This window comes from Budorcas taxicolor, chromosome 13 (genome assembly GCF_023091745.1).
Source record: "Budorcas taxicolor isolate Tak-1 chromosome 13, Takin1.1, whole genome shotgun sequence".
Lineage (NCBI taxonomy): Eukaryota > Metazoa > Chordata > Mammalia > Artiodactyla > Bovidae > Budorcas > Budorcas taxicolor.
In genome coordinates, this window is record NC_068922.1 from 38,247,573 (window position 1) to 38,350,158 (window position 102,586).

The 102,586-nt window shown below is 46.1% G+C and overlaps 1 protein-coding gene across 8 annotated transcripts; it reads left to right on the forward strand.

Annotated features, from left to right (window-relative positions):
- The first annotated feature begins 44,330 nt into the window (after positions 1-44,330).
- On the forward strand, positions 44,331-101,929 carry ZNF133 (zinc finger protein 133). 8 transcript variants are annotated; one of them, XM_052650523.1, is made up of 5 exons: positions 44,331-44,422; positions 45,558-45,733; positions 95,977-96,103; positions 96,506-96,601; positions 100,064-101,929. In XM_052650523.1, exons 3-5 carry the CDS (start codon positions 95,983-95,985, stop codon positions 101,749-101,751), a joined length of 1,905 nt encoding a protein of 634 aa, XP_052506483.1. In that variant the 5' UTR covers positions 44,331-44,422; positions 45,558-45,733; positions 95,977-95,982; the 3' UTR covers positions 101,752-101,929. The 8 variants fall into 8 exon arrangements, with proteins under 8 accessions (XP_052506483.1, XP_052506479.1, XP_052506485.1 ...); XM_052650519.1 differs by lacking the exons at positions 44,331-44,422; positions 95,977-96,103; positions 96,506-96,601; positions 100,064-101,929 and adding exons at positions 44,470-44,649; positions 52,636-52,762; positions 53,165-53,260; positions 56,649-58,514 and having other exon boundaries at positions 45,649-45,733; XM_052650525.1 differs by lacking the exon at positions 44,331-44,422 and adding an exon at positions 44,599-44,649.
- Positions 101,930-102,586: the final 657 nt, after the last annotated feature.

Here is a 102,586-nt window from a genome sequence, read left to right on the forward strand (position 1 = left end):
ATGAAGAGAAAGGAAAAGCTAATAATCTCTCCCTACTCATTCAGTTGTGTATCCTTCCATACCCCTTCCATCCCCGCACAAACATATGCGAATATTTATACACTTAGATGGGCTTTTATCCTTTTATTAAAATGGGATTATTCTCAGTGCATTAAATACTGTGCAACTTGATTTTCTCTCTTAACAAGACATTGTAAAACTCCTTCTAGGTCAAAAGACACAGGTTTATTTTTAAACAGAGGTGTGTATCAGTTTCTTCAACCATGCCCCTAATGTTGGACATTCTGGCAGTTTCCAGTTTTTTTGTCACTACAAACAAGGCAGCAAGAACCATCCATGTGCACATCACCCACAGTATTGGTGCCGAGTCCATGACTCACTTCTGGAATTAGAATTTCAGTCAGATCAGCTTGTACGACAAATAACTTCACAATCCACCGTGTTCAAGGCTGTCACGCTGTGGGAGAGAGGCCTGTCTCCAGAGGCCATCTGCTCATAACCTCGTGTCCAGTTGCACACAAGCCCAGCATTTTCAGAGGCGGCTGGAACAGCCCTCCCATGTTTCTCTTTGAACACAAGAGACTGTTAGAATCTGTCTTGCTGTCTGCGGCAGGGCCTCGTGTTGATATGGCGGGGAGTCCAGCCTCTCTGTGTGTCAGCCAGACTTGGAACGTCCCTCTTCAGCTAGTTCACGCACCTGTTCATTACATAATTTTATCAAGGTTTTGCTTGACATTTTAGGCAGAGCCCAGGCTTCCGGAGGTGGGGCCGCAGATGGCACCTGAACGGGTGGTTGGATGCTCTAGTGGAGACGTCTGGCACAGTTGATCTGGCTGAGGTCATAGGTGTGACCTTCATGTGGGACAGTCCCTCTCCAAGGATGGCAGTTAACATCCATGTGGTGGTGTCTCGCCTGGCAGTGGGCTGAGAACTTCTACACAGAGCATCTTGTTTGACTCCTCTGTGACTCTGAGGTCCTGTAATCCTATTACATCACTTGCCTATGGCATGGCGACAGTTCTACCTAAATCCAGTGCCAGCGCATGGGCAGGTCATTTCCCAAGTCTCTGTGCAAGGCACCAGATTCCCAAGAAGACTCCTATCTGCAAGGAGTTTACAATCTGAGCCCACCTCACAGGGTGCTGAGTAAGGTCAGGGACACAGTCCTGGCTGATGGCCAAAGAGAGGCCCTCTCCCTCCCTCTTTGTGGGGTCCCCTGGGTGAGTATGTTGTGGGTCCCACATCTGTGCCCAGGCTTCATGGCAAGTATCCCAGTCCATCCCAAAGGGGTTTGTGGGAAAGGCCTTGACTCTGGTCTGGAAGCAGCTCCCAGCCGTCTGCCTGCTGAGGAGGGATGTCAGTGTTGCCCCCAGAGGCACTCATTCAAAGTTCATGTCACTGTCTATGACTCCATCTCCTCCCCGTAGAACTCTGAGGAGAGGGGACGGGGGCTGAGGGACCCTCCAGCACCTGGATGAGACCTCGGAGAGCAACGGCCTGAAGAGCCGCCTCACCACCTGCCAGCTTCCACCCACTACCCCCAAGTCTGTTTCCTTTGAAATGCATGTATTTTACTGGGTCAGCTTGACAATTTTTTTACCCAAATATATGGGGTGCCTAGTTGAAGACACTGGCCCCTTCCAGCACTGCAGAAAGTCCCTGTGTCCTCCATTGTCCTCTTCAAGGTCACCAGTTTTCTGACCTTTATCCCTGAAGGTGAGTTTTGCAACTTCTCTGCTTTCTTAGAAGTAGAGCCATCCTGCATCTTATGCTTTTCCTTGTTGATCTGCACAGTTCCCACAGGGCTCCTTGAGGGTAGGAATGTTACAGAACTCAGGTCCAGCTGCTCACTGCTCCAAAGCCAATACCTGAGAGGCAGGTGTTGGTGGAAAGGAAAGTTTGCTTTATTCCGGAGACCAGTAACCAGGGGAGAAGGCAGACTACTGTCCAAGGGCCAGCTCCCCCCCACCATCAGTGGGCAAGAGCTCTTATGGGAGGGGCTACATACAGAAGCAGCACAGTCAGCTCTGACAGTCATCTTGAAATTGGTCATCGGCGGTCTGACCAGCCTCATCTTGATGGTTATAGGTATGGTTAATCTTCAGTTCCAAGGTCAGTTTGTTCCCATTTCTTTGAGGCCAGTTCCTGGAATTGTGGCAGCTTATGTCATGGCTACAGTCTGCTCATCAAGTAGTTAACTTCTTGCATCTGGTGGGGGTTTCAGTATCTACAAGACAGCTCACAGGATATGGCTCAATATTATCTGCAGCTCTTGAGGAGGAACTCCTCAAGACAGTTCACGACAGTTTGCTTCATGACAAAACTATTATTATTTGGTCTTGGACTGCTTTCCTTTGTTTATACATTTTCTCATCTCTCTGATGAAATTTATTCTTTGGCTAAAGATTTTGTACAGACGAGGGAGGTGGAAGACTTCAGAAGTCAGGGGTAGTCTGTCCTGAGAAGGCCCCATAGGGTCCTTCCTATCTCAGAACTGGGTCTTCATCACCTCAGTCCCTGTCCCCTCCCTCCAGGCCAACACAGAGCAGGGTGCCCAGTGTGTTCCTTCCGTGAAGGCCAGCCTGCCTCTGCACAGCACAGGGTGATGGGGAAGAGCACAGGCCGCCTGCATTCAAACCCTGATGCACCCACTTAACCACTGTGTGACCTTGGGCAAGTTACCTAACCTCTCTGTACCAAACCAGGGAGAATAATAGTAAATACTTGCCTAATATTAATAGGATCATTGTGATAATTAAGAGCATTGATAAAGTTCTTCCCAATGTCTGGGTGTCCCTTGTGGCTCAGCTGGTAAAGAATCCACCTGCAATGCAAGAGGCCTGGGTTCAATCCCTGGATTGGGAAGATCCCCTGGAGAAGGGAAATGGCCTGGAGAATTCCATGGACTGTATAGTCCATGGGGTCGCAAAGAGTTGGACACAACTGAGCGACTCACTTTTCACTTTCCAAATGTCTGGTCTAATGTGGCTGTTTAAGTGTTTGTTAAATGAAGACATGAAAAAAAAAATTTTTTTTTCCCATCTAAATAGCTGAGGGCAAGGCCCAGCCCTGTTTTTTGACCACCATCTCCTGAGTCAGGAGTCAGCAAATTACAGCCTCCCCACCGCCAGGTCTTGTAGGTAAAGTTTGGCGCACAGCCACCCCACTGGTTTGTGTGTTGTCTAGGGCTCCTTCCACACTGCAGGGGCAGAGTCAAGTGGTGACAATACAGACCATTTACTCTCTGGCCTTTCCTGGAGTGACCTTACTGACCCTACCCTGAGTCTTCTAAATTCACCATCCACAAGGGTCTGCGATAGCTGCCAAGGTCACGCTCTGACCTGGCAAAAAGTGGCTTCTGTGGATGTCACCCATTTAACTACCTCAACTATCCTCTCTGCAAAAACCCCTTGCCTCCCAGGGGTTTCCTGGGCCTTCTTCATGGTCCTGGAGAGCTCTGGGAGAGGTCAGGCCAGGCAGGTTGAAACAAGACTGTCTCACTGAGCACTGGAACAGTCTGGGCCTACAGGGTTTGTTCTTTCCTCCATCTGATCATTCATCACAAGTTTTCTGAGAGGCAACCATGGGCAGGGCCAACATGCAGCAGTAAAATGAAAATGCAAACAAAAGCATTAACACAAAGGAAAAATTAATTAACTGAACTTTATTAAGAGGCTATTTCATGTAACTTGATGATGTTTCCAACTTTGCTGGTGAGGCACAGGGATTCTGAGTTATTTCAGAAGACAAAAGAGGAATTCCTTGGTGGTCCAGTGGTTGGGACTCAGTGCTTTCACTACCACGGGCATGGGTTCTACCCCTGGTCGGGAAACTAAGATCCTGCAAGCTGTGCATGTGTGCTAAGTCACTTCAGTTGTGTCTGACTCTTCGTGACCCTATGGAATATAGCCCCGCCAGGCTCCTCTGTCCACAGGATTCTCCAGGCAAGAGTACTGGAGTGGGTTGCCATGCCCTCCTCCAGGGGATCTTCCCAACCCAGGGATTGAACCCAAGTCTTCTGCATTGGCAGGAGTGGGTTCTTTACCACTAGCACCATCTGGGAAGCTGTGCTTGCAGACAAAAAAAAGGAAAATGCAGAAACAGAGATAGCCCGCTTGAGAAAATTAACAAGGAGATCCTGGTAAAACCCTGGTTCTGTTACTTACTGGTCCTTCACTGGCATGTGACCCTGGAGAGTTATCTCGCTGAGCACACAGGGGCAACTGGACACAGAGGGCAGGAAGGGGTGCCAAGCAGCCACCTGAGCACAGCCCTGTGTGCCATCTGTTCACGTCCGCCAGCAGAAGATTTGACAAACTCCACCGTCCAGAGGCAGAGACAGCCATCTGAAAATGCAGGGAGTCAAAACGATGCAGCCTGCAAATGCTTTACTCAAAGCACAAGCCATGCCAAATAAGAATATTAATTCAAAAGAACAAAAAGAAAAGCTTAACCTTTATGTACTTATTTAAACCTTCCTAGCAATATAAGTCTGCCGTCTACTGGAGAGACAATTGGAGGGTTTTTTTTAATGTTCATTTTATTTTTATTTATTTTATTTTAATGTTTATTTGTCAGGCCTTTATTTTCTATTTTATTTATTTATTTTTTAATTTGAATGTTTATTTATGCATCAGGTCTTAGTTGTGGCATAACAAGATCTTTATTGCATCATGTGGGATCTTTCGCTGCAAGACAGGGACTCTCTTGTGGCTCACAGGCTCCAGAGCACACAGCTCAGTAGTTGTGGTCCACGGGCTTAGTTGCTCCTTGGCATGTAGGATCTTAATTCCCTGGCCAGAGATTGAACCTGTGTCCCCTGCATTGCAAGGCACATTCTTAATCCAAGGCACATTCCCTGGACCACCAGGGAAGTCCCCGACAATTGAAGTTTAATCAGCCTGTGTGGCTGGATGTCCTCACCTGGGAAAGAACAACCTAGGGTGGCTGGGTCTTGGCAACTGAAGGCCAAGTTGTCAAAATGGAGCAGGTTTCTTTAGAAGTAGCAGGATTCAAGGCGAGGGACAAAGATCTTAATAGTCAAAGATTGGTGGCCATTAAAAAAAAATGCCACAAAAGGTAAAACTACCTATTGTATGGGCTGGTGGTTAGGACTGGAGTTAAACATCCTTCAGATATTAGGCACGTGAATGTGTGGTCACTAGTATGATTATTACCACTGTTACGTAGTGAATGATTTGCATGTCCCATCTAGTCAGTTCTTTTAGCTCTGATAGAACTTCAGTATCATGTAGCTTTTAAACCTGGGGTGTTTGGTCAACTCTAAGCCTGGCCTGATCCTAGGAATTCCTGTTGTTGCTACAGGACTTGATATCAGTCAACAGGACCAAAAAAAAAAAAATCATTTTCAAGAACCTAGAAAGTAGGTGGTATCTTTGCATCAGCCTAGTTTTATTCCCTCTCTGAGCCCAAGGCTAACTGATGGCGGGGTTCTTGAACTTCAGTCTTCTGTTTTTTAATTCACTTTGCTTTTTCTTAAACACCACCTGGCTTTTCTGCTGGATCCCATGGAAAGAGTGCCCATCGGTACCCTGTCTCATGCTTGGGACAAGTTGACATGTGTAAGACAGAGCTGCCAGCCAAGGGGCCTCGGGACTGGGGTTAAACCAAACTCTTGCTTCTTTACTGCTGCCTGCAAAATAAAACCTCTGGGCTGAAGGGTGGCAGGTCCCAGTGGAGGGTGGTGATTCTTGGATCATCTATGTTTTCCTTGGCTGGAGGCCAGAGCCAACATACCCAGGCAACATTTGCAGAGAAAAGCCCTTATGTTTGCTTACTTTGCTTTCTTGCTTTTTCTCATCAAGATTTAAACAGTGCTGAGCCTGACAATGAGCAGATTTAGGGGAAAACAGCAATAACAACAATAACAACCTGGAAAATGAACTGGGGAGCTCTTGACTGGGGACTGACAGGCTCAGAGGCCCTCCGGAGGTGGTGACTTTTTGACTTTCAGTTGAACCCCTGCTGTGTCCCACTGTCTTTTCCCTTACCTGTCCCATCCTGGGCTCTGGAATTAAGGTCCAGAATTGAGGGCTGTTCTAAGCATGAGGTGAACAGAGATGTGATGTATCCATTTTCTCTGGTGTCCTAGGGAAGAGAAACCTGAATTTAGCCAAGAGGATAATTTTTCTGAGGCTAAGAAAGAAAAATGCCCGTGTGGAACATGTATTCTCGGAGATGTTATATTATGACCTACTATGTGTCCTGTGGGCTTCCCCTGTGGCTCAGATGGTAAAGAATCCGCCTGCAATGTGAGAGACCTGGGTTAAATCCCTGGGTCAGGAAGACCCCTGGAGGAGAGCACAGCAACTCACTCCAGTATTCTTGCCTGGAGAATCCCATGGGGTCGCAGAGAGTCGGACACAACTTAGTGACTGAGCATGCAGCACACGTGTCCTGCTCTGTTCTAGAAATTACCTAAAATGAATCAAACCATGGAACTTAAGCTAGTTGCAGAGCCTCTGAACGGAGGTGATATGAAGGAATAGGGTATTATTTTAGTCCTATCACACCACTGTCAATAATTATATTTACTTTTATTCATGATTAATTAGCATTATCACTTGTGCTTCTTTTCTTGCAGTGAGATGGGGAAAATACAAGGTGAACCTGAAGCATAAAATTTTTTTTAAACTGGGGTATATGCGATTTACAATATTTTGTAAGTTTCAGGTATACAACATAGTGATTCACAATTTTTAAAGGTTATACTCCATTTACAGTTATTATAAATATTGGCTGTAATCTCTGTGATGTACAATGTATCCTTGTACCTATTTATTTAATATATAGTAGTTTGTATCTTTTAATCCCTTATCCCTATTTTGCCACTTCCTCCTTCCTTTCCCCCTCCAGTAACCACTAATTTAGTCTCTATGTCTGTGAGTCTGTTTCTTTTTTTGTTATATTCACTAGCTTCTTTTATTTTTCAGATTCCACATTTTTAAAGTATTTATTTGGCTTCACACAGTTGTGGTGTGTAAGACCTTTTAATTGAGGCCTTCGAACTCTTAGTTGTGGGCATGTTTAGTTCCTCAACCAGGGATCAAACCCTGGCCCCCTGCATTGGAAACACAAGGTCTTAGCCACTAGATACCAGTGAAGTCCCCTAGAGTCAACATTTGAGTGATATCATGTAGTATTTCTTTCTCTTACTTCACTAGGCATAATACCTGAAAGCTCAACCATATTGCTACAAATAGCAAAATGTCGCTCTTCTTTAATAAGTAATATTCCATTGTATATACGCACCACATCTGCTTTATCCACTTCTCTGTTCATGGTCACTTATGTGGCATCTATATCTTAGCTGTTGTAAATAGTGCTGCTGTGAAGAGCCAGAAGCATCTTGTCGGACCAGTAAGGGAGGACGTACTTGAAAAGAATGGGGACGTGGCAGATGGTTCAGGAACATGACAGAGCTTCTAATGGCCAAAGCTGGAGCAATGGAAGCAATAAAATAAATAACAACATTGAATTATAACCCATAGAATAAATATCCATAAGCACATATGGATATAAGTAAATAAAGTTTTCAAAATTAACAAGTAAATAAAGGAGAAAGGCCAGCTCTTCCTTATAAAAGATTTCTAATTAATAAATGTAGAAAGAAAGAGGGGAACAGAAAATCTCCTGCAGAAAATCAGTCTAATAGTTCTCGGATCCACAAATGAATGTTCAAGTTGTCAGCAAAAGTTTGTGGAAAAACAAGATATTTTCAGTCTCAAGTATCCCCATCCACAAGATATTTATTAATTACAAAGAGGAAAACAGTAATCTTCTGGTCAGGAGACAGCACCATAACCAAGTGATCAAAGGCAATACCACTGTATAAAGATGTCAACATGCTGCCCCCCTGATAGGATACATGAAGTGAGACAAACCCAAATGGAGGATGTCCTGCTGAATAAGTGGCCGGTGCTTTTCAATAATGCCCACGTCATGAAAGACAAGGGAAGATAGGGAAAGCCACAGATCTAAGGAGATTAAGGATATGTGACAGCCAAATGCAGATGTGGGAAAACTGATCAAGTCCAAATAAAGTCTGCAGATGGGTTAATAGTACTGTACCCATGACTACTCCTTAACTTTTATATGATTATGCTAGATAGTAACATTAGGGGAATCTGGGTAAAGGGTAAGTAACCAACTTTTCTCTAAGTTGAAAAATATTTTTAAAGGACAGAATACATTTGAAAGTAGGTCTATTTTATGTTTAATAGGAAGAGAGTTACCTTTAGGTTCAGAACAGCCTGGTTTTACAAAGCACCTGCTTATCATGGACTTAGGGTCATCAAGAGTCGCAAACATGTGTATCTAAGGAGAAGGAGCCAAAAACCAGCTTGTCAGGGTAGCTGAGACCTTCCTTCTTTCTTGGCCACTTCAGTTCAGTTCAGTTCAGTCATTCAGTCGTGTCCGACTCTTTGCGATCCCATGAACCGCAGCATGCCAGGACTCCCTGTCCGTCACCAACTCCCAGAGTCCACCCAAACCCATGTCCATGGAGTCGGTGATGCCATCCAACCATCTCATCCTCTGTCATCCCCCTCTCCTCCTGCCCTCAATCTTTCCCAGCATCAGGGTTTTTTCCAATGAGTCAGCTCTTTGCATCAGGTGGCCAAAGTATTGGAGTTTCAGCTTCAACATCAGTCCTTCCAATGAACACCCCGGACTGATCTCCTTTGGTATGGACTGGCTGGATCTCCTTGCAGTCCAACGGACTCTCAAGAGTCTTCTCCAACACCACAGTTCAAAAGCATCAATTCTTCAGCACTCAGCTTTCTTTATAGGCTAACTCTCACATCCGTATATGACTACTGGAAAAACCATAGCCTTGACTAGATGGACCTTTGTTGGCAAAGTAATGTCTCTGCTTTTTAATATGCTGTCTAGGTTGGTCATAACTTTCCTTCCAAGGAGTAAGAGTCTTTTAATTTCATGGCTGCTGACTCAGTATTTCCAGGTCATTTTCATTTTCCAGATTTGTAATGAATCTGTGGCACATAAGTATGACAAATAATCACAGTTCTTTGCATGGGGTCATACGGCTTGTACCAAACGTTATTCTTTAAAAAAAAAAAAAAGGCAATACAGAAACCACTTGGTGTGCATTTTGTTTATCTGAAATCAGACATCACATTGACCCTATAACTTCTGGCCTCACAGTGGTACATCAAAGTCCTCAGACCACATCCAGATAGACCACATCCCTCAACACAGGTGGTTACAGGGACCCAACTGATAGAAAAATAGAGAACAGGGAGTTTTCCCTAGTAACTAAACAATTAGGACTTTCTGAGAGAAAAAGTTCAAATTTCAAGTAACCAGAAAGTTTCACAGGTCATGTGGTTATGAATATCACTGTAATCAACAAAAGAAAATTTGTATGGCACTTTTTGTACTGTATCAACTGAAAAGAGTGGACTACTCCCCTTATCTTTTGTAAGCTTTTCAAAGAAACATTTATTTTTTTAAGAAAATTGTATTTTTAACAAAGGTGCTATGTATTCTTTCTTGGTCTATGAAAAATAACATTGGTCAAGTAGGGTAAAATTGGCCCCAGGCAGAAACATCATGAAGAGCTGTACATGTTGTGCACTGCAAAAATGGCACCCCAATGAAGGGCTAGTGGGCCTGAAACCCGTCCTTCTTTTGGCTCTCCAGGCTGCATGACTGAGAGTCATATCCACCCAGAGGAGTGGTTGCCTTATTCTGATTACACAAAGGTGCTGAGTAGGCTGATGTTGACTTTAGCAGTAGGTGTGGTGTGACCATTGTGGGAAGTAGATTGGGAATTATAAGTTTGGTGTGGCAGAAGGGATTTTGATGATCTATGACTGTTGAAAACACTTTACTATTTTATGGCAAATGTTTCTTTCTAAATCCAGAGTTTTTATTGAAAGAGTAAGGCTCTCTGTTGGGCTTCTTTAGTGACTCAGTGGTAAAGAACCCGCCTGCCAACGCAGGAGACGCAGGTTCATTCCCTGGGTCAGGAAGATTTCCCCTGGAGAAGAAAATGGCAACCCACTCCAGTATGCTTGCCTGGGAAATCCCATGAATGGAAGTGCCTGGTGGGCTACAGTCCATAGGATCACAAGAGAGTTGGTGACATGACTTAGTAACTAAACAACAAGGCTCTCTGCCATCCCAGAAACCCGCCGTATTCCTCACATGTCATTCAGAAATTTCCTATATACACATATGTATACACATAAATTTGTATAATTGGCAGCTTATTATTATATCCTTTGCTTTCTAACAGTGTTAAATAATATTCTTTTATTAATCTGATAAAATATATATAATATAAAATTTGCCATTTTAATCCTTTTTAAGTGTATAATTCGATGACCTTAAGTATATTCATGTTATTGTACAGCCATAACTACTTTTAATGTTCAGAATTCTTTCATCATCCCAAACTGAAATCTATTCCCAGTAAACAATAACTCCCTATACCCACCCTGCTCCTAGCCCATGGTGATTGCCATTCTTTCTGTCTCTATGAATCTGACTATTTCAGATATCGCATGTAAGTGAAATCATACAATATTTGTCCTTTTGTATCTTTCTTATTTCACATCAAATAATGTCCTCAAGTTCCATTCAAATAATGTCATTTATGTGGTAGTGTATATTAGAATGTCATTTCTTTTTCAGGCTGAATAATATTTCAGTGTGTGTGTGTGTGTGTGTGTGTGAGTGAGTGTATCTCATATCTTGTTTATCCATTCATCTGTCAATGGATACTTGGGTTGCTTCAGTCTTTTTGGCTATTGTGGATAATACTGCCACAAACATGGGTGTACAAATCTCTCTCCAAGAAACCCTGCTTTTTTATAGACCCTGCATATAAACCCAAAAGTGGAATTGTTGGATCACATAGTAATTTTATTTTTTAGTTTTCAAGGAATCACCAAGCTGTTTTCCAGAACAGTTGCACCATTTTACATTCCCACCAACAGTGAATAGGTGTTCCAATCTCTCCACATCCTTGCCAACACTTGTTCTTTTCTGGGTTTTTGATAATAGCCATCCTTATTGCTGTAAGGTTGTATATCACTCTAGTTTTGATTTGCATTTCCTTAATGATGAGTGACATTTGAGCATTGTTTTATGTGTTTATTGGTCATCTGTATATAGTTGAATGTTTTCCCTGCACCATTTGTTGAAAAGACTGTCCTTTCCCCATCAATAGTGTTAGTACCCTCGTCAAAAATCATTTGAACCGGTATATGAGGTTTATTTCCAAGCTCTCTATTCTGTTGCAGTGGTCTGTATGTCTGTCTTTATGCCAGTACCATACTGAAAGTATGAATCCCCCAACTCTGTTTTTTTTTTTTTAAGATTGTTTTAGCTATTTGCAGTCTATATGAATTTAAGAATGAATTTAAGAATGAATTTTTCTATTTCTGCAAAAATTCTTTTAGGTTTTGATAGGGATTATATTTGACTCTATAGATCAGTTTGGGTAATAGTAATATCTTGATGATATGAAGTCTTCCAATTCATGAACACAAAATGCCTTTCATTTACTTGTGTCTTTAGTTTCTTTTAGCAATGTTTTATACTTTTCAGTATGTAAGTCTTTCACCTCCTTGGTTAAATTAATTCCTAAGTATTTCATTCTTTTTGTGCTACTGTAAATGAGATTATTTTGTTAATTTCCTTTTCACACTGTTCATTGTTAGTGTATAGAAACACAACTGATATTTGTGTGTTGATTGCATATCCTGCAGTCCATGGGGTCACAAGGAGTTGGACACAACCAAGTGACTTAACTGGCAGCATGCCAGGCCTCCCTGTCCATCACCAACTCCCAGAGTCCACCCAAACCCATGTCCATCGAGTCAGTGATGGATATCCTAGACCTGAGACCAAAGACATCTGTTTTCATATTTGACTGAGCATAGTTTTAAAGAAGTGCGTACATAATAAACTCTGTGCTGCTTCTTGGCCCTTGAAGTCTAAAATACTATCTGGCCCTTTACAAAACAGCTTGTCAGTCCCCATTCGAGAGCACACCTGGCCAGGCTCTTACTGAAAGGCCATTTGAATTGTTTCCAGTTTAGTGCTATTAAAAGCAATTTTCAGTTATGGAATTCTGCCCTCAGAATCTGTAGAGGAAGAAGTGCCGGATGCAGAGGTACACGCGTCCAGTTTTTGACACTGAACACCAAAGTGCCCTGGAGAACACGGAGTCCTTGGCGTCTCACCAGCACCGTTTCTGGTGGTATCCAAAGCTTGCGTCCAATGTGGATTATCCGTCATTTAAATTTTTATTGTCTGGTTGGAATTTCCATTGCTTTTATTGTGAATTAGGTTGAGCACCTTTTTATATATAGACTACCTGCTCTTGTCTTTTGTTCACTTTTCTTTTGGATGTTGGATTATGGATATTAACCAGCTCTTTCTGAGTTTTAAATGACAGCTGTTCTTTCAGTAGTAAGGCAGTTAGGCCTTTGTTGTTTTAGTAGCAAATGTTTTTTCCAAGTCTGTCATTTCAAAATACTTTTAGAAATAACTATTTTTCCCTAAATAAACTTTTTTCCTTAGAAAATTAATCTACTGTAAAAAAAATAGTTGATACACAGTATTATATGTTACAGGTACACAATATAGTGAATCATAATTTTTAAAGGTTATACTCCATTTATAGGTATTATAAAATATTGGCTATAGTCTGCATACTGTACTGTAAAATATATTCTTATAGCTTATTTTATACATAATAGTTTGTACCTCTTAATCATCTATGAAAGCTTTATGGGTATGAAAATGCAGCAGTCTTTTCCTTTACGGCTTCTGGGTTTTATGTCTTGTTTAGAAAAATCTTCCGTATTTGGAGATGATTTAAAAAAAAAAACAAAAAAACCCTCAAGCTTCTTTCCGTGCTTTTATGCTTTTAAAGTACTTTTCTCCATCTGGAATTTTCTTCAGTGTAAGGAGCAAGCCATGGCTCCAGCTGGCACTCAGCTGTCCTAGAGTCATTTATTGAATAATCTATCTTTTTTTCATTGCTTTGAAATGTCATCTTTCCATATGTGTTGGGGTCTATTTCTGGGCTCTCTTATTTGTCCCATTGATCTCACTGTACATTCATATGCTGTTTCAAGCACCTTTAAGTAAGTGTAGTTTTATACGTGCTCAGTCACTCAGTCATGTCCAACTCCTTGCGACCCTGTGGACTGTGGCCCGCCAGGCTCCTCTGTCCGTGGGATTCTCCACGCGAGAACACTGGAGTGGGTTGCCGTTCCCTCCTTCGGGGGACCTTCCCAAGCCAGGGATCAAACCCAAGTCTCCTGCATTGCAGGTGGCTTATTTACCAACTGAGCCACCAGGGAAGCCCAAGAATACTGGAATGAGTAGCCTATCCCTTCTCCAGGGGATCTTCCCGACCCAGGAATCAAACTAGTGTCTCCTGCATTGCAGGCAGATTCTTTACCAGCTGAGCTACCAGGGAAGCCCTAGTTATTATTACTTAGAAGGGCAGTCTTACCTATTAGCCTTCTTTTATAGAGTTTTCTTGGCTAGTTTTGCATGATATGAACTTTATTTTTTTAATGTCTAAATTTTTTCATATTTTCTTTGTGTGAATCTTCTACTTATGTATTTTTGGCTGTGCTGGGTCTTCTTTGATTTGTGCAAGCTTTCTTCAATTGTGGTGAGTGGGGGCTGCTCTAGGTGCAGTGTGCTGGCTTCTCATTGAGGTGGCTTCTTTTGTTGCAGAGCACAGGTTTTATGCACACAGGCTTCAGCAGTTGCAGGCATATGGGCTATGTTGCTCCACAGCACGTGGGATCTTCCTGGGCCAGGGACTGAACTCATGTGCCCTGCACAGGCAGGTGGATTTTTAACAACTCTACCACCAGGGAAGTCCTCATATGAACTTCAGAATCAGCTTGTCTAATTAAGAAATAGATATTTTTTTATTGAGATTGCATTAAATTTTTAGATAAGTATGGCAACCCACTCCAGGATTCTTGCCTGGAGAATCCCATGGACAGAGGATGGGCTACAGTCCATAGGGTCAAGAGTTGGACATGACTAAAGTGACTGAGCATAGGGAGGAAAAAGTATAATGTCAGTTCTTGTTATTAAAAAATAGGGTGTATTTTGCTATTTGCTCAATATTTTTTAAGTTTTACTGGAGCTATAAAGTTTTGGTTCATTTAAATTCATCTTAATTGAGTTTATTCCTAGATATTCTGTCTTTTGTGGGCATTGCAAGTGAATTTTCTTTCTGTTATATTTTCTAACAGGTTCCTTGCACATCAGAAAGCCATTGCTTATTGAATGTTAAATTTGTAATTAGTCACATTACTGAATTTTCTTTTTATTTCTATTCATTTTTCAGTTGAATCTCCCAGATACACAATCGTATCACCCACAAGTAGCGATTCTTTCACCTAAAATTTAACTTATACATTTACTTTTACTGTAAGATTTCATTACAGGGCAATGCAAGGATTTTCCAATTTGTTGTCTTTGAAGGCTGAGTCTACAGCTGGGACAGGCAGGGTCCAGGTACTCTGCTTTCCACCCTGGGAGCCCGTGGAGGAGTCCCCTGAGCATAAAACTTAACAGAGAGGAGCTCTAAGCAGAGGGTCATACCTGGAGGTGAGAAAACCACGGGGCATCTCCCAAAATGACCTTCCTCTCTGTACCCTTGAGCAACATTTTCCATATCTCTGTTGAAATGAAGATGGTTAAGATCACTCAAGTCATACCAAGCCTCAACTGAGTGATTCAAATACTGAAATTCTTTCAGTATTGAAGACATGTTCCCGGCTCTTAAAACTACTAATCCCAGGCAGGAGTAAATTGGCACAATTACCTTGGAAACCTGTTTGGCATCATTTCTTAAGTCTTAAATCACCTCTAGCCTCAGATCCAACAATTTCACTCCTAAGTTTTTATGCTCAAGAGAAATGAAATGCTCACACCTAGAGCCAATTAATCTATGACAAAGGAGGAAAGGATGTACAATAGAGAAAATACCGTCTGTTCAGCAAAGCTGGGAAAGCGGGACAGCCTCATGTAAGTCAGTGATGTTAGAACCCACTCACACCATATACAAAAATAAATTCAAAGTGACTTAAGGACTTAAACATAAGACAGGACACCATAAAACTCCTAGAAGAGATCATAGGCAAAATGCTCTCTGACATAAATCGCACCAGTGTCTCCTTAGGTCAATCTCCCAAGGCAACAGAAATAAAAACAAAAATAAACAAACGGGACCTAATCAAATTTACAAGCTTCTGCACAGCAAAGGAAGTAATAAACAAAAGGAAAAGACCACCTACAGAATGGGAGAAAATATTTGCAAACAATGTGACCAACAAGGACTTAATCTCCAAAATATACAAACAGCTCATACAACCCAGCAAAAAAAAAAAAAAAAAAAAAAAGCAAACAACCCAATCAAAAAATGGGCAGAAGACCTAAATAGGCAATTCTCCAAAGAAGAAATACAGAAAGTCAACAAGCAAGTGAAAAGATGGTCAGCATCACTAATTATTGGAGAAATGCAAATCAAAACCACAATGAGGTATCACCTCACACTGGTTAGAACAGCCATCATTAAAAATTCTATAAACAGTACTGGAGAGGGTATGGAGAAAAGGGAACCCTCCTACACTGATGGTGGGAATGTAAATTCATATAGCCACTATGGAGAACAGTAAAGAGGTTGCTCAGAAACCTAAAAATAGAACTACCTTATGACCCAGCAATCCCATTCCTGAGCATATATCCAGAGAAAACTGTAATTCAAAAAAAGAAAAAATACACGCACCCCAATGTTCATAGCAGCACTATTCACAATAGACAAGACATGGAGACCATGAATGCCCATTGACAGATGAATGGACAAAAATGTGGCACATACATACAGTGGGATACCACTCAGCCATAAAAAGTGAGATGCCAGCTAAGATGACATGGATGGACTTAGCGACTGTCATACCGAGTAAAGTAAGTCAGAGAGAGACAAATACAATCACTTATATGTAGAGTCTAAAATACGACACAAATGAACATGTCCAAGAAATAGAAACAGACTCACTGACGGAGAACAGACTTGTGGTTGCCAGGGGGAAGGATGGTGGGGGACAGATGGGTTGGGAGTTTGGGATTAGCAGATACAAACTATTGCTTATAGAATGGATAAACAAGAAGGTCCTACTGTATAGCACATAGAAATGCAGTCAATATCCTGTAACAAACCATAATGGAAAAGAATGCACATATGCACGTAACTGAATCACTTTGCTGTACAGCAGAAATTAACCCAATTATAAATCTACTATACTTAAATAAAAAGTAAGAAGAGCGAGAAGTGGGCATACAGAGTCTCCAGTGTCACAGGCAGGAACATTTTCAGTATTTCTGCTGGTTCCATCTTCCAATCAAAACCAACTCAAGTGTCCATCAGCAGGACAGATAAACTGTGATCTGTTCACTCAGCATAATCTATCTTAGCAGTGAAAATGCCTGGCAGAGACATTCACCATGATAATGACCATATTCCTGCTACACTCACAGCGTGATTGGTTCCACAGATGTGATGTGAGCCCAGAAGCGGGTTTCTGCTATGAACTACTTTTGTGTATCTTCAAAATTCTCCATAATTAAGGTTTTATTTTTTCAAGCTGCCCTGAAAGAAAAAGGTAAAGAAACATGTAAAGCCATTTAGGAAATTTTCCATCAAAATTGCTAAAATTAAGTCTGACAGTTAAGAAAAAATGAAAGGAAAACAGTAAAGCATTTTACAAAAACGTTAACCCAAAATATTATTTAAGAAGTTTTTGCTGTATGGAGGAGTGGGGTGGCATCGTCTGTGACCTGAATTGGGCAGCTTGGAAGAACTGGCCATGCTGATTCACTCACTGTGGGTGGACTACAGGGACCCAACCTCTAGGGCAGAGGGACAGTGCGCCCTGCGTCTGCCACTCACCTGTGCCCACACTGCTCACCTCTCCTGGTTCTAGACCAGCACCCACTTCAGTGTGTCATGAGGAATGAGAATCACAGACACAGATGCTCTCACTTCTTTGGCGTGTAGGGGGGCAGATTTGCTTTTGGAATGATGCTCCGAGTAGGCAGAACAAGCAGATGGCAGTTCATTTAGAGAAGCACACAGAGCCCTGAGGTCGGAGTGGTGGAAGATTACTTTTGCATGATGACTGGCAGCACAGCCCCTGGAGCCAAAGCCTGGAGACCTGTGTATGCCTTGAATCCCTGATTTCAGTATGACCTCGAAGACCTGGGGGACAGAGTATGTGGGAAGGTTTAGCAGACTACTTGGCCTGAAGGATACTTAATGCTGGTACTCAATGAACCTACTTTCTGTTATTACAATCATAATAGATCTGCCCCTTTGTTCTGATAGGGGCTTCCCTTGTGGTCACCTGGTAAAGAATCTGCCTCCAATGCAGGAGACCTGGGTTTGATCCCTGGGTTGGGAAGATCCCTGGAGAAGGGAAAGGCTACCCACTACAGTATTCTGGCCTGGAGAATTCCATGGACGTACAGTCCATGGGGTCGCAAAGAGTCAGACATGACTGAGTGACTTTCACTTTCACCTTTGTTCTGATGTGCCATATGCCCCTTGAGGGTTTCTGGGGCCAGCCCATATTTGCAGAATGACCAGACTCCACTATGGGTAGCTTGAGCATCTTTTTCTAAAGCTTTCATTGATTCAGGCTGCACCTGATCAACTTAGGTAGGCACTCAGAGTTTTTAAATAGCCAAACAGACCTTTAATAACACTTCTATAGATCACATCCAGGGTCACGTGCCACTGTGACACAAACCTCCATTTGCTGTCCTGTGAAATGGGTGCACATCCTCCAGGTGCTAGGAAGGAGAAGCCTGTGGTTAACAGGAATAGATCCTTGCATAAGGGTAAGACTTAGAGGTCCCAGGAAGATGGCCCTGGGTGATTCCTCTCCTCTCTGGGTTTGCCCCAGACTCTCCTGCTCCTGACTTCCTCACCACAAGATGCCGGGCGATTCACCAGGTTCAGTCTGGGAGCAGGCATGAAGCGTCCTGCCCGTCTTCTCAGACACACAAGATCGCAGATTTTCTTCTCTAGGTCTTGGTGTCTGCCACAGATCCCGGATACAGGCTGTAGACCGTGGGAGAGTGGATTCCCGCCATCCCCGCCTTCTCCCCACGGGGCACAGGGCAGGCATTCGTCACCGAGAACACCCTCTGCGCATTTGTTTAGTAGGTGTAGCAGTAGACACGTTGCGCCCCAGCAACTTCTTTAGTATTGTCGCTATCATCTCAAGAAAGTCTCATCAAGCTGTTCCATTTACTCCAAAGCAGCAAAACGAAAGCTGCTGTGACCAGGGCTTGGCCTGCACTTGATTTCAAAAGGCCTCGGGCGGCCCCTCCCGAGATCGTCTGGGCTCAGGATGTCCCTCCCTGGTCATGCCCAGATTCTTGATGGATTTATTAAGTTTCATGGGAGAAAGCTTTTCTCTGTTATTTGTTTAGCAAATCCTCCTGTTGGGAGATGATTGTAAGAAGCACATGGGGAAGAAATCCAGTCACATGTGGTCTCCAGAGCTGACCCCTAGTATTCCAGAGGCCCCAGGGGCCAGGTGGGGAAAATGCAGTACTGGACTGGGGTGAGATGTTTGCCTAAAGGTCTGCACTCGTTGGGAGCAACGCTGACCACCCCTCAGGGAGTCTCAGACACCTGTGCCGCCAGGTCAGGCAGCAGGGAGGGAGTAGTGGTGGGGACCAGGGTGGCCAGGAGAGCCTTGCCCCTTCCAGAGGGAGCCCCCACCTCACCCCAGGTCTGTTTGCCTTGTGGAAATGAATACCAGCTTCATGTTGGACACTTTTTTTTTAATTGAAAAGACATTCAACATCACTCATCATTAGGGAAATGAAAGTCAAACGACAGTGAGATACCACCTCATCCCCATTAGGATGGGTTATTATTTAAAAGATAATAAAACAAACAAACAAAAAGTCTTGGTGAAAATGTAGACAGGCTGGAACTCTTGTACACTGTTGATGGGAATGCCTCAAGGTATAGCTGCTAGAGAAAATAGGATGGCTATTCATCAAAAAATTAAGGATAGAATTACCCTATGATACAGCAGTTCCATTTCTGGATGTATGATTTGAAACAGGGTCTCAAAGAGGTGTTTGTACACTCATGTTCATAGCAGAATTATTCACAATAGCTAAAATGTGGAAGTACCCCCACTGTCCACTGATGGATGAATGAACGAATTAAGTGTGGTATATTCACATGATGGAAATCTGTTCAACCTTAAAAAGGTAGAATATTCTGACACGTACTACAACATGGACCTAACATAGAACATCATTGACATTATGATACAGGAAATAAGCCAGTCGCAACCAGACAAATAGCATTGTTATTGTTTAGTCGCCAAGTCATATCTGACTCTTTTGTGACCCTGTGGACTGTCGCCTGCCAGTCTCCTCTGTCCATGGGATTTCTCAGGCAAGAGTACTGGAGTGGGTTGCCATTTCCTCCTCTAGGGGATCTTCGCAACCCAGGGATCCAACTCGCATCTCCTGCATTGGCAGGTAGATCCTTCACCACTGAGTCACCAAGGAAGCCCACAAATCATTCCATTAAACAAGGTACTTAACATGATGAAATTCATAGAAATTCAGTAGAAAGTAGAACTGTGGTTGCCCGGGGTTGCGGGAGTGGGGAATGGGGAGTTAGTGTTTAATGGGGACAGGGTTTTGTAAGAGGAGAAGAGTTAGGGAGACAGATAGTGGAGATGGCTGCACAACAACATGAGTGTACTTAATGCCATTGAACTGTACACTTAAAAGTAGTTAAGAAGGTAAATTTTACGTGTATTTTCCCACAATAAAAAGCAAGTTGGAAATAAACTTTAAGTATAGCACGCACCAAGGAAGGCTTGTCTTTGGACCACTGGAGCCCAAGGCTGCTGGCTTGTCCCCTCTGCTGTGGGCGACGAGCTCCCACGGCAGCCCGGGCACCAAGTCCACTCTCCTCCTGGCCCAGCTGTGTGCCGTCTCCGGAACTGGGCGCACCTGGGTTTGAATCCTGGCTCTGCTTCTCACAGTCGTGACGTGCTGGGAGACTTCTAAGCAGGGGTCAAGGATTACAGAAGCAGCTTTGCCTCTGTGTTTGTCTCCTACCTGAAGGTGCCTGGAGGTTCTGTCCCCACATGGCTCAGCCCAGGAATCCTGGGTGATGGCAGAGGTGAGTTCGGCTCTTGCCCACGTGAACTGATACTTGCACACTGACCTCAAATGGTGTTTTAGAATCCCAGGCTCTCTTGGAATCTGTGCTTCACAGTTTAAGGGGAGGGCAGGTGTGCACGTGGGCCGAGCTCAACCTGTGAAGAAAGCGGGGAGGGTGCATTAGCAAAACAATTTTTACATAACTTCCCCTCACAGTTTTCCTGTAGAATTTGGAAGTTTTATTATTGCCTGTTTTCTTTAAGGAATTCCAGTGGACTTGTCTTTCCTGACAGCATAAAATTTAGTAAATTAGAACGTTTTTTTATAAAAGTAAATGTATGAGTTATATTCTTAAATTATGCCGTCTTTTCTTAGACATTTAATGAGGATTTGAAAACTAGTAAGTTGTGCAGGGCCTTGTCCTCAAGGAGCTTACATTCCAGAGAAGAGACAGAAAATTGAAGTACTTTTGTAGCTTCCGTGCAAGGGGGAACTAGGGGTCGATGAGTGACTGGGTGGAGGGGAGAGGTCAGGGGACATGTCCTGGTGGGTGGGAAGCCCGAGCTGACAGTCCCGGGGACCAGGACTGGGCCAGAGTCAGGGGGAGGGAAATGGAGAAACACAGGAACAGAGTTCTCAGGCCTATGATGGAAAACCTCAGATTGCTGCTAAGTCACTTCAGTCATGTCCGACTCTGTGTGACCCCATAGACGGCAGCCCACCAGGCTCTGCCGTCCCAGGGATTCTCCATGCAAGAACACTGGAGTGGGTTGCCATTTCCTTCTCCAATGCAGGAAAGTGAAAAGTGAAAGTGAAGTCACTCAGTCATGTCGGACTCTTAGCAACCCCATGGGCAGCAGCCTACAAGGCTCCTCCATCCATGGGATTTTCCAGGCAAGAGTACTGGAGTGGGGTGCCATTGCCTTCTTCGAAACGTCAGATTAGGGCCCAGTATTAAGTACTATGGGTCTGGTATTAAGTGCACATATAGTGAAGCCCACAGAGCCTCAAATGCCTGGGTCACAGACTCTCCTACCCACCCTGCTCCCCAGGAGGAAGTCCCCCACCCAAACAACCCTCCTTGTCAAGAGGGACCAGCACGGACCCTGCTTATTTCTGAGAAACGGGTGTCAGCCTGTGGCATTGTTCAGACAAGCCAGCCACATCCTCCCGCATGAGCTCGAGGTCACCCCGCCCCTCAATACCACCAAGCCCACCTCCATGAGCAATAGGTTATTTGGGCCTCCCTGGTGACTCAGTGGTGAAGAATCCGCCTTCCAGTGCAGGAGACATGGGTTCAATCCCTGATCCGGGAAGATCTCACATGCTGTGGAGCAGCTCAGCCCATGCACCACAACCACTGAGCCTGTGCTCTAGAGCCTGGGAGCCACAACTTCTGAGACCACGTGCCACCACTACCGAAGTCTGTATGCCCAGGAACCTGTGCTCCATAACAAGAGAAGCCTCTGCAATGAGAAGCTCGTGCACCACAACTGGAGAGTAGCCCCTTCTCTCGGCAACAAAGACTCAGTGCAGCCATAAATAAATAAAACATTGAAACAGGCTGTTTGCTCTGCCTCCAGTGCAGTCCCCCTGGGGTCCTCCCCCAGCTGTGAGCACAGGTGACGGCCTCACCCGTTCATCGAGTGTCAGTGTCCTCGGCCATCCCCATAGCCTAAGACGGGAATCCCTTCCTCACCAGCAGGATGAAGAGACAGTTAAGCAGTGCTCAGAACGATATGTATGGAGGGCTGTAGATGACAGTTGTTGGGGGATTCCATGAAGCAGGAGCAGTGGATAGCTGCTCAGGAAGTGGGCAGAGGCCAGTTTATGACCGTTCTGGTGCCTTTAACCAGGCCGTGCAGACCTTAGTGGCAGGTGCCACTGGAGCTTGCCCAGCAGAGAGGAGGACTGACCCTGTCTGAGTGGTGACCGGATGAATCTGGGCAGCGTGTGGGCTGGGTTCAGAGGGGCTGAGGCTTGAGGTCAAGCAAGTCTGATTAGGGAGCCACTCTGGACATCCAGGTAAGAGAATGAGGACCTCCACCAGGACTGGGGTGTGGCGGGGAGAGGGGGCCTTGGGAAGGGTTTATGATGTAGGAAATGTAGTCAGTTTGCCTCACCTGATCCAAAGGCAGCAGGTGTGTGTCAAATCCACTAGTGAGTGGGTGTTAAAGGGGCCTTGGCTGGAGCCCAGCAGGACCACAGAGGCTGTGCAGGTTAGCTCTTCCCCAGGGTGGCTGGCTTGAGGATGTGTGGTAGCCAGGGGCCCACCTTGCACTTCACTGGCCCAGTGTAGCAGGGAAATATGTAGGAGGTCACCAGGAGAGCTGAGATGAAGATACGGCCCCCTGGTGATGGTTTTGAACATAATCCCAAAAGACAACGTGATCTCGTGCTCAAACGCTGACTCAGCCTGGGCGTGCAGAATTCTGAAAAGGTGAACACCATGTCTCTCTCCATTTTCCCATGTGAGATAGGAGTTGGAAGAAAAAAACTCTCATTTCTTCCTTTTGGGTATGATTAACCTTCAGCATGTTGACTCAAGTATGAATTAACGAACGGATCCAAATTTAGGTGTTTTCCGCCCCCCAAATTTAGGGAATATTTCCGTGGTCCTTTGGACTATGACTTCAAGAGAAAACACAGAAAGATGAGAAACTCAGTGAATGAAATACTAAAGAGCTGGATTGTTGTGGTTCTCAACCCTGGCTGCATGGTAGAAATATCTGGGGAGATTTTTTTAAATAGTTAAACCCAGGTCCTTACCCAGACGTTGTGGAACAGTTAGAGGGACAGAGCCCTGGCATCTGTATTTATGTTACAACCCCCAGAAAGATTTGTAGAAGGGGTGCCTGCCAGGTTGTTAGCCCAGGAACTGGCAAAAGAGAAATACCGTCGTGAGTCCAGCAGGCAACATGTTATATTAAAGGACTTCCACAATCACTAGTTTTCATGACCTCGTTTCACTCACATATCATACTAAACCAGTGCTCAAAACCCTTACTCATTAAATGGTTCTCAGACCAAGCATTTAAGATTTAAGCATGTGAGGGACTTCCCTGGTGGTCCAATGGTTGAGACTTTGCCTTCCAATGCAGGGGGTGCAGGTTCAATCAGGTTGGGGGGCTGACATCCACATGCCTCGTGGCCAAAATATCACAACATAAAACAGGAATGATATTGTAATGTATTCAATAGAGACTTTTTAAATGGTCCACATCAGAAAAATCTTTTAAAAATTATACAATTCTGTTTTTAAAAAAGATTTAAGTGTGTGAAACCTTCAAGTTGGCAAAAGAAAACATTCAAGAAGTTTCCACCTTATTGTTCAAGCTTAAGCACATTATGAAGCACTTTGGAGGGCTGGTGGTTATCCAGTGTGTTAGCTGAGTTTGGTGAACCACTGGAGAATTAAACAAACTAAAAGCAGTACCCCAAACTGGTGAGGGTTAGGTGGGTGTCTTATATTCTGATGACCATTTTTCTTTCACCTTCTCCCCTCCCCAGAGTAAACCATAAATTAAGGTTTACAAGGACTCAGAGGATTTTTTTTTTCCCTAATAAGTCCCCCAAAAGGTGTGGTGGACTCTGGAGAAACCTGCTTTTCGTGTGCTCCTGAGTTCAGCTACTGATTCTCCCTGTGGCTCTGAGCAGTTTCTTCTCAGTTTCCCATCAGTGTAATTGTTGAGAGGCACCACACCTCACACACGACACTCACAGCAACATGAAACTCTGCCAAAGACTTTCAGAAACATAGAAGTCTCCTTCCCCTCCTCACACATGCTTAAATTCCAGAACAACACATTCATTTACATGGTGGTACAGTGAGCAGAGAAAATTACAGACTCCCAAGTAAATCTGACTAAAGGCATATGTATGTGTATATGACAATTTTTCAATTTTTGTCTTTTGGTTTAGAATACTTAATTCATTCACACTTAAGGCAATTACTGATCTGGATGCTGGGTTTACAACTGCCAGTTTGCTTTTTGTTTTCTATGTGCATATCATCTCCTTTTTGTTCCTCTCTTCCTTCATTACCACTTACTCTGTGTTGAACAAATATTTAGGATGTTATTAACTACTTTTGTTGCTTTTATAATTTTTTGAACGTTTTCCCCCACTGGTTACTGTAGGTATTTTAATTTACATTTTTAACTTATCAGTAATAACTCATTTCAAGTTAATACTGACTTAATTCTGATAAAATAGGTCAGTTTTACCCCAATATGGATCCATTTCCTCCCATTCCTTATGATATTGTCCTAAGTATTACACTCTATGTCTTATGTTACCTCACATACCACACAATCTTTATTATTTATTAATTATTCTTTGTTTGCAGTTCTTCACAGGTGTTTTATTCCACCTTGTTGCTGAAGCTTTCAAGTGGACTCCTGAACTCTTCTAGAGATGTTTTCATTCCTAGATAGCTGTCTAATTGCTGATCTCTGTCAGGGAATGGAGGTTGGGGTCCCTTCAGTTCAGTTCAGTTGCTAAGTCGTGTCCAACTCTTTGCGACCCCATGAACTGTAGCTTGCCAGGCTCTTCTGTCCATGGGATTCTCCAGGCAAGAACACTGGAGTGGGTTGCCATTCCCTTCTTCGGGGGATCTTCCCAACCCAGGGATCAAGCTTGGGTCTCCCGCATTGCATGCAGAGTCTCTACACTCTGAGCCACCAGGGAAGCCCTCATACTTTTAAAGAACAGATCTAAATACTGATTTTTTTCACTTAGTAAATTGCAAAAGCAGGGATTTAATTTCAGATAAAAATGTTCATTCAACGTATATTGACATACTTATTGTATATTATTACAGACAAGTAGAATAGAGAAAAAGAGATGATGCAAGCCACAAAAAGCCTAAATCCTCACGCAAGTTTGGTCCTTGACCTTCTGTGAATTAGGAAAAATGACTTCACTGTGCTGTGTTAGTACTTTCAGTGCCTATTTTAAAGTGTCTATAAAAGGCTTAATTAAAAACATTAAAGTAATTATGTTACTTACCCCTTAGTTCCTCTTTCTGTATAATCACCATTTAGGCAGAATATCTACCTCAGGGCATGATAAAAGATAAACAAAACTGCAGGATATAAAATACTCAAATAATTGGGCTTCAAACTTCAGATTTAAGATTTCATTCTCATCTTGACGTTTTCTTGGGGAAGCAACAGGATGCAGTTACAAGAGTGGCTTTTACACAGAGACTGGTGTTTGAATCCAGGCTCAGTCCCTGCGACTAGGCTGGCACCCTCAGCTTTTCCCTGTCCACTGATGTGAAGTTTTCTGTGGCCGGTCTGGGCTTCCTCTGCTGCTGTGCGTGAAAGCCTGCTCCCTGTGAACGTCTGGAACGAGTGCTGCCCGCTTTTCACTGAAGCCCAGGGTTCCCTGTGTATGTTAGTCACTCAGTCATGCCCAACTCTTCGTTTCCCCGTGGACTGTAGCCCACCAGGTTCCCCTGTCCATGGGATTTTCCAGGCAAGAGTACTGGAGTGGGTTGCCATTCCCTTCTCCAGGGGATCTTCCCAAGCCAGGGATTGAACCCAGGTCTCCCACATTGCAAGCAGATTCTTTACTGTCTGAGCCACCAGGGAAGTCCTTTCCTCTAGAGAATACAGTCTACAATGCTCTTAAGTGAAGTGACTTCTGCCCCCAAACAGGAGGAGTCTCAGCTTTCCCTGGACAGTACCTTGATTTTTGTGAGAGAAGTTCGAAGTCAGCCCTCTGTGTCCCTGGGTTCCGTATCTGAGGATGCAACCAACAGTGGGTCAAAAATATCCATCCCCCTCCAAGTTCCAGAAAGTTCCAAAAAGCAAAACTTGAATTTTCTGGGCACTGGCAAGTATTTACATAGATTTTATATTGTATTCACACAGCATTTACATTGTACTGGGGGCTTCCCTGACAGCTGATGCTGGTTGTGGGCTGAGAAATGATGCCTGTTCCTTTAAGCCACCAAGGTTTGGTGTGATTGGTTCCACAGGAATAGGTGACAGTATAACCAGTTTGTTGGGACAAGTTGAGCATCTTAAAGCCACGATCAGACCTGCCCACTGATGCTTAGACACAGTCTGCAGGTAAGTAACCATCACTCGTGTGCTTCCAAAGGCGCTCGGGGGTCTGCACCAGAAGAGAATATTTCAGATTGAGGAGGTAAAGCAGTGATTCTCAGCAGGGTACCATTCCCCAAAGGTGTTTTGGAAGTTCGTAGAAGTGTGGTTGGGGTGTAGGCAGGCGGTCTACATGTACAACAGAGTGCACCGCAGCCCCACAAAAAGAAGCAGTTCACCTCCTACAGGACTTCCAAATGTGCCTTGCCCCAGGCTTCTGCTGGATCTGGCAAAGGAAGCCCTGAGAGCACTGTGGAGGGTGGAGGCGAGGTGAGGGTACTCGCTTTTGGTATATTCCTGCCCAGCAAAGGATCAGTTGTGGTCAAGTTCTCCTGCCCGAGGCTCCAAGACTCACTGTGCTCAACTGCTGCTTCTGCTCTGAAACTCCTTCGCTCACCCCTCCAGAGCCTCAGCCGTCCCCGATGGCTGCCAGAGCCTGCCTTTACCTTCCTGGACTTCCCTTACATCCTCCTCCAAGCACGCCGTCTGTTTCTTGCTGAGGCACCTGCTGATACCTTGTGCGCCCTCCGTTTCCCCTCTTCAGAAGTGTTATCCCTGCTTATGGTAAGATGGTTTCCCTGTTTCTCTGATGATCTTCAAGTGAGTCTGGTCTGTCTTCTCTGAACACTAGTTTTTATTCTATGCCCCACCCTTAACTCTTCTATTTTTCTGTGCTTCTCATCTGGAATGTAATTCTGAGCTTCTCACTTACTTTAAGAAAATGCATTTTTTAATTTTGGCTGCACTGGGTCTTCGTTGCCACACGTGGGCTTTCTGTAGTTACGGCGAGTGGGAGCTACTCTCCAGTTGTGGTGCTTGGGCTTCTCACTGCGGTGGCTTCTCTTGTTGCAGCACAAATTCTAGGTGCACAGGCTTCAGTAGCTGCGGCACATGGGCTTAGTTGTCCTGTGGCATATGGGATCTTCCTGGATCAGGGATGGAACCTGTGTCCCCTGCATTGGCAGGTGGATTCTTAAACACTGCATTACCAGGGAAGTCCTCACTTTTAAATCTAAACTTATTAATTATAACCAACTTCTACAGAGAGGTGTGAATATTTGCTCTTTTATTACATTTTCTAGTGTAGTCATGCTGGAGCACCTGCTGCTGCTGCTGCTGCTAAGCTGCGTCAATCGTGTCCGACTCTGTGCGACCCCATAGACGGCAGCCCACCAGGCTCCCCCGTCCCTGGGATTCTCCAGGCAAGAACACTGGAGTGGGTTGCCATTTCCTTCTCCAATGCAGGAAAGTGAAAAGTGAAAGTGAAGTTGCTCAGTCGTGCCCGACTCTTAGCGACCCCATGGACTGCAGCCCACCAGGCTTCTCCGTCCATAGGATTTTCCAGGCAAGAGTACTGGAGTGGGTCGCCAGTGCCTTCTCCACTGGGGCACCTACGTTCTGGAATATGAATTACATATTATTTCTTCATAAATGAATTTTCTTCTAGTTATTTATATTATGATTTGGAATATACATTATATATACACATCAAATAAAACATACCTATTTATCATACATATGGTATATAATATATGTAATATTTAATTATATATGCTTATTAACCATGAATTTCATTTCCAGACAGTGAAAGGAATATTCTTAATATTAATTGTTTTGAATTCAAATCAAGCTGACCGTAATTCTGCTTTCTTACTGCTACGGCCATCTGATTTTAAACTCTGGAAGGGCAGAGACCATGTTGGTTGTGTTATCTTTCTATCTCGAGCACATGATAACTTCCTTGGCATTCAATGAGTATGTGTGAGTTGAAAGAATAAATGAGTATCTCTCCTTGAAAAAAAATTAAGTGTCACAGAGAGTCATTAGTACCTCTGACCATAGAGTCCCACAGTGTTAAGAAGGTTTTAACAAAGTCTCCTCCATGACATTGACCTTGACTCCCCCACAGACCCTTGGAGCAACTGGTAAGATTTTATGGGCTTCCAGAGAATAGCAGTCTGTCAGCCACAAAAAGGACTTTCATGGGCAGGAAGCTTTCATCTGAGCCCCTCCCCATCACCAGGTCCAGAAGCCTAGTGGAAATTCCCACCTCACCAATGCAGACCCAGAAGGTTAGAGTCTCCTGGGGCAGGAATGGCAGCCTGGGTGGCCTCTTTGGCCCGTGATTGCTTATTCTAGCTGCACTTCCCAAGATGTTGGAAATATGCCCAGACAAGGTGATGAAGACTCCCTGAAGTAGATGCTGAGTCCAGAATAATGACAATGGGACACGCCAGTGCCTCTTGAAGAGTGAAGAAAGAAAGTGAAAGTGTTAGTCTCTCAGTCGTGTCCGACTCTCTGTGACCCCATGGACTGTAACCTGCCAGGCTTCTCTGTCCATGGGATTCTCCAGGCAAGAATATTGGAGTGGGTTGCCATTCCCTTCTCCAGGGGATCTTCCTGATCCAGGGAAGAGTGCTCTTGGAGTACTGGGTATTAAAGACAGTGGCAAGGAACATGTAGCCTTTGACACACCCTCCTACATGTTGACTGGCATTCCTAATTTCCTTATCCTTCTGTGTCTTTACTGTACATCCCGCCGCGACCTGTTGAGAAAGTTGCAGGCTATAATGAAACCAGACAAGTATGCTAGAGCTGGTCTCACTAAAAATGATTTGACTCTTGGCTGCTGTCATCACTGTGGTTCTGTAAAACCACCTCTTCCAAGGAGTTAAGAATCTTTTGCAGACGTGACTTCATGTATCTGTACGACAAACTTATTCATAGGTGGGTATCATCATCCCAGTTATGCCTTAGGCAGTTAGGACTGTCTCAACACCACCCGGAAAATTGGCCGTAAAGTTGAGACTGGAGACTCTGTCCTGCAATTTTCACTTTCGTTCTGGACCTGTCAGAGCTTGTTGCCACTGGCTGCAAGGCATGAAAGACACTTAGGAAAATACATAAGCATCTTGCTATCCAGAGTGCAAACAGCAATACCAAACATTTGGTGTTTGAAACACTCTCCAAAACAGGAAACCAATAAGATTCCAACACATAAGCAATAGAAACTGTAGAACATCTCTGGCTAACAAAACATGCCAAAAGTACTTGGGTCTTCCAAATATCACACCGTGAAATAAAAGGAAAAAAGAAAAGAAATACAAATAAAGGATAAAGAGATAGAATCAAGAAATATTCGCTTTTAATTTCAATTTTTTTCTTTTTCTTTTTTAGCCACCCCATGTGGTTTGGGGAATCTAGTTCCCCAACGAGGGATCGAACTCACACCACCTGCATTGGACGTGCAAAGTCCCAACCACTGGACCACCAGGGAAGTCACAAGAAACATTTCTCTAACAAAATAGTGCAAATAAGGGAGAAAAAAGATTCCTCCTAGAAAGCCTGTTGCAATACTCACACATGAGAGGGAATCAAAGAGAAGGGAAGAACTACATTGACATCATTTGCTGTTTTAAGACATCTAATTCTCCCCCAAATTCACTGCTGTCTTCTCCCAGCTGGTGTATTGCTCAGTGACAACCAAGAGTCTAAAGGGTCTTGGGGTCCCAGTTGATGCCCATGTCCCCCACACACAGGCTGTATTCATGACCCACATGGTTGACATAAATGTCTACCCTTGAGCTGAAAGTGTCCCAGCTTATGGTTAACAGGAAGTTGATTTCCTAACTTAGAAAAATTACTTAACTAGAGACTTCCCTGGTGATCCAGAGGTTAAGAATCTGTCCTGCGAGGCAATGGGTTTGATCTCTGGTCGGCGAACCAAGATCCCACATGCCACAGGGCGACTGAGCTCAAGAGCCACAGCCACTGAGTGTTCTTGCCTAGAAAATCCCATGGACAGGGGAGCCTGGTGGGCTACAGTCCATGGGGTCGCAAAAGAGTCGGACACGACCTTGCGACTAAACAACAAAATAATTGTTTCGGGTACTGTTTAAGCCCTCTGTATGAATAAGCTAACTTAATAGATGAATAATGAAAATAATTACCAAAAATGTTACTTAACTAAAACTATAATAGAACAGGGTGTTTAAAATGCTGAAATCACCTCTCTAACGCACTGAGTTTAGAGCTTCGCTTCTCCCTGGTGCAGGGACACCAAGCATTCCCAGCACACTGGCCAGACTTAGAGCCACTATGAAGTGGGATGAGGTGCTGGGCTTGGCTCAGAGACCTGGCACTGTGACCTTGCACAGACCAGGATCTGACACCCGGGACCTCCCCTGCGAAGGAACAGGCCCAAACTCGAAGACTTCAGAAGCCTGTCTCTTGAGCTCCTACCTGCTTACACGCGAATCTGCCTGACTAGACTGTGTGCTTTTCTGACCGCAGCTGGAGTCAGCTCGTGTTGCCCTTTGATGTGGACCCCAGCATCGCCAGAGGACTATCTGATGGAACAAGGTGTTAAAGACCTTTCTACACCCACTGCATGGACATATTTCTTGACTTTATCGTCTCCCTGGTGAGACTGTGAGTTTCCTGGGTGCAGGAGAAGGACCCTCTGTTTGAATCACAGCAGCCCAGTAAGGACCCAGTGTGTAGTTTTAGCCGTGTGTGTTACAGCATATGATCAAACCAATAGAGACATAAACTTGTATTTCAAACTAACATAAATAGATACATTTGTGAGAGATATATATTTGTTTTTTAAGTGAATCTACTTCAATATTTATAATCTAACATGATCTTTTTATTTCTTAAGAAAAAGAATTCTGAAAAAGTCTGTTTTTAGGTGAAAAGAAAATCAGTGAATTTAGCAGGCAGGATAATGAGACCCATTCATATTTTCTCAGTGGAATCTTGAACTCTAAGGAATTCGAAGTACATAAGCAAGACTGATTTTGCTTTTGTGATTTGGAATTCCAGCAGTGAATGAGAAGATAAACAAGATCACTGCGTAATGTCTGACCCCCTGTCTACTCCCTGTCTGACTACCTTGCTGGAGCCCATAAATCAATCCTAAAACTCTGAATTTGCAATTCACTGATACTATGATTTTTTTTCTTCTTCTTGTATTTGTCTCTCTAAAAATGATCACTCTATATTCAACAGCAAAAATAATTTTATTTCATTTTGTAAAGCCCCAGTCCTATTGAACCCCAGAATTCAAGTGGACAGGAGAACATTCTGGAAAGATCTAATTTTATACAACCTGAGTTTTCTCAATGTCTGAACAACAGTGGCCCCACGAAGGCCACAGCAGCCATCTCGCTTCCACCCTGGAAGCTCTTCACAAATTGCTGAGGGACTTCCCTGGTGGTCTGGAGGTTAGGATCGCACAGTCTCACTGCTGAGGGCCTGGGTTCAATCCCCAGTTGGCAACTAAGATCCCACAAGCCTTGCAGTGCCATCAAAAAATAATAATAATAATTTGTTCAGTTCCACGGAGTCATCCTGTTGATTTTGTCTTTCCATTTCAAGGGTTCAGCCAACCCTGGAGTACTTTCTGGAGCACCAACTGTAAAAGCTACAGGCAGTAAAATGAGACCCAGCACCTGCCCTTTGGGGAGCTCATTCCTGATGAGAAACATGTTGCAACAGACTGTAATATAAAATATTAAGGCAGAGGTTTCTAAAACGCACTACAGAAGTCAAATCAGGACAGCGTAAGGAAATTTGGAGAAGAGGCAACACTTGAGCTGGGCTTTGAAGGATAAATAAGAGTTTGTTGGAGGAAGGAGGCATGATATTCAGCTCACAGGGTACTGGAAGATGGGGACTTAGAAGCTCAATCTTTTGAGAAAATTCCAAGCTGTTTGAAGTGGCCAGGAATGCCTGCAGTGCGGAGGGGAAACAGAGAGTAGGACACTAAAGGTTTAGGGTTGAATCCAGGTAAGACTGGAACAGAGTTGAGATTTTATCCTGTAGCCAGCAAGGCGCCCCTGGAGGTTTGTGAGCAGTTTGGGTAAATGGGTAGAGCTCCATTTAGATAACAAAAGAGAAGATTAAAAGGCGGCAAGGAGCTTTCCAATGCCAGGACACTCCTGAGCAGCTGGTGTGTTTCTCCCAGAAAGAGAACAAAGGGCCCAAGGCTACACCTAAGGCTGCGGCCAAACAACACAGAGAACCAGTAGATTTAAGAATCACTGATGTGATGGGGGTGCAGAAAGGGAGATGTTGGGAAAGACTCTAGGAAGGTGGGTGATCATTGGAATTGAGAGCAGGGGATGGAGGTCTGGGGTGCCTGACACCCCCTGGCATTGGAGGCTCAGTCAGAGCTCAAAAGACTCCCCTGGGATGGATCTTGCATTCTTCTACATACACAGATAAAGCTTGGTTTTGATTCAAGAGCTCATGGACCACTGTGATTCCAAAACAGGGGAGCAACACATGTTCAGATGATGCGAGAAAAGCGTGAACGTTAAACTGCCTCCCCCACCCCACTCCATGCAAGACCAGACTGAGATGTCTTCTGTTTTTTGTTTTTTTTTAATTTGTTTTGTTTCGTTTGAGGGGATGCATGCAGGTTTGCTTGCTAGCTTGCTGTGGTCATCTAGAGATTAGCTGAGTGTCTTCTCCCGAGAATGTAATGAATTAATTGCTAGACTTCTGAATCATTGGCCTGAGATTTTATGTTTGCCTCCACGTGAGAAAAGCTGGTGACAAGGGAACAAGTAGAAAGAAAGCAGTTACAAAATAGGTTATTAATAAGCTGCTGCTACTGTGTTGGTTGGACCTGTCAGGAGAGCATTTTGAGGCTGCTGTGCGGGGTGTGAGCCTAACAAAACTAAGGAGTGCAATTCACATCTGAGACCTTGTAGAAATGAATGTCTATCAGGAAAAATTTCAAGAAAAACATAATGCCTTAAGGAAGAGGACACCTTTTTCTAATTTGCACAAGAATGCTATCAAGACTAGCAGAAGCTGTCTTTTCCTGTTGAAAGTGGTTCATTGGTGAGACGTGTAAGAACAGTACATATTAATATGTTCCTTTCACCCAGCTATCAGAAGGCTTAAAGGAAACACAATCCATTCATTCTCTAGTTGCTGGAATCCTACTATAGATATCAACCTGGAATTCAGTCTTTAGCCAGAAGAGACACAATTTAAGGCATAATCAGGCCTAAAATCTTGTTACAGTCAAATGCGATGTTCTTTTACCAGAAGAGAACCCACAGCCTCTCAACTTCTGCCCACATCTTCTGGAAGTGGAGAAGGAAGCCAGCAGCTCCCTGACTTGAGTTCTTTGCTAGGATTCTTATATCGGTTACTTACCTGTGAGGTGTTTTCTTACATGAGCACATGTCTTGGTCCCTTCATATTGCCAAGACAAAAATACCACATGGCTTAAACAAAGTATTTATTTCCGACAGTCCCATAGGCTGGAAAGTGCAGGATCAAGGCCCTGGCAGATATGGTGTCTTGTGATAACCTGCTTCAGGTTCGGCTGTCTCATGGACAGCAAACTTTTCTCTGGTGGAAGGGCTGAGGGAACTTTTCGGGGTCTTTGTTTTAAGGGCACTAATCCCATTCATAAGGTTCTGTCCTCATGACCGAATCAGCTTCCAAAGGCCCCACCTCCAAATATTGTCACACTGGAGCTGAGGTTTCAACATATGAATACTGGAGGGACACACACTTTCAGTCTATAGCAACATAACATCAAGAACACCACAAATAATATTTCAGGGTTGCTAAAATTAATTCCAAAGAAATTACACCTTCATTTATTTGTTTACTTTTTAAATTATTTATTGCCTGGCATCTTCCTGGAAATTGTAAGCTCTTGAGAAGACAGACGCTCTGTCTTGTTTATTGTCAAAGCCTTAGTGCCTAGAAAAATGCCAGGCACATGCTGTGCTGTGCTTAGTTGCTCAGTCGTGTCTGACTCTTTGTGACCTCATGGACTGTAGCCCTCCAGGCTCCTCTGTCCATGGGGATTCTCCAGGCAAGAATCCTGGAGTGCGTTGCCACTTCCTTCTCTAGGGGATCTTACCCAGCCAGGGATCAAACCCCGGTCTCCTGCACTGCAGGCGGATTCTTTACCTCTGAGCCACCAGGGAAGCCCGATTCTAAGAATATGCATCATGATTTCCATTATCTTCAATGGTATCCATGCTTAAAATACATTTAAATATTTCAGTCTCACAAATATTGGAAAAGATGCAAGATGGGTGGTTTCCTCTGAGGCCGTGGTCATCCCTGTTATTCCTGGGAAGGGCTGGCTCTAGACAGCTGAGCCCTGACTTCTGAGTGGCTGGCCTGTGCCCAGTCTCCACCTGGACAGCCAGCGGCCTATGGGGAGGGGAGGGCGCCCTGTGTAGAGGGCGCCCCCTGCTGTTCAGTGGCTCTGAGGCCATGTGGAGGGCAGAGGGGAGGCTTCCAGGAGAGGAGGGTCTCAGGTCAAAGGTCAGAGCCCTCTGGACTTCACTGGAAAGGACCTTCAAGATGATCAGTTCAAACCCACGTATTTCAGATAGGGAAACTGAGGCCCAAAGAGGTCAAATGTCTTGTCCGTGCTCACAGTTAAAGCTGGCTTTCCTGACCCCTGCCTCGCATCAAGGAGACACCAAACTCACAACTCGAGTGTCTTCCGCCATTTTAAAAAAAGAACAATTCATCACAAATTTATTTTCAGCTTTCTATAATGTGAATTATTCATATTTTCAAGACATGATTTAAAACAATCGAGTGATTTTAAAAGTCATTTATTATATTTGGACCCCAGAAGCTCCCCAGGAAGGGATTTCCTTAAGAACCAACAGAAGAGGGGCTTGCCTCTTACTAGCCCAGCCGTTTCGTTCATTACTTTTCTCCAGAGGCCTCATGTTTTGAAGGTTTTTAAAATCTACCAAACAAAGCGCATATTTAGAGGAAACATGTTCACTTTTAGAAGCACAGACTATAGTTCTAACTGATATCACTGAATGAAATTGGATGTGTGGAACACTCTACCCCATGACAGTGACAGTGTGGGCTTTCTGGAAATATTAGCTATTAGGATTGTATCTTAACAGCCAAAGCCAAGGGGGAAAGGGATTTTTTGTGAGTCTGTGGTGCCCTGTGGAAGGTTAGTATCTCTTCAATCTGGTGTTTTGAAATACTAAAAAGAATGTTAAGAGTTCAAAGGAATCTGGTATCTTTGACTGTGGTATGGACACATATATCTGAGGATGTCTGAAGGCCTAGAAGCCCCAGCCTGGGGCTGACTCTGTGAGTCACTGGCTCTCCCGCCCTGGGGACCACTTTGTTCTCACATGGGACTGGGATGGGCCGTGATCTAGTCTGTCGATGCATCTACCTTGGTATGAGGGCTTGCCCGTACAACCCTCCAAACCTGACCACTCAAATAAAGCAAATGTTTCCTGTAAAGTATTTTTTTGGCGGGGGCGGGGTACGGGGAGGTGCGGGCCTGCACCACCTTTTTGGCTTGCCCGGATCTTAATTGCCCGACCAGGGATGGAACATATGACCCTGCAGTGAAAGCACAGAGTCCTAACCACTGGACAGCCAGGGAAGGCCCTAAACTAATCCTTTCACAGATATAAATGTATCTGGAGACTAGTAAAGTTGTGTTAACATATGCCACTGTTTGCTAAAGCCACAGGCTTCTCAAAAACAGAGAAAAGGCTAATTCCATTTATATGAAGTTCTAGGATGAGAATCACTAATATAGCCATTGCCCTTAAGGCTACGACGATGAGGATGTAGCTGGAAGGGGCCTGAGGGAACTTCCTGGAGTGATGGGAACGTTCTGGAACTGGAGAAGGATTGGGGTTTATGGGTGTCTGTATCTGTCACACTTCATTAGATGGTACTCATTAGTTTCACACACTTCACTGTAAGCACATTTTACTTTCAAAATGAGCTGTAAACAAGTACTGAACTTTAGCTAATGACTTGCATGCTGAAGTGCTTAGGGGTGAACTGATGTCTGTGACCTTGCAGTGCATCCCAAATTAGATGACTGACGGACGGGCAGAAAGAGGGGTGTGTGACAAATATATGTATATATATACACATATATATGATAAAATATTAACTGTGATGGGCGTCTGGACATTCCAATCTCCCAATTATTTGTGTCAGAAAATTTTCATAATAAAATGGGAGAAAAAGAATTAAGATTCAATCATTTACTACCTTAAACTTAATGTTACTATAGCTTAGTCAGCTTTCAAGATTCTACTTTAAAAAAGGACGTTTATACAGTTATAGCTGAAAAAGTCTTCAGAGTGGAAAGCTGGTACCTCGGTGGTGTTTGTCTCTAGTAACATGGTTGCTGGTTATTACTTGCAGACATATCCTTCTTTCCCATAGTCTGTGCTGCTGGAGGGCACATTCACCTAACAAGCCCTGTGAGTGGTGTGTGGTGGCCACTTAATGCATGTGGTAAGAGCAGAACTGGGGGCTCAGACGTGGATTCTGCAGCTTACTGGCTGCTGCCAGCTCTGAGCTTCTGTGTCCTCTTCCACAAAAGGGGGTGATCTCCATTTGGCTGTTCTGAGGGTTCAAGAAGGTGATGTAGGTAAAACAAGAGTATCTGGCTCCTGAGTAGTAGTAGTAGTGTTAGTCGCTCGGACATGTCCAACTCTTTGCAACCCAATGGACTGTAGCGCACCAGGCTCGTATGTCCATGGCATTCTCCAGGCAAGAATACCACAGTGGGTTGCCATTCCCTTCTCCAGGGGATATTCCCGACCTAGGGATCGAACCTGGGTCTCCTGCATTGCAGGCAGATTCTTTACCATCTGAGCCACCAGGGAAGCTCCTGGCTCCTGAGAAGAGCTTTAAAAATAGAAAAATGGGTAAAAGGTCCTAAAGGGTCTACCCAGAGATGGTCTTCGGTACAAGCAGAAACTGAGCAGCACTGAACATGATGCCTCATGAAGGACACAATCCCACTCCAGTCAGTGCTCGGACCAGGACCTCAACCTGGGCCCAACTGTACGGGAGCCCTAGGCAGACCCTAGTAAGAACCACGGTTTCCCAAAAAGAAGCCCCGACTCTTCAGAAACGCTGTTGTCATAAAAGACAAAAGCACAACTGTGGAATATTCCAGATTAGAGGAAATTAGGGGCACCACAATTAAAACTCAAATCCTAGACTGGATCCTGCGCTGGGGAGGGGTACATATTATAAAACACACTCAGGCCAGTTGTCAAACCAGAATGTGGTCGGTAGGCTAGTGTAAAATATTGCTCTAGTGTTAAATTTGGAAGGACTGATGCTAAAGCTGAAGCTTCAATCCTTTGGCCACCTGATGTGAAGAACTGATTCACTGGAAAAGACCCTGATGCTGGGAAAGATTGAAGGTGGAAGGAGAAGGGGACGACAGAGGATGAGCTGGTTGGATGGCATCACCAACTCAATGGGCATTAGTTTGAGCAAGTTCCAAGAGTTGTTGATGGACAGGGAAGCCTGGCATGCTGCAGTCCGTGCGGTTGCAAAGAGTCGGAAACGACTGAGTCACTGAACTGAACCGAGTGTTAAATTTACTGAACCCAGTAAGTACTGTGGTCACTTAAGAGAATGTCTTTGTTCTTAGGAAACACATGCCAACATAGCTAAGGGTCTACAGTGTGTGCAATTACACGTGGTTCAAAGGAGAGGAAGAAGAGCTTGCTCACTTGGACAGATAAGAGAGACCCTGGAGCAAAACACTAATTATCAGTGAGTCTGATAAATACAGTATTGGTGTTGTCCACTTAAAAAATATGTACAACCTAAACCCACTTTAGTATTCTTGCCTGGGAAATTCCATGGACACACGAGCCTGGTGTGCTACAGTCCATGGCTTTGAAAGAGTTGGACACGACTTAGCAACTAAACAATAGCAACTGTGGTTCTAGCCAATATGAGAGAACAGAAAGTTGTAAGGAACTGGAGACTGGGGCTGAAACAAAACTCCTACTGTTTACAGATGTGATAAATTGTGAGAATTGTATTTCAGTCAGTGGACATACTGAGGATTTAAACCCGAGAGACAGCCTCTCAGATGGCTCTGACGGACTGTTCAGAAGAAGTAAGGGAGGAGCCAAGAGATACAGGGGTTTTTGAGAGGAAAAAAAAAAACAACAACAAAACACAGGTAGTCAAAACATCAAAATATTACTGTTATTTAAAGGAAAACCAGTGGACTTCCTAGGTGGCTCAGCAATAAATAAACTGCCTGTAAAGCAGGAACTGCAGGAGACTCAAGTTCAATTCCTGGGTCCGGAGGATCCCTGGGAGGAGGGCATGGCAGCCCACTCCGGTATTCTTGCTTGGAAAATCCCAGGCACAGAGGAGCCTGGAGTGCTACAGTCAATAGGGTAACAAAGAGTCAGACACGATTGAAACGGCTGAGCATGCACCTAAAGAAAAACTAGAGTCTCAGGTTAATGAACTTAGCACTTTTCCAGGTATGGGAAAATCCAAGAGTCTAGGTTCTTTGAAATCAATCCTTTGATATACACCCAATGTAGTTGGTAAAGAATCTGCCTGCAATGCAGGAGAACCCAGTTCAATTCCTGGGTCAGAAGATCTGCTGGAGAAGGGATAGGCTACCCATTCCAGTATTCTTGGGCTTCCCTTGTAGCTCAGCTGGTAAAGAATCTGCCTGCAATGTTGCAGACCTAGGTTTGATCGCGGGGTTGGGAAGATCCTCTGAAGGAGGGAAAGGCTACCCACTCTAGTATTCGGGCTTGGAGAAGTCCATGGATTGTATGGGATGGCAAAGACTCAGACACAGCAGCGCAACTTTCAGTTTCAAGTATCTAGGACCAGCACTCTCTTTTTTGTCTATCTTGAATCCCCTCAGGGTGCATAGTTGGGGGTGACTGTAGTAGCCACAGCATCCTTTGTTTACTGATTTCGTAGGTGACAGTCTTTGTTCATTGCTGGTGAGGACTAAGCATGGTTACACAAAGGATGTTGTGGGCCATTAAGCCATCACATTACAGGCCCCCTGCCCCACGGTGAGCCCTTAGGGACTTCAGGATGGAAACAGAACACTCGATCTCAAGCCATCAGGCCCATCCCCATGTATTTCAGGGGACTAGGATGGGAAAGAACAGGATGCTAGCCCTAGATAGATAAGGTGCTTGTCAAAAAATGCTTTCAAGACGCCTTCACAGCTGAATTCTGCCAAAAATTTAGAGAATAGCTGACACCTATCCTACTCAAACTCTTCCAGAAAATTGCAGAGGAAGGTAAACTTCTAAACTCATTCTATGAGGCAACCATCACCCTAATACCAAAACCTGAAAAGATGCCACAAAAAAAGAAAACTACAGGCCAGTATCACTGATGAACATAGATGCAAAAATCCTTAACAAAATTCTAGCAATCAGAATCCAACAACACATTAAAAAGATCATACACCATGACTAAGTGGGCTTTATCCCAGGGATGCAAGTATTCTTCAATATCCACAAATCAATCAATGTAATACACCACATTAACAGATTGAAAAATAAAAGCCATATGATTATCTCAATAGATGCAGAGAAAGCCTTTGACAAAATTCAACATCCATTTATGATAAAAACTCTCCAGAAAGCAGGAATAGAAGGAACATACCTCAACATAATAAATGCAATATATGACAAACCCACAGCAAACATTATCCTCAATAGTGAAAAATTGAAAGCATTTCCCCTAAAGTCAGGAACAAGACAAGGGTGCCCACTTTCACCACTACTATTCAACATAGTTTTGGAAGTTTTGGCCACAGCAATCAGAGCAGAAAAAGAAATAAAAGGAATCCAGATTGGATAAGAAGAAGTAAAACTCTCACTGTTTGCAGATGACTTGATCTTCTACATAGAAAACCCTAAAGACTCCACCAGAAAATTACTAGAGCTCATCAATGAATATAGTAAAGCTGCAGGATATAAAATCAACACACAGAAATCCCTTGCATTCCTATACACTAATAATGAGAAAATAGAAAGAGAAATTAAGGAAACAATTCCACTCACCATTGCAACGAAAAGAATAAAATACTTAGGAATATATCTACCTAAAGAAACTAAAGACCTATATATAGAAAACTATAATACACTGGTGAAAGAAATCAAAGAGGACACTAATAGATGGAGAAATATACCGTGTTCATGGATCGGAAGAATCAATATAGTGAAAATGAGTATACTACCCAAAGCAATCTATAGATTCAATGCAAACCCTATCAAGCTACCAACGGTATTTTTCACAGAGCTAGAACAAATAATTTCACAATTTGTATGGAAATACAAAAAACCTCGAACAGCCAGAGCAATCTTGAGAAAGAAGAATGGAACTGGAGGAATCAACCTGCCTGACTTCAGGCTCTACTACAAAGCCACAGTCATCAAGACAGTATGGTAATGGCACAAAGACAGAAATATAGATCAATGGAACAAAACAGAAAGCCCAGAGATAAATCCTCACACCTATGGACACTTTATCTTTGACAAAGGAGGCAAGAATATACAATGGATTAAAGACAATCTCTTTAACAAGTGGTGCTGGGAAAACTGGTCAACCACTTGTAAAAGAATGAAACTAGAACACTTTCTAACACCATACACAAAAATAAACTCAAAATAGATTAAAGATCTAAATGTAAGGCCAGAAACTATAAAACTCCTAGGGGAGAACATAGGCAAAACACTCTCTGACATAAATCACAGCAGGATCCTCTATGACCCACCTCCCAGAGTAATGGAAATAAAGGCAAAAATAAACAAATGGGACCTAATTAAAATTAAAAGCTTCTGCACAACAAAGGAAACTATAAGCAAGGTGAAAAAACAGCCTTCGGAATGGGAGAAAATAATAGCAAATGAAGCAACTGACAAACAACTAATCTCAAAAATATACAAGCAACTGCTGCAGCTCAATTCCAGAAAAATAAACGACCCAATCAAAAAATGGGACAAAGAACTAAATAGACATTTCTGCAAAGAATACAGATGGCTAACAAACACATGAAAAGATGCTCAACATCACTCATTATCAGAGAAATGGAAATAAAAACCACAGTGAGGTACCATTTCACGCCAGTTAGAATGGCTGCGATCCAAAAGTCTACAAGCAATAAATGCTGGAGAGGGTGTGGAGAAAAGGGAACCCTCTTACACTGTTGGTGGGAATGCAAACTAGTACAGCCACTATGGTGAACAGTGTGGAGATTCCTTAAAAAACTGGAAATAGAACTGCCTTATGACCCAGCAATCTCACTGCTGTGCATACACTCCGCGGAAACCAGAATTGAAAGAGACACGTGTACCCCAATGTTCATCACAGCACTGTTTACAATAGCCAGGACATGGAAGCAACCTAGATGCCCATCAGCAGACAAATGGATAAGAAAGCTGTGGTACATATACACAATGGAGTATTTACTCAGCCATTAAAAAGAATACATTTGAATCATTTCTAATGAGGTGGATGAAACTGGAGCCTATTATACAGAGTGAAGTAAGCCAGAAAGAAAAACACCAATACAGTATGCTAACGCATATATATGGAATTTAGAAGGATGGTAACGTTAACCCCGGAGAAGGCAATGGCACCCCACTCCAGTACCCTTGCCTGGAAAATCCCATGGGCAGAGGAGCCTGGTAGGCTGCAGACCATGGGATTGTGAAGAGTTGGACATGACTGAGCGACTTCACTTTCACTTTTCACTTTCATGCATTGGAGAAGGAAACGGCAACCCACTCCAGTGTTCTTGCCTGGAGAATCCCAGGGGTGGGGGAGCCTGGTGGGCTACCGTCTATGGGGTCACACAGAGTCGTACACGACTGAAGCGACTTAGCAGCAGCAACGATAACCCTGTATGTGACACAGCAAAAGAGACACAGATGTATAGAACCGTCTTTTGGACTCTGTGGGAGAGGGAGAGGGTAGGATGATGAGTTGGGAGAATGGCATTGAAACATGTATAATATCATATAAGAAACAAATCACCAGTCCAGGTTCGAGCAGGATACAGGATGCTTGGGGCTGGTGCACTGGGATGACCCAGAGGGATTGTATGGGGAGGGAGGTGGGAGGTGGGTTCAGATGGGGAATAGCTGTACACCTGTGGTAGATTCATGTTGATGTATGGCAAAACCAATACAATATTGTAAAGTAATTAGCCTCCAATTAAAATGAATAAATTTAAATTTAAAAAAAAAGAATGCTTTCAGTGTACCCAGACTTTGGCATCTTTTCCTTCATAGAAAAGCACTAAATTCATTAACTTGATGTCTGGTTTTCCTTAATAGTAATTTTTTGATGTTCTGATATCTGTTTTGTAAAACTCCAATATATCCTGGGTCTCCTGCCCTTCAAAGCAGTCCTTCAGAGCTAACTGAGAGGCTGCTTCCTAGGCTTGAAGTCCTCTGAAAATCTGCCTAATAAAATAGAATTCTCAGTTTTTAGGTTATGTGTGTATATATATATATATATATATATATATATATATATATATACATATGTAGGTATTTTTTAGTGGACTCTAATTTCTTGGTGAACTACTAGTCCTAGTGTAGAGCAGAAAGGGATGTGGAGAGAGTGTACAAGTCAGACCAGAGACTTTCCTTAGGGCAGGGGCTGAAATGAATTCACTGTGAATGAGGCAGCCTCCAGGCAAGAGAAGGGAAGGGATTCACTGTCAGGGAGCTGACAAAGAATTTTAGGAAATGCTTGTCTCTCCTTGGCTTTCCAGGCCATGTGAACATTTTCTTGCTCTTCTAGATGACAAAACTTCAGAAAGCAAATCTAGCGGAAGTAAGGAAAACTGAGAGTGTCTTGGTGGAAACACCCTCCACAGTGAACGGGGGTGTGCACCTCAGCTCCCCAGTGGGCATGTCCCAGATGGCACCAGTACCTCCCTGACCTCAGTCAGAACCCTGAACAAAGACTCAGAGAGCTGCAGACCAAAAAGAAAAAGATGCTACCAACTGCTGTTTTAGTAAACAACGGAATGCTGCCTGCCATGAAGCCATCAACCTGTGCAGGCACTCTGAGGGTGCACATTTAGGGAAACTAAGGATGGAGAAAAACAGTATGCTGACCCTAGATACTTCAGATGCATCTCAAAGGAATTGTTTAAGAGAGCCCAGATTCTTTTATCTTCCCATAGTAAAAAAGTTCTAAATCCATAAAGCTGTCTGTTCCTTTGTGATCAGCAGTAACCTTTCGATGTTCCACCACTCTGTTTTCTTTTCAGCAAACTTCTACATATCCTGCTCCTCCCATAACCCTTTGAAACAGTTCCTCAGAGCTGCGAGGCTGTCTCCTAGGTATAAGACCACCAAATAAAACACAATTCTCAACTTTTACGTTGTCATTCTTGACATTTTGCTTTTTCAGTGGACACTACGAGGGGCTGAATCCCAAGCTATGGTCTAACGGTGAGGCTCCTGTCCCCCAGAAGATGGATGAGATTGCCCATAAACGCGCGGACTGCGACAGAGGGACAGGATCTAGGGAGAGCGGTGCGGATGCGCTAGGTGGGGACATGGGCTCGGAACACAGGGCTGCCTCCTTTGACAGTAAGATCGCGGGAAGATGCCTCGCCTTCTCAGTGTCAGTCCCCACCGTGGGTTTAAGTGAATTAAAGGGAGCTGGTCGACATCACGCCTGCGCGGCTCATGGACCCCCTCCTCACCCGCCCCGACAAAGCCTTGCTTTCCGCGCAAGCAAGCGTGGCCCGGAAACCGTTGTACGCTCCGCCGCGCACCCCAGAAACTAAACGGAGATTCCCCGGGCACATCACTTCCGCAAGCCGAGGGGGGTGCCCGGCACCGGAGGCAGGAGTCACTGCTGGGGTCACTGGGGAGTGTAGTCTTTAAGGCGGAGGCGTTAGCGAAGGACTCACGGAAAGGAGAGACGTTTCACCCGGGTCCTCTGTAAAAGAGGGGGTGGGGCGGAAACCTAGGCGCTACAGTGGCCATTCTTCCCTGGGCATTTAACGGAGAAGCTGCTCCCTCAGAGGCCTCTGGGCGCGCCGAGCATCCTGGGAAATGTAGTCCCGGCGCTTGTCCGAGGATTCTGGGTAGTGTAGTCCTGGTGCTGGGCTGAGGATTCTGGGTAGTGTAGTCCTGGCGTCCTGGCCCAGCTGGTGGCTGGAGTGACCACTTGCTCCTCGCGGGTGAGTGCGGCGCCCGTGGGGCTCTAAGGTGCAGCCGTGCCCTTCCCTGTGCGGAAAGGTAGGTCCTGAAAGTCTGGGCTGTTGGCTGCACCTGAGGCTGGGGACTGTGCGGGTGCCGGGCAGAGGAGGCGGCGGCGGCACGCGCTGTTGCGGTTCAGGCTGTGCCCACCCGGATGTCATATTTGGGATGTGAGCGCGCATCTCCGCTGGACGTGGGCGAAGCTTAGCCGCGATGCCCAGTGGTGGCGGATGCCGGAATCCAGCCACGTCCCGGGGCTCCTGTGGGTAAGGACGCGTTAGGCCTTGGCCGAAAGAGCGATGATGATGGGGGGTGGGGGGGGGGAGTCGCTCTACCCCAAGTCCCTGGGGGCCAGAGGGTTGAGTAAGTTGGCATGGGGGCCTGATGTTTCCCAGGTGCTGGGATGAGGGCCAGCCCGCCGCCAAGAGTTTTGGAGGGTGGTTTGCCGTGGGCAGCATGTGCCTGGGATGGGCTGGGTATGGAACGGGCCACTTTGGCAGCGATCTTGGGTGTGTTTTTGACCGGTTGCCCCTGGATTCAGGCCTTGGAGGAAGAGGTTGTCTGAGGCCCACTGGGCGAGATTCTCAAAGGTCCTGGAGACCTGCGTTGACCACAGCAGTCATGGATGTGCACGGCTCCGGTGTTTCCGGACTGCGGGATTTTGAATTCCATTTTAAGGTTTTATTAGGGAGAGATTTTAGACAGAAATAAATAGAACTCTACAGACCCACATCCAGATGTAACCCTTGTCACCTGGAGAGCAATCTTGATTCATCTCAAAATGACACACTGAGAAGCCTTACAACCCACAGAGGTTCCCTGTCCCTGCCCTACTTGAAGAGCCTAGCTTCGGCTGCCAGCTTTCATCCAGACTCTGTGACTTTGTAATGGTGTCACCTTGGATAAGGGACTGACTTCACTGTGCTTCAGTTTTCTCATCTGTAAAATAAGGTTATAAATCGTACTCCATTGGGTTGCGAGGCTAGAATGAAGTAAAACGGTTCTGTGCCTGGAACTGTCTTCTGATGTGTACAGTCCTAAGTGCCCAGTGAGGATGAACTTTGCTTAGGAAGGTCAGAGGCAAGAGTGGGTCAGCTCAGGCCTGGTGTTGGCAGCATTACTGGGGCAGGCTGTGTTCTCAGCGAGCTGCCCGCAGCCTTTTCTTCTGTGACAGGTCCATTCCTGATGCCTTTAAGGAAAAGGAAAGTCTAAGGGCGTGAGTTTCCAGTGACTCTCCTGAACCTTTCTGCTCTTGTGCTGCCCAGAGAGGAAGCCTGGTGGGCGAGGAGAGGGCTCCTGACAGCCCGGACTCACGTGGGGACTGCTCGCCTTCCGTGTGCTGAACCAAAGGTGGGTTTCCTTCGCTCAGCCTTGACATCTTGTGCCCAGCACGCCCCACCCGGGGATCAGAGCCCAGCTGGTTTCCCCAGGGGACATGGTCTGTGGTAGGGGTGGCTGCTGTCCCAGGCCCTCTTGTTCAGACCCTGCGTCCTCCTTGATGACTGCCCCCTCCCCCCCATCCCTGTGGTTTGTTCAGGCCTGTGCACTCTCAGGCTTGTCTGTTGTGAAGGCCTCGGCCTTCTGTTCTGGTTCCATCCAGCGAGGCCCTCACTGCCTGTGTCCCCGTCCTGTCATCTCACCTGCAGTTAGCTCAGGAGGCAGCTCTAACATTAGAGCTTCCTGTAAAGTACCCACAGGGTGATCACTGTACTCAAGAGAATTAATAGTTGTTTCAGTCAGAGCAGCTCTGTTCAGAGGCAGGAGAGGAGAGGTGTGTGGCCGGGGAGGAATTCCGGGGGACAGTGTCCCTGTCTCTGGCCTCCCCCCGTTTCTGCCCTTGCGGACCTCAGTGAACACCCGCAGCTGGGCCTCTTTGTTCTTTCCAGGCTCACCTGCCCTGTTCTCTCAGCAGCACGTGTGCTGTGCCCTGGACTCCTCTCCTTCTGGTCTCCACTCCTGCTCTGCCCTCACTCTTGTCTCTTCTCCACCTTCTTGTCCCTCTCCCCACCTGCCTGTTGAATTGGGCACCTGAGGTCCACATACTGAACGTGCCACTCAGCCTGCTAGAAAGAGACCTTCCTAATCGTCTGCTTCTGTCCCAACTCCAAAGTCAGGATGCTTGGGTTCAAATCTCAGTTTTACCATGTCTAGCTGTGTGGCCCTGAGCTTGTTATTTCACCTCCCTGAGCCTTCTTTTCCTCATCTGCCAGATGGGAATCATCAGGATGATGTCTACCTCCCGGGGATGTTGGAGGAGATAACCCTAGCAATGCAGTTACAGTGCGGGGCACATAAAGGCTAAGTGATTGTTAGAATTACTTTTAATGCCTCCAACTTCTCCAAGTCTCCTCCTCAGTCTCCTCTCCGACTCCCAACCTGGTCAGACCCTGCTTTACAGCTGCATAGAAGCATATTCCGTTGTCTGCTTGTGTTTCCCCAAGCATCTCTGTTTCTCTGTCAACTGGTAATGAGCTGGAATGCTCTCCCCCTGCAGAGCACCCTGCACATCCCCAGCAGTGTTCCCAGGCTCCCTGTTGATGATGGGACCCTGGGGCTCAGGACTCCAGGGCTAAGGCTGTGTCATGACTGTCTGACCCTCCCACTGGACCAGGAGGTGGTTGTTAGAGGGTAGGGTACCTCGTTTGCTCCTCTTGAGCCATTGATACAGTTCCTGTCACTGGGTTAGACTAAGCAGGTGAAGACACCAGAGTCATCTTTGCTAGGCCCCACACCCTCTCCACATGGTATCGGGCCTCTGCTTCTGTTTGGTCCCTCTAGCAGGGGTGCTGACATTCTTAACCTGGTGCCTTGGGCCCTCCGAGAGCATACAGACTTAAGCCTGTGACTGGCGCAGCATCACTTGTCGCACATTTGTGGGTGAAAGCAGGGATGAGGTCAGCCTGAAGGAGCACCCAGTGTTTGATGAAATAATTTGAGCTGCAAAATAAGGATAATATTCTAATATAACCCCTAGGATAAGCTATGAATCCACACTGAAGTAAATAAGAACGGACAACTCTTAGATTTCCCTGGTGATACAGTTCCTAAGAATCTGGCTGCCAGTCAAGGGGTCATGGGTTCAATCCCTGGTCTGGGAAGATTCCACATGCCTTGGAGCAGCTGAGCCTGTGCTCCATGACCACTGAACCCACCGCAATGAGAAGCCTGCACACTGCCACGAAGAGTTGTCCCCGCTTGCCACAACTGGAGAAAGCCTGCGTGCAGCAACGAAGACCCAGCACAGCCAACAATAAATAGATTAATTTAAAAAAGAGAGAAGGGACAACTCTTGCTTACAGAATTCCAGCTAATGAATTTCGAAGCAAAGAAGGAGGTAGAACATTGTCATTTGGTCAACACTGCAGTAATAATGGTTGAGGACAGGTCCCACAAAATGATGCTAAAATTATTTGGTAAAAGGTTGAAGAGAAACAGGATATTTGTATAATCTCAAAGTATCTCTCCTAAGTTGTATATTAAATATAAAGGCAAAATGAGTGACTTGTAATGAAGAAACGCAGCAGACACTGTCTTAACCAAGTGATCAAGATCAAGGTTAACATCATCAGTAGTGAAACATACCAATATCATGACCTCCTATCAAGGGGTATGAAAAGGACACGTGACTTCTGAGACAATCTAGCGAAAAGTGAACTAGGTTCATTCTAATCATTTTCTTCTCAAATCTGATAAATCACACTTGAGGGCTGTTCTTCAAAAATGTCATTCATGAAAGAAGGAACGTCACAGATTGGAGGAGATTAAAGATATATGACAGCTAAATGCAGAGTGATAACCTCAGTTGAATCCTGGACCAGAAGAAGGGGGACATTAGTAGAAAAAACCTGTTGAAATGTGGTTATGAGCTGTAGTTTAGATAACAGTAATAATAATCAATGTTAATCTGGTTTTGATCATTGTAGTATAGTTTTCTCAGATGTTAACGTTAGAGAAAACTGAATTAAGATTACATGGGAATTGATATTTTTGCAACTTTTAAGTCTAAAATTCGAAATGAAAAGTTCTATGGATTCATTAGTCTTACAGTGAATTGGATGTTGGATGAGTTCTGTTAAAGAATACTTCAGCAGGTATAAATGCAATCATGTTTTTTCTCCTTGGTCCAGTTCATTAATACAGTATATTACAGTAATGAATTCCCACAGTTCAACCAGTCTTACACTACTGGGCACTCTGTCTTGGCGAAATTTTTTTTAAAAAATATTTGTTTATTTATTTATTTGGCTCCGCTGGGTCTTAGTTGTGGCATATGGGGTCTAGTTCTCTGACCAAGGATCGAACCCAGGCCCCCTGCATTGGGAGTGCGAAGTCTTAGCCACCTGACCACCCGGGAAGTCCCGGAAATATATCTTATTGCTTTGAATGATATTCTTTTTGCCATGCATTTAAAGTCATAAAATATATATAACATAAGACTTACCATCTTAACTGTTCTAAGTCTATAGTTCAGTATCATTAAGGACATTCATAATGTTGTGCAGCCATTCACCTCTCCATTTCCAGAACTTTTCAGAATGAAACCCTATCCCCATTAAACAATAACTCAGTTTCCCCTTCCTCCTAGCTCCTGTCAACCATCGTTCTACTTTGTCTATATGGATTACTCTAGGTACCTCATATTAGTGGAATTATATATTTGTCCTTTTGTATCTGGTTTGTTTCACTTAGCATAGTATCTTTAATGTTCATCCATGTTGTAGCATATGTCAGAATTTCTTCTCTAAGACTTAATAATATTCCACCATATTTATACATACACACACATGCGCACGCACACACACACACACACACACCACTCTTTATCCATTTGTCTGTTGACAGACACTTGGATCACGTCTACATTTTGGCTATTGTGAATAATGCTGCTCACATGAGTGTACAAATATCTGTTCAAGTCCCTGCTTCCAATTCTTTGGGGGAAATACCCAGAAGAGGAATTGGTAGGTCATATGATAATGTGTATTTTTATTTTGAGGAACTGCTGTGCTGTTCTCCATAGGGTGTGCAGCACTGTACATTCCCACCTGCAGTGCACATGAGTTGAATGATGATTTTGAAAAGTCTCAATGAAGTCTGGTATATTTTTTGTCTAGAGTCACTTAGGAGTTTTCTTGTTATTCTTCAGAGCCTGATAGTTTTTCCAGATAGTTGTTTCCAACTTCAACAACCTTGAAGTTGTTGGCTGTGTGTCAGCTTCTCCCTGGTACTTTGTAGGCTGTTCATATTTTGATTCAGGTCATCTTTTTTTTCCCCAATTTTTACTGTGGTACAGTTGATTTACAATGTTGTGTTAATTTCAGGTGTACAGAAAAGTAATTCAGTTATACATATACATATGTTCATTCTTTTTCAGATTCTTTTCTCATATAGGTTATTACAGAGTATTGAGTAGGGTTCGCTGTCCTATATAGTAGGGTCTAGTTGGTTACCTGTCTATATACTTTATATATTATATATTGTAGTGTGTGTATGTTAATCCCAAATCCTAATTTATTCCTCCCCTACCACACACACACATTTCCCCTTTGGTAACCATACGTTTTGTTTTTTAAGTGTGTGAGTCTGTTTCTGTTTTATAAATAAGTTCATTTATATCATTTTAAAACCTTAGGCTCCAGGTATGAGTGATATATTTGTTTGTTTGACTTCACTTAGTATGATAATCTCTAGGTCCATCCATGTTGCTGAAAATGACATTATTTCATTCTTTTTATGGCTGAGTAATAGTCCATTGTACAAAGATGTACTACATTTGAAAACAGTTTTATTTACTCATAGCTGTGCTGGGTCTTCACTGCTGCTTGGCTGTTCTCTGGTTGCGGCAGGTGGGGGCTGCTCTCCAGTGGTGGTGCACGGGCTTCTCATTGAGGTGGCTTCTCTCGTGGCAGAGCACGGGCTGTAGAGCGCAGGTTCAGTAGTTGTGGCACACGGGTTTCGTCGCTCCAAGGCATGTGGGAGCTTCCCAGATCAGGGATGGAACTCGTGTCCCCTGTAGTCACAGGATTCCTTGCCACTGGAACTCGTGTGAATACAGGTGGACTCCTTACCACTGAGCCGCCAGGGAAGGCCTGTACCACATCTTCTTTATCCATTCCTCTGCTGATGGACATTTAGGTTGCTTCCATGTCTTGGCTGTAATAAATAGTGCTACAGTGAACACTGGGTGTATCTTTTCGAATTACGATGTTCTCTGGATATGTGCCCAGGAGTGGGACTGCTGGATCATATGGTAGTTCTATTTTTAGTTTTTAAAGCACTTCCATACTGTTCTCTAGAGGGTCTGTTACCAATTTTACATTCCCATCAACAGTGTGGGAGGGGTGCCTTTTCTCTACATCCTCTCCCGTATTTATCGTTTGTGGACTTTTTGAGGATGGCCGTTCTGACTGGTGTGAATTGTATTTTTGATTTCCATTTCTCTAACAAAAACGTCTGTCTAGTCAAGGCTATGATTTTTCCAGTAGTCATGTATGGATGTGAGAGTTGGACTGTGAAGAAAGCTGAGCGCCATAGAATTGATGCTTTTAAACTGTGGTGTTGGAGAAGACTCTTGAGAGTCCCCTGGACTGTAAGGAGATCCAACCAGTCCATCCTAAAGGAGATCAGTCCTGGGTGTTCTTTGGAAGGACTGATGCTGAGGCTGAAACTCCAATACTTTGGCCACCTCATGCGAAGAGTTGACTCATTGGAAAAGACCCTGATGCTGGGAGGGATTGGGGGCAGGAGGAGAAGGGGATGACAGAGGATGAGATGGCTGGATGGCATCACCGACTCGATGGACATGAGTTTGGGTGAACTCTGGGAGTTGGTGATGGACAGGGAGGCCTGGCGTGCTGCAGTTTATGGGGTTGCAAAGAGTTGGACACGACTGAGTGACTGAACTGAACTGACCAATTAGCGATGTTGAGCCTCTCTTCATGTGTCTCTTGGCCATCTGTACGTCTTCTTTGGAGTATATGGCTGAAACTTGAAGACATTACGCTGAATGAAATAAGCCAGACACAAAAGGACAGACACCGTATGATTTCACATATTTGTGATACCTAGAATAGCCAAATGCATGGAGACAGAAAGTAAAATGATGCTTGGTTACCAGGGTGTGTGAGAAAGGGCATTATGGTTAATGGTCACAGAGTTTCAACGTGACATGATGAACCAGTTCTGGAGATGGATATTGGTGATGGTTGTACCACATTAAGTGCGAGCATGCTTAATGTACTGAAATGTACACTTCAAATGGTAAAAATAGTAAAATACTTATGTATATTTTACAATCATTTAAAACCCACAAGCTGCTCCTACGCTCGACCTGTTCTGCATTTCTCCCACTTTGTGCCTTTTATTTCTCCCAAATGGTCCTCCGTCCCAGGATTCAGGTTTCCTCTCCTCCTCGGCTCGGGTGTCCTCTTCTCTGCTCCCCATACACCTCATCGGGAACACCTGGCACATTTCTCGTCCCTAGACTCCTGTGCTTCGTTCAAGACCAAGTTCCTGGGCCTCTTGTGAAAACCTCTCCTGGTGTCCCTATTCCAGGGTGCTTTCCACTTTGAAACAGTGTTGTGATAAAGGCAGTGAAGTTGGGCAGGGTGTGAGAATGGTATGTGAGATGAATCCATGGACTCAATGCCAGGGACGTCCACCCTGAGCACCACAGTGTGGGACAGGACGTTTAGTGGAGTGTTACCCACAGTTGAAAAAGTGAAGATGCTAGCTGATGGCTGGGATGGGCTCCAAACCAGGGCAGTAGGGTTCAAATTCGTGCTTTTCACCATTCCCTGCTGGTGAGTACCTCTCAGGGAAGGAGGGCCGGAGAGGCTGTGGGATTGGGGGAAGGACTGAGCTGTGTTTGGTCTCTGCCATAACTGAATTGTGTGAACCTCAGTCATTCAGATGCTTCAACACTAATACCATGGTTCAGACGATTCTTTTAAATTTTTTAAACTCAAAAGTGTGGCGCTTTCCCTCAACATAGAGTTAAAGTTCCTGAAAGTTACAGGCTCCTATTTCTGTATGTATTCTCCAAATCAGCCCACCTAGGACCTTGAACGTGCTGACAAGTGCCACTGCCAGATGGGGAGTGGGCTTTAAAGATCTTGCAATACAGAGCACCAGGGTCAAAGGCAGGATGTAGATCTCTCACCTGCCTCCCCCGGGCAGCCTCCCCCTTGCCCCTTACCCTGAGGCCTGGGCAGGGCTGGCTCCCGGGTGAACAGGGCTGTTTTGTGTTATAGGCACACATGGCATTCAGAGATGTGGCTGTGGATTTCACCCAGGATGAGTGGGTGCTGCTGAGCCCTGCTCAGAGGTCCCTGTACCGGGAGGTGATGCTGGAGAACTACAGCAACCTGGTCTCACTGGGTAAGCCTGCATGTCTCAGGACCCGGGTCCTGGCTGCTGGCAACTTGGAGCAGCCCCTCTTGGTTTCTGGCCTTACCTTTGGGTTGGACTCCAAAGCAGAGACACTCTGTAAACGTGTACAGGTGTGTATACATGTGTGTGATACTCCGCATTTCTAGCCTTTTCCCGCAGGCTCTCTGGTAAGCATGGCATCTCTTCCTAGTCAGTATCTTCTTGTAAACGAGGGAGGTGTTCTCTCACAGCATGAGGTCGGGTCAGTGAACTCCCATCCTGGCTTCCCTTCCCTGGCGGGGAGCTCACCACTCTCAGATCTTCCCCACCACCTTTAGAAATCCTCGCGCCTGGTGTGGCTCTGAGTGCAGGATAACCTGCGACCATCTTGTTCTCTTTTCCTCTGAGCAGGCATTCCGTTTTCTAAACCAAAACTCATCACCCAGCTGGAGCAAGGGAAGGAGACCTGGAGAGAAGAGAGGAAATGCTCGCCCGTCAGCTGCCTGGGTGAGTGGGGACACTGGGTGGTTCAGAGGGCTGGGGGTGGGGAGGTCTTTCTGCTGGCCCCCTGGCCGCTCACCGTGTGCACTGCCTCCTTCCAGACCTGCAGCCACACTGGAGCTTCCTGGTGTCTCGTCTCCCTGCACTGGGTTTGCCGTCTCTGCCTCACTTAGTTCTCTCCCACGTACATAGTCTGGTGGCTCTTGTTACTATATTTTTAAAAAGATATTTTCCCTGGATTAGAATTTTAGATTGGCTTATTTTTTCACCACTTTAAAGATACTGTTCCCCTGTTCAGGCCTCCCATTGTTTCTGATAAGAAATCAGCTGTCATTTCCACAGTTATTGCTTTGCTTTTTTTTTGTTACTTTTTAAACCTCTGGCTACTTGCCGAGTTTTCTGTATGTTTGGTGTTCAGCTGTTTGACTGCGATGTCACTGAGGAAGTGAGCTGCTTTTCTTTGTAGTTTTCCTGTCATAGCGTGTGCTGGTTTTTCAATCTATAAATTTATGGTTAGAGCCACATTGGGGAGATTTTTGGACATTATTCTTTTGTTCCCTTCTGTTTCCTTCTGTTTGGAATGATAGTTACATGTGTATTAGTCCTCGTTAATGAAGGGCAGATTTTCCTTTACCTTCTTTAACAGAAAAGCAGATACTTAGAAGATACATTTTTAAGTGAAAAATTGCAAAACAATGTTTATTACATAGTTGGGTTTGTGTGAAAGACTGTATCAACATGTATATGTGAACAGAGACATCTGCATTATTATTGACCATGATCAGTGGTTAGCTTGGTGGGTAGAGAATTGGAAAGAGTAGAGTTTCTGGGAAGTTTTATGACTTGGCATTGTTTTTAAATGATAGAGGAATAGATAACTGTAGGGAATTGTGTGTTTTTTAGCTTTTAAAATACTGTTGACAGTTTCATAATAAAGAGAAGTATATGTTTTCTTTTTCTGTAAGAGATTTTCTATTTCTGTTTTATCAAACTTGAAAGCTTAGTCAATTTTGTCTTAAAATCAAGGGAAATAGCATATATAATAGAAATCATTATATTTTTCAAGTTGTTTATATCCTTGTTTTTGGTCTGCTAAGAGTCATAGCAGATTAGTTAAGATTACTCGCCAATGTCATTGTAATTTATATCAAATCCCCCATTTATTTCTAAGTTTTTGCTGTATATTTCACTTCAGTGTACTGTTAGGCATGTAAAGGTTCATGACAATTTTATCTCATTCATTAATGAAGTTTTTAATGTTAAAATTCTTTTGTTCCACATTATATTCCTTAAACTTCCATTTTTTTCTAAAAAAACATTTTTAAATTTTATATTGAAGTATAGCTGATTAACAATGTTGTGATAGTTTCAGGTGGACAGCGAAGGGACCCAGCCATCATATGCATGTATCCATTCTCCCCCAAACTCCCCTTCCATCCAGGCTGTCACATAACATGAGCAGTGTTCGCTGTGCTGTAGAGTAGGTCCTTGTCAGTCATCCGTGTTAAATATAGTCGTGTGTTACCTATCAATCCTGTTGTTTCTTCTTAGTCTTAGCACCTGCTGTGTTGTGGCTCTTTGTTTTCTAGAGTTTTCGGATGGTATTTAATGAGATTTGGGGTGTCATGTAGCTGCTATTGCATTTTCTGCCAAACCAACTCTTATCTTTGAATAGAGACTTTGGCCCTTTCACATTTACTGGAACAGCTGATGGATCTCATGGGACTTACTTAGGGGCAGACTGTAGGGCAGGTAGGTACAGAGGCACTTAGGGAAGAGCTCAAGGTAGAAGCAGCAGCATCTCTTTTAGCTCAGGCTGCTGAAACACAGCACCAGAATTCATGGCAGAAGCAAAAGGTTTTACTGTGTTTCTGGAGGCTCGCAGTTCTTGGTTGGCGGAGGTGTTGGCAGTTTACACAGGAGGTCTCCCTCCTGGACTATGAATGGTCACCTCCTCACTCTGTCCTCACCCGGCGTTTCTGAGGCTGTACATCCTGGCTTTCCTCCTACAGGGAGGTCACCAGACGTATTGAATAGAGTTTTATGACTTCCTTTAACCTTAATCACCTCTTTAAAGGCCCTGTCTCAGAATACAGTAGCATTCTATACTGATGGAATAATTCTAGAATGTAGATGTATACACAGTTGGTTTTCAAAAGTTCAGTGCATCAGTGAAGGCAGGTGTTCAGGCAGATGCAGTGACGTCTGGACCTGGTTCTTCAGACTATGTGATCCTGCATTCCCGCCAGCTGAATAGAACCAGCGGTGCTGAAGTAAGGTGTTCAGTGTTGACATCTCCTTACGAGAGGTACTATAAGAAGAAAACCTTTATATTGATTCCTGGTGCCATTTTTATTTAGGTTAATTATGGAAATTAACAAGACTCAAACTGATCCGTGGCACCAGTCATTGGGGGGCCTAGACCATGGGTGTGTTGTCTACTGCTGAAAGCCTCCTGAAGTGAAAGTGAAAGAAAGTGTTAGTCACTCGGTTGTGTCCAACTCTTCAGTGACCCCATGGACTATAGTCTGCCGGGTTCCTCTGTCCATGGAAATTCTCTAGACAAGAATGCTAGAGTGGGTTGCCATTTCTTCCTCCAGGGGCTCTTCCCGACCCAGGGGTCAAACCTGTGTATCCTGCATTGGCAGGTGGATTCTTCACTGTCTGAGCCACCAGGGAAGCCCTGCCTTGTGGGAATTCTGGTCCAGAGTAGTCCTCTAATAAGCATTTGTCAGCAATGACACCCCACTCCAGTACTCTTGCCTGGAAAATCCCATGGACAGAGGAGCCTGGAAGGCGGCAGTCCATGGGGTCGCTGAGGTTTGGACACGACTGAGCGACTTCACTTTCACTTTCATGGATTGGAGAAGGAAATGGCAACCCACTCCAGTGTTTTTGCCTGGAGAATCCCAGGGATGGGGAGCCTAGAGGGCAGCCGTCTCTGGGGTCGCACAGAGTCGGACATGACTGAAGCGACTTAGCAGCAGCAGCAGCATTGGGACCCTCCAGGTTCAGGTGTCTCACACGTGGTATCTTTAGCCACTCCGCTGTGTTGCCTCCTACACCAGGGTCTTCCAAGCTCAGGGACAGCTCTGTTCTTCCACCCCATCCTCTCAGGGAGACAGGGAAAGACAGACACGTTTCCATGTGGGTCCTCTGGTTAGAACTCTCTTGGTCACAGACAGTCCCTTTGGACCCTGTTTGTGTCACTGGGTGGTTGTGCGTTAGGAGGTCGTTGTAGTAAGTCCTCTGCAGGAAGTCTTGCTGGGTGGCCCTGAAGATGTAAACATTTTGAAGAACAAGGAATGGAGTCTTAATTAACCATCAGACGAGGCAGAACTGCTTTGGCGGCTCCACGTCTCAGTTCTGACTCAGACTCTTCTCTCTGCCACAGAGCCAAAGCCAGAACTCCACCTCCGTCCTTCCTGCCCTCCGGATCTCTGCAGTCAGAAATTCCACGTGCAGCAGGTGCTGTGTAGTCCCCCACCCTGGATCTTCACGTGCCTGTATGCCGAAGATCCCGTGCAGCCAGGAGACCTGTGCCTGGAGGACCAGCAGCAGCAGGCCGCTGGTGGAAGTGCCTGGATCGAGGAAGTGGAAGGGCAGGAGAGGGAAGGTGCCCTGCCTTTGTTTGGAAAGACAGAGAAAAGTACTGTAGAAGTATTCCCCAGGCCACCCCAGAGGCAGCCAGTCTTCTCTGGGGTTGGGGTCCCAGATATGGAGATAGAGGCCGGCCCGGCACAAATGGGGACCCCTGAGGAAACAGACAGGCTGTTGAAGAGGATCGAAGTCCTGGGGTTTGGGACTGTCAACTGTGGAGAGTGTGGACTGGGTTTCAGCAAGATGACGAACCTGCTCAGTCACCAGAGGATCCACTCCGGGGAGAAGCCCTACGTGTGTGGGGTGTGTGGGAAGGGCTTCAGTCTGAAGAAGAGCCTGGCCAGACACCAGAAGGCACACTCGGGGGAGAAGCCCCTCGTGTGCGGGGAGTGTGGGCGGGGCTTTAACCGGAAGTCGACGCTCATCATACATGAGAGGACACACTCGGGCGAGAAGCCGTACATGTGCGGTGAGTGCGGGCGAGGCTTCAGCCAGAAGTCCAACCTCATCATCCACCAGAGGACACACTCTGGGGAGAAGCCCTACGTGTGCCAGGAGTGCGGGAAAGGATTCAGCCAGAAGTCAGCCGTCGTCAGGCACCGGAGGACACACCTGGAGGAGAAGACCATCGTGTGTGGTGACTGCGGGCTGGGCTTCAGCGACAGGTCGAACCTCATCTCGCACCAGAGGACACACTCAGGGGAGAAGCCGTACGCCTGCAAGGAGTGTGGGCGCTGCTTCCGGCAGAGGTCCACACTCGTCAACCACCAGAGGACACACTCGAAGGAGAAGCCCTACGTGTGTGGCGTGTGCGGACACAGATTCAGCCAGAATTCAACCCTTATCTCGCACAGGCGCACACACACCGGGGAGAAGCCTTACGTGTGTGGGGTATGTGGGCGGGGCTTCAGTCTCAAGTCCCATCTCAACAGGCACCAGAACACGCACTCCGGGCACAAGCCCATCGTGTGCAAGGACTGCGGGCGTGTCTTCAGCCAGCAGTCCAACCTCATCCGACACCAGAGAACGCACTCGGGGGAGAAGCCCCTGGTGTGTGCGGAGTGCGGGCGAGGGTTCAGCCAGAAGTCGAACCTTGTGGCACACCAGAGGACGCACTCCGGGGAGAAGCCCTACGTGTGCAGGGAGTGTGGGCGGGGCTTCCGCCACCAGTCAGGCCTCATCCGGCACCGACGCACACACACAAGGGAACAGCCGTACAACTGCCGCCTGTGTGGGCGAGGCTTTGGCAACAAGTCCGCCCTGCTCATGCACAAGTGGTCACACTTGGAAGAGAACTCCTGTCTATGCCCAGAGTGCGGCCAAGGCTTTCCCCACAAGTCACACCTCATCCTGCACCAGATGACACACCAGGGGAGGACGCCGCACGTGTGCAAGGCGTGCGGGCAAGGCTTCAGCCAGAAGTGCCACCTCAGCAGACACAGGAGGAATGTGTGCCCACCACAGACCACCGTTTCAGTCTGACCCCGAGGCCCCACCGGAGCATCCTCCTGACCCCCTCACCTGCTCAAGAGCGCAGACTAAATCAAAACATTTTACACTCTTCTTGAAACACATTCCCTAAGTGGTCAAAAAGACATTTGACTTCAGTTTACTTCCTCTACCCCAAGTCGTCGTGTTTGGGGCCTTTTGCTCTAATAAAACTCTGCTGCTTTACAAATCTGTGGCCTCAACTGTGTCTCTCATTCACCCACCTATAAAGGTAAGGAATCAGGGGTGGTACAGAAATCTCGAGCTTCTGAGGCCATGGTTCCGCAGTAATTCAGTCCTTTGGATGATATAAGAACTGAGTCAGTCTGATTCTTGGACAGTCTGGTCCTTTGTAGAGGGAGAGGATCCCGGAACTGTGTTCAGGGGATCTGGGCAAGGGAGGGGGTCTTCCAGGAAACACGACCTCCCCTAAGCTGCTCACTCACCTGCAGCCCCACCCCACTCTCCCCCAGCTCCTGTGGCAGCCCCCTGCTGGCTTGCCTCCTCCTCGCTCTCAGATGTCTCCACTTCTGCCTTTGCTGAGTCAAATCAGCGGTTAGGACCACTGCTACTGCTTAGACTTAGGGTAAACACGCCACGAATAATTGTGAGTCAGCTGGTTAACCTAGAAGAAATAAACATCTAAACACTTAAATCATGTATAAGCAGGAAATCTGAACAGACCAGCATGACGAAGGAGATTGAGTTAGTAATCAAAAACCTTCCAAAAAAGCCTGAAATCAGATGGCCTTATTGGCAACTTCTAGCATTTAAAGGATTAACACCCATTCTCAAAATCTTACCAAAAAAGACTCTCCTAAATCATTCTGTGAGACCAGTATTACCCTACTAGCAAAACCTGACAGAGACAACACAAGAAAACTACAGACCCTAACCCCTATGGATATAGAGGGAGAAACCGTCGACACAGTATTAGCAGCCAAATCCAGCAGCATATGAAAAGGATTTTCACACTGTGACTGAGTGGTTTCCTGGCTTAACATAGGAAAAAAAAAATCAATACATCATGTTAATAGAATAAAGGGGGGAAAAAAGCAAACACATTCCATTTATATGAAATACCCAAGATAAGCCACAGCAAAGAGACAGAAGGCACGATAGTGGCTGCCAGAGACTAAGAGAAGAGGAAATGGGGATGACTGTTCCCCATTAACAATAAAGGACTGCCCTTGTGGGTAATAAAAATGTTGTGGAACTCGATGGTAATGATGGCTGCAGAACATTGGAAATGTTAAAATCCATTGAACTGTATACTTTCAGTTCAGTTCAGTTGCTCAGTCATGTCCGACTCTTTGCGATCCCATGAATCGCAGCACGCCAGGCCTCCCTGTCCATCACCATCTCCCGGAGTTCACTGAGACTCACGTCCATTGAGCTGGTGATGCCATCCAGCCATCTCATCCTCTGTCGTCCCCTTCTCCTCCTGCCCCCAATCCCTCCCAGCATCAGAGTCTTTTCCAAAGAGTCAACACTTCATATGAGTTGGCCAAAGTACTGGAGTTTCAGCTTTAGCATCATTCCTTCTAAAGTAATCCCAGGGCTGATCTCCTTCAGAATGGATTGGTTGGATCACCTTGCAGTCCAGGGGACTCTCAAGAGTCTTCTCCAACACCACAGTTCAAAAGCATCAATTCTTCGGCACTCAGCTTTCTTCAGAGTCCAAATCTCACATCCATACATGACCACTGGAAAAACCATAGCCTTGACTAGACGGACCTTTGTTGGCTAAGTAATGTCTCTGCTTTTGAATACGCTATCTAGGTTGGTCATAACTTTCCTTCCAAGGAGTAAGTGTCTTTTAATTTCATGGCTGCAATCACCATCTGCAGTGATTTCGGAGCCCCCCAAAATAAAGTCTGACACTGTTTCCACTGTTTCCCCATCTATTTCCCATGAAGTGATGGGACCAGATGCCATGATATAGCTTTCTGAATGTTGAGCTTTAAGCCAACTTTCTCACTCTCCACTTTAACTTTCATCAAGAGGCTTTTTAGTTCCTCTTCACTTTCTGCCATAAGGGTGGTATCATCTGCATATCTGAGGTTATTGATATTTCTTCTGGCAATCTTGATTCCAGCTTGTGCTTCTTCCAGCCCAGCGTTTCTTATGATGTACTCTGCATATAAGTTAATTAAGCAGGGTGACAATTACAGCCTTGACGTACTCCTTTAAAAATGGTCAAAATGGTAAACATTATATTACCTGAATCTTACCTCAATTAAAAATTTTAAATCTTACCCACCCAAATCTTGTCATTGGAGGGAAAATAAAAACCTGGGGTCACAGAAATATCTGGGACCTAGAATTGCTGACATAAGATAAAGCACAACACACACTCGGTTAAAGCCTAAACTGGCAGCGACCGCATTTCAACTGTTAAAAAAAAATTTAAGTTTTCCAATGCAAAATCTTTGTCATACTTGGAAGCAACTCAAATGAATGAGAGAAATGGTTCTGAGAAACCAGAGGCTTTGCTCTCTTTTTTAGATCAGAGCTGATTGTTTGGGATTGCTATATCCTCTGAGTATCTATTTATTAATCTGTTAAGTGTGGAAGCAAACATTTCAGAAGCAGGTGTAGCTACCCTGCTGGCCAGCCAGACTGAGTGCCCGGCTCTATAATGTCAGTTTGGGGAGAAGAAAGAAAGGAAAATGTAGTGTTCTGATCTCTGCTCTCGAGCTGCGTACAGTATTATAGAGAAGAACAACTCAGTCCTTACGGAATACCAGGACAGTCCACAGCGAAAGGCTGTGTCTGTGCCCCTGTGTCTCGGTGCTCCCGGTCAGCCAGAGGGGCTTTGCACAGAGGAGAGGTGTAGCCAGGGATGTTCTCATCAAAGATGGGGAACTGCCTGTAGGATCAAGGAATGATGACAAGGACCTAGAAAGTCAGAGGAGAGAAAGCCGAACCCAGGAAAAATCGGAGGGAGAATTTTTAGGTATGAAAACAACAGCTATAGATTCCACAGAAGAGAGACTCCTGTGGCTGGACTTTAGGAGGTGTATTAGGGAAGTAAGATAAATTGTTACTAATGGTCAGGTCAAATCCTGGAGGGCTTCAAAAACCACCTTGAGAAATCTAGTATTGGAATTATAAACGAAAGGGACAAAATAAAATACTGAGGCATTTAAACCACGGGAGAAACTTGGTTTGAAGGGTTTAAAAAAACAAAAACAAAAAACAGCCTGACAATACTATTACTCAAGTTTGGATGTAGATGGTAGGAGAGAAAAGGCAAGATGCCTGGCCTATTTCAAGTCAACCATTAAATATCTTTCAAAGCTAGCACACATTTCTACTTTTGCTATTTTATCTCAAACCCAAAGGCCACCATATGCTTCCAGCTGCATCTGTAGCTCTCTTTCTTTTTCTTTTTTTCTTTTAAAGCATATCTCCACTCTCCTTCATGCATCTAACTGCAGAGATTCCTACCAGGGCTCAGACTGCTGAGTAAACAGTGGTGGTTTCAATCCTGAAAAAATGCACCCTGCTGCCCTGAGAATGTGGTGTGGGAACCAAGGGATGATCAGGTCTTAGTTGGTAAATTTTCTTGTTGTCTAGCAGAGTTGAAGGAGCTTTTTCAGACATTCCCTTCACATGGTGGTGGTGGTTTAATCACTAAGTTATGTCCCACTCTTGTGACCCCATGGACTGTAGCCCTCCAGGCTCCTCTGTTTATGGTATTTCCCAGGCAAGAACACTGGAGTGGGTTGCCATTTCCTGCTCCAGATCTTCCTGGCCGGGGGATCAAACCCACATCTTCTGCATCACAGGCAATCTCTTGCCTTGCAGGCAGATTCTGTGTTCTTCTTAAAGAGAGAAACTTGCCAACTGACTCAGTCTGAAGTCCTGACTAATGGCATTCTTTATTCCTTGTGATTTGAATCTAGATGTTATAAAAACAGTGGTGAAGCTGCCTGTATCTGAGTCAGTATAAATACCAAGCTTCCCTGCCTGCCGCTTCTGTACCGAAGAAGAGAATTAATCACCTATATGTCCCTGCTTCAGATTCTCTAAAACTCTTTCAGCTGTATTCCCTGGGAAAATAGCAGCAAATTCGGAATCTGTCTAAGCTGCAATTCAATGGCAGTTTCTCATGGCCTATTGGTTAATAAGTCATACCTGGAGTTATTTGTTAAAGAATAATGATTCCCTCACGGTCCAGTGGTTAGGACTCTGCACACCCACTGTGGAGCCCTGGGTTTGGTCCCTGGTCTGGGAACTAAGATCCTACAAGCCTTAAGGTGTGGCAAAAAAAGAAAACAACTCACCACCACCAACAAAAAAGAATAAAGAATATGTAGGTAAGCTTATCACTGAAAATCCATAGTCAGACAAGTGCTGTAGTTGCCCTACCATTGTCACCATTAATTAGGCCTTCTTTTACACTTGCTTGTACACAGCTGTAGCCACAGGCGTATATGCTCAGTCATGTCTGACTCTTTGCCCACCAGGCTCCTGTCCATGGAATTCTCTAGGCAAGGATACTGGTGTGGGTTGCCATTTCCTTCTTCAGGGGATCTTCCCAGACCCAGGGGTCGAACGCACATCTCCTGCATCTCCTGCTGGCAGGTGGATTCCTTAGCAGTGTGCCACCTGGGAAGCCCTTGCATCCATTTAGGGGTGGGGTGTGTAAGTGAAACGATAAGGACAATACAACAGCCAAACAGTAAGATTCTGAGATACTGTTTTTTCGTTCTCTGGAAGATGGGGAGATGTGGGAACATGAGGTGGGACGTCGTCAGGAGGGCACGAAGGTACAGACAAGCTCTGTGTAAACACCGCACTTCACCAAGTGTGAGGCCAGCATGCAGAACATTGAATTGTGATGAGTAGGAAACATGGGAAGTGGCTGGAGTAGGAAATGTCAGCCTGTGTCAAGTCTCAGCAACAAGGTAAGTCTCAAGGCTGGACGCACCCTTGCCCACATCCTACCAGAGAGAGGACATGTCATGGGATTCAAATGAAGGGAGAGGGTTAAAGCCTTTTGTAGCACCAAGAAGCTGACAGGACAGGGTGACTGGACACAGATGACTGGACCTGGCTGGAGTTTTAATTGGTGACCTTCCCCGGGCACCTCCCGAGCCACTGGGTAGGGGACAAACCTGCTAATGTGGGAGCCTTAAATTCTCTGCATCCGGCATCCTCTCTCAACATCACGGCAGGTCCTCACACACCGGGTCACTCTTTATGTCTGAAATATTCTGAAGTTTTCAGCCTCATAGGGTGGGCACACACTAAATGCTCCCTCAACACCTTTTTTCTTTTTTCCTCGACACCTTTTGATTGGATAATTTGACTTTCCCTGTAAAAGCTGATCCTGATTTTAAGGAATTTGAAGGAGAAGAGTAGGAGAAGCGAGGGATATTTCCCCAAGAGGGAACAGATTTCTTGGTACCTGGAGTAAAAAAATCAGGATGTTGGTGTTTGAGTAGGGAGGTTCCCTGGTGACTCAGCGGGATGGAATCCGCCTGCCAATGCAGAAGATGTGGGTTCAATCCCTGCTTCCGGAAGATCCCCTAGAGGAGGAAATGGCAACTCACTCCAGTATTCTTGCCTGGAGAATCCCCATGGACAGAGGAGCCTGGTGGGCCACAGTCCATGGGGTTGCAAAAGAGCTGAACATGACTTAGCAACTAAGACAATTTTTTTTTTAAACAAGGAAATAGATTTCAACATTATCAGTAAACAAAGATATTTATGTAAAATAGTCTACCCACAGAGACATCTAGAAAACTCTCTGGATGGTACAACTATCCCTCCTTGACTTGAGCTTTCTGCACTGTTTTAGTTTCTTACAATAAGCATGTAAGGTTTTCAGAAACAATAAATCACCTCCAGTAACAGAATTAGTAAATCGGGCTTCCCTGCTGGCTCAGTTGGTAAAGAATCTGCCTGCAACATAGGAGACCCTGGTTCGATTCCTGGGTCAGGAAGATCCACTGGAGAAGGGATAGGCTACCCACTCCAGTCTTCTTGGGCTTCCCTTGTGGCTCAGCTGGTAAAGAATCTGCCTGCAATGCGGGAGACCTGGGTTCCATCCCTAGTTTGGGAAGATCCCCTGGAGAAGGGAAAGGCTACTCACTCCAGTATTCTAGTCCAGAGAATTCCATGGACTGTTATAGTCCCTAGGTTCGAAAAGAGCTGGACACAACTGAGCGACTTTCACGTTTTCTTCACTTCAGTCTGTCAAAATTTGATGAAGCCTAAATATGCTCCTTGGTTGTAAATGTGCCTAAAGAGATAAAACACACTGTTACCTGTTTTATAACAACCTATAAACCCACCTAACCAGGATATTATTTGAAATGTAAAATGTTCTGAAGTTTTTCAGATTATGAGATTTGATATCCAAATATTTTCTACTCTACTGACACACATTTATTTATCTTTACAACCTTATATCAGAACTATCTGATTAAAAACAACAACAAATGTGTTTTTCAAACTCCACAGCCAGGATACCCCCTGCTACAAAGCCTGTGGTTTGTCTACAAGATTCTTTTACCCAAACTCAAAGATACAGTGAATTTTCTCAACAGCACTTTGCTGAGAACCTACTCCACCATGTTTATCTTGCTAGGCTTGCAGGAAACCAAAGCAGAGTCTACAGCAGAGAGGGTTTATTAGCAGAGACACTAAGCAGGGAGACGGGAGAACAAACCTCAAACCTGCCTCCGCAGAGGCAAGGGACTTGAGTATTTACAGGATAACCAGTCAGGCAGCATGGCGGCCTGAAGCACAGGGAGCGGCGATTGGGGAAAGGTATGACGAGCTTCATTTTGCACAGGTGGAACCAGGCTTCAAATTCCCACTTTCTTTAGGTCACCCTGGGGATGCTGGCGCCCACCCAGCTTAGCTGGCTGAGCGCAGACAGATGTGGCTGACTCTAAGTCCCTGGAAAACAGCTCGGGCCAACGTCTTGTCTAGGTTCCGAGCCGCTTGGAGGACAAGCAGATCTTAAAACAACCTTGATTAGTGCTGGCAGGTGAGGTCGATTTGACTCATCACTCATGGTATCACTGCCCCATGCCAGGGACTGGAAGGAGGTACCAGAATCTCATGCCTGCAGATGTTTGGTCTCTGGGGAGATGGGCATGTGACTGGGGAGAACTGGCTGGACAGGTCATCTCTGTAGAGGGAGGGGCAGACGGGCTGGGGTTGGAGCCTCCCAACCCGGAGCTGAGGAGTCAGGCAACGCTCTGGGGCCCTGGTGGGATCTCAGAGCAGAACCAGAGAAGAGGCTGTGGTGATGGCTAAGGCCGCTGGTCCAGGAGACCCAGGCAACTCAGGAGGGGCATTTGGGTTTCTCACGAGGACAGTTGTGGGTGCCAGAGTTGTCGGGGAGGCCAGGCCTGAGCAAGAGCAGGGCCAGGAGTTGGGTAGCAGGGTTGGGACCACAGGGCAGGCATCATGCCAGCCGGTGGGTGTGGGTGACCTGGGCACAGAGGGAGTGGGGGGCCCACGGGGTATGTACTGGGGTTGCCCTGGCGAACGGTGACAGAGAGCCAAGCAAAGTGACTTGGAAGCCCATCAGTGCTGAAGCCAAAGGCCCCAGAAAAGTGACAAGACAGGAGTGAAAAGAGCAGATTCAAGGACTGGTCCTCAGTGCCCCCAGAGACCGAGCACCGGTATCTGCACAGAGCAGCAAGGGAGGCCACCCTGGTCACAGGACTGTGGCCTGAGGGCACCCTGACAGAGATAGGGACTCCTGGGGCCTCCCTGCAGCTGGGGGTGGCTGGAGAGGCTGCATGGAGGAGACCCCGGCCCTGCTGGGCCACTGGCAACCCTCAGGCAGGAGGAACCTTGTCTCCAGGCCCGTTGGGTGGGAGGGCCCGAGGGGAGACAGGCCCCCTACAGCCCCTGCCTCCCTGGCTTGTGGGCGACAGCATGTGCTGGGCCCTAAGCTCTGTACTTGGAGTCGTGGGCCTCACCTTTCAGAACTGGAACCAAGTGCTTATTGACAGAAGTCACTGGCCAAGTTCAGTTCCCAACGGTGCAGCCTTCAGCTCCAGGAGGCCACCATCAGCCCCACCCCCTGCAGTCTGCTTCTTCAAAACCACAAGAGACTCAGCTGTTTCGGGTCTCTGCCCTTGAAACACTGTTTTAAAGGGGCCCACTGATTAGGTTAGACCCACCTGGGACAACCTCTTTTGATTAAATCAGTTAATTGCTATTATTTTAAAATGACGTCCAGGCTCTTGTCACCTCTGCCACATAAGATAGTCCAGTCTCAGGAGCAACACCCCTTGGTATTCCCAAACACGTGACTCACTGGGCATCACCTCGGACCAGCCTCTCACCCAGTCCCCGGCATGTTGTACCCACATTTGAGAAAGAAAAAGAGTGAGAACGGGGCTGAATATCAAAGAGAAAAGACAGTGGACTAAAGCAGTGCATGAGCCAAGAGTTCTCCAGAGAAACAGAGCCGATGGGATAGACGTACACTAAAATAGGGAGAGATTTATTACAGGAACTGGCTAGCGCTCCTTGTGAAGGCTGAGAATCCTCACCTCCTGATGTCCGCAGCTGAGACTCAGGGAAGCTGGCCACCTGGTTCCAGTTTGAGTGCAGAGGCCAGAAAACCAGGAGCATGGGTGGTGTCGGCCCAGTCTGAGGGTGGGATAAGGGGTCCCAGTTCAGGAGCCAGGCAGGGGGCGTGAGTGCTTCCCTCCTCCACCTGGTTGTCCAATCCCCACCCCATCCACAAATCCGGATCTGTTTATTGTATAAATGTCCACTTAAAATACCTAAGAAAATGGCCAGAAAAAGAGCTAACAGCTAACTCTGAATACTTCGCTGACATGCTTTCTATATTAATCTACACAGTAAGCATCTGTTTTAGGCAACCTTGGTGGAAAAGGAAGCAAAGTGTCTTTTCGAGCTTGCTGACTGAGGACAGAGCTTCCTTCTTCAGACCACCTCTCACTGACTCACCTGGATTCATTCCGTGTACTTACTCCCCACATGGCCTCTCAAAGTCCTTACCTCTTTTTTTTTAAATTTATTTATTTTAATTGGAGGATAATTATGTTACAGCAGTGTAGTGGTTTTTGCCATACAATGACATGAATCAGCCATGGGTGTACATGTGTCTGCCGTCCTGAACCAACCTCCCACCTCTCCTGATGCTCCTGCCTCTCACACCCTGGGGAGCTGAGCACAGCGGGAGCCATGGGAACGGAGGTGGGTGCTCCTGGGGCAGGGGATCCATCAACAGCTGGACCCAGCTTCACTCTCAGGGACCTTCCCTTGAGGGTCCGTGGAGGAAGGGGTGGTACCTGCATTCCAGAACTCACGAAAGGTTCCTGATCAGAGGTGGCAGGAGTGATGGAAGGTGGGAGTCATGGCTGGAGACAGAAATGAGATGAGCAGCTGAAGGTCTGCATTCTCCTGGCCCCTGGTCCTTCCCTCGACACCACCACCCCGTCCCCTGCACGTGCAGATGTATCTGCAGCCATAAACGTATCCCAGCGGAGAAAAAGTGTGGTGGCCTCTTTTCGGAAGATGATACATGGAGCCTCTGGTGAGAACCAGGTCAGCAACTCCCATGCCCAGAGGGAAGCCTTCCACTTGTCCCAGCCTGAAAGTAGCTTCACAGACTCGCCAAGCCCCCCGTCATTTGATAAGCTCCTGCTATATACACAGAATTCCCACCCACCTAGCCCATTTCCCATCTGCAAACCTGAATGGATGATAAAGGATTGTGCACATCTGAGAAAAACTGGCAGCATCAAAGAGAAAAAAGCCGAGACACAGAAACATGAGAAATTTAAAATGACTGAAGACGACATAAGACAAAACAGAGGCTGTGAAGAAGCAGCAATCAGAACCAAAAGGCACTCTTAGAAAGTAAACTTCCAGATGTTCAAGTTGGATTTAGAAAAGGCAGTGGAACCAGAGATCAAATTGCCAACACCCATTGGATCATAGGAAAAAGCAAGAGAATTCCAGAAAAACATCTACTTCTGCTCTATTGACTATGCCAAAGCCTTTCACTGTGTGGATCACAACAAACTGTGGAAAATTCTTAAAGAGATGGGAATACCAGACCACCTTACCTGCCTCCTGAGAAATCTGTATGCAGGTCAAGAGGCAACAGTTAGAACTGGACATGGAACAACAGCTGCTGCTGCCGCTAAGTCACTTCAGTCATGTCTGACTCTGTGCAACCCCATAGACAGCAGCCCACCAGTCTCCCCCGCCCCTGGGATTCTCCAGGCAAGAACACTGGGGTGGGTTGCCATTTCCTTCTTCAATGCATGAAATGAAAAGTGAAAGTGAAATCGCACAGTTGTGTCCCACTCTTAGCGACCCCATGGACTGCAGCCCACCAGGCTCCTCCGTCCATGGGATTTTCTAGGCAAGAGTACTGCAGTGGGTTGCCATTGCCTTCTCCTGGAACAACAGACTGGTTCCAAATAGGGAAAGGAGTATCTCAGGGTTGTACACTGTCACCCTGCTTATTAAACTGATATGCAGAGTATATCATGCGAAATGCTGGGCTGGATGAAGCACAAGCTGGAATCAAGATTGCTGGGAGAAATATCAATAACCTCAGATATGCAGATGACACCACCCTTATGCAGAAAACAAAGAAGAACTAAAGAGCCTCCTGATCAAAGTGAAAGAGGAGAGTAAAAATGATAAAAAGTGAAAATATTAAAACTCAACATTCAGAAAACGAAGATCATGGCATCTGGTCCAATCACTTCATGGCAAATAGATGGGAAACAATGGAAACACTGACAGACTTTATTTTCCTGGGCTCCAAAATCACTGCAGACAGTGACTGCAGCCATGAAATTAAAAGACGCTTACTCCTTGGAAGAAAAGCTATGACCCACCTAGATAGCATATTAAAAAGCAGAGACATTACTTTGCCAACATAAGTTCATCCAGTCAAAGTTATGGTTTTTCCAGTAGTCATGTATGGATGTGAGAGTTGGACCATAAAGAAAGCTGACCGCCAAAGAATTAATTCTTTTGAACTATGGTGTTGGAGAAGACTCTTGAGAGTCCCTTGGACTGCATGGAGAGCCACCCAATCAATCCTAAAGGAAATAAGTCCTGAATATTCATGAGAAGGACTGATGCTGAAGCTGAAATCCAATACTTTGGTCACCTGATATGAAGAACTGACTTATTAGAAAAGACTGTGATGCTGAGAAAGATTGAAGGCAGGAGAAGACAGGGATGCCAGAGGATGAGATGATTGGATGGCATCACTGACTGGACGGACATGAGTTTGAGCAAACTCTGAGAGTTGGTTATGGACTGGGAAGCCTGGCATGCTACAGTCCATGGGGTCACAAAGAATTGGACACAACTGAGTGACTGAACTGAACTGAACTGAGAAAGTAAAGAAGCTGACTGTTGAAATAAAGAGTAGTTAGCAAGAGAGCCAAGAAAAGCTCTTTAAACAGAGAGAAAAGGGGAGATGAAAAATATGGGAAAAGAAATTTAAAAAGACAGATAGAGGGGGTCAATTCAAGAGGCCCACCATTAACTCATAAGAATTTGAGAGAGACATTAGAAAAAATAGAAGAAACTTCCCCTGAAAAGACACATGATTTTTCAGACTGAAAGGGCCACCTGGATCAGTGAACAACAGTACATCAAAAAAATACCCATGTGAAATCTCAGAACAACAGTGATAAATGCTTCCAGGAGGAACCAAGAGCTCACAAATAAGGAAGAATTGGCTGTAGCATTTGCATGGGCTATGCTGGATGCTAGAAATCATCAGAACAAGGCTTACTAAGACGTGAGGAAAAGTCATTTTGAAGACAGAAATTAATATCAAAATACCAATTAATATCAAGATATTAGTCAAGAGTGAAGACAAAAGAAAGTCATTCTTGACATTCAAGGACTCAAAAGTTTTTTCTACATACCCTTTCTGAGGAGGTTACCTAAGCCCACACTCCAGACTGACAAGGGTCAAAACCAAGAAATAAGAAAGAGTGAAGAGTAACTCCAGGTGGATTCCAGTGGAAGGAAATGCCATGGTGACCACGGTGCCGCAGGGCCAGAGAGCTGTCGGGCCAAACCGGACTAATGAGTCTGTATACTCTAAGAAGACAGCCTCTAAGAGGAAAAGCACTGAACAAGTAAGGAACCAGGTAAGACGACAGATGTGGTGAATGTGTGTTCTCTTTCAAATCAGGAACAAAGCAAAGGCAACCAGAAAGTCCAGGGGAATCAAAGATACACAAAACATGAACAGCTTAGTCATGGATTGCGGAAAAAACAAGAAAGAAATGTGGCCTGATTCTGAATAATTTATGGTGTGTAAGAAGAATCCATTTGACATTTCTGGTAAGGAAATTTTACTTTCACTGGCCTAAGTGGTGGTGTTTTCTTGAACCAACAAACAATAAAATTAATCAGAATATAGCAATGAATGATACTTATGGAGCTATTATAATGCAATTACTCTTCATACTTTTCAACCATTGGAATCACTCTATGGATGAAGAATGGACATCTTAGTTATGTTAACACAAGTAAACATAACTGTGATTCGTGTTGTAAAAAAGTAATCATTGACTACCAGAAGTTGTGGGATGGAAGGGGAAGGAAAGACAGAGGTGAAGGTATAGAGCATTTATACATACTTGTACACACTTCTCAGTACACACAGGTCAGTCAAGTGATATCACTGAAAGATGATAATCAATGTAGAGGAGTTCAGGAATATCATTGTTATTTTCACAGTAATTAGTAAAGAACCAAAAACAGTAACAGAATGATCAAAACGTGATGGTGGGGTCAGCAAGTGTAATCACCATTTATCACAGCAGGAATCAACAGATGCTATCTGAGCGTGCTAGATCAGGAATGACCCGTTTAAGTGTACTGTTTAGTGACAGAGATATAGCTGACTCCCAGGAGAACTTTAAAATATTTACACTAGTTGTCCTTGAAGACAGAACTGCGGATGAAAAGGTGAAGGTAGCGGAGGCCTGCCAAGCTCTTTCACAGGATGTGGTTTTCTTCAGGAATGTCCACATCTTATTCTGATACAATTGAAAAGTTACTTGGTGTGTATGGATTGTTTTCAGCCATCATACACAGTTTAAGAAATCTTTCTGCCAGCCCAGTCATAAATAAGACAATGTCACTCGGACGGGTCCAGAAATGATGAAACTGGTAAACAAACCTCCCATGCCGCTCTGTACCTGAAGCAAGCCTGTCCCAGACTAACTGTGGCAGCCTCTGCTCTGGCCCTGGGGGATGGTGCGGGGGCCTCTCCTGACCACACCACGCTCGACTCTCTTACCTGGCTTTATTTTCCTTTCAGCACTTAGCATTCTCTGCAATGACTCATTCATCTGCTTACTTGTTTATTGTCCGTCTCCTCCACTACACTCTGAGCTCTATGAGGGAGGGGTCTGTCTCCATCACTGCTGTATGTCCACTGCCTAGAATGCTGACCAGCACACAGTAGGTGCTCAGAACCCACTAGTGAAATGAATACACCAATGAAGAGAATGAACAGACAGACAAACTTGGGGAAGGACTGTTGCCTCCTAGACCCACATGACTGGCAAGAATTGCAGGTAAACATGTCTATGAACCTCTGCCTCCAACAGTGGGTACAGGGAAGCCCCTGCCTGATTCTGGCTCCAGAGTTGGAACTGTCCAGGTGATAAGACTTTCCATTTTCCAGAAAGTGAGAAATTTAGCACTTTCAACTGGTTTTTGCTGCAGCAGAACTCTCAGCACCAAGCCACCCCAGTGGTTTCAGGTCTCATCTAATTTTAGATCTTAGCATTCATGTGTGTTCCATTCCGCCAGCTTACCTGGCCAAGGACCCTGGTCCAGGGAAATCGGTGCTGTGATTGGCTAGTTCCTCCTCATCTTTCTCCAGAGGCAGGAAGTGAGAATGGTTGTGTGCCTTACACCTGAATTCCCATGGCTTTCCAAAGATCTGCCTTTGGTTTGAGGCATACAGTAGCTCCTGGCAACTAAGATTTGGGGATCAGCCTTCATATCGCTGGTGGTGGTGGTGGTGATATTATTTTCGTTTGAGCAGATCAACATCACTGACCTGTGAGGCATGGGGAAAATCCCATGTCGAACAGTGCTGTGAGGCCATCTCCTTACTGAGGGCCACGCTGGGCCATCTCTTAACATCTCGGTGTTTGTAAGAATGGGCTTTGATCCCTGCTACTCAGATGGTGGCACCTGGACCATTGGCCTCTGCTGAGAGCTTGTTAGAGATGCAGGATCTCACCCCCGGCCACACCCAGATCCACTGAATGTGCATTTTAACAAGGTTCTTGGGTGATTCATACACGTTACAATATAAGAAGCACTTCTGAAGTTCATCTTCTTAGAGCTTGGGGCATTAAAAAAATACACCTGCCCTTTCCTTAATGTGAAAATGTGGAGCTGGGAGGGCTTGGCGACATCTCTTAACAGCAACAGAAGAATTCAGAACTGGGACCCAGTCCTAATACCTCTCTGGCCTATTCTCCCTGGACCCTCTCATCCCCATCTCATGCTCTGTCCATCACTGAGCAGTTGACACTTTCCGCTCAAATCCTGACAACCCACCTTGTCATTACCACAGCGTCGTGACTGCTACCGCTAGACGCCAATCACTGGGCTCCTCTCGGGCACCTCAAAACACTCCTTTCATCCTCCACTAACTCTATGACGTGAGCACAATCAACCCCATTTGACAGGTGAGGAGAATACGCTCACTTTCTCCACATTTTGCTCTCTCCTGCCTCCAAACAGTTCCGTCACCACAGAAGGCTCCCTCTTCCCCTTCCCCCCACCGTTAGCAAAATCCCCAGGGGTCACCTTCACAGTGTGTTTCTCATGAGGTCTTTCAGGTCACATCTCCTGGGCTCTAAGACACTTGAATTCTTGGTCTGCTCTGCACACATGTGGGTGCCTCCTGGTGCCCTTAAAGGTGCCAGGGCCAGCAGGTCACGTGTGACACAGTCCTCGCTCCTCTCTCGGGGGGCTGAGGCCACCCAGTCACACATTCAGGGTGAGGGGTGTACAGCATGCCGGGGGCCTGACCACGGAGGTCTCGGTCACACCGGCCTCCTCCTTGTCCTTCATCCTCCCGCCTCCCTGGTGGTAGAAGGCTTATCTGTCACTTCACACCCTTGGGTTCTGGGGGGCTTCATCACACATTTCCCATTTGAACTTATTTAGTCACAGGGTCAGAGCATCTCCCAAGTAGACTCCTGACCTCCTGCCTTCAGAGCTCTCCCCAGACTGAGAGCAGAGGGTGTTCAGTTTACTGAATGAAGGTGGTGTGGGGGTGAGGGGGGCCGGGTTGCAGATGGCTACACCTTCCTGGTTAGTAATTGATATTTCCTGCGTAAGCACAGTCCATTTGGGAAAATGGTAAATCTTCACTGTATACTCTGCTCCTCAGAGTAACTGACTCCAACAAGGCGAGGGCATGAGATGGAACACACCCTCGTGTCAGAACATCTGACAGAGACTGGGAGGACTCAGGCTCAAACATTTCGAACTAGCAAATACTAACCAGTCTTAGCTGAATTGGCTCTCAGTGGGAAAATCTGCTTTCCGAACCCCATCCTACATGACCCATAAACTGTTAACAGTAACCAAGACAACGCAGGGGGAAGTGTAAAAGGGCTGTTACAACACTCAGCCAGACCATACAGCCCCATGCTAGACTTAGTAGAAACACAAGGAGGTCACCCATGGGTAAGATGTCAGTTTACAGAATGACAATAAAGCAAGAATTGGAACTGAGGACACCAAACAGAAACAGGTCATCTGTTCCATGTCCAGAGTAGTTTTATCCTCTTAGCTGGACTCTTCATAAAGCCAGGACTCATCACACTTAAGCATCGATTCAAAACATGCTTGAGAGATTTTTGTAAATCTCTCAAAACACAAACATTATTCTTAGATGCAATTTAAAAATCCTTGTCTTGGACTACAGTGGTGGTACAGTGGATAAGAATCTGCCTGCCAATGTAGGGGACACAGGCTGCAGAAGATCCCACATGCCGCGGGGCAACTAAGCCGTGTGCCACAACTACTGAGCTCCCGTGCCTAGAGCCTGTGCTCCCCAACAAGAGAGCCCGCCACATGAGGAGCCCACACACCGCAACGAAGAGTAACTCCCACTCGCCACAACTACAGAAAGCCTGCACAGCAACAAAGACTCACTGCAACCCCCAGAAAAAGTCCTTGTCAGAATTATACAAATATAAGGTACACCTTAACACAAAACAAGGTGGCATTATTTCTATTAATAATGGTAATGTAAGTGTAGGTAAATGACGAAACTTACAATGTATGATGCATGAGAGCAGTAAGAAAACCTAAGAAAGTAAATTCCAGGCATCAAATGCAATCACCCACATCCCAAACATTCTGCTATAAAGTGAAACTAAAATGGGGTCCCGTCTACTGACATGGGATCCTACTGGGCAGAAACCTTTGAAAACATACATAGAAAAATTGAGGGATTTTGAATAAAAATGCTAGAGGACATTTTGAAACAGAGGAAGACAGAAGTGAAGCTATTGAATTTTCATCCTCTGTGCTCCTTGCCATCCTCAGAGGCACAGTTCATAGACGGACCCCACCTGGTCTCAGCAACAGCGAGGGAGGCCGAGTGGCTGACCTGCGATCAGGGCAGTGGGATATGAGCTGTTAACAGCGAGGCCCTGGACTCAAAACACCATCCACCCCAGTTTCCAAAGTGATTCGCAAGTGAACAGAGTCACTAGGCCGGGCGGCTCGAGAGGCAGGTAAGTAACCATTCCATGTCTCCGAGTGTCTCTGTGTCCTGCTTCTTGGCTGGGGACACCGAGGCACCAGGAGATGAGGTGGTCAACTCAGCTTCCTCCCAGTGTTGTTAGTATCTGGAGATGCCAGGACAAGGTTTTCTTTCTGCAGTAACTTCACGGGTACATTTCCACACGGAACACTCTTACCATTTCAGATCATGACAAAAACAGGGCTTAGCACCCAAGGACTAAGGATTTGTGGCCCCACAGATATAAATAAATTCATGAGCTAACAAACTGGATCATCATGTATAAAAGCCACTGAAAGATGATCCAATGATCTGTTTAAAAACCTTTGTTTTCCCCAGATTGGGAAAGCAGACAACAGTCAAGTCTCTCATTCAGGCCAGAATGGGTTGAAATGGTCCTTAAGTGATTCAGGTTGAATGGGGTGGGCGTGTAGACTGACAGTGGAGCCCCGCCAGGCCCTGGCTGGCTGCGACCTCACCCAGCGCTCTCCCCTCCTCGCGTCTCACTTACGGGCCCCACTGCTGGTCCACGTCCGCGCCTCTCTGCACGAGGACCGGGATGGCTTCGTGGTGTTGGTTCATGGCCGCCAGGCTCAGGACAGGCCGGTCTTGGCTGTCACTGCAGTTGGGGTCGGCTCCCTGCCGCGTGGGGAAAGGGACAATCTCGCACAAGAGCCTGCGTTCCGTGGCACCCCCTCGCCCTCCTAGTAGCAAGTCCCTGGTGGAAGTAAACTGCTTGACTCAGGAGAGAGGAGAAGCAGGCAGCCCAGGACCAGCTCTGAAGACAGAGCTGTCAGGTCACATGGGTGATGGACTCGAGTTCCTGTCCCCCCCGCCCCCCACCCAGCAGGAGGCCCCCAGAGGGACCACTCTGCTTCTTCAGGAGACAGGAAGCTCGCACAGGGTCACAGACCATGGGTTCTCTTCCCAGGCCTGCAAGTTATTTGGGTTCCTGTGCGCTCTTCGGCCTATTTTTTTTTTTTCCTATAAAAATCAGCAACAGGTAACAGTGTGAAGTGTTTTGTTTTTTTTTTTTTTTAAATGCGGATCATTTTTTAAAAGACTTTATTGAAAACTGGCAGAAAGGACTTTTGGGGCTGGCCCTCTCAGTCCAGGACTAGAGGATGGATGAGAAGGAGGGGAAAAAAAGAAGCTACAGTTTTCAGACCCCAAACTGTGCCCCCTGCCCCAATCTATCTGCAAAGGTCTCACACTTGGCTTCTGGGAGGCCAGGCAAGGTAACACGGGCTGAGGGTGAAAGTGCTGGCCAGGTGTGGCTGGCCAGCAAATGGTAAACACTTCTCTGCCGTCCTTACGGAGTCACTGTGTTGTTTTTGGTCCACCGTCCTTTTTAATTTTTATTAAAAACATTTTTTTTTTGATGGGCACCATTTTTAAAGTCTTTGTTGAATTTGTTAAAACACTGTGGCCTCTGTTCTATGCTTTGGTTTTCTGGCTTCAAGGCACATAGGATCGAACCTGTACCGCCTGCAACGGAAGAAGTCGTAACCACTGGGACCACCAGGGAAGTCTCCTGGTTTTTCTTTTTTTAATTATTATTTTTCTTCCAGTTTTGTTGAGATGTAATTGACATAGAGCACTGCCTAACTTTCAGGTGTGCAGCATAAAGACTTATGCCACAAAATAGTGATCACAAGAAGTTCGGTGAACAGTGTCATCTCATACAGAAACAAAACTAAAGAGGTAGGAAAAAATACAGTTCCTCGTGATGAGAACTCATAGCATTTGTTCTCTTAACAATATCCATATTTAATGGGTCAATGTTTTAAAGTTCCCAGAAAGGGGACAACTCACCCAGGCTGGACCCGCTGCTGAATAGCCCGTTCCCACCCTCAGTGATGCTGCTCAGGAAGTGGTCACTGAAATTCATCGCCTTGTTCAGGTAAAAGTTCTGGCCAAGAAATATTCACACATAGTGAACGGTGCCACGTCCCAGCAGAAAGAACGGTCTCCCTGCTTACCTGCCCTTCTCTCTGTTAATGACGGATGGTCAAGCCTGAAGCCTGGCCATCCTGGACATCTCCCTGACCTCACTGTGATGCTTTGTCCATTCTGCCTCTTAAACGACGCCTTGGTCTGGCCCCTGCTCTCTCACCAGGAACATGGCAACAGCCTCCAAATGGGTTCCTGCCAGCCCACCGTCCCGCAGCTGCCCCAGCTCCTCTATACAATGTGTATGTAACTGTTCGCCCCCAAGTCTTGGAATTAGGTGGGCCTGATGGGCAGGCTCAGGCTGCAGAGCTTGAATCCTGGTGCTGTCACTTACTACCTTAGGAACCTTGAGCCTCAGTGTCCTCATCTATCAAGTGGAAATATGACCAGAAGGTAAAATGAGGTTACGTGGATGTCTATAATACCAGGATGGGCGGGACAAAGGCCAGATCTGGAATTCCAATCCACCTGACCACTCGCACAGCATGGCATCCTGCCCACCCCACCATGGGCCACCCACTACTTTCTGAGCACAGAACACACAGGCTAAGAAGAAACATACTGTGAACCTGGGGACACTTTTCCCACTTCTACATGATGGACAACACATTGTAGATATGCATGGTGGCTGCCCAGTTCCCCTAAACCAGTCAGCTACCATCCCAGCTGCTACGTTGGCTGCTAACAACTCATGGCTGACCTCTGTCTCCAGCTGCCCTCAGTTCTTTTACCAGAAGGGAATCCACAGCCTCTCAACTTCTGCCCACATCTTCTGGAAGTGGAGAAGGAAGCCAGCAGCTCCCTGACTTGAGTTCTTTGCTAGAATTCTTGTATCGGTTCCTTAACTGCGAGGTGTTTTCTTACATGAGCACATGTCTTGGTCCCTTCATATTGCCAAGACAAAAATACCGCATGGCTTAAACAAATTATTTATTTCCGACAGTTCCATAGGCTGGAAAGTGCAGGATCAAGGCCCTGGCAGATATGGTGTCTTGTGAGAACCTGTTTCAGGTTCGGCTGTCTCATGGATGGCAAATTTTTCTGTGGTGGAAGGACTGAGGGAACTTTTTGGGGTCTTTGTTTTAAGGGCACTAATCCCATTCATAAGGTTCTGTCCTCATGACCAAATCAGTTTCCAAAGGCCCCACCTCCAAATACTGTCACACTGGAGCTGAGGTTTCAACATATGAATACTGGAGGGACACACACTTTCAGTCTATAGCAACATAACATCAAGAACGCCACAGATAATATTTCAGGGTTGCTAAAATTAATTCCAAAGAAATTACACCTTCATTTATTTATTTTTAAAAGTATTTATTGCCTGGCATCTTCCTGGAAATTGTAAGCTCTTGAGAAGACAGACGCTCTGTCTTGTTGATTGTCAAAGCCTTAGTGCCTAGAATAATGCCAGCCACATGCTGTGCTGTGCTAAGTTGCTCAGTCGTGTCTGACTCTTTGTGACCTCATGGACTGTAGCCCTCCAGGCTCCTCTGTCCATGGGGATTCTCCAGGCAAGAATCCTGGAGTGCGTTGCCACTTCCTTCTCTAGGGGATCTTACCCAGCCAGGGATCAAACCCCGGTCTCCTGCACTGCAGGCGGATTCTTTACCTCTGAGCCACCAGGGAAGCCCGATTATAAGAAGAATACGCATCATGATTTCCGTTATCTTCAATGGTACCATGCTTAAAATACATTTAAATATTTCAGTCTCACAAATATTTGAGAAGATACAAGATGGGTGGTTTCCTCTGAGGCCGTGGTCATCCCTGTTATTCCTGGGAAGGGCTGGCTCTAGACAGCTGAGCCCTGACTTCTGAGTGGCTGGCCTGTGCCCAGTCTCCACCTGGACAGCCATCGGCCTATGGGGAGGGGAGGGCGCCCTGTGTAGAGGGCGCCCCCTGCTGTTCAGTGGCTCTGAGGCCATGTGGAGAGCAGAGGGGAGGCTTCCAGGGGAGGGTCTCAGGTCAAAGGCCAGAGCCCTCTGGACCTCACTGGAAAGGACCCTCAAGGTGATCAGTTCAAACCCACGTATTTCAGATAGGGAAACTGAGGCCCAAAGAGGTCAAATGTCTTGTCCGTGCTCACAGTTAAAGCTGGCTTTCCTGACCCCTGCCTCGCATCAAGGAGACACCAAACTCACAACTCGAGTGTCTTCCGCCATTTTAAAAAAAGAACAATTCATCACAAATTTACTTTCAGCTTTCTATAATGTGAACTATTCACATTTTCAAGACATGATTTAAAACAATCGAGTGATTTTAAAAGTCATTTATTATATTTGGACCCCAGAAGCTCCCCAGGAAGGGATTTCCTTAAGAACCAACAGAAGAGGGGCTTGCCTCTTACTAGCCCAGCCATTTCGTTCATTACTTTTCTCCAGAGGCCTCATGTTTTGAAGGTTTTTAAAATCTACCAAACAAAGCGCATATTTAGAGGAAACATGTTCACTTTTAGAAGCACAGACTATAGTTCTAACTGATATCACTAAATGAAATTGGATGTGTGGAACAATCTACCCCATGACAGTGACAGTGTGGGCTTTCTGGAAATATTAGCTATTAGGATTGCATCTTAACAGCCAAAGCCAAGGGGGAAAGGGATTTTTTGTGAGTCTGTGGTGCCCTGTGGAAGGTTAGTATCTCTTCAATCTGGTGTTTTGAAATACTAAAAAGAATGTTAGGAGTTCAAAGGAACCTGGTATCTTTGACTGCGGTATGGACACATATATCTGAGGATGTCTGAAGGCCCAGAAGCCCCAGGCTGGGGCTGACTCTGTGAGTCACTGGCTCTCCCGCCCTGGGGACCACTTTGTTCTCACATGGGACTGGGATGGGCCGTGATCTAGTCTGTCGATGCATCTACCTTGGTATGAGGGCTTGCCCGTACAACCCTCCAAACCTGACCACTCAACTAAAGCAAATGTTTCCTGTAAAGTATTTTTTTGGCGGGGGCAGGGTGGGGGTGGCTGCACCACCTTTTTGGCTTGCCCGGATCTTAGTTCCCTGACCAGGGATGGAACATATGACCCTGCAGTGACAGCACGGAGTCCTAACCACTAGACAGCCAGGGAAGGCCCTAAACTAATCCGTTTACAGATATAAATGTATCTGGAGACTAGTAAAGTTGTGTTGAACATATGCCACTGTTTGCTAAAGCCACAGGCTTCTCAAAAACAGAGAAAAGGCTAATTCCATTTATATGAAGTTCTAGGATGAGAATCACTAATCTAGCCATTGCCCTTAAGGCCACGAGGATGAGGATGTAGCTGGAAGGGGCCTGAGGGAACTTCCTGGAGTGATGGGAACGTTCTGGAACTGGAGAAGGATTGGGGTTTATGGGTGTCTGTATCTGTCACACTTCATTAGATGGTACTCGTTAGTTTCACACACTTCACTGTAAGCACATTTTACTTTCAAAATGAGCTGTAAACAAGTACTGAACTTTAGCTAATGACTTGCATGCTGAAGTGCTTAGGGGTGAACTGATGTCTGTGACCTTGCAGTGCATCCCAAATTAGATGAACTAACGGACGGGCAGAAAGAGGGGTGTGTGACAAATATATGTGTATATATATATATATATATATAATATATACACATAAATAAATAAAATATTAACTGTGATGGGCATCTGGACATTCCAAACTCCCAATTATTTGTGTTAGAAAATTTTCATAATAAAATGGGAGGAAAAGAATTAAGATTCAATCATTTACTACCTTAAACATAATGTTACTATAGTTTAGTCAACTTCCAAGATTCTACTTTAGTAAAGGACATTTATACAGTTCTAGCCAAAGAAGTCTTCAGAGTGGAAAGCTGGTACCTCGGTGGTGTTTGTCTCTAGTAACACTGTGATGCTGAAGGTGATGAAGTTGCTCAGTCGTGTCCGACTCTTTGCGACCCCGTGGACTGTAACCTACTAGACTTCTCCGTCCATGGGATTCTCCAGGCAAGAATACTGGAGTGGATTGCCATTTCCTTCTTCAGGGGATCTTCCCGACCCAGGGATCGAACCTGGGTCTCCTGCATTGCGGGCAGACGCTTTTACCTCTGAGCCACTCTAGTAACATGGTTGCTGGTTATTACTTGCAGACATATCCTTCTTTCCCATAGTCTGTGCTGCTGGAGGGCACATTCACCTAACAAGCCCTGTGAGTGGTGTGTGGTCCCCACTTAATGCATGTGTGGTAAGAGCCGAACTGGGGGCTCAGATGTGGATTCTGCAGCTTACTGGCTGCTGCCAGCCCTGAGCTTCTGTGTCCTCTTCCACAAACGGGGGTGATCTCCATTTGGCTGTTCTGAGGGTTCAAGAAGGTGATGTAGGTAAAACAAGAGTATCTGGCTCCTGAGTAGTAGTAGTAGTGTTAGTCGCTCAGACATGTCCAACTCTTTGCAACCCAATGGACTGTAGCGCGCCAGGCTTGTGTGTCCATGGAATTCTCCAGGCAAGAATACCACAGTGGGTTGCCATTCCCTTCTCCAGGGGATATTCCCGACCTAGGGATCGAACCTGGGTCTCCTGCATTGCAGGCAGATTCTTTACCATCTGAGCCACCAGGGAAGCTCCTGGCTCCTGAGAAGAGCTTTAAAAATAGAAAAATGGGTAAAAGGTCCTAAAGGGTCTACCCAGAGATGGTCTTCGGTACAAGCAGAAACTGAGCAGCACTGAACATGATGCCTCATGAAGGACACAATCCCACTCCAGTCAGTGCTCAGACCAGGACCTCAACCTGGGCCCAACCGTATGGGAGCCCTAGGCAGACCCTAGTAAGAACCACGGTTTCCCAAAAGAAGCCTGACTCTTCAGAAACGCTGTTGTCATAAAAGACAAAAGCACAACTGTGGAATATTCCAGATTAGAGGAAATTAGGGACACCACAATTAAAACTCAAATCCTAGACTGGATCCTGCGCTGGGGAGGGGTACATATTATAAAACACACTCGGGCCAGTTGTCAAACCAGAATGTGGTTGGTAGGCTAGTGTAAAATATTGCTCTAGTGTTAAATTTGGAAGGACTGATGCTAAAGCTAAAGCTTCAATCCTTTGGCCACCTGGTGTGAAGAACTGATTCACTGGAAAAGACCCTGATGCTGGGAAAGATTGAAGGTGGAAGGAGAAGGGGACGACAGAGGATGAGCTGGTTGGATGGCATCACCAACTCAATGGGCATTAGTTTGAGCAAGTTCCAAAAGTTGTTGATGGACAAGGAAGCCTAGCATGCTGCAGTCCATGGGGTTGCAAAGAGTCGGAAACGACTGAGTCACTGAACTGAACCGAGTGTTAAATTTACTGAACCCAGTAAGTACTGTGGTAACTTAAGAGAATGTCTTTGTTCTTAGGAAACACATGCCATCATAGCTAAGGGCCTATAGTGTGTGCAATTACACGTGGTTCAAAGGAGAGGAAGAAGAGCTTGCTCAACTGGACAGATAAGAGAGACCCTGGAGCAAAACACTAACTATCAGTGAGTCTGATAAATACAGTATTGGTGTTGTCCACTTAAAAAATATGTACAACCTAAACCCACTTTAGTATTCTTGCCTGGGAAATTCCATGGACACACGAGCCTGGTGTGCTACAGTCCATGGCTTTGAAAGAGTTGGACACGACTTAGCAACTAAACAATAGCAACTGTGGTTCTAGCCAATATGAGAGAACAGAAAGTTGTAAGGAACTGGAGACTGGGGCTGAAACAAAACTCCTACTGTTTACAGATGTGATAAATTGTGAGAACTGTATTTCAGTCAGTGGACATACTGAGGATTTAAACCCGAGAGACAGCCTCTCAGATGGCTCTGAGGGACTGTTCAGAAGAAGTAAGGGAGGAGCCAAGAGATACAGGGGTTTTTGAGAGGGGAAAAAAAAACAACAACCAGGTAGTCAAAACATCAAAATATTACTGTTATTTAAAGGAAAACCAGTGGACTTCCTGGGTGGCTCAGCAATAAATAATCTGCCTGTAAAACAGGAACTGCAGGAGACTCAAGTTCAATTCCTGGGTCCGGAGGATCCCTGGGAGGAGGGCATGGCAGCCCACTCTGGTATTCTTGCTTGGAAAATCCCAGGCACAGAGGAGCCTGGAGTGCTACAGTCGATAGGGTCACAAAGAGTCAGACACTATTGAAACGGCTGAGCATGCACCTAAGGAAAAACTAGAATCTCAAGTTAATGAACTTAGCACTTTTCTAGGTATGGGAAAATCCAAGAGTCTAGGTTCTTTGAAATCCTTTGATATCAAATTCCTTTGATATATACCCAATGTTTAGATGGTAAAGAATCCACCTGCAATGCAGGAGACCCCAGTTCTATTCCTGGGTCGGAAAGATGCGCTGGAGAAGGGATAGGCTACCCACTCCAGTATTCTTGGGCTTCCCTTGTAGCTCAGCTGGTAAAGAATCTGCCTGCAATATGGCAGACCTAGGTTCGATCCCTGGGTTGGGAAGATCCTCTGAAGGAGGGAAAGGCTACCCACTCCAGTATTGGGGCCTGGAGAATTCCATGGATTGTATGGGATGGCAAAGACTCAGACACAGCAGAGCAATTTTCAGTTTCAACTATCTAGGACCAGCACTCTTTTTTCTCTATCTTGAATCCCCTCAGGGTGCATAGTCGGCGTGACTGTAGTAGCCACAGCATCCTTTGTTTACTGATTTGGTAGGTGACATTCTTGACTTTCTTTGTTCATTGCTGCTGAGGACTAAGAATGGTTACACCAAGGATGTTGTGGGCCATTAAGCCATCACATTATAGGCTCCCTGCCCCATGGTGAGCCCTTAGGGACTTCAGGATGGAAAGACAGAACACTCGATCTCAAGCCATCAGGCCCATCCCCATGTACTTAAGGGGACTAGGAAGGGAAAGGACAGTATGCTGGCCCTAGATAGCTAAGGTCTTTGTCAAAAGAATGCTTTCAGTGTACCCAGACTTTGGCATCTTCTCCTTCATAGAAAAGCACTAAATTTATTAACCTGATGTCTGGTTTTCCTTAATTAATAGTAATTTTTTGATGTTCTTATTATCAGTTTTATAAAACTCCAATACATCCTGGCTCCCCTGCCCTTCAAAGTAGTCCTTCAGAGCTAACTGAGAGGCTGCTTCCTAGGCTTGAAGTCCTCTGAAAATCTGCCTAATAAAATAGAATTCTCAGTTTTTAGGTTGTGCGTATACATATACATATATATTTTTTTAGTGGACTCTAGTTTCTTGGTGAACTACTAGTCCTAGTGTAGAGCAGAAAGGGATGTGGAGCGTGTCCAAGTCAGACTAGGAACTTTCCTTAGGGCAGGGGCTGAAATGAATTCACTGTGAATGAGGTAGCCTCGGGGCAAGAGAAGGGAAGGGATTAACCGTCAGGGAGCTGACAAAGAATTTTAGGAAATGCTTGTCTCTCCTTGGCTTTCCAGGCCATGTGAACATTTTCTTGGTCTTCTACACGACAAAACTTCAGAAAGCAAATCTAGGGGAAATAAGGAAAACTGAGAGTGTCTTGGTGGAAACACCCTCCACAGTGAAAGGGGGTGTGCTGCTCAGCTCCCCAGTGGGCATGTCCCAGATGGCAGCAATAACTCCCTGACCTCAATCAGAATCCTGAACAAAGACTCAGAGAGCTGCAGACCAAAAAGAAAGAGATGCTACTGTCACACGAGTGTATGTTCCTCGGTTCTTCGTCTCATCACAACAAAGATTTGGAGTGACGGACATTAAAGCCCACTCGGCGTGTCACAGCTCTCAGGTCTTGGATAGACCATGTTATAGCTCTTAGACAAATCAGTGTTACAGCTCTATTTCATTTAGAAGATAGCAGGAAAATCCATCTTCGAGGTGTGAGGACACGTCGATTCAAAGACCGGAAGAGAAGAGTGCCCCAATGCGCAGGGGGGTGGGGGGGTGGGGCGGTGGAGCTAGCTTTGGCTCCTCTTTTTATATGTTTATCTCTCCCTGGGCCTGTCCTATGTAAATTGGGCCAGCCAGGAGTGGTTTGTTTTACCTGAGGTCTTCGGACCTTCCTTGTCTTTTAGCCACCGCCATTTTGGACTCCTTTTCCCTATTCTACCTACCTAACACTACCATCCACATCCACCTTGGCTGAGCAATGCGTGCACCACCAGGAAAGACTCTGAATTAGAATGATTGGTCAAAGACCACCTGGAAACTAATCCCATCACCACAAAAACCCGACATTTCGAGCCACGTGGCAGAGCAGTTCTCCTGGGTTCCCTTACCCTACTGCTCTCCACCTGAGTGCCCTTTCCCAATAAAATCTCTTGCTTTGTCAGCACATGTGTCTCCTCAGACAATTCATTTCCGAGTGTTAGACAAAAGCCCAGTTTCGGGCTCTTCAAGTGGTCCTCTTTCCTGCAACAAATGGCAACTCTGATGGGATTCTTCTTCACTGAGACTGATATCCTGACCACTCAGGGTACTCAGGGGCCAGCTTGCCTGCCAATGGACCAGACCCAGCGGCCGCAACTGGGACCCTTTTGTCCCTGGTCTCCTCCTGATGTGGACAACTGGCCAGAGTGCCCCGACCGGTAAGGAATAAGAGACTTTATTGACCTCTCTCCTCTTCCCTCTCTCTTTCCTCTCCTTTAACCTGTCCTATCCTTCCCTGTTTTTCTAGTCCCCCGGTCCTGGATGCAGGAATCTAGTCAAAGGGCCCTTAGCCTGAGCTGAGGATTGGAGACTGATCACCTCCTCTTGGCAAAGGACTCGAATTCTGGTTCTGGTCTTGTCTGATTTCTGGTAGGGCTGAGTTCCAGTCCTCCCTTCTCTGGAGGCCCAGGGAAGAGTCCCATAACACCTGGGTATCTGTAGGTGGCAGGAGACGTCTTTAAGGCCACCCCTTTCACCCCCCACCCCCCTTCTTCTTTCAACCTGGCTTCCTTTCCTCCCTTGAAATCTTTGATTTTAGTACTTGGATTCTTCTATTTAAGGGCTTCCCTGGTGGTCCAGAGGTTAAAGCGTTTGCCTGGAATGTGGGAGACCTGGGTTCGATCCCTGGGTCGGGAAGATCCCCTGGAGAAGGAAATGGCAACCCACTCCAGTATTCTTGCCTTTAGAATCCCATGGACGGAGGAGCTAGGTGGTGACAAAGAGTCGGACACGACTGAGCGACTTCATTTTCACTAACACCACCAACTGCTGTTGTAGTAAACATCGGAATGTTGCCTGCCGTGAAGCCATCAACCTCTGCAGGCTCTCTGAGGGTGCACATTTAGGGAAACTAAGGATGGAGAAAAACAGTATGCTGACCCTAGATACTTCAGATGCATCTCAAAGGAATGATTTAAGAGAGCACAGATTCTTTCATCTTCCCATAGTAAAAAAGTTCTAAATCCATAAAGCTGTCTGTTCCTTTGTGATCAGCAGTAACCTTTCGATGTTCAACCACCCTGTTTTCTTTTCAGCAAACTCCTACATATCCTGCCCCTCCCATAACCCTTTGAAACAGTTCCTCAGGGCTGCAAGGCTGTCTCCTAGGTATAAGGCCACCAAATAAAACACAATTCTCAACTTTTAGGTTGTCATTCTTGACATTTTGCTTTTTCAATGGACACTACGAGGGGCTGAGCCCAGAGCTATGGTCTAACGGTGAGGCTCCTGTCCCCCAGAAGATGGATGAGATTGCCCATAAACGCGCGGACTGCGACAGAGGGACAGGATCTAGGGAGAGCGGTGCGGGTGCGCTAGGTGGGGACCATGGGCTCGGAACACAGGGCTGCCTCCTTTGACAGTAAGATCGCGGGAAGATGCCTCGCCTTCTCAGTCTCAGTCCCCACCGTGGGTTTAAGTGAATTAAAGGGAGCTGGTCGACATCACGCCTGCGCGGCTCACGGACCCCTCCCCACCCGCCCCGACAAAGCCTTGCTTTCCGCGCAAGCAAGCGTGGCCCGGAAACCGTTGTCCGCTCCGCCGCGAACCCGGAACTAAACGGAGATTCCCGGGGCACATCACTTCCGCAAGACGCGGGGCGGGAGGGGCGGTGCCCGGCACCGGAGGCAGGAGTCACTGCTGGGGGCACTGGGGAGTGTAGTCTTTAAGGCGGAGGCGTTAGCGAAGGAGTCATGGAAAGGAGAGACGTTTCATCCGCGGTCCTCTGTAAAAGACGGGGCGGGGCGGAAATCTAGGCGCCACAGTGGCCATTCTCCCATGGGCATGTTACCGAGAAACAGCTCCCTCAGAGACCTCTGGGCGCGCCGAGCATCCTGGGAGATGTAGTCCCGGCACTTGTCCGAGGTTTCTGGGTAGTGTAGTCCTGGCGTCCTGGCCCAGCTGATGGCTGTAGTGACCCCTTGTTCCTCGCTGGTGAGTGCGGCGCCCGTGGGGCTCTAAGGTGCAGCCGTGCTCTTCCATGTGCGGAAAGGTAGGTCCTGAAAGTCTGGGCTGTTGGCTGCACCTGAGGCTGGGGACTGTGCGGGTGCCGGGCAGAGGAGGCGGCGGCGGCACGCGCTGTTGCGGTTCAGGCCGTGCCCTCCCGGATGTCATATTTGGTATGTGAGCGCGCATCTCCGCTGGACGTGGGCGAAGCTCAGGCGCGATGCCCAGTGGTGGCGGATGCCGGAATCCAGCCACGTCCCGGGGCTCCTGTGGGTGAGGACACGTTAGGCCTTGGCCGAAAGAGCGATGATGATGGGACGGGGGGGAGGGAGGGATCGCTCTTACCCGCAGGTCCCTGGGAGACAGAGGGTTGAGTAAGTTGGCATGGGGGCCTGATGTTTCCCAGGTGCTGGGATGAGGGCCAGCCCGCTGCCAGGAGGAGTTTTGGTGGGTGGTTTGCAGTAGGCGGAGAGGGCAATGGCAACCCACTCCAGTACTCTTGCCTGGAGAATCCCATGACGGAGGAGCCTGGTAGGCTGCAGTCCATGGGGTCACTAGGAGTCGGGCACGACTGAGCGACTTAACTTTGACTTTTCACTTCCATGCATTGGAGAAGGAAATGGCAACCAACTCCAGTGTTCTTGCCTGGAGAATCCCAGGGACGGGGGTAACCCTGGTGGGCTGCCGTTTATGGGGTCGCACAGAGTCGGACACGACTGAAGCGACTTAGCAGCAGTAGCAGCAGTTGCCGTGGGCAGCATGTGCTTGGGATGGGCTGGGTGTGGAACGGGCCACGTTGGTAGCGATCTTGGGTGTTTTTGGCCGGTTGCCCCTGGATTCAGGCCTTGGAGGAAGAGGTTGTCTGAGGCCCACTGGGCAAGATTCTCAAAGGTCCTGGAAACCTGCGTTGACCACAGCCGTCATGGATGTGCACGGCTCCGGTGTTTCCGGACTGCGGGATTTTGAATTCCATTTTAAGGTTTTATTAGGGAGAGATTTTAGACAGAAATAAATAGAACTCTACAGACCCACATCCAGATGTAACCCTTGTCACCTGGAGAGCAATCTTGATTCATCTCAAAATGACACACTGAGAAGCCTTACAACCCACAGAGGTTCCCTGTCCCTGCCCTACTTGAAGAGCCTAGCCTCGGCTGCCAGCTTTCATCCAGACTCTGTGACTTTGTAATGGTGTCACCTTGGATAAGGGACTGACTTCACTATGCTTCAGTTTTCTCATCTGTAAAATAAAGGTTATAAATCGTACTCCATTGGTTTGTGAGGCCAGAATGAAGTAAGACGGTTCTGTGCCTGGAACTGTCTTCTGATGTGTACAGTCCTAAGTGCCCAGTGAGTATGAACTTTGCTTAGGAAGGTCAGAGGCAAGAGTGGGTCAGCTCAGGCCTGGTGTTGGCAGCATTACTGGGGCAGGCTGTGTTCTCAGCGAGCTGCCCGCAGCCTTTTCTTCTGTGACAGGTCCATTCCTGATGCCTTTAAGGAAAAGGAAAGTCTAAGGGCGTGAGTTTCCAGTGACTCTCCTGAACCTTTCTGCTCTTGTGCTGCCCAGAGAGGAAGCCTGGTGGGCGAGGAGAGGGCTCCTGACAGCCCGGACTCATGTGGGGACTGCTCGCCTTCTGTGTGCTGAACCAAAGGTGGGTTTCCTTCGCTCAGCCTTGACATCTTGTGCCCAGCACGCCCCACCCGGGGATCAGAGCCCAGCTGGTTTCCCCAGGGGACATGGTCTGTGGTAGGGGTGGCTGCTGTCCCAGGCCCTCTTGTTCAGACCCTGCGTCCTCCTTGACGACTGCCCCCTCCCCCCCATCCCTGTGGTTTGTTCAGGCCTGTGCACTCTCAGGCTTGTCTGTTGTGAAGGCCTCAGCCTTCTGTTCTGGTTCCATCCAGCGAGGCCCTCACTGCCTGTGTCCCCGTCCTGTCATCTCACCTGCAGTTAGCTCAGGAGGCAGCTCTAACATTAGAGCTTCCTGTAAAGTACCCACAGGGTGATCACTGTACTCAAGAGAATTAATAGTTGTTTCAGTCAGAGCAGCTCTGTTCAGAGGCAGGAGAGGAGAGGTGTGTGGCCGGGGAGGAATTCCGGGGGACAGTGTCCCTGTCTCTGGCCTCCCCCCGTTTCTGCCCTTGCGGACCTCAGTGAACACCCGCAGCTGGGCCTCTTTGTTCTTTCCAGGCTCACCTGCCCTGTTCTCTCAGCAGCACGTGTGCTGTGCCCTGGACTCCTCTGCTTCTGGTCTCCACTCCTGCTCCGCCCTCACTCTTGTCTCTTCTCCACCTTCTTGTCCCTCTCCCCACCTGCCTGTTGAATTGGGCACCTGAGGTCCACATACTGAACGTGCCACTCAGCCTGCTAGAAAGAGACCTTCCTAATCGTCTGCTTCTGTCCCAACTCCAAAGTCAGGATGCTTGGGTTCAAATCTCAGTTTTACCATGTCTAGCTGTGTGGCCCTGAGCTTGTTATTTCACCTCCCTGAGCCTTCTTTTCCTCATCTGCCAGATGGGAATCATCAGGATGATGTCTACCTCCCGGGGATGTTGGAGGAGATAACCCTAGCAATGCAGTTACAGTGCGGGGCACATAAAGGCTAAGTGATTGTTAGAATTACTTTTAATGCCTCCAACTTCTCCAAGTCTCCTCCTCAGTCTCCTCTCCGACTCCCAACCTGGTCAGACCCTGCTTTACAGCTGCATAGAAGCATATTCCGTTGTCTGCTTGTGTTTCCCCAAGCATCTCTGTTTCTCTGTCAACTGGTAATGAGCTGGAATGCTCTCCCCCTGCAGAGCACCCTGCACATCGCCGGCAGTGTTCCCAGGCTCCCTGTTGATGATGGGACCCTGGGGCCCAGGACTCCAGGGCTTAGGCTGTGTCATGACTGTCTGACCCTCCCACTGGACCAGGAGGTGGTTGTTAGAGGGTAGGGTACCTCGTTTGCTCCTCTTGAGCCATTGATACAGTTCCTGTCACTGGGTTAGACTAAGCAGGTGAAGACACCAGAGTCATCTTTGCTAGGCCCCACACCCTCTCCACATGGTATCGGGCCTCTGCTTCTGTTTGGTCCCTCTAGCAGGGGTGCTGACATTCTTAACCTGGTGCCTTGGGCCCTCCGAGAGCATACAGACTTAAGCCTGTGACTGGCGCAGCATCACTTGTCGCACATTTGTGGGTGAAAGCAGGGATGAGGTCAGCCTGAAGGAGCACCCAGTGTTTGATGAAATAATTTGAGCCACAAAATAATGATAATATTCTAATATAACCCCTAGGATAAGCTATGAATCCACACTGAAGTAAATAAGAAGGGACAACTCTTAGATTTCCCTGGTGATACAGTTCCTAAGAATCTGGCTGCCAGTCAAGGGGTCATGAGTTCAATCCCTGGTCTGGGAAGATTCCACATGCCTTGGAGCAGCTGAGCCTGTGCTCCATGACCACTGAAGCCACCGCAGTGAGAAGCCTGTACACTGCCACGAAGAGTTGTCCCCGCTTGCCACAACTGGAGAAAGCCTGCGTGCAGCAACGAAGACCCAGCACAGCCAACAATAAATAGATTAATTTAAAAAAGAGAGAAGGGACAACTCTTGCTTACAGAATTCCAGCTAATGAATTTCGAAGGAAAGAAGGAGGTAGAACATTGTCATTTGGTCAACACTGCAGTAATAATGGTTGAGGACAGGTCCCACAAAATGATGCTAAAATTATTTGGTAAAAGGTTGAAGAGAAACAGGATATTTGTATAATCTCAAAGTATCTCTCCTAAGTTGTATATTAAATATAAAGGCAAAATGAGTGACTTGTAATGAAGAAACGCAGCAGACACTGTCTTAACCAAGTGATCAAGATCAAGGTTAACATCATCAGTAGTGAAACATACCAATACCATGACCTCCTGTCAAGGGGTATGAAAAGGACACGTGACTTCTGAGACAATCTAGCGAAAAGTGAACTAGGTTCATTCTAATCATTTTCTTCTCAAATCTGATAAATCACACTTGAGGGCTGTTCTTCAAAAATGTCATTCATGAAAGAAGGAACGTCACAGATTGGAGGAGATTAAAGATATATGACAGCTAAATGCAGTGCGAGAACCTCAGTTGAATCCTGGACCAGAAGAAGGAGGACATTAGTAGAAAAAACCTGTTGAAATGTGGTCATGAGCTGCAGTTTAGATAATAGAAATAATAATCGATGTTAATCTGGTTTTGATCATTGTAGTATAGTTTTCTCAGATGTTAACGTTAGAGAAAACTGGATTAAGGTTACATGGGAATTGATACTTTTACAACTTTTAAGTCTAAAATTCAAAATGAAAAGTTCTATGGATTCATTAGTCTTACAGTGAATTGGATGTTGGGTGAGTTCTGTTAAAGAATACTTCAGCATGTATAAATGCAATCATGTTTTTTCTCCTTGGTCCAGTTCATTAATACAGTATATTACAGTAATGAATTTCAACATATTCAACCAGTCTTACATTTCTGGGCACTTTGTCCTGGTGAAATTTTTTAAAAAATATTTGTTTATTTGGCTCTGCTAGGTCTTAGCTGTGGCATATGGGGTCTAGTTCTCTGACCAAGGATTGAACCCAGGCCCCCTGCATTGGGAGTGTGAAGTCTTAGCCACCTGACCACCCGGGAAGTCCCGGAAATATTTTCTTATTGCTTGAATGATATTCTTTTTGCCATGCATTTAAAGTCATAAAATATATATAACATAAGACTTACCATCTTAACTGTTCTAAGTCTATAGTTCAGTATCGTTAAGGACATTCATAATGTTGTGCAGCCATTCACACTCTCCATTTCCAGAACTTTTCAGAATGAAATTCTATCCCCATTAAACAATAACTCAGTTTCCCCTTCCTCCTAGCTCCTGTCAGTCGTCGTTCTACTTTGTCTATATGGATTACTCTAGGTACCTCATATTAGTGGAATTATATATTTGTCCTTTTGTATCTGTTTGTTTCACTTAGCATAGTATCTTTAATGTTCATCCATGTTGTAGCATATGTCGGAATTTCTTCTCTAAGACTTAATAATATTCCACCATATATATACGTACATACACACACATGCACGCGTGCACACACATGTGCACACACACACACACACACACCACTCTTTGTTTATCCATTTGTCTGTTGACAGACACTTGGATCACGTCTACATTTTGGCTATTGTGAATAATGCTGCTCACATGAGTGTACAAATATCTGTTCAAGTCCCTGCTTCCAATTCTTTGGGGGAAATACCCAGAAGAGGAATTGGTAGGTCATATGATAATGTGTATTTTTATTTTGAGGAACTGCTGTGCTGTTCTCCATAGTGTGTGCAGCATTGTACGTTCCCACCTGCAGTGCACATGAGTTGAATGATGATTTTGAAAAGTCTCAATGAAGTCTGGTATATTTTTTGTCTAGAGTCACTTAGGAGTTTTCTTGTTATTCTTCAGAGCCTGATAGTTTTTCCAGATAGTTGTTTCCAACTTCAACAACCTTGAAGTTGTTGGCTGTGTGTCAGCTTCACCCTGGTACTTTGTAGGCCCTTCATATTTTGATTCAGGTCATTTTTTTCTCCAATTTTTACTGTGGTACAGTTGATTTACAATGTTGTGTTAATTTCAGGTGTACAGAAAAGTAATTCAGTTATACATATACATATGTTCATTCTTTTTCAGATTCTTTTCTCATATAGGTTATTACAGAGTATTGAGTAGGGTTCGCTGTCCTATATAGTAGGGTCTAGTTGGTTACCTGTCTATATACTTTATATATTATACATGGTAGTGTGTGTATGTTAATCCCAAATCCTAATTTATTCCTCCCCTACCACACACACACATTTCCCCTTTGGTAACCGTACGTTTTGTTTTTTAAGTGTGTGAGTCTGTTTCTGTTTTATAAATAAGTTCATTTATATCATTTTAAAACCTTAGGCTCCAGGTATGAGTGATATATTTGTTTGTTTGACTTCACTTAGTATGATAATCTCTAGGTCCATCCATGTTGCTGAAAATGACATTATTTCATTCTTTTTATGGCTGAGTAATAGTCCATTGTACAAAGATGTACTACATTTGAAAACAGTTTTATTTACTCATAGCTGTGCTGGGTCTTCACTGCTGCTTGGCTGTTCTCTGGTTGCGGCAGGTGGGGGCTGCTCTCCAGTGGTGGTGCACGGGCTTCTCATTGAGGTGGCTTCTCTCGTGGCAGAGCACGGGCTGTAGAGCGCAGGTTCAGTAGTTGTGGCCCCCGGGTTTCGTCGCTCCAAGGCATGTGGGAGCTTCCCAGATCAGGGATGGAACTCGTGTCTCCTGTAGTCACAGGATTCCTTGCCACTGGAACTCGTGTGAATACAGGTGGACTCCTTACCACTGAGCCGCCAGGGAAGGCCTGTACCACATCTTCTTTATCCATTCCTCTGCTGATGGACATTTAGGTTGCTTCCATGTCTTGGCTGTAATAAATAGTGCTACAGTGAACACTGGGTGTATCTTTTCGAATTACGATGTTCTCTGGATATGTGCCCAGGAGTGGGACTGCTGGATCATATGGTAGTTCTATTTTTAGTTTTTAAAGCACTTCCATACTGTTCTCTAGAGGGTCTGTTACCAATTTTACATTCCCATCAACAGCGTGGGAGGGGTGCCTTTTCTCTACATCCTCTCCCGTATTTATCGTTTGTGGACTTTTTGAGGATGGCCGTTCTGACTGGTGTGAATTGTATTTTTGATTTCCATTTCTCTAACAAAAACGTCTGTCTAGTCAAGGCTATGATTTTTCCAGTAGTCATGTATGGATGTGAGAGTTGGACTGTGAAGAAAGCTGAGCGCCATAGAATTGATGCTTTTAAACTGTGGTGTTGGAGAAGACTCTTGAGAGTCCCCTGGACTGTAAGGAGATCCAACCAGTCCATCCTAAAGGAGATCAGTCCTGGGTGTTCTTTGGAAGGACTGATGCTGAGGCTGAAACTCCAATACTTTGGCCACCTCATGCGAAGAGTTGACTCATTGGAAAAGACCCTGATGCTGGGAGGGATTGGGGGCAGGAGGAGAAGGGGATGACAGAGGATGAGATGGCTGGATGGCATCACCGACTCGATGGACATGAGTTTGGGTGAACTCTGGGAGTTGGTGATGGACAGGGAGGCCTGGCGTGCTGCAGTTTATGGGGTTGCAAAGAGTTGGACACGACTGAGTGACTGAACTGAACTGACCAATTAGCGATGTTGAGCCTCTCTTCATGTGTCTCTTGGCCATCTGTACGTCTTCTTTGGAGTATATGGCTGAAACTTGAAGACATTACGCTGAATGAAATAAGCCAGACACAAAAGGACAGACACCGTATGATTTCACATATTTGTGATACCTAGAATAGCCAAATGCATGGAGACAGAAAGTAAAATGATGCTTGGTTACCAGGGTGTGTGAGAAAGGGCATTATGGTTAATGGTCACAGAGTTTCAACGTGACATGATGAACCAGTTCTGGAGATGGATATTGGTGATGGTTGTACCACATTAAGTGCGAGCATGCTTAATGTACTGAAATGTACACTTCAAATGGTAAAAATAGTAAAATGCTTATGTATATTTTACAATCATTTAAAACCCACAAGCTGCTCCTACGCTCGACCTGTTCTGCATTTCTCCCACTTTGTGCCTTTTATTTCTCCCAAATGGTCCTCCGTCCCAGGATTCAGGCTTCCTCTCCTCCTCGGCTCGGGTGTCCTCTTCTCTGCTCCCCATACACCTCATCGGGAACACCTGGCACATTTCTCGTCCCTAGACTCCTGTGCTTCGTTCAAGACCAAGTTCCTGGGCCTCTTGTGAAAACCTCTCCTGGTGTCCCTATTCCAGGGTGCTTTCCACTTTGAAACAGTGTTGTGATAAAGGCAGTGAAGTTGGGCAGGGTGTGAGAATGGTATGTGAGATGAATCCATGGACTCAATGCCAGGGACGTCCACCCTGAGCACCACAGTGTGGGACAGGACGTTTAGTGGAGTGTTACCCACAGTTGAAAAAGTGAAGATGCTAGCTGATGGCTGGGATGGGCTCCAAACCAGGGCAGTAGGGTTCAAATTCGTGCTTTTCACCATTCCCTGCTGGTGAGTACCTCTCAGGGAAGGAGGGCCGGAGAGGCTGTGGGATTGGGGGAAGGACTGAGCTGTGTTTGGTCTCTGCCATAACTGAATTGTGTGAACCTCAGTCATTCAGATGCTTCAACACTAATACCATGGTTCAGACGATTCTTTTAAATTTTTTAAACTCAAAAGTGTGGCGCTTTCCCTCAACATAGAGTTAAAGTTCCTGAAAGTTACAGGCTCCTATTTCTGTATGTATTCTCCAAATCAGCCCACCTAGGACCTTGAACGTGCTGACAAGTGCCACTGCCAGATGGGGAGTGGGCTTTAAAGATCTTGCAATACAGAGCACCAGGGTCAAAGGCAGGATGTAGATCTCTCACCTGCCTCCCCCGGGCAGCCTCCCCCTTGCCCCTTACCCTGAGGCCTGGGCAGGGCTGGCTCCCGGGTGAACAGGGCTGTTTTGTGTTATAGGCACACATGGCATTCAGAGATGTGGCTGTGGATTTCACCCAGGATGAGTGGGTGCTGCTGAGCCCTGCTCAGAGGTCCCTGTACCGGGAGGTGATGCTGGAGAACTACAGCAACCTGGTCTCACTGGGTAAGCCTGCATGTCTCAGGACCCGGGTCCTGGCTGCTGGCAACTTGGAGCAGCCCCTCTTGGTTTCTGGCCTTACCTTTGGGTTGGACTCCAAAGCAGAGACACTCTGTAAACGTGTACAGGTGTGTATACATGTGTGTGATACTCCGCATTTCTAGCCTTTTCCCGCAGGCTCTCTGGTAAGCATGGCATCTCTTCCTAGTCAGTATCTTCTTGTAAACGAGGGAGGTGTTCTCTCACAGCATGAGGTCGGGTCAGTGAACTCCCATCCTGGCTTCCCTTCCCTGGCGGGGAGCTCACCACTCTCAGATCTTCCCCACCACCTTTAGAAATCCTCGCGCCTGGTGTGGCTCTGAGTGCAGGATAACCTGCGACCATCTTGTTCTCTTTTCCTCTGAGCAGGCATTCCGTTTTCTAAACCAAAACTCATCACCCAGCTGGAGCAAGGGAAGGAGACCTGGAGAGAAGAGAGGAAATGCTCGCCCGTCAGCTGCCTGGGTGAGTGGGGACACTGGGTGGTTCAGAGGGCTGGGGGTGGGGAGGTCTTCTGCTGGCCCCCTGGCCGCTCACCGTGTGCACTGCCTCCTTCCAGACCTGCAGCCACACTGGAGCTTCCTGGTGTCTCGTCTCCCTGCACTGGGTTTGCCGTCTCTGCCTCACTTAGTTCTCTCCCACGTACATAGTCTGGTGGCTCTTGTTACTATATTTTTAAAAAGATATTTTCCCTGGATTAGAATTTTAGATTGGCTTATTTTTTCACCACTTTAAAGATACTGTTCCCCTGTTCAGGCCTCCCATTGTTTCTGATAAGAAATCAGCTGTCATTTCCACAGTTATTGCTTTGTGTTTTTTTGTTACTTTTTAAACCTCTGGCTACTTTCCGAGTTTTCTGTATGTTTGGTGTTCAGCTGTTTGACTGCGATGTCACTGAGGAAGTGAGCTGCTTTTCTTTGTAGTTTTCCTGTCATAGCGTGTGCTGATTTTTCAATCTATAAATTTATGGTTAGAGCCACATTGGGGAGATTTTTGGACATTATTCTTTTGTTCCCTTCTGTTTCCTTCTGTTTGGAATGATAGTTACATGTGTATTAGTCCGTTTTACATGGTCCCACAGTTTACTGAGCCTGTCTGTACTTTTTTTTTTATAACTTTCCATTTTTGTGATGATGCTTCCTAATTGTTCATTAATGAAGGGCAGATTTTCCTTTACCTTCTTTAACAGAAAAGCAGATACTTAGAAGATACATTTTTAAGTGAAAAATTGCAAAACAATGTTTATTACATAGTTGGGTTTGTGTGAAAGACTGTATCAACATGTATATGTGAACAGAGACATCTGCATTATTATTGACCATGATCAGTGGTTAGCTTGGTGGGTAGAGAATTGGAAAGAGTAGAGTTTCTGGGAAGTTTTATGACTTGGCATTGTTTTTAAATGATAGAGGAATAGATAACTGTAGGGAATTGTGTGTGTTTTAGCTTTTAAAATACTGTTGACAGTTTCATAATAAAGAGAAGTATATGTTTTCTTTTTCTGTAAGAGATTTTCTATTTCTGTTTTATCAAACTTGAAAGCTTAGTCAATTTTGTCTTAAAATCAAGGGAAATAGCATATATAATAGAAATCATTATATTTTTCAAGTTGTTTATATCCTTGTTTTCGGTCTGCTAAGAGTCATAGTAGATTACTTAAGATTACTCGCCAATGTCATTGTAATTTATATCAAATCCCCCATTTATTTCTAAGTTTTTGCTGTATATTTCACTTCAGTGTACTGTTAGGCATGTAAAGGTTCATGACAATTTTATCTCATTCATTAATGAAGTTTTTAATGTTAAAATTCTTTTGTTCCACATTATATTCCTTAAACTTTCATTTTTTTCTAAAAAAACATTTTTAAATTTTATATTGAAGTATAGCTGATTAACAATGTTGTGATAGTTTCAGGTGGACAGCGAAGGGACCCAGCCATCATATGCATGTATCCATTCTCCCCCAAACTCCCCTTCCATCCAGGCTGTCACATAACATGAGCAGTGTTCGCTGTGCTGCAGAGTAGGTCCTTGTCAGTCATCCATGTTAAATATAGTCGTGTGTTACGTATCAATCCTGTTGTTTCTTCTTAGTCTTAGCACCTGCTGTGTTGTGGCTCTTTGTTTTCTAGAGTTTTCGGATGGTATTTAATGAGATTTGGGGTGTCATGTAGCTGCTATTGCATTTTCTGCCAAACCAACTCTTATCTTTGAATAGGGACTTTGGCCCTTTCACATTTACTGGAACAGCTGATGGATCTCATGGGACTTACTTAGGGGCAGACTGTAGGGCAGGTAGGTACAGAGGCACTTAGGGAAGAGCTCAAGATAGAAGAAGCATTTCTGTTAGCTCAGGCTGCTGAAACACAGCACCAGAATTCATGGCAGAAGCAAAAGGTTTTACTGTGTTTCTGGAGGCTCGCAGTTCTTGGTTGGTGGAGGTGGCAGTTTACACAGGACGTCTCCCTCCTGAACTTTGAATGGCCACCTCCTCACTCTGTCCTCACCTGGCCTTTCTGAGGCTGCACATCCTGGCTTTCCTCCTACAGGGAGGTCACCAGACATATTGAATAGAGCCTTATGACTTCTTCTAACCTTAATCACCTCTTTAAAGGCCCTGTCTCAGAATACAGTAGCATTCTATACTGATGGAATAATTCTAGAATGTAGATGTATACACAGTTGGTTTTCAAAAGTTCAGTGCATCAGTGAAGGCAGGTGTTCAGGCAGATGCAGTGACGTCTGGACCTGGTTCTTCAGACTATGTGATCCTGCATTCCCGCCAGCTGAATAGAACCAGCGGTGCTGAAGCAAGGTGTTCAGTGTTGACATCTCCTTACGAGAGGTACTATAAGAAGAAAACTTTTATATTGATTCCTGGTGCCATTTTTATTTAGGTTAATTATGGAAATTAACAAGACTCAAACTGATCCGTGGCACCAGTCATTGGGGGGCCTAGACTGTGTGTGTGTTGTCTACTGTTGAAAGCCTCCTGAAAGTGAAAGGGAAAGAAAGTGTTAGTCACTCGGTTGTGTCCAACTCTTTGGTGACCCCATGGACTATAGTCTGCCGGGTTCCTCTGTCCATGGAAATTCTCTAGACAAGAATGCTAGAGTGGGTTGCCATTTCTTCCTCCAGGGGCTCTTCCCGACCCAGGGGTCAAACCTGTGTATCCTGCATTGGCAGACAGATTCTTCACTGTCTGAGCCACCAGGGAAGCCCTGCCTTATGGGAATTCTGGTCCAGAGTAGTCCTCTAATAAGTATTTGTCAGCAATGGCACCCTACTCCAGTACTCTTGCCTGGAAAATCCCACGGACAGAGGAGCCTGGAAGGCGGCAGTCCATGGGGTCGCTGAGGTTTGGACACGACTGAGCGACTTCACTTTCACTTTCATGGATTGGAGAAGGAAATGGCAGCCCACTCCAGTGTTTTTGCCTGGAGAATCCCAGGGATGGGGAGCCTAGAGGGCAGCCGTCTCTGGGGTCGCAGAGTCGGACACGACTGAAGCGACTTAGCAGCAGCAGCAACGGGACCCTCCAGGTTCAGGTGTCTCACATGTGGTATCTTTAGCCACTCCGCTGTGTTGCCTCCTACACCAGGGTCTTCCAAGCTCAGGGACAGCTCTGTTCTTCCACCCCATCCTCTCAGGGAGACAGGGAAAGACAGACACGTTTCCATGTGGGTCCTCTGGTTAGAGCTCTCTTGGTCACAGACAATCCCTTTGGACCCTGTTTGTGTCACTGGGTGGTTGTGCGTTAGGAGGTCGTTGTAGTAGGTCCTCTGCAGGAAGTCTTGCTGGGTGGCCCTGAAGATGTAAACATTTTGAAGAACAAGGAATGGAGTCTTAATTAACCATCAGACGAGGCAGAACTGCTTTGGCGGCTCCACATCTCAGTTCTGACTCAGACTCTTCTCTCTGCCACAGAACCAAAGCCAGAACTCCACCTCCGTCCTTCCTGCCCTCCGGATCTCTGCAGTCAGAAATTCCACGTGCAGCAGGTGCTGTGTAGTCCCCCACCCTGGATCTTCACGTGCCTGTATGCCGAAGATCCCGTGGAGCCAGGAGACCTGTGCCTGGAGGACCAGCAGCAGCAGGCCGCTGGTGGAAGTGCCTGGATCGAGGAAGTGGAAGGGCAGGAGAGGGAAGGTGCCCTGCCTTTGTTTGGAAAGACAGAGAAAAGTACTGTAGAAGTATTCCCCAGGCCACCCCAGAGGCAGCCAGTCTTCTCTGGGGTTGGGGTCCCAGATATGGAGATAGAGGCCGGCCCGGCACAAATGGGAACCCCTGAGGAAACAGACAGGCTGTTGAAGAGGATCGAAGTCTCCAGGATTGGGACTGTCAACAGTGGAGAGTGTGGACTGGGTTTCAGCAAGACAACGAACCTGGTCAGTCACCAGAGGATCCACTCCGGGGAGAAGCCCTACGTGTGTGGGGTGTGTGGGAAGGGCTTCAGTCTGAAGAGGAGCCTGCAGGGACACCAGAATGCGCACTCAGGGGAGAAGCCCCTCGTGTGCGGGGAGTGTGGGCGGGGCTTTAAACAGAGGTCGAAGCTTATCATACATAAGAGGAGACACTCTGGCGAGAAGCCGTACATGTGCTGTGAGTGCAGGCGAGGCTTCAGCGATAAGTCGAACCTCATTGTCCACCAGAGGACACACTCTGGGGAGAAGCCCTACGTGTGCCAGGAGTGCGGGAAAGGATTCAGCCAGAAGTCAGCCGTCGTCAGGCACCGGAGGACACACCTGAAAGAGAAGACCATCGTGTGTGGCAACTGCGGGCTGGGCTTCAGCGACAGGTCGAACCTCAACTTGCACCAGAGGACACACTCGGGGGAGAAGCCGTACGCCTGCAAAGAGTGTGGGTGGTGCTTCCGGCAGAGGTCCACACTCGTCAACCACCAGAGGACACACTTGAAGGAGAAGCCCTACGTGTGTGGCGTGTGCGGACACAGATTCAGCCAGAATTCAACCCTTATCTCGCACAGGCGCACACACACCGGGGAGAAGCCTTACGTGTGTGGGGTATGTGGGCGGGGCTTCAGTCTCAAGTCCCATCTCAACAGGCACCAGAACACGCACTCCGGGCACAAGCCCATCGTGTGCAAGGACTGCGGGCGTGTCTTCAGCCAGCAGTCCAACCTCATCCGACACCAGAGAACGCACTCGGGGGAGAAGCCCCTGGTGTGTGCGGAGTGCGGGCGAGGGTTCAGCCAGAAGTCCAACCTCGTGGAACACCAGAGGACGCACTCCGGGGAGAAGCCTTATGTGTGCAGGGAGTGTGGGCGGGGCTTCCGCCACCAGTCAGGCCTCATCCGGCACTGCAGCACACACACAAGGGAACAGCCGTTCAACTGCCGGTGGTGCGGGCGAGGCTTCGGCAACAAGTCCGCCCTGCTCATGCACAAGTGGTCACACTTGGAAGAGAACTCCTATCTGTGCACAGAGTGCGGCCAAGGCTTTCCCCACAAGAAACAACTTATCCTGCACCAGATGACACACCAGGGGAGGACGCCGCACGTGTGCAAGGCGTGCGGGCAAGGCTTCATCCAGAAGAGCCACCTCAACAGACACAGGAGGAATGTGTGCCCACCACAGACCACCGTTTCAGTCTGACCCCGAGGCCCCACCGGAGCATCCTCCTGACCCCCTCACCCGCTCCAAGAGCGCAGACTAAATCAAAACATTTTACACTTTTCTTGAAACACATTCCCTAAGTGGTCAAAAAGACATTTGAACTCAGTTTACTTCCTCTACCCCAAGTCGTCGTGTTTGCGGCCTTTTGCTCTAATAAAACTCTGCTGCTTTACAAATCTGTGGCCTCAACTGTGTCTCTCATTCACCCACCTATAAAGGTAAGGAATCAGGGGTGGTAAAGGAATCAGGGGTGGTACAGAAATCTCGAGCTTCTGAGGCCATGGTTCCGCAGTAATTCAGTCCTTTGGATGATATAAGAACTGAGTCAGTCTGATTCTTGGACAGTCTGGTCCTTTGTAGAGGGAGAGGATCCTGGAACTGTGTTCAGGGGATTTGGGCAAGGGAGGGGGTCTTCCAGGAAACACGACCTCCCCTAAGCTGCTCACTCACCTGCAGCCCCGCCCCACTCTCCCCCAGCTCCTGTGGCAGGCCCCTGCTGGCTTGCCTCCTCCTCGCTCTCAGATGTCTCCACTTCTGCCTTTGCTGAGTCAAATCAGCGGTTAGGACCACTGCTACTGCTTAGACTTAGGGTAAACACGCCACGAATAATTGTGAGTCAGCTGGTTAACCTAGAAGAAATAAACATCTAAACACTTAAATCATGTATAAGCAGGAAATCTGAACAGACCAGCATGACGAAGGAGATTGAGTTAGTAATCAAAAACCTTCCAAAAAAGCCTGAAATCAGATGGCCTTATTGGCAACTTCTAGCATTTAAAGGATTAACACCCATTCTCAAAATCTTACCAAAAAA

Bases quoted from the DNA above. Each gene is read 5' to 3' on its own strand.
- ZNF133 (XM_052650519.1), top strand. From the start codon at position 44,597: ATGCCCAGTGGTGGCGGATGCCGGAATCCAGCCACGTCCCGGGGCTCC. The intron at 45,734-52,635 runs GTGGGTTTCCTT...TTTGTGTTATAG, and splicing joins TTCCGTGTGCTGAACCAAAG to GCACACATGGCATTCAGAGA. The intron at 52,763-53,164 runs GTAAGCCTGCAT...TCCTCTGAGCAG, and splicing joins CAGCAACCTGGTCTCACTGG to GCATTCCGTTTTCTAAACCA.